Source organism: Lonchura striata, chromosome 7 (assembly GCF_050655825.1).
Source record: "Lonchura striata isolate lonStrDom1 chromosome 7, ASM5065582v1, whole genome shotgun sequence".
In the NCBI taxonomy this organism is placed as follows: domain Eukaryota; kingdom Metazoa; phylum Chordata; class Aves; order Passeriformes; family Estrildidae; genus Lonchura; species Lonchura striata.
The window spans coordinates 13849247-13977069 of record NC_140709.1 but is presented as its reverse complement, the minus strand read 5'-3'; the positions used below and the strand labels follow the sequence as shown (position 1 = coordinate 13977069).

General features: G+C 37.8%; 1 long non-coding RNA gene across 1 annotated transcript; it reads left to right on the top strand.

Annotated features, from left to right (window-relative positions):
* Positions 1 to 70933: 70933 nt before the first annotated feature.
* LOC146766888 (uncharacterized) lies at positions 70934 to 118942 on the top strand. The gene is made up of 3 exons (XR_014956505.1): positions 70934 to 73312; positions 74014 to 74055; positions 90150 to 118942. It is a non-coding gene; the product is annotated as an uncharacterized LOC146766888 (long non-coding RNA).
* Positions 118943 to 127823: the final 8881 nt, after the last annotated feature.

Sequence of the window (127823 nt, the reverse complement as noted above, 5' to 3'; positions counted from 1 at the left end):
TCAGGCCCACATAGTTGTTCTCTTTGATGCTATCTTTCTCCAAGATAAATGATATTTCACAGTCATTCAGGCTTGGCAAGCTGATGCCGCATGCTGCAGCTGTTGTTCCCAACAGGAAGGGAGGGTTTAGGCTGCACTCAGAGGAAAATAAATAAATAAAACAAAGGAAGGAGGCTCTGTCCAGGAAGTTATGCTTCGCAACAACAGGACATCACACTAGAAATCCCTCTCTCTGATGGATTTTCATGGCAAAACATAATGCATAATCTGGAATCTCATCCTGTAAAGGCAATGGCAAGATTGAAAGGGGCTGAGTGGAAAGATATCAATCATGTCCTTCACTGCCCACCCTGCCCAGCCTGCAAGCTTCAGAGAAGGTGTTTGGATCCATCCTCTACACATTTGAGGAGAGGATGTAGCAGCAGTTGTGCCTGGCTGTGAGTTCAAGATGGGCATTGTGGCAGCACTGTGGGCACATTCAGATGAGCCAGGGGCTCAGTGTGCCACTGGGCTACATGCCATGGTCACCTGGCCAGCTGGCAGGAGACATGGTCTTGGCTTCCTCCTCTCCTTTGCTGGCTACACACTTCAGGCTGCCTTAAACACCCTGCCAAGCTGCTGAGCAGGGTGAGGTTGGGCAGAATCCCAAATTTTGAAGACTTTGTGCAGGTCAAGCACAAGCAGAGATTTAACTGCTAGGCTGAATCCTGAAGGAGGGATTCTTCATAGGAAAGCATTTGGCTCTGGACATCCCATGAAATACTATTTTCTATGGATTATCTTTATCTCCATCTCTGTAAGGAAAAATAGTTTATTTATTTGTTACCTTGTGTGTTGGGTTCTCCCCCCACCTTGTTTTCTTTCTCTTTCCCATTTATTTTTGTGCTGAAAGAGCAAGGAATTTTGCCATAGACTGTGTGGATCATCTCAGCTCTGGTGTAAAGTCATGGAGAATTAAACCTTTGTGATGCAAAAGGGATCAATGGAGACTTATTATCCAGGATGGACTGTGATGATGGTATAACTCATGTTTTATGTGGTGCCTCTGCAGCCTGTGACTTTAAGTGCAACAAGATTGTGAAATCCTTGGAACACAGAGAGGGAATTTTCTGTCTGCATTCATAACACTGAACTAGTTCTTGACCCTCATACAAGGCCAAAAAAGAAGATTTTACCCTGGAGATAAGAGATCAGCTCTCCTTCCTACTTTGCATCCCAGGCATTTGTCTTTATTTTTACCACTCCCCTGACTTCTGCTTGAACCTTTGGAATATATTCTTATCCCTGGAACATGTATATCCCCTGCTTTATCTTATTGCACAATTATTTGCAGATAAAGGATGTAGTATGGCTGTTTGTGTTTAAGGTTCCCACTTAATCTGTTTGTTTGCTTGGGTCAAACTCTTTTCCATTTGTGTCTGTACTCAGGGGAAACTTTAGTGTCACTACAATGCAAATGCTTCTCAAAACATGCCTACTCTCTGTGAAATTGAAGTATAAGGAGGCTCTACATCTTCCTTGATTCTGGTGCTTGGCTTTCCATGAACTGTGGTTCATTTAATGATACCATAGAAGGAAGATGTGTAAGGTCAAGAGTTCAATGGTGCAGAGTCTCTGTAACTCTATAGTATCATCATGTCCAAAGATCAGACAGGATGTCTTAAAGCCACTGCCTCCTCTCCAGTATAATTTCCAACACCACTGGAAAGCACATCTGCTCACACTCTAGACCAGTCAACAGGATGTTGACATGCAGTTTGATAGTGAATATTTGGAACGTATTTGGTAATGTCATCTGGGTAGATGTGGAGAGGGTGAATCATACTATCAGCTCTTGCTGAGTTAAGAAATCAGAGCAGGCTTTAGCACATGGATTTCTCATAACAAAAGAATAGAATGATAAATAAAGTGAATCATTCTGCAATTTAAAACAAAAGGGAAGATTTGCTCACACAAAGTAGAATTAAACACTGCAAATCTTAATTCCTGGAGGATCTAGTTTGACGAGTTTGATCTTCAGTTTGACTGAAAACTTTTACTCTTCTTTACATAGATGGGACTGTATTACTGCACCATAATTTCAATAAGTTGGGTTGTTTAGCTGTTGCATATTAGAGAGTGTCCAAAGGAGGGCAGCCAAGATGGTGAAGAGCTTTGAGGGGAAGCTGAGCGAGGAGTGGACGAGGTCACTTGGTCTGTTCAGCCTGGAGAAGAGGAGAATGCAGGGAGACCTCACCACAGTTACAACTTCCTGGTGAGGGGAAGAGGAGGGGAAGGTACTGATCCCTCTGTGGTTACCAGTGACAGAACCCAAGGGAATGGCTTGAAGTTATGTCAGGGGAGGTTTAGGTTGGATATTAGAGAAAGGTTTTTGACCCAGAGCGTAGCTGCGCACTGGAAGAGGCTCCCTAGGAAGTGGCCACAGCACCAAGCCTGACAGAGTTCAGGAAGTGGTTGGACAATGCTCTCGGGCACTTGGTGTGACTCTTGGGAATGGTGCTGGGCAGGTCAGGGATTGGTCTAGATGATCCTTCCAACTCAGTATACTCTGTGATAACTCTGAAGTGGCCAGAAAATTGAAAGTCAAGAATTCTGATGATTGTGGACCCTGTTGTGTCTTATTACCTAAGCGTTAAATTTTGCTTTCATGGCTATTTAAGTGCAGGTGAAAATCCTCTCAAAGGTTGCTAGTACAGCATCTGGCCTGTCCTTATGTAATGTAATAATGGGCTTGTTTCTGAGCTCTCTGGGAGATTGGATCTCCTGTACTTTAGCAAGGGCTTCAGACTCTCCTCTCCCCTTTTCTAGCTTGGATGTATGAGGCACAGAGGTGATACATCCAAAGCAGAAATCTTTCTAATCACAGTGCAAATGCTTTGGCCAAAGCAGTAACTGGGTTACATCCAACAAAGGTGTTGGATAAGTGTGTGCTTAAAATCCATTCCTGAGTCTGCTTCCCCCCTTGCAGCAACTTTTAGCCAAACAGACTCAGCCGGATTGGCTGATGATATTTTCTAAAATATAATAACTGAGGCATTTGCTCTTTTAGCCTGTATGTACTATTCTCTCCAGAGAAAAAGGCATCACTTTAAGATTACTTTCTTCTCTAAGTGCAAGAGCAAAAATCTTGTGCTTCTCTTCAGAGATACTTCAGTGAAGTTTAGTGTTTCAACCTCCTGTCTGAGCACAATGCTGGCATGTGGTAAAGTCACAGTTACACTGAATGAAACTAAGGCTCCATAAGGATGTGTGTGATGACCCCAAGACCCTGTTGCTTAGCACTGCTCCTATCACTGCTTTAAAAATAACTCTGCACAATTATTAGCTGAAGGGAGGGTTGCACTTCATTTTTCTCATAAATAATGTGACTTGAGTTGGTTTTATTTTAAAAGAACCTTAAACTTCAATAATTTTTCTTTAATTCTATTACTTTAATTACTATCATGAGGATGTTTATGTTTACTGACTTAGGTTGCTTCCCTTGTTAAGTGATTAGTTAAATAACTAGAAGATACAGTTAGCAATACTAATGGAATTCATTAGAATCCCATAAATAACTTGGCACTGTGGGGGGAAAGAAAGGGTTTACAAGAGATTAGAACAGACCTTAGTCCTCCCAGGGTCCCTCAGGGTGTGTTCTCCTCTCTTTCCTGACTGTAACACTTGCAAATCCTTAGGCTCTTGGAGATAATTCCCAAAGTGGCAAGTGGTTATCATATCCTGCATGCAGAGCATCAATACTTTTATGTTGGTAGTGTTGGTTTGCCTTTTTATTGTTCATTTGTTTTTAGTGTTTTTTTGTTTGGTTGGTTGGTTTTGGAGGTTTTTTGTTTGGGTTTTTTGTTTTGGTGGTGGCTGATTTTTGTTTGTTTTGTTGTCTTTTAAATCTTACTTTAAACAACCCCTAAAACACCATTGGTATAGGATCCACAGAACCCCAGGGTAAACTTACAGCTACAGTAGATATAACTTTTTATTTTCTGCTTCCCCCTGCTAAATGGGTGGTTGTAGTTCTCTCAAATAATAAAATATTAATCTCACTGAAGTGAGGTTCCTAAGTCACTGATAAGAAGTTTGTTTTATTGGTTCTGTACAGGGTGTGGGAGAGAAAGAGCTCTCCAAGTGCAACTAAATGCCCTGGGCATGGCTATGCTTGAGGCCCACTTTCCAGTGAGCCCAGCTGAAAATAGGATATGGTTTTAAAGCCAGATAATCTGCTGTTCCTTTTATTTGTGCTGAGTGAGTTCTTATACAAAAATGGATATAGCTGTCTGCTGTGATGGAAGTAAAAATTTAGAATGGTCTGTTCTAATAATAAATTGCATGCTGATAATTTTTCTTACTACAGTAAAGGCAATTCAGCTGTATCTGATTGGCACTAGTTCAAGATTTTTGAAGTTCTTCAGCAGGAGAATATACAGCTGCAAGAAACAGAACAACACTAAAAAAATCTCAAACTGCACATGCTGGGATGGCAACAAGCCCAACTGCAGCAGCTCAGCTACTCGGGCACTGGGACACACAACGAATGCTTTTGCTGGCAAAATTGCACAATGAGTTTTGTTTTTGTTTAATGCAGAGTCCAAATGGGTACAATGGTTTCCTTCTGGGTACAATGCCTTGCACTTCCTCAAGCCTTATTTACATGACATGTACAAATGTGGTTGAAGATTTCAGCTGTCAATTCAGCAACACTCATGCAGATCGACTTTTTATTGTCCTTGTGCTCCTGTTAGGCATGGTAAGCATTAAACTGCAAGGGAAAGATGAGATGCTGAAAGACAATGTATAGAAATTATTCCTTTCTTGAAATGAGCTACAAGCAAACTCAACTGAGATAAATATATATACTTCACTATGAAATATGCAGTGCTTTATTTGGAAATAGTTTTCTTCCTTATTAAATCAAAGAGCTGCCCAGGAAGTTATATTTCAGAACAATAAACATAACTACAGGGAAAATATCTGAATAATCTAAACATATCTTTTCTCTATGAGGTAGATAAATATGAATTCTCTCTTGTGAAGTCAGGCTGAAAAAAATGTTACAGGGAGAGTTCAGGAATTGAATTGGTTTATATCAGGAAGCCTTGAGAAAATACTTAGTTCAGAAATCTTCAGGATGCCTGGATCTTGTCAGTTTTTTCAAACACTGAAATAAGAGCTGGAGTAATTCTGTGTAGCACAGTGCTACACTGCTGGTTCCTCTCTGGGATGTCAAACTTTTATTGGAGAAGGATTGAAGAATGCCCTTATGGCTTCCAGGATTTAAGAAAACATGAGGTTTCCTCTAAACTTTAAGCACATGATTAGGTTTTGATACAAGTTAAAAGCAAGCTGAAAGATTTTTGTGATTACCAAAGGCTTCCTATAAATATTCATATATGGACTCTTCCTCTACAGCATCACTCAAAATAAATTTCCTAATTAGACTCTACGATGAAGCAGTCTATTGAAGAAACTTTCTAAAGATAAGGGTTTGTGTCATTTTATGTACATTCTGTGTTTGAAATATTAGTCACATAATCTATCCTAGTCTACTGCATACCCTCTGGAGTCAAAGGAGGAGATAGAGGTTTCCAGAAGATTATTCATTCTGTGACTAAAGTTAGGTGCAATGGACTACATCACATCCAAAAATTTTTTCTTCTCCCTAAGAAAAAGCCAACACCGTTCTTTGCTGAGATCCAGACATAAAGGATGTTGCAGCATTTTTACGAATATTTAAATTTGCTATTTCTATTCTGGAACTGTTTTGTGCTCCTCCCAGAGGCCATTCTGCTTGTACTCAGCAAATGCAAATGGACAGAATCCCTGTCTTTATGATATGAAAGTGCTGGTATGCTTTGGAACAGTGGGCAATCAAATCCTCATTTAGTGAGTGTAACTGATTACATGCACTATGTAGCACAAATAAACACTCTGTGTTAATTAACACTCTCTATCAATATTCCACCATTTGAATTTTCACCTGCCACAATAATCTGCAATTTTTATCTTCAAAAGCTAATTCTCAAATGTCCTCTGAAGTGCCCTGCTGTGGTGGGTTAGCCCTGGATGGACTCCAGGTGCTCAGCAAACCTGATCCGGCCCTCCCCTCCTCAGCTGGTCAGAGGAGAGAAAATGAAATGGAAGGTTTGTGCATCGAGATAAGGGCAGGGAGGGATCACTCATCAGTTATTGTCATGGGTAAAACAGACCTCCCTTAGGAAAAAAAAAAAAAATCTTGTCAATCAAATCAGGGTAGGATAGTAAGAAAGAAACACAAATCTTAATCCACCTTCTACCCATACCACCCTTCTTCCCAGGGCACAACTTCACTTCTTATTTTTCCTCCCTCTTCCCCATCAGTGGCACAGGGGGACAGGGACCGGTGTCAGTCCCTCCCATGCTATCACTGCTGCTCCTTCCTCCTCAGGGGGAAGGCTCCTCACACCCTTCCCCTGCTCCAGTGTGGGGTCAGAGGAGAAGCTTCAGGAGCTGAGCCTGTTTAGTGTGGAGAAGAGGAGAGGGGATCTCATCAATGCATATAAATATCTCAAAATTGGGTGTCAAGAGAATGGTGACAGACTCCTTTCAGTGGGGCCAGTGACAGGATAAGGAGAAATGACCATCGACTAAAAGACATGCAAGTAAGTTCCACCTCTGCATGAGGAAGAACTTCCTTACACTGAAGGTGGAAAAACACTGGAACAGGCTGCTTAGGGAGCTTGTGAAGCCTCACTCTCTGGAGACATTCAAAACCCACCTGGATGAGGTCCTGTGTAATCTGCTCTAGGTGACCCTTGTCTTGGCAGGGAGCTTGGACTGGATGATCTCCAGAGATCCCTTCCAACCCCAAATATTCTGTGATTATGTGTTTCTAACAATTCTCTGTACTCTGCCAGTGTGCTGATATTGCAAAATTGCCATTTTCTGGCAGAGACCTATTATTTGGATTCCTTAGAGGAACAGAACATAATCTAAAATGTACTGCCAGAAAAGGTTGGAAATGCTGAGTTTTTTGATCATTGTGGGGAAAAAAGATTTTAAAACATCTTGCACTGCAAGTATTATCTACAAGGAGAAATACACCTACAATATTGAGCTATAAAGGGCTTTTCTCCATTTAGAAGTCACATTCATTTGACATAAATAAAGCAAAAAATCTTATGCCAGAATAAAAATTTTATCAACATGTTCTGTCTCCTTGTAAATATACACAAGTACAATGAGAATTAAGCTCATGTCCACTTTACTCTTAACTGATGTCTTTGCCACAGATAGATATTGATAACTCTCTGCTGAGAGGTTAACCTTCCATTGGGGTCATGGCATAGTGCTGTGGTTAGAGCTCATTCTTCGTTGATTTTTCCACTCTCAGGCATCTGTTTTGAATAGTGCATTAATAATTGTGAAGGTAGAATGTTTGCTATACAGGATTTCCTTGGATTCATATTTGGAGTTTCCCTGAGCACCACTGTTTCCAGTCTGGGAAGTCCATGTGGGAACCCGGAGTGTCAGAGGGTCTGATCACCCCATGGAAAAACAGAGGTTACCTGTGTAGGGATAGCATAGGAATATGGCTCTTAGGCTCACTAACTTGCCTTTTGGTATCATTTAATTTTTCTCTAATGACTGTTCAGGGACTTTAACTCTTTTTCACATACTGGCTGAAATTCCTGGCTAGGCCATTTGGCTCCTTGAAACCGAATGTACCTTTCCAGGCCTACAAAAATGTCTCATCAGCTACAGTTCTTTGTAAAAAGTCTGTGATGGACAACTCATGGCTGACCTCACCTACTCTGGAAACTGGTAGCTTGAGCTAACTTCTATGTTCTTGTATGCATTTGAAGAACAAGAAGCAGCAGCATGGAAGACCTCTCTCTTTTCCAACTTTAAAGCATGGAAGAAATATCTTAAAGTATATTTGGCTCATTATTCATGCAAGGCCAAGGCCTTGCTGCAGAAACTCCTCTGTTTAGCTTATCAGAAAGAAGCAATTTATTTATTGCTCACAAGGATCTCAATGAGAAGCAAAAATCAGTTTCTAAAAGAGGATTTTAATCCAGGGGAGTAAATTTTAATGAGTGTTAACAATTATGCAATTAATCTTTTGCAATGCAACTGATAAAAAAGAGACAATTCTTTGGCAATCAAGATTTGGAAGAAAGCACTGAGAAAAAGGGTGAATTTTTCTATTTCTTGAAATCTTACACACACCTCCCTGAAAGATTTATGAATCAAATATAAGTTATTGGTTCAATATCATTCTGTGGCCTGAGTGGCCTTGAAGATATTAATCTGTGAATCAGCCAGTGAAAATCTATGGCCTGTAAAGGGCAGAGTATCCGACAACACGATCCTGATGTCTCTTCTCTCCCTACAGGCCCCAGGCAGGTGAAACCATCTGTACTGGCTCACTCCAGAGCTCACTGCTGTAGCTCTGCACAAGAATCTCCCTGTAAACCACCCTCTTTGCTCTGCTTTTTTTTGTACATACAAGTAGATTTGGGACCTACACATTCAGTCATGAGCACAGAGGGTGCGGGGTGTCACCAAGCAAGCTATCACCATGACATTTTCAAGCTGCTGGCTGACTGCAAAGTGATATGTAAGCATATACATGAAGCATATGGGGAGGCAGAAGACATATATCAGACAGCAGCTGGCATATCAGGTCCAGGGCAGCTTCTACTGGGAAAAGAAAATAGATTGCAATTCCAGGCAGAGTGCCTTAACTCTTCTCTCCTTGCCTCTGAAGATTTTAATTTCTTATATTTGTATAATCCAAATAATTTATGTTCAAAGCTAGTAATTTTTCAGTATTTTTCTTCTGTTCTTAATACACCAAAGCTGAGCTTATTTTCTGTTATCTCCTTGTAAAAGTGGGACAAACCTGTTGGATTTGCACTGAGTACTCAAAGCTTAAGAGTAGAGCAACTTCAGATTTATCACTGTGCAACCAAGAGTGATACTAGATGTTAGATTTAATATCACCCATCCCTGTGTGAAATAGGGGGCCAAATTCTCTGCTAATGTAAAGCAATAGGGACTCACTTGCAAATGAAAGAGATTCTGACCTAGTATTCAGAATATTTAGAAACTACCAGAGAGAACAATTGAGCAGGAAGATATATTGTTTTCTACTTTATTCCATGATTTCAGTACAACTACTTTTCTCAGCTTGAGCCCAAGGCATCAAAGTTTCTCACTGCAGAGTTGTTCACTGCAGGCTTTCTCTGCTACCCTGCTGTGGATGATGCCATGAGCTCTCTTTCACCTGCAGTTACAGCTCCTAAACAGATTTGTGTCACCTGGAAATCATGAAATATTTGTCCTTGCAGTGTAACCTCTTCTTCCCTGGTGTGACAAAATGTGCCCTACCAAAAATAACCTGCTTGTTGTTCCTTTCTCAAAATTCTCTCAAAAGGATGTGGTGTTACCAGCAAAGGTTATGCTGACAAAACATATGGCAAACAAGGGGATCAGGGATGGTTTGATGCCTGAAAATGAGAAGTAGGAGATTTAGTAGAAGGTAACAAGATAAAAAATACTAGTAGTTGAAGTATTTTAGCATGTGATATTGTTGCAAACTCATTCAGAAGATGCAAAGGGGAAGAAAAAGGAGTGGGGAAGAAAGTCTCCTTTTAGAAACAGGCAAAGGAGGAATAGAGATTGTTTCTATTCAGTTTAGTGTAGGAGTGTAATAAAGTACACCAAGCTACCTCTGAATGAGATGATCTATCTCTGTCTCTGTCCTTCAGTGTTCAGGAACCAGGGTAGGTGTCCCAATACTGTGTGTTTTGGAAAAGAAAGCAGCTCTGGCAGAGCTCTGCACTCCTGTGGTTGTATTGCTGCTGCTCTACTAAATAAATTGGTTTTTTATGACGCCCTTCCCACACAAAGCAGCCTCTTCTATGTGCCCTGTGAAAGGCTGACCAGGAGTTTCAGTGTGGTCCTGAACAGGGTTCAAGGATGTGAACCACAAAGGCATCCATCCTCTTGTTTAATGTAATCAGAAAGCCAGTTTTGTGTTGGAGCCAAATTTATGGATAGTCATGCACTGAGCCAAGTCCCCAGTGCCTCAAATTCTTCTCAATAGTGAGAACTGGAGTCCTTCTTCCCTGGTCTGACTCTAAGGAATGCAAAATGTACTTATTTTTTCCTCTCCTCCTTCTTGTTTATAACTTATAAACAACTTATATGTGTAGTTCATATTCTGTGTTTGGTCTGTCTTGAAAATTGTTGTCACCTCAATTTTCAACACTGTCAGAAATGTTTATCTCATTAGAAGGGCTGGAAAAGCAGAGCAATAAAGTAAAATTAAATCACTATAGTAGCTTGAATATTTGTAGCAATGTAAGAAAATGAAGCAACAAGAATGACTGAGGAGGTTTTACACCTTCCCAATGCTTAATACTAAGAAACTCTTGAAAACAACTCATTTCTTTTTCATGTTTACTTTTAATATCTACTCTTTTTTTGACACCAGATTTCTCCAAACAATGTATTAATGTTTCTTCCTTTTATGCTTTATGAAGTCCTTTGGAGTCCCTGGGTTTCCTGACATCTGAATGTTATTTATGAGTTATCTGTTTTCAAAGATGAGGGTACCTGTCCCTAAATTTTCTCAGCTTGAATTACATGATGTTCAATTCCACTGAAGTTTCTGGAAGGAGCTTGTATTGAAGTGGGTTCATATGCCACGGGATGGGGATGCAAATTCTGGAAAAAATGGTACCCCCTTGGAAAACTCCTTGTATAATAGTGCAGTTGATGATTTGCCAGCAGACTTCAAAGGTCTGTGTTCTTTTCTTCAGAAAGGGAATGTATCCTTGGGAGGCAATGAAGAAAAAGATGGAGTCCAGTGCTGAAGAACTGTCACTGAAAGCCTTTTCAGAGAAAGGAGGGCTCCAAACCAGCAATGTCATTGATGAATCTTACTATTCATTCTCCAGACTAGTGCTGGTAGATGTTTTCACTAGAAAAAGGCTGCTTTGTTGATGTCTGGGCAGTTATTTTATTATTCCTTTATGCAGAGTTATGCTATAGTTTTTCATGTATAGGTATGCCATTGTTTATCTAAGTGTAGCAGTAAAAACTGTCTTGACAAAAAGCTTGAATCATAATTTGCGTTTTGAGATGCCTTTTATTACTCCTTTTGCTATGATGAATATTTTTCATAATTTTTAAACTCTTATGCCTAGATAATTCTATACCAAACATGTGGAAAGTCATGTAATTCCTGTCAGTGTAGAAATATCTGAAAGCAAAAGAAATAAATAACAAGATCCCAAACAACTCAAAACTTTGAGGGGAAGTTTATGGCAGAAATTCATCATTTTATCTGTGAGGCATGCTGAAACACTAGTCAATTAGGACATAATGTGGAAAGAAAGTGAGTGTAATTACACATTTAATGCAAAAAATAGTGGCATTTGCACATCAGCCACCCAACTTTTCCTCCTACTTTTCAGCACATGTAGGTCCAACAGTGGGACCAAGTCCCAGTTCTGGGGCACTTGTTCTTTCTTGTGGTGTCATAATCTAGAGGCCAGAAGAGAAGCCAGCCTCTCTCAGTGTTTCACACAGTTCAACCCCTCTAAGTGCTGATGCAATCTGCCCGCTTGTACCTTGTGACTGGCTGCATGTCTTCAGCCACACATTTGCACTGTGCTGCCTGAGACCATGCTAGTAGGCATTAAGGTTTGCAGAAGCTGAAGAGTTTGTGCCCCTTAACACTGCAAAATATGCAGCCACTTCATACAGTACAATGTTAAATGTCCAGGAAGAAAGGAAATGTTTCTAAACAGTATGTCCCAAAATGACAGGAGTTTCTTTTATGCCTCTTCTGGACTCTCTGATGTGCTGGCCACTTGGTGAAGCAAGCTGAGTGCTCGCTGCCTGCTTTCAGGTAGTCCTTGGAAGTGAGAGCATCTCACTGTTTTTTCCTGTTTAAAAACAGCAGATCTTTCCTTCCCGTTCTATTTTTGGGGCTGATCCATGAAAGGCAGACCCAATGCTTAAGAGGATTCTCAGAGGCAAACCAGGTGGGTCACTCTAAAGAGCTGCACTTTCTCTTAAGGTATCTGAAATGGCAGTGAAATCACCTAGCAGTTTTCTTCCCTACATTCAGCATATTTATTCTCCTGAGCTTTTTGTGGCCTCTTCTCATTTCAGATCACAAGGCTGTTCACCCTCTAACCATTCATCTACCAGGGGCTGTTAGTTATTGAGGCCTGGCTCTGTGCTGGATGCTGTTAATGGTTCTGTATGTCTGTAACACAAAAATACTGAACAAAACCACTAAATATACACTGATGTAGTTATTGGACTGCTCGGTCACACCCCACCAGTTCCTTTAAAAGAAATTGAGGGTTTTTGCTTAATTGAGGGTTTGTTTTTCAGCTTTCTAAAATCTTGGAAATCTGTCACCTCATCAGTTTGTTATCCTCCAGCCAGCAAATACAATTTACAATTTTATATTTTGTTTCAACTAGTACAATTAAAGTTTGACTGCTCCAACCTTACCCTGTGTGTATCCTGACAAAATCTGATTTTTTCCAGAGCTACCATTTGTTGTACCAATCCAGAACCAAGCTAAATAAAAGCATGGATAAATAACAATAGACCTTTCCTTTCTTTACATTCTCATGCTGTGTTTACCAGCAATGATTTCTGTGTACTTGCAATGCCTAAATGTTACATCTTTGGACTTCTTCATACCAAGTTCCTAGTTCTTTCCTCTACCTTCACTGATCTCATTCTCCACCTGCCCATGCACAATGATGTATTAAATCCTGCTGAAATCTGTGAAAGTCACATCCTGATTTTCCAAGGATGCTGTATTATGCCTTCAAAGACATGCTTTATGTTATTTGCAAGTGATTTACTCTTCCTTGCCTGATAAATGTCTTCACTTTCCTCGTAAAACATTGCTCTAGCTTAAGTGAGCAACTCAGAAGGCTGCCTCTTACTGTAAAGTTAGTCAAATGACCTTAGAATTAATGTTTTGTCCTCTGTGACCCAGTTTTGAAAGTCAGAGTTATCTGACATTATCCAGCTGGGTCTTACCCTTCTGCTGACATTTAGCACGAAGGGAAGGGGCTTGAGCACTTAATACAGCCTCCAGGGAATGGTGACACTTCTGGGGCTGTGTTTATTCCCATCAGGTCAGCAAAGAAAAGTAGGGCAAGATGTGACTTGGACACTGAGGTCAGCTTTGGGCCCCTCACTGCAAGGAGGGTGCTCAGGTGATGGAGCAGGTCCAAAGAAGGGCAGAGAAGCTGAGGAAGGGCCTGGACATTGATGTATACACCAATCATGTTGATTCATTTTATGACTAAGGGAAAGCAAGAGGCATTTGCAAGCCATGATTCATCTAATCCTTTTGAAACATGTAATTCAGGCTGTGACAAAACACCACTGAGAAATTCATGTTTCTGTCTACTTCTCTAAGGGGAGTCTAGAAAACCTCAGATATGGATGCTAACCCTGAAGACTTTACAAGTTAGATGATGTGCATCTCATCTGTGATGAGACTCTTATCATCTGTGTTTATATTGCTGGTTGCTTTTTGGCAATAGATGTAATAAATGCAGACTGAATCTGCATTAGGTGCTGCAGTACATGGTCTAAATGTGGTCTGGAAATGTTAGCTAGGATTTGCAAGTCTATATACACAAAATATATCAGTCACAAGAAAACCACAGTGAATGGCACACAATAATAAAAAGCAGATTTTACTGCATTAGGTGCCTTTGAACAGCCTAGACTTCAGTTCTGTATTCTGCTCAATTTTACTAATAAATGTGGACTAGATTTCTGGTTTGTTCCCCCCTTCAGGTAGCATGTCCCCATAATCTCTGAATAACGAGACAAGGGGAGTCTGGCATGGCTGGACGAATTATTTTGTACATCCAGGAAGAAGGAAATGACTGGGTTCATCATTGGTGGGACAATACTAGGAAACTATTTATGTTCTTTAAAAAGAAAATGCACTTTACCAGGCCCCAGAAAAAAACGAGATGCTGCTTTGTGCACTTTGTATCAGCTTAGCAGCAAAGCAAAGAAGCAGGAAAAATAGGGTCCAGCAGACTTGCAGGCAGGCAGTGAGAAACACTGAACAGTCAAACCTCACAGGGCATTCCCCTGTTCCTGTCCTCTGTCCTCAGTTGTGAAAAAAAAACATGAGAGAGAGAAAGGGATGCACAGGGACTTTGTGAGACAGCAAAAGAAAATTAAGGGAGAGAGGGAGGCTTATATGATGAAACTGATATCCAGTGGATATCAACTGAGAGAAAAAGTAGTGATTCAGTGATTCCATCTTCAGAAAGAATAACATTTTGCCTGCAATTCTGCAGGCATATCACCCAAATATTTTAGCATTTTCATGAATAACCTTCTTAGTGCAATAGAATCTATGTTTATTAAAACTGTAGGGGCACTTGCAAAAATACCAGAGAAGAAGGTAAGAATTCAAACTAATTCTGGAATGTTGGTGACATGGTTGGGAAAAATATCTAATGACTTAACATAAAAAGAGAAAGAATGAGAAAGCAAAAATGAAGGGCACAAAAACAAGGTGAAGAATAAGTAATAGTTCTTCAGACAGATTAAGAGATATAACAATTGAACAAATCAGATTGTATTAATGATGTAATGGGAAAAGCAAACATATAAGCAGAAGTATCACCCATAAAATACAAAGAGTTATCTGTGCATTGACAACACTTCACATGAACTGCAATGCAGAGCTTTCTACATTACACTATAAAAAATATGTGAAGCAACTGAAAACTGCATGGGAGATTGGGTGAATGATCATTACTCTAATAAACACGACCTGTAATAAAATGTTGGTAGAAAAAAATTGATGGCTTAGGCCCTTGGCCTAAAGAAAAGACAGAGTGCAGAAATGATCACAAATATACAAATTTATAGAAGGAAGTTGTTTTTCCATGATTGCAGAGCCAAGACAAGAAGTAACAGAAGCAAAATGCCGTAAAGGTAGTCTTAGACCAGTCAGTGTTAGTAGGGAAGAAAAGGGTTCCTTAGTTCACTGCTTCCATGTGGGCTTTCACACCTAGGTTCTGTTCTAAACATTTTATTGCCTTGGCTTACTTTGGGCCAAGGCAATAGAAATAATGCTTACATTTTACCCCAACATTTGGAGTGGTATAGAGGGGAAAAGATGATAACTGGAAAAATTACAACAGGAGGAGCAAACCTAAGTAATAGATCAATATAGAGAAAACATTATTTTCAGCATGGATATTTTTTAAATTGCATGCTATGCTTGTTTAAAAGAAATAATTTCTCTCAGCTGCCCATTTGAAGGTTTAAAAACAACTCCAAACACTTATTCTCAAACTTAGCAGTATCAAAAGGAATTAATTAATTCCCCTTGGTTAATTAATTTGGTTTAATGGACTTTAGCATTGCAAGGCAGTGTGGCATAGTAGATTAGATTCTCCAGCTATGTTTCAAGTCATATAATCACAATAACACAAATCCTCTGTTTCTTTTTGAGTACTCAGAGAGAGTAATTTTAAAGCCTTAATTTAAAGTGGGTGTTTGTCTTTCCAGAGTGTAGCTTGGATTAGTTTCTTCTGGAGTTTGAGGAGGTGAAACTGGGAACACTTACAAACAGTGTTCAAAATTAAAGCCTGTCTCTGGGAGGTGAGGAACATCGTATTAGCATTTGTTTTGAAGAATCTCTTCATGTCAGCAGGAGCTCTGGGGTTTTCTATTTGCATTGAGAAGAAAACATAATGCAACTGAAGTAGAAAGTTTTTTTCCCTGGGAAAAACTCTGGTTATCTTAGGCCTTGGTATTTAAAAGCACACTAGAATATTTTCCTGACCTTTTCCCCATCACCAGCTGTCTTATCCCTGAATAATTCTGCAATATAAAATATTCCAAATAATAATTATTTATATTATTATCATTATTATTATTGTTGTTTTTGTTGTTGTCATTGTTAGTACTGCTAGTATTGTTATCTTCTCCTTCTCTTTGTACTTGAATACCTAATTTTTATCATGGTGTAGTCCAAACACAAAGACCCTGAAGCTAAAACACAAAGCCAGCAGCTGGAATAATTTCCATGGGAAAGGAAAGGAAGGGGTCAGGATGATGTCCTGGGATTCCCGACACTTGCACTGGCTTGGTCTCCTCTTAGATTCCACTGAGAGGAGCTTTGCAGTCACTGAGGCAGGAAGGAGAGTTTGCTGCTTTGCTCTTGATTTCCAGGAAGAACAAGAGGGACGATAGAGCAAAGCCTGGATACCCAGCAAGACAGGCAGCCAGAAATGTCCTTATTTTTGTCATCCCAGTTTCTTCCCTATGCAGTTCTGGGACCCCTGCCTGTATGAGAGCCAAAACCCCAGGGCGAGAAGATGGGAATCCCTTCCTAGGGATGCCCTGGGCATCCTGCATCCTGTTCATACAATACAACAGCCCACTAATGGAGCCCCATAGTCATCTGCTGGAAGATATCCTAAAGGAGCTATCCCAGTGTCTTTGCTTTTTGTTTGCTGTTTAAATGTTTCCCTTCAGAAAGAGATAATGGCTTGAAGAATGTAGAACTGTGTTTCCATTTTGGAAAACTATTACTTTTTCCTTTTTTTTATGTCCAGCTTTGGTCTCATTAATTACTTGTCTCAATTGCCCATCATACCTGTTTACTCTTTTCACCCTGCTCCACTTTCAGTTTCTGATGTCTTATTTTCAAGAAAAATGTAAGAACTCATTGCATTCACTCAGGCCTCTTTACTTCTTGTTTAAAGTCTCTCAACTCCCCAGTCTTTTTTTTTCTCACAGAAAACAAACAAAAGGTTTAGCATCCTTCCCCTATCTCTGAGCTAAGGCATCCTGAAAGAGGAAGACTCGGATAAACATCTATTCATCTCCACAACTCCCAGATGCAGCTCAAACAGTCTCCTTTATGGATTAAAGATAAGACACTATCTGTAAGCAGCTGTAAAACAAGAGCTCTGGTCACCAGCAAGGGAAAAGAGATTGCTCAAGCCCTCAGCTTCTGTGGCAAAGATGTCTCGTGGGTCAGAGGTGTGCTGGGAGAAGCACGTTCCTCTGACACTGTGTGGTAGCATGATACTCTTCCCAGCCCCAGGGCCAGGAACAGAAAATAAACTTGTCTCTCTATTACATGGGAGACTTCCAGGCAGCCTGGGATGTACATCTGAGTAGGTGGGCGACTCACCACGAAGTCTTGTGAGGGGAGATTTCAGTTCTTATGTCCACAGAGCGGGGTCAGCCCTGCATAAACACAACGGAGGAGGAGGAGGATGCGAAACATCGATCACCACAAGCTCCAGTCTCCAGTTGTGTTACAGGAAGGAAAACACAACCAAACCAAAACCTGGTTCTGACACTCTCCTTTTTGTCTTTGCCTTGCTTGGGCTAAAATTCTGTCACAACTATTGAATGCCACAGCACTCTGCTCTCAGTAGTCCTGACTGGGAAGGAAGGATATCCCGAGTGCTGCTTCGCCAAAGCACTGCAAACCCATGCTTTGGGACACAATGTGTTTATTGGGGCTAAAAGAACCTTCAAAGATGCAGAAAAAGGAAGTCCAGGGAGGAATGTTGTTATAAATGTCCCACTGGGGGACTAAAGGAGAGGTCCCGGAGTCTGAATGCCTTTCAGCTGGTTTGTGTTTTCTTTGCTTTCTTCTGAAATAAAAAAAAAATTAAGAAAAAGGAGAAAGAAATAAAAAGGAAAAAAGTGATTCTTGAGGAGGAAACCCTACTAAATGACCAGGACACCTGGGTAGGATGAGGAAAATGTTCTTTTGGCAGCAGAGGGAGGTACATAAATTGGTTGTGTTTTTTGTTTGTTTGTTTGTTTGTTTGTTTGTTGGTGGTATGAAACTTGACAATGAAATTTCAACATTGAATTCCCACTTCATAGGGTTCAGGCTGTTTACTTTCATGTAAGGTTGCCTCTCTTATTACTGTCAGAGGTCAAATCCTGAGCAGTTAAAAGAAGTATGTTATTTTCAAGCCTTTTATATTTCTAGGCAGGCTTGTAAGGCAGGACTGGTTTGCCCGCGGAAGAGTCAGTGAAGTTCAGGTTCTTTCACATCTACAAAATGAGCTGGGCTGGGAAGGAATCGAGCACTGCTAGCGCCTGGCAGCTGATGGCCAGTCTCTGTGCTGTGACCTCCTTGCTCTGACAGCCCTGAGGGTGAATTAAAGTTGGCAGTTTCAGTCAGCAGAAGGAACAAAGAGGTCAGGTTGGCTGAGTTGTGTTGTCTGTGACTTCGGATCTCTGACACTTAACTGGGCAATTGGCCCCTGGTCCCAGTGTGTGCTGCTGTTCCCCTGTTCAAAAGACACAGCACAGGCATCATAAGAGCAGACAGCAGCCACTGCCAGCAAGAATCTCAGCCTCATTTTTGCTTCACTAAACCAGCATAAATCCTTTAACCCCTCTTTGAACATTCTGTGTTTCAGGTGACTGTTCTGGGAGCTACAGGTGGCTTGGTTTTACCTACCATTTCATAAAATAGAATTTCTGATACATGATAGCAAAATGCTTAGAGTTTGAAGGCAAGCCTCATCCATGGAAGGCACTTTACAAAGTTATCACATAATTTTACTCCCTGGGCTCAGCTGGAGTATTAGCTGAGAATGGATTCACTTTATACTGAATCAATCTGCAAATTCTCTGAGCAAACAAAGGTACTGCAGCATTTATATTGTACGTGTGTTTTTCTACAAGATATTCAGGACTTTTAGATAGAAAGAAAGACCAGAACCTAATGTTTCTCCTTTAAACTGTGAAGGTCCTTTTGTTCTCAATTCATTTTTTGTGCCAATTAAAGGCAATTTATTTCACCAGCTCACTTGTGGAACTATTTATTCAGGGCAAAAAAATAACACAAAGCACTGAGTAAAAGGCAACTGAAATTATTTTCACACTACCTCCCTGCTGTCAAGTATATTGTCTTCTGAAACCCATTCCAAACTTGAATACCTTGCAGACAGTACTAACATTCTGGCTTTTGTGGTCCAGAAGTGATTTTTAAAAAATATTTTTATTAAATTTTCTCTGAGTTTTTCTGTTTTAAAAGCATGATGAATCAGACTATTTCAGAACATTTTTTTAGCATGTTTGTTTAAATCAATGTTGACTCTTAGATTCCTGTTTGAATGCACAAGTCATGATTTGTTTGACCTTTTTAACCAATATGCTGCTTTGTTCACTATTGTCCTCTTTTCCGAAATGACTGCCAAGTCATCCTGTGAACTCGTTACTTGACCATGCATTTGTTCATTTAGAGATGAAGGAAGTGGGAAAAGTGAAAACAGTCTCACAGTCTTCCCTGCTAACATCCAGTCTCAAATATTTGTTTTGCTGTGAAGTAAATCAAGCATGAAAAGACCAAATTGTTTAAAATTAGTAGCAAAACCCTCAAAAGTATTAAAAAAAATATTTTAAACCCAGATACTTTCCACTGGAAACTGCAAAAACAGGAAAGTGTCCAGCAGTGTGTCACACTCTGGAGTAGCCGTTGTGGCCATGGAATGAAAACAAAGCAAACCCTTCATCAGCAGCAAGCCAGACTGCAGAAAATTCCTGCTTCACAAAGTTATGTTAGTCTTTCTTTTGGCACTGTGGATACCCTGAGAGAAATTATTCAGTGAATTAATATTTGAGGAAGCAAGAAAAAAGGCAAGAGAGAATAAAACAAGACCATAGCCTGCACAAAGAAACAAAACGTACCTCAATCAAAAAACAAATTTTATTTGAATGACTAAATTTGTCTTCTGTGTGAGGTGGCAACTCTGGGCTCTTGGTGACTTCACAACTCAGATGTTGCCTTGTGTCATGGGAAGCAGATGTTCTGCCTCTGGAACTATCCAGGATCTTGTGGCTGTCCCAGAGGTGCACATCCAGCCAACTCACACTGCAGGGCTTTGACTCTTCACAGAAGAGCTGCTGTTGGGAAAAGTCAAGGAAAAACATCCTTCAGAAGCAAAACCCCAATTCTGACAAATATGATTCCTTTCAAAGTATTGCAACACCTTCTACCTTCTCATTCTGAGCACTTCTAAATGAAGATCTGCCCCCATTCATGTTACTGCTGCTACTGACCAGAGCCCTTCTGTAGCACAGGAACCACTGGCAACAGAGAAATACCAGATAGGGACTTCAAGAAATAAGAGAAGGACTTTGAATCCTTTTTTTCAGGAGTAGCCTGTACTTCCATCTGAAGCAGATATGCTTGTTCCTGATAACACTTTTCTGACCAGCTTTACCTTATGCTTGTAGAGGAAGGGAAAAACAGACACATAGGAAGCCACCACCTCTTGAAAAAATATCACTTCAGGGATAGTTAAGTTCCCAAATCAAAGACACATGTTCTGACTGAGGCCTGCACAGAGAACGTGCTCCAATGCCTGACAAAATCCAAGGAGGAACAGGATTACTAAATCAGAAATGGTAAAAAAATGATAATCACCATAAAAACCTATCACCAAGACCCATTTTCATGGACTCCCAGTGGAAATATTCTGATAGATTTTGATAGAACTGGATTGTTAATATTTATGACGCGAGGCAAGACCTCCAGATGGAAGCTGCTCTATAAGCAGAAAGCTCTGCTATTAATATTTATTATTCTCAAAGTGCTTATTTAGGTTTTAGGCAATTTTTCCTCCATCCTTTTCCTAAGCAAACTAACATTAAATCTGTGGGATCTGTGAGTTCTTAGCTTCCCACTGCTGTCTGTGATGTAAATTGCACTTCAAAGAAGACAGTAAAGAAATACAGAAAAAGTTTATAAAGTCACACTCTGAAGGCTCAAGAGCTGTTTGTAAAGAGAATTTCTGTCAAGTACCAAACTTTTGGATACCACATTGAGCAACATAAAGTTTAGAAACCTCATCCTGTGGCCTTTATGAAGTACAAAGTCACAGGGAGAGGCTTGTGTCCACAGGAGCTTCCTCACAAGGATATTTTGGGTGTGTTTATTCTGACAGGTGTTCCCAGGTGGTGTTTCAGGGTGCCAAAGGTGAATGTCACCTTTCTGTCTGAGTGATGTGGTGATGTTTCAGTGGTGCTGGGACTCAGGAGACCACAACTATGTCTACAGTGGACAGGAGTCTTTGTCTTCTGGTTCCATCTGTGTGCATGTTGGGATGTCCTCCTAGAGGAATCCAGGGAATAAAACAGAGAATTTTGTCACTGTGAGCCAAGGGGTGCATCCAGCAGCCAGGACTTCAGAACTGTCACAGCCAATGGTGCTCAGTTCCCTTATTCAAGGGTCTCAATTGTGGTACTAAGTTAAAAAAAAACCCAAACTGATAAAAACCTTTTGTGTTCAACAGAAGGATGAAAAGAACCAAAATCTGTTTAGTCCAGTTAAAATTTCCTCTTCATTCATCAGACCTAAACCTAATGAATAGAAAGAATCAATGAAATGTGCTGCCCATAATCTCACTGATTTGAAAGAAATCACCATTATGTGCAACTCACAGAAAGGTCTTTTTAAAATAAAGTTAAACAAAGGGAGACAGAAACTGTACTCTCATAAAAATACTGTTTTGTAAATGCCCATCCTGATTTTAGACAATGAGTTCAGATAATTTTTTTTTTGTAAAAATGAAACAGAATATTGTTAGTTCTCTTTTAATCTGTCAATCATATATCTTTTAATAAAATACAAGGCCTGGAAAAAAATTACATGATTGTAGGGAAAAGTAAGCTGATCATTTATTTCTCCATTAGCATGAATGTGCTTCTTGTTATATACCAATATTTTCAATATTTACCCTTGCTTACTCAAGAATAAAGATTTTGAAGTTTTGCCAATACAGTTAAAATTGTATTCTGCCATGAAAACAAAATAAAATAAAACAAAAAAAAAAAAATTCCCTTTGATGAAATAGACATATTAAAGTAAATAATTTTCAAAGCAAAACAGAACAAGAGAAAATACTTTCATACACTGAGTCTCCAAGTTAACACAGTGTTATTGGAGACATGAAGAAGCCACTAGCAATTTCCATCCCTTGACATATATCCCTTTGAACCATATAACCAAAAAATAGCTTGGGTTGGAAAAGACCTTGAAGTTCATCTTGTTTCAATCCCCCTGCCATGAACAGTGATACTTTCCACTAGATCAGATTGCTCAGAGCTCCATCCAACCTGGCCTTGAACATGTCCAGGGATGGGTCAGCCACAGCTTCTCTGGGCACCCTGTGCCAGGGCTTCATCTCACAGTAAAGCATAACTTCCTAACATCTAAACTAAATCTGCCTCCAGCATAACATTATCTGCTGATCTACTCTTCATTCCATCATCCAGGTTCTTCATAACTCAGTTTGTGAGACTCCTGGGGAATGTCACAGAGTATATTCTTCTCTTAAAAAAAAAAAAAAATACTGGTACTTGCTTTGTGGTATAGATTTATCACATTCCAATTTATTTCAAAGTACAATTTTTTCTATAATTTTAGTGAAAATTTATTGAAAGAATTACTAATGTAAAATTGTATTAGACATACTACTTCTCTCCTATTTGATGTAATACTTCTCTCCTGTTTGTCTTGCATGGACAGCCCAATAGCTATATTCTTTTAATAAGTTATGGAACCTAATCTTACCAGTTGAGTAATTAATGTTGGAATTCAATAACTCTCTTACTAAACTGCAATTTTTTCTGTTAATTCAACAACGTAGTGTACTTATTGTCATGCTTAGCAGCTTTTGAAATTATGACAGTCATCAGTGAATAAAATGGGTTTCAAATTATGAATTTCCCAAGTTCAGTTTTCCAGGGAGCTAGAAGAATAATGACTCTTTTCTACTTCTTTATCACCTCTGATTCTTAGATCCTTCTGCTCTTCCTAGCTGCTTTGTCACCTCCTCCAAGGGTTTTTCCTCACGGGTGTGTGTTCTCTTAGGATGAAGCAATCCTTAAAATGACCCTGTCAAGTGCAGGTAAGTTCGAGTTCAAAATGAAAAGACATCTCTCATTTTTACACTAGGATAGTGTATGTCCCCCATAGCAAAGATCCTTACACTTCAGCCTGTCTGTCTCTTTAATCTCCACCTGTATCTTCCCCAGACACTTTCCTTCTAGCCATGATTATCCCCTGAGCAAGTTTCATGGTTCACACTCAATTTTTTTATGAGGCATCTCCCAGAGCACACCACACTCTTACAGAGAATTTGGGCCTGAGGCATTTGTGTCCCCCTTGCATGTGCCTTGGTCCTTGTTATCTAAGCTTTTCAAGGTGGGAACTGCTTATTCTGATTTCCAGAAAATGTATTTCATTTTTCTGACAATACTGTTTGGGGAAAAATATTAAATTAACTCAGTGATGGTGACAAATTTATTCCATTTTACTTTTAAGGTGTTGGGAATAGAGACTTTGGGTCCAGTAAAGGCAGATCTTCTACCTAATATAATTATGGCTAAGGTTTTAGCTTATTCTGAAGTAGTTTGATTTTCTACTTATTTAAAGAAATTCAAGAGAAAAGGCACCTGAGAGAGCAAAGGCACCCCCAAACAGTTTTCATCTTATGGTCAAATGGTAGAGTCCATCTGGCAGCATAAAATATTTATACTCATGCAGAAAATCAAGGAAGTCAGAAAATGAACCTTCATTCATAATTCTTCACACATGCCAACACATACATATTTGGTCACTGCAAAAAGCCTTTGCAGCATGGCTGGATGTTTGGTCTATCACGCACATCGATGGGATGCAACCTTCAACTCATGCTGCTTCTGCAGAGAATGCTTCTCCTCAGTGTGGTCTCCTTCTGTAACAGGAAAACAGGTGCTCACTGAAGCTGTGGCCCTGAAAGGAGTGGCACCTCAGGCAGACAGGCGTCAGTACAGTTAGGGTGCTGCATTTTGAAATCTTTTTATTTACAATGAGTTCTGCCACCCATTCTGTGCATGCACGCACACGCCCCTTACCCCCACCCAGTTTCCTTCCTAATTTTCCCCTGCATTTGATTTCAGGGTTTCAGAGCTTCTATGTGTTCTTGTGCTGCTCTAATAATTTTAGGAGGTACTGCTTCAATAAAACAAAACTCCAAGCCAGTGGAGGGATTGAAAGGAACTGTGCAGTTACTGGTGTGGAACACAGGTCACTTCTGCAGGATTATTCCCACAGATACCACAGGGGCAGCTGTGTGAACTATTGGAATGAGACTGCTGTGTCTCACAGAAAAAGTGATTCAGGCCCTGACAATAAGGATTTCTTTCCCCCAGAGAGTGCAAAGGGATTGTATCAAACTTTGTCTGAATTATGTGTAAGGAGAGCTGTTTCACGGGACATATGGCTTTGCTTGTGAACCCCTAGTTACATTTTCTCATACTCCCTTTATTGCATGATGTGGTAGACATGGTTTGACTGCTTGCATTCTCCCCCAGCTTATCTCACACCTACTCTGCATAGCTGCAAATCTCTCAGACACAGGCTTAAGCATATTTTAGGGTGAGCCAGCATTGAGGTAGGAGTGTGAACACAGAAGTAAAACCTCTGTGTTTTCGTTTTGCTCTGTGCCTACCACCATATAGCCCATTTGCTTTTGCAATGTGTGAATATTGACAATGTCAAGTAGGGTACTTTCCAGACACAACTCCTTAGAATGTGCCATAAGGGCATCAATGGGTAGCCCAGGACACCTGAAATTTAAACTGCTTTGCATACAGACAGGATGCACTGCCTTGTGCACGGTGTGCAGAGGTTACACAAGGATGTTACCCAAGGCATGATCTGTGCCTGGGCACTGATTTTATTGCATGGGAAGGATAAATCAGTTTGCCAAATATGAATACTCTTTCCAGTACAGATTTCCCTTTTCCACGTGCTCAGGGTATTCACCTCAGGAGTTAGGGTTCAGGTCTCTCATTTTACTGAAGTCTGCTGGGAGCTCCCTCTGTGTCCTAGGGGAGGTGAGGATTGTTATCACCCCTACCCACACCCAGTCCTGCAACTCACATGACCCTTTGGTTTGCCTTGTCATGCTCTGCCACATGTGCTACGTGAATCTCTCTGCAAAGTCCTCGGAAGTTTCATAACCTTATATATGTCTACAGAGTATCATGGGCAAGCCTGTGGCTAGCTTTTACTGAAGTTACAGAAAAGAATATAACTCCATTCCAGAAAACAAATGTTCCTATCTTAATTATTCTGAAAGGAAACTCTTGCACAGGTATAGACCTATAGACAAAGAGAGAGATGCACATTTCTTTACTCTTACATGTATATATTTTATCCAGAAGTAGGGAAACAGTTATTTAAAAAAAGCTGGTTTCAATTATTGTAGCTTTTAAAACAATGGATCTTTGACATCTGCTAAGCCAGGTCAGTCCCACAGCACAATATCCTGTTCTGTTTTTTAAAAAGTGTCCCTGTATTCTCAGTGAATATGGAAGGCCTGCATATGAAAAAGTCACAGGCCTGTAGAAGAGATTATTGTGTAGTATGACCTCTGCAATAACACAGATCATTGAATTGCCTGGGATTAAGTCATTGTTTAGGTGAACAAAATTTTAGAAAGGTGAGTTACTGCAGATCTGCCCTAGTCATTGATGGGGTGTTGCAAGGGTCGGTTACTCTCAGGAAGATTTCTAATTTACCAAAAAAAGCACATTGTAATTCCCAGCCTATTATTGTTATTATTACTAAAATACATGTCACAGTGTCCTGGACTGGTATCAGTATCTATGTGACCTTAATTTTTGAATTTAATGATTAGACTGGTTGGCTTCTGAAGGGTTGGAGCACTGTTGAAACAAAAGAGGTGTCTCTGATGAAACTGCTCTGGAAATTGTCCTATTTTGAGATAGCTTTTCAAAGTCCTGCACAGATATGATAATGTAGGTGCACAATTTGTGGTAATTGGGAGTGGGGCTGTGGCGCAGCCTCATCCCCAGTGGGCTCAGCTGTGAGCAGCAGGTGAGCAGCACTGACAGCAATGAGCCATGGAGTGCCCAGGAGCACTGAGCAACCACCAAAGGGAGCAGAGGGCACACAGGGGCACTGCATGAACATGAGGGTGTAAAAGGTTGGGCTAAAGAACAAGAAGGGCAGATGTCTGAAGTCTTCTGAGGTGATGTAGTGTTACTCTGTATGGGCGGACACCTGAAGCCTTCTGATGAGGTAAGGTGTTACTCTGCATGGGTTGAAGCCTTCTGATGTTGTGATACTCTGTGTATTGTGGCTGTCTCAGCTGTGATATATGGTGTGACATCATAACAAATGCTATTTTCTTCTTTTTTTATGTTTCTTTCTGATCTTATTCTTCATGGCTCTTCATTTCCTCCAACAATTTTGTTAAGGAGTGCCACAGATGCAAAAATAAAGTTCATGAGTTCAGGACTGAATGAGAGTTTGGAAAAGGTGAGCTTTGGGGAAGTAGACATATAACATGGAGTCAGAAAAATCCCAAAATAAAATAATTTGGGATGGAGAAAGTATTAGGAAGGAAGTGTTGCATTTTCTTGCCTTTTTTTTTTTTTTCTTGTCCTGAGTTCAATGAATTCATTGCTGGATTCTGGTTAGAGACATGCTGATGCTAAATCAGTAAGAGATTTCTTATATATTTTCTTGTGGTGGGTGCTGATTCTAGGAATGGTGAATCTCTTGATAGGATTTTTTTTTTTTTTTGGGTGTTTTTTAGGTTGTACTACTCTCTTCACTCACTAGGACATCTAGCATGTTAAACCTTCTGCTTTCATCTGTGATTCAGCACCTGCCAGACATGAGCTTTTAGTAAACTTGTGTGAAAATAGTAAAGTATGTGGAATTGAGAAAACAATGTTAGAAATACATTTGCTGTGTTACCTGAAGTGAAATCACTTACCAGAAGACATTCCACAATTAGGACTGAATTCAAATTTTTACCTAATTTCAGTCTGTCTCTGGACAAGCACAATTCTAGATTCTTATATGATGACTTCAGTAAGTCACTTAACAGTTGAGTGTTACTTCACCAGACTTGCATTAGACACTTAAAAGACTGACAGAGGTTTCTCTTAGTGTGACTATTGTATTAAATAGCTTCTATAACGCCATCCATGCAAATTATTTTGCTTTCATTTCCAACTGGGCTGTAGCAGAACTGTCCATCTTGCATTCTTGTATTATTTGCTACCATTATCTTAAGTGCTGTCCTGCCATACAAAGTTATTAGGAAGGTAGTGCAATGTGAGGTGGGTTGTTAAAAGCTGATAGAAAGTCTGCATAGCTATTTGGGTAGATGGAATACAAATAAAAGTACATATGATTGTGTGCAGGGTGCAGGTAGGTCAGTTACCTTTATCAGTATATGGCAAAAATGACTGTCACAAACAAAAATGCATTGAGTATTGGCCATTTGGAACTGGTGTCTCTGTTAGGAAATTACTTGGCTTGAGAAAACAATGAGCACTGGCAGTCCTGTGCCTTTGGAGACATAACCAAGTACAAATACTGAGCGCTAGGAAGATTGCAGACTTGTCTGGAAGCTTGAATTTATGCAAAAATCTTTATTTTTAATAAACGCACATAATGCAGACAAGCTCAGAAACATTTAAATGTAATGCATTAAATATATTTCATGGCACCATCAGATCAAAAGAAAAAAGTAGACAATAATTTTGCCTTCCTGTTCTAAAGAAGAGTAGGCTGGTAATAACAGCTCTTTAGAATTAATTTCCTGTGGTAAATGACTAAAAATATTTCATAGAATTATAGAATAGTTTGCATTGGAAGGAACCTTAAAGGTCATCCAGTTCCAACAACCCTGCAGTGGGCAGGAATCTTAAAACACTTCTTGAAAAAACTTGTCTTTTAAGAAGTGCCCATTTCAGAACCAAATGAAGGAACTTTAGGGAAAATGATGAGCATATAATCTGCATCATTTCAGTACCAAGAAACACCAAACCCATGGAAATGGTTTTGTATTGTATGTCTTATCAAAAAGATGGTGAAAAATAACCCTATGCTCAAGATAGGTATGCCTGGATTGTTACAGCGATGGAAGATATGAATTTTCATTGTCCTTTTTTCACATGGGTAGGAGCAGTAGCATAAAGAAACCACATTATTTGCTGAGTCACAGAAGGAAACTATGACAGAGCCAGGATAGAAATGCAAACTGTTCTGATTGCCTCACTCTGCCTTCCCTCAGTTCATGAAGATCTTGACCATGCAAACAAAGCCAGGATTGAACCTTTAATTTTTAAAGTGTCATAGAACCTGAGTTACCTCAGTTAAAATATCTTATAGCAGCTGCTCTCCTATGCCACTCTATGTTGTTTCTGCATTCCTTTTGTAACATGTTTTTCCCTCCAGTTGTGAAGACTAGTTAATGACTCCTTTGTTGGGAACATGGGCTTACAGCTCAAGCTTTGACACAAACCATTGCCAAGACAATTGCCCAAAAAGTTTTCATTATCAGAAGTTTGTCTATAGAAACCTAATCAAATAATATAGAAAGCTAATCAACTAATGACATAACTATCAGATTTTGTACAGAAGTACTTTGACAAGAAATTTTGGCCAACATTAAACTTTTAACTGTCAAATACCAGTTTTTACTACACATCATACCTCTTCAAGCTGCATTTCTTCCTCAAAAGACTGATTGCCAAAAACCAGTAGATCTTGTTAGCATTATCTCAAAAGAAAGTAATTTGCCTGAAAAATAGGAAAGACCTATGAAATTCATGACTTCATAAAAATTAGATAGGCTTGTAATTTTCAAGCAATGACGCAGGTTTCTTAGTAAACTCTGACAAAAGAAAAACTTTAAAAGGCTGTCTGTATTACATCAGCTATTATGGAAAGTAATTTTGAGTCACCAAAAGTAAAGTGATCACTTGTTCATTTATTGCATGCAAATCTTGATGAGAATAAAGCAGTTTTCTAAATTGGAATGGGAAATCCAGGACTTTGTGTCTTTGTAGTAGATCAGGAATTTTCCATGAAGATCTGAACTCATGTGCACTCTGTTTTATGTTTTAATTGGTGCTATAAGGGAAAATTTTAATGTGCAATTACATTTTGCGATTCAGAAATTATATTTTGCTCCAAATAAGGTTCAGTTTGAACCTTATATGAAGGTATTGAAGTTTTGGGGAGGAAGATGATAGTGAGTAATATTGAAGTTTCTTAGGGAGGAAAATGTTAGTTCAGAATCAACTACATTTTTGCAAATCTATTTTTAACTTGACACAACATTTTAAGTATGGTGGGTTTTGGGAGGGGTTTCACTTGGTTTTAATTTTGTTTGGTTTGGTGTTTGTTTTTTTAAAGATATTTCAGTCAACGTGAATACACCCCCACCTAAGGTTTTATCTGTCTGAATGAACTAACATTCCTGAAGGAAAACATATTATGCAAGATTTATTTCTTGAGTTTTTGTGGTTTTAGAGCTTGTTTTGTTTCTTCCTTCATCTGTAAAAGATGAACTAATGTAGCCTGAATATGTTTGTTGAATAAAGGGCAGCAAGTAGCTACCCCATCTCAGAGGAAGAAATGGGAAAGAATTAATCTCAGCAAGTCCCTGCACCTGCTTGAGTCTGACACCATTTGCTGAAGTTATTCCCAGACATACAGTCCATAGTGTCATGGGATAAGTCAGTCATTCAATTGATCTCACAAGGTAAATCACATTTATAATCCTTCCCTTTAGAAAAGTGTCCACAATGTTTTTCTTTACCTCTGGCACAAAAATATCTAACATATAAAGCACTGTATTATAAACAGTGACATGCAGTTTTCAAAAGATATTTGCCAAACACTCTCATTGAATTACTCAATTTATCTCTTCAATGTCAATACCCAAGCAGTGGTTGGAGGTAATAGTGCTGTGGTGTTTCAGGAGTAATGCACTTCCATTCATTATTGCTTTCACTGGGGCACAAGACATGTGCCTTACAAAGACATCCTCTGCCACTGAAGCCAGCCTGTGTTATAGAGAGTAATGCCATGTAATTCCCCTAAAAAATGATTAGCATCTTAAAATTGTTTACCCACTGATTTTGTCGAAAGCCAATTGTACAATCTTGCTAACCTAGTGAGTGGGTGGGAAAAGTCTGCTAATTAACAAGTTTAATGCATTCAAGGTGAGCTTCTATCAATGTATTCATGGTTCCAAATAATCACTCAGTTTGAAGAGCCCCTTTGGCTCTTCTCTTTGGAAATTTATTTTCTCCCCATGATGTATTTATATGGATCAGTTCTGTAATATCCCAAATTGTCTTATGCAAGTGCAAAAAAAACAAAATCTTCTGTGCGTGACAAGATAAGCCTTCTGTGACCCCAGTTGGCCTATTGGTGTTCTCATATGTCTCCTGATGGATCCTGTACTCCTTGAATGCAGGTGGCCAGAACAGTACCCAACCTTCCAGACAAACTCCCCATATCATGCAGTTCTGATTTCTCAGTTCATAATGGGAGAATTTTGCCTGATTGCCAGCCAGGATTGTGTCTGAATTTTTGATGTAGTTTGAAATATTGTCCAGGACTCTGAGTGTCTTTCTTGTATTGTGATTTCCCATTCCTGGCCTCATGGCCTATAGCCAATTATCAGTCCCCAAGAAAGTGAGCTTGTCTTCTAATTACTTTTTATCCCAGTTCTCCTAGTGTTTTCAAGGTCATCCAGCTCTTCCTGTTTATAGTGTTCTGATAATCTTCTATTAATTATGCTTTTCAATTTAACTAGAGCACTACTGCTTTTGTGCCATGATTTGTAATGAAAATAAGTAATCCTGGATGAATTCCGCTACTAATGTTTTTAGAACAATAGTTCCTAAGACAATCTATTGTATCACTTTTGGTGAGCTACTTGCTCACAACTAGCTGAAGAAACATCCAATTTTTTTCTGTGCAAGAAATGCTTCCTTGCTTCCTGACAGAAACATCTTCTAGGGGATAACAATAGAATGTGAGGGCAAGAAGTAGAGGTTTTTTTTTTGTTCCAATATTTAATGCTAAGCTTGAAAAACACAATCCACAGTCAAAGTACAACACAGAGGAGTCTTGCAGTGTTGGGGGTTAGACCAAGCAAAGAAAAATCTCTACATTTTGTGAAAAGTAAAAGAACTGTGATTGAAAATAAATGTTGGCAGCCTCTGCAATGCAAAACATCAGTTGAAATCAATGTAGCTATCAGAAAAAATAATATTCTACTGTGTCTTGTTAGCCTGTCAAGCTAATCCATGCAAATAGTCTTTATGCATAACTGTTTTATTCAGATACTTGGATGCAATCCATCAAACACTTCTCATCCATTAAATATAATTATATGCTTTGTTGGAATAACCAGATGTTTAGTGCTAAGCTGAACAGATGTCTGCTGCACAGTGGAAGGTTATAAACCTATTTACACCAGCAATAAAATAGAAGTATTAAAATGATAGAAGAACTGAGTAGCTCTCACTTAATTTTGGCTAATTGCCATCAATTCACTTTCTTTGGATCAACTTAATAAAGGTTCTAAGTTTGCTACAGGGTAAATTTGACATAGGAGTTAGTAAAACTAGACTGACCTTTTGTAATGTGGGCAATGATGACCACTTTGGGTCTCTTAAAATGACTTAATTCATCTTGCAGTGAGTTTGTTTCTAAAGACTTGGGTCCAGATTTTTATAGGGCTAAGTAAAAGGCACGTTTTTAGACTGGACCCCTTTCACGCCACAAATATCTTTGGGGTGGGAATGCAGTCTATATGGTCAGGACAATATTTTGAAATGTAACACTGGGTTTATGGAAACAATTTCCCGTTGTTCAATGCACCTTCTTCTCGTCTTCTCAAAATTTGAGATCTTTTTAAGCAATAATCTAGGTCTACATGATTTTCATTCTGAGACAAAAAGAAGTGATAGCCTAGAATTTCATGTCTTTCACACAAATATATATAACTTACCGCACTTGCCTCTGCCTTTTTTTTCTTTCAAAGTTTTATCTGCAAATAGAGCTCTGCTGAAAACAAAATTTCCAAGTAGAACTCTTCTAGAAACCTGAGTCTGGGAGTTTAAGGTGGTAACTAGAGCTGTAGGACTTATTTCCACAAGAGTTCATCTGCTATGATATGCCTGCAGTCCAGTAAGCCACTTAAATGCTTATGTACATAAATACTTTTACAGAATCCAAATTACAGAAATTTATCAGACACATACAATGAACATTTTTATTTAAAATAAATTTAATCTAGAGAATTCTTATTTTTCAGTCTATGGAATTCCTTTAATTTCTAGGCATTTCAGGAGTATGATGTAATTCTGAAATATATGTATTTCTTCAACAGAAACAAAGATAAGTGAGACTAGTAAATAATATGACTGGTTTCTTGAATCAAAGCAATTCAGGGTAAATGGTGTCAGGAAGAATGTTTAATAAATGGAGGATCTTAGAGCAAAACAAAAGTCTAGGAGCCCAAAGAGGAAGAGAGATGTCAAGAACAACTTTTTCTTTGGAAGAGTGAGAAGAAATCCTCAAGCAATAACAATACATAGAGGAGACATGAGGGAACAGTTAACTCTGCTGAATTTCAGAAGAAAATTCTCAAGGAGATAAACTGTGCTAGTACTTTAAATGGATAATGCCTTGTTCTGGGGCAGAAAGAGGAGTTACCCAACAGAAAGAGTTGGAAATAGCAGTGCAGGGAACACATGCTCACTGACTATTGTCTGCCTGCCTGATTGGAATTAAGCTGTTTTATGAAGTGGGATTCCTCTGGGGCTGGTAAGGACCAAAATTTCTCAGAAGCAGATAAAGAAGATTATATGATATTGGTCAAAACACACTTACAGCCAAAGAATTAGACAGGAATCTGAAGGTAAAGGCCACAATCTTGTGAAAAACTCTCACCAGGGACTGAGACAGGGAAGATCTAGTTCCTTAGAGAGCACAAATAGTGTCTCAGGCCTTGCTTCAACAAGAAAGAAGTATTTAGGAGAGTGAAAAAATTTCACTTTTCTTTATTGATTATGGGAAATTGCTCTGACAAGTCACAATACATAATTTCTGTTTTCTGACCTGATAAGCATTGCAGGATTTCTGGAATCAATTTTTTATTAGCAGTCTTTCCTGAAAATTTGAAGAAAAAACCCACTTTCTTCATGCTCAGAAAATATTATCAATTGCAGTTATGCACCCTGAAAATGTGCTTACAATATTACTGGAAAACTAAGCTAAACTTGGTATGCAGGGCCTTTTCTTTCCTATAGAACACAAACCATCTTCTGATAGAGCCTGAAGAATGAATAGATCCTTTTTAAATGTTGTGAAGGAGACAGCTTGTCATTGCATGTTAGCTGACTCATTAAGATTTCTATTTCAATGATCATCTAGGCTGATGGAGAGCCATTGAGCTGTTAAGGTAATCTCACCTTAATGTCTGTAAATACAAGTTTTGTTTGAAAAGTTTTCACATTGTTTTCAATTATTGAGTCGTATTTTTTACTTTTAAATGCAGTGATGAAATGTTATTTCTGAAATGGCAAAACAGTTTGAGATTAAATTATTGAACAGAAACTGCTACCTCTGTATTTGAATTCAGCTACTGGCAATCCTGAGCAGCTCTGGTCTTTTTTTGGGTGCCTCCTTGACATTCTCTGTTCCCATTACTCAGTAATAGGTAATGCTGATCTAAAAAGGAGGGTGGTCTTGTGGCAAAGAAGTTGGGTTTCTTTCTGGTCTTGAACTGGTGTTGAGAAAAGAAAAATAAAAAGTTTTGCTATGAAAAAACCATGTATAATTTTGAAATCTCAATATATCTATTTTATTAATCTGGACTGAATAACATTACTGATATAAATTAATTGATACATTTCATTGAAATATGTGAATTAATGCTGTGGTTTATTTCTGCATTTTTAATCATACAAGGCAATAAATTCATGGTCTTGCTTCCCAGGAATCCTCTGCCAGAGGAATGGTATTCACCAGGGGATTCAATTATCACTTCTGTTTGGTTTGATTTCATATGGCACCATGATAAATAGCTCCTACTGCTTGTAATAACAATACTGTGCACACATTTATTTTCTCTTGTTTACTTAATAATTAATATGCCACCCACAGTGACAATATGTGGGCTTGTTTATAAAACCTTCAGTAATCAATAATTGTTTCCCATGTGACATTAAGAAGAAATAATTCCAGTCATTGCTATAAGAAGTCTTTTCTAATGCTCTCACAGCAAAGCCCTGACTGGCTTTTGACATTCATCAGCCCCAAGTCCTGGAATATGAAGCTTGAGTACTTGTGGTTCTTTCTGCTCTATATTGAGGAAACTTGCCTCAAGATAGCTGAGCTAACTTGCTTGGAGCAATTCAGTAGTGGTAGCACAAAGTGCCATTGGGAGAATCATCTGGGAAATAAGATTTTCAGAGTAGTTTGGGCATCTCAGCAATATTTCATATTCTATATGACAGAAGCACCCAATCAAGTACCCTGAGAGGCAGCAAAATTCTTACTCAGTTTTATCAAAACAGATGTACAGTCCTCTGAAATACAGGAAAGGATGGGAAAGAAATAGCAGTGCAAATGTTTTTCAGAGATGGCTTAAAACCTAGATTGCTTCTGTGATCAGATAATTTTGTGTTATGTGGCATATTTAATCGTGTTTTTTATAAAGGCTCAAAAGATCAGAGAACAAAATATTAATTTACTGAACTACTTCAATATTAATATCATCAGTCAAATGGGTCACCTCTACTGAGGCTGAGTCCTGACTACCACACCATCACTAACCCGAAATGATTTCCAGGCTGGGAGGCACTGGACTCTCAGCCAGGTGCATGCACAGTGTGGATCAGCAGCAAACTCAGGACCTCCTTCATTGCATTCAAGACCTTTGCACATTTCTAGGAAACACAGGCTTTTAGATTGTTGTTTCTCTGACATTCTAGGTGCCTTTGCCATTTTAGTGGATTTCAGGTGGAAGAGGGAGAAGCAGTAGCATACATGGCTGAGGATAATGAAATGAAGTTCACCTACTTAGGTCACCTACAAATCTTTGGGAAACCTGACCAGAAGACTCATTTTCATCTCCAGGTTAGGTCAGATAGAAATAGTGAATGATGGAGGCTTTGGCTTCCTTATCCCTGCATTGTCCAACCCAGCCTTGCTCCTTTACAGTCACTTCAGCTGTAGCTTTTTGCTCAACACTGTGCATTTCCACTATGAAATGCGAGGTAATTCTGAACAAAAAGGAATGTTGGCTTCTGCTTTTATGCATTGTAACAGAGAAAGGTAAAAGTTCAGATCTCCAAGACTCAAAGTTTTTGCGTCTTTGAATCTAGATTTCAGGTAGGTTTGCTTCTTCTAAACCCTGCACACATATTCATTGGAAGTGCTGTCAAGTACAGCAAAGTTAAATCTTTGGGCTTTCCTCAATTCTCCAGCCAATCCATACTCTGCTGGAAGGGGGGAGGAGGGGAAGCAATATGATAGCATCCTCCTAAACACCTATAGAGCAGCTTTATGAGAGGTCACTTTTGTACCAGAAGTAGACAGAATATATTTGATTGCACCATAAAAATACAGGTCCTTTTGGCAGGATTTCAAGAAAAATCTTGTTTCCCAGTTTCCTTTCACGAAATGATATTTGCTATAAGAACTCCACCAAATAGGCATTGATCAGTCCATTCCAGCAGCAGAGATTAAGACTGGCCAATATCTTAGTGCAGAACAAGTTATTTCATTCATACAGCTAGCTGCCAAAATAATTTGTTGTAATATTGGACTAATTTGTCTCTCTCCCCTCCCTCTCTTCTCCCCAGAATAGAGTAAGCTTATAGAAACCTGAAGGCAGATGTTATTTCAAGATTGTTTCATTCTATTTATCTTTTATTTTTCCCCCTAACCAAGAAGTTTAGTCAATAGACTATTATCTATTTAATACTTAAATTTTGAAAAAGCTTACAGAAAGCCCACCATGCTGTTGCAAATGATGTGTCAGCTTGGTTGTCTGCATTGTTGTTGTCTGCAGGTTGTTCCTGTGCAGTGTCCAGAGCTGCCATGCTGCCAGCATCACCTTTCCAGGAAAGCCTGGGGCCATGAAACCTAAGCCTAGGTTATGCCCTCGTCTGCCTTTGAGAACACTGGTCACAGTAGCACACATCCTGCAAATAACCATCACATCACTGGGCCAGTGGTACCAACCATGTGTTAAGGCACTTGTGAGTACAAGCCAAAAAAAGACACAGTGAAGCAAAAGAGACAGACTGGTCCAGTGTATGGACTCCATAGAAGCTCTGAATGTATAGTGATATAGAGCTGTCAATAATTCAAGAGATGTCAACAGGATGTGACATGAAAGCAGCTGTTTATTGATAAACTTAAGAGTTTCCTTGTCTGGTTGCTGGGTTCTGGAGTAGAAATTAGAATTGCAATTGTCCCTCTACAGGTATAGTGGTGGGGGCTGCTCTAGTTGCTGTTCTGGCTGAGCTTGAGGCATGGAATAACTGAAATTTTGTCACCATTGGTGGCAGGTACCCTTCCTGTGACTGGCTCTGTCTGCACGATTTGGTATGGAGAACTTCCAGTCTTCCTCATCTCCAGATGAGGAGAACTTCCAGTTTAAACTGGGGTGTGACACTTCTACAGTTCAAACCATATTGGTTTGCAATAACTGTTGGTTGAAAAAGTAGTGAGGGAAACTGATTTCCAGTAACTCAAAAATATTTTTAGAGAGATTTTTATCAAAACAAAAAGAGATATGTCATTGTGGATCTACCAGAAACATTTAAATTGAGATGAGGCTCTGTACCACTTTTTAGCTTATTTCTAGCCTTGTCCTCTCGTTTGTTTCCTTGTCTGGTTTTGCAATTAAAAATTTTGTTTTGGAAGTTGGGAAGTACTTTGAACCTCCCTTCTTCCCTGTTTTTAATATCCACTGTGACATCAGATCTTTAAATATTTTATCTGAAACTCTATTTTTCTTCAGTAAAACTTGCTCACTATCTTAAAAAATAAAATTGCAGAAGAGAAAATAGTTTGTTCTAGTTTTGTAGAATAGAATTAGATGAGTGCCATCTACTGGTTGCGAGTTCTATCCTGTCGATTCCTTAACCTCCCCTGCACTTTGGCATTGCTGTGCTTGCCTTATATTAGAACTCATTTTTATGCAAGAAAGATAATAAAATACTTCATCTTTCCACTGTCTCATGCTTCTGGATGAGCAAGAGATGTTCCGTTGTAGTCTTAAATTATAAGTAGAGACACTTTATAATTAAGAAGGTGCCATTAATCAAATCAGCCAGCAGTAGCTCAGTGTTTTAATTATACACAAATATTGTATTTAGTTTCTTCCTTTTGGTTATTAATCACCTCCATCCACTAGACTGCTGTCTGTTTATTATTTATTAAATACTACTGAAGACTTGCTATATTTTTTATGAGTATAAAAAGGGTGTCTTCAGAATTAATATCAACATTGCTTTTTTAACCGTAAAGCAGAAAGTCATATTTATAACTGGATTATGTGTACTGTGCTCTTAGCTGTATACCCATTTGCCTGTAGGAATAATTTCCATTTGTTATATATAGTGACTTTTGATAATTCTACTTTTTCTTCCACACTTAAAGTGCACCCACACTAAATGGGATTTCTAATGGATTATTCACCTTTCCCTTAGGTAACAGAGTTAACTTTCAGAATAGAACAGCAGACAAAATTAGACTTGAAAATTATCAAATCAACAAGATGCAACTTTAGTCTTCATAAACTTGCAGTGCTGAATTACATAAGGTTGTCAAATCCATTCAAAATTAGCATGAATCAAGAACTCAATACTAGTTTTAAAAAAACAATAATATTGTTTTTCTTATTAAGAAAGAAAGATTAAAATTTTCATGTTTTCAAAAGTCATCAGGTTTCAAACCTATTTTTCATTTTAATTACTGTAAGCCTTTGACCTTTCCAAAGAGATAGTTGGGTAAATAAAATCACATTTTTCAAATTATATGATTCCTAGAATCTGAGAAGTGCTGGGTTTACTCTTCCCAAAGAAGAATGAGATTCCAACTGGAGTATGCTCAGATAGCAGCTTCATCATGAGGTGGAACATGCTGAGGATGGTCATGCAGGCTGCACTTTGAAATCAAATTTGCATTTTGGGAAACTGCTGAAGTCTGGGCTAACTTCTGTTTCTAGCATTTCTTTCCAGTAGGCTATTCCAAATCCTTCAGGTGTACCTAACTATTAAAAAATAGCAATCAGGGAGATACTGTGGTCAGATCAGGAGCTATGACCCAGCACTATGGGCAAAGGAAACCTTGGTGTTATGTCTTCTTTCTAATGTTAAAAGTCATGAGCTTTTCAGGATGCTCACAGGAATTCTGGACACCTCACTGATCATGGGGCAGCATTTTGACAAATATATACAAGCATGAAAAATAGGAAGGTAATTTAGTCAGATAGCAAAAGGCCGGAGACACCTGCTGAAAAAGAAGGGAGCCATTACTTCTTCCCCCCTACAATGAAGCAGTGTATACCTGCTCTGTTCTCATTGATGGCATGTTTCCATGTTCTACAATTCCCAACTTCACTTATTGATTCCTTCATTCTAGTTTTGATGAGCCTTTAAAAAAATCACAAAATAAATATAAACAGAATTACAAAAGATGGATCTAAGCAGAGGAAAAAAATCAGTGTTTATTCTCACTGATTTTTTGGATGGCAAGGAACAATTAGTGTTTTCTTTCTTATAGCATTTAAATATCCAGCTTTCTTTCTGGACTCAGCCAACTTTCCTCCATATTTAGTACAGGGAAAGAGGAAGAAAAGAGAGGAAAATTTGGGAAATCTGTTTTCCCTTAAGGTACTGCTCTTGATAAGGTTGTTCCTATTCTTTTCTCAGTTGCTGGGTCACAGGCACAGATGTCCAGCAGCACTTTTCATAGCCAGAAAAGATGCTTGTCTGGGAACTGTCTCTGAGTTTGTGAAAGGAAAAATGACAGAGTGGGACAGGACAGAATTGGATCTCTTGGGGTCACAGGTGGCACATGTCCCTGTCCCAAGTCTTTAGTATCATTTAAGATAACAATTTCTGTCACAACTGAGCAGAAAGCAAACTATTTGTTTGCAGCAATTCTCTTGTGACCCTGTGGACTGATTGACAGCTTTATTTACAAATTGTGCCATTTGGCCTTGGCCTTTTGACAACTTCTTTCACAAAGGGTAGCTCATGTCTGAAGGAAAGTCATTGAAATACTTCCTTTGATGGCAAGATAATGATTCAGTCATTTTTTTTTGTGTGTGCTTGAAGGGTACTGTTGAACAGATCAATGCAAGAGGAGAGCTTAAATGCCAAAGACATTGTGGGGCATCACTATTATAAAGCTCAAGTTTTAAAAAAAGTGTAATGAACTGGACTTCTGTGAACTGAAATATACACAAAAACCATCTTTTATTAAATACCATGCCCTTTTCCTCATCATTTGATCTCATCACTATCAGCAATAACCTATACTGTTCTAGGGATGATTTCATAGACACTGATGTAATTTCAACTAGTTTCAGTCTTCCTAAAAATAGGTAATTTAAGATGGCCATCAGAGGGAATTGGATATCCCCCTCCAAAGATGCCTCCCAAACACCTTAGGACAGGATAAATGATTGCTTGTGTCTGTCTCATTCAGGAGGAGTCAGTGCCACTTGCCCTGTTTCCAACAGCCATCAAGAGTTCTTGGCAGTCACAATCTTCACTATGAAATCTTTTATATTTATCCTGCCAGTGGCAGACTGAACCTGCCCTGGTCTATACAGACAGTTTATTTCTTTTCTCTCTTCTGTACAAAGACAAAGCCATCTGGACTAATTTGCAAAACTATTGCTGAAACCTCAGATTTTATTTCTGTTTTTCAGAACAATTTCTCCTGAGTCCATCAGTCTATTACATTTGCAAGATTTATCTGAAGTAGAAATACAAAGTTACATTGAGAGTTCAGTTTTACAAAGTTTTGGAGACTTGTTTGTTTACTGTTGTTTATTTTTTTTAATTTAAAAAATATTTCTAAAGCTTACATAATAGTAATCCCATTATTTAAAATCCTTTTGCTCTGTGGATCTTTTCTTAGCTCCTTATGTATGCTGGTAGCTACTAGTGATAGCATGAAATAAATATGTATGAAAAACTAACATGACTACCTTGGTTTAGAATGTTTTGAGTTTTCTGGGGAAAAAAAAAAAAAGGTAGAGAACAATTCCATTACACTATGCAGTGCTTTATGTGGCAAATAAACCTTTAAAAATGTGTGGTCACAGTTTTCCAAAAGCCTTATCTTCAATTCCAAGTGAGTTGGTGCACTTTTGAATGATCGACCCAGAGAGTTTGTAGAGTTATCTTTGGGCAGGAAAACCCTGTGTGACTTAACACAGAGCCAGAGATGTCACCCTCCCAGGCCAGCTCTCATGAAGAGTGACAGAAGAATGGAAGAGTGTAGGATGTGGAAGGCTGTGTGGGGGAGCTGATGGACACAGTGCAGTTTGATGGAGGGTGACGTGGGGGCTCTGCTGAAGCCACCCCTCTGCTGTTGGGGCTGGGTGCAGGTTTTTCTTCACTTCCAAACCACAGATTCTGGTCACATGAGTTTGGTTAAACAGGAGTTGGAAAGTCTTTGTGCTGCTCTCATTTGTCATGCATCTGCTGAAGGGAACAGAAGTAACACTGTGCTCTCTTGGAGCTGCTCACATGTACAGAGGCCAGGGCAGTCAGTCAGTCCTGAAATTCTGTTTTAATCGCCTCAAAAAACAAGCAAATAAATAAACCCCCAAAATTTCCTTAGCAACATGACTCATAATGGGTAATAGCTTGCAGCAGACAGGAATATGATCAAGTTTCTTTTGTGTTCTAGAAATCTTAACTCATTAATCTGTTTAATGAAATTTATTCTCCCTTTCTGTCTATCATCCAAAGAGAAATCTAAACTTTCTCAGTGTTGTACATCTAACAGATTGTGTAAATGACTTCCAGTCTCAGGATTATATGTGAGATAGTCTTTGCCCCTTTCCAACAAATGGCTAAAGCCAGCTTTGAATTGGAGAAAGTTTTGTGTCTGCTGCTTATGGGGGAGGGAAAGGTAAGCTGCTACTTCCAGGTGTTTGTGTGAATACCAAATACAAAATTTGTCTGCTGTGCATGTTCAGAGGCATGTACGTATATTTTATCAGTTTCATGAATGGCTTTTCAAGACCTTCTGTAAAGTGATTTATAATGATGACTCATTAAATACTAGTTTCATATTCAAGGGCAATACTTCTTCAAAAGCAAGGTATAATATGGCTGCTCTTCATGTGAGAATTACACTTAATAGTGGAAAATATATTTAACAGTGACACTAATCCAAATCTGGAAAGGCTTGCGCTCCTGATTTTTCTGCTTTTCACCTGAGGGATTGATTATGTTATCTTTATTGAGAAAAAGGGGATGTTCATTAATAACTACTGTGAATAGGATAGATCTCACCTTAACTCTGTGTGAGACATCCAGTCTGAGGGTTCTCTGTTTTGTCAAAGGAGAAGAAGCAAATTTAAAAAGTGATCCGTTTGGCTTTTGTGATATCCAATCTCTCTTTCTCTAGGGTGGCTTAACCACTGTTGTGGTTTAAACCGTATAAAATTATCAACTGAGACAAGGCACTTGGATTTTCAGCAATAAGAGATGAAAGGATAAATAAGATGTAACTATGCCTTTGCGGGGGGTGGGGGGGGGGTGGATAAAATAGTAGAACTAGTAATAAGTGGAGGAAAAAAATTAAACCAAACATATATTTTACCTGTCCTTTTAAGATCTTTTTGTAGTGGTATCCTCAATCTGTTTTCTACTATTCTATAATTATCTCTTTCATTGAGTCAAAATCTATTATCCTGCTGTGCAACATGTCTCATCCCAAAATCAGCACCTGCCAAATGTAAACTATTCTCACTTACATTACCTTTAATTTTCATGTCTGAAGATTTCTGAATATCCTGTGGAGTTTTTTTAAAGCTAGAACTGAGGCTTGACTGCCAGACTTATAACATTTAATTATCCTTTTTTCTTAAAAGTGTTTAGAAAATATTCCCTGGTCAGAAACCAGACTTCTTTACTGGATCACAGTCATTGATAGAAAGCAGCTGTCAACATTATGATCTAAGGGTTTAACTTTGAAATATGAAATTGTCTGCTGGGGAAAGAGTAGAGTAGTGAATAATAGATTAAATTAATAAGGAAGGGAAAACATCAGAACTCTGACTCATGATCTCAGTAAATCTAGATTGTTGGGGTTCGGGTTTATTTTTCTTCTGCTTCCATTTTAAAAATCAGCCCTTTTGATGCAATACTTAAGGTGAGATTTGCCTGCATGGTGCTAGGCACATGTCTCCTTTCACATGCTGCTTTAATAGTCTCCAGTGTGAAGAATAATGACTGAAAGAATAAACTCCAAAAGAAACAGTATTCAGTGTAAAACACAATTTTCCTGATTAAGAGCAAAGATATGGAGGAGATGGTCACATTTTATTGATAGCAAAGTCATCTTGACTTAGCTTGGGCACATGACCAATAAATTCTCTTTGTATTGGCCGTATGTTTGTTTAATGTTCCTCAGTCTTTTATTTTGCACAGTGCTGTACATTTTAGGCAGAGTGGTAGGATGTTTGACTTGTTAATGAATTTAGAAAGCTGATACTTCAAGATATGATCAGCTACATTGGGATTTTCTTGGAAAGATATTTTGTATTCTAGACCCAAGGCAAATGATGATAAATAAAGAGATTATTACTGGTCATGTAGTATTTTATGCAATCCATTTTTTTTCTTCTGAATAATAGTTCAATGTGACTTAAAGAAAAGTCTGAATAAAAATGTATTTCTTTTATATACATATTTATATAACTTTAGGTGTGTATAAGCATGTACGACCGTAGAAATTTCTTTTTGGCTTGGAAGCATGTCTACATCAGTGAAGCCTTTTCAGAGCTCAGTGGGCTTATTTAAGGACTGGAAGAAGTACAGCTAGATCAGTGCTGTGTTTCTCCTACTTGCTCTCACTGAGAACTACCTCCAGTGTACATCACTTGGTCCAAAAATAAATAATAATCCCTGTATGGTAGAGGACTATGGTGTGTGGCTGTGCCAGGGTCACTCAGGAATTTTAGTGAGCCAAGGAGATGTATCAGATGTGACTCTAAAGTCTTGCCTTCTCAGTGGATGTCAGGGAGAATGGTACCCTGAACTGCCCTGCCACTGTGTTCATGCCTCAGATGGTCCCTGTTCTCAGTGGATATGAGCAGTCCATGCTGTATCTTACACTGTCATTCCAGTAAAAGTTGTACTTCCTGCCACTGGTGGAGTTTGTTAATCCATTAAAAACTAAGTTGTTATAAAGTTAGGGAGTATGTAAATTTTTTTTGTTTGTATTGTTATATATTGAGGCATTCTACACCACCTCCTTCCTCCCAATTTCTACACATTATGCCGTTTTGGGAAGAAACATAGCATAGCCCTTACCTGATATTATTGATTTTGTGGAAAATTAAGAAAAATAGAATCACATATTGACTTTTTAAGGAAGAGTTTGCTGTAGATAGTCTTGTAAAATCCCCAACAACCCCTGCTCAATCGGAGCCATAATATCATAATATTTATATGCCACTTTAGGTGTATGAGAATGATGACTCAAAGAATCTATATGATCTATTAAAATAGCTCTTGAAACAAGGATTTTTCTTGATCTGTAGTTTACTTAGGTAATGGGAGATTTTTTTTTTCTGAAAAAAGGGCTTAATATAGGAAAAATTTCTTGACATAATTTTACAACTTAATCTTGCATCCATACTTCTTTGTTAGCATCTCTCTTAGAAACTCAAACCCCAGTATCATACATGCTTTTTTCTGACTATGTTCTGAGCAGCATTTCTAAAAAAAAATCAAAGGCGGGAATTGTTATTTATTGCAGTTCATTAAGGTAGAGCTAGGACTACAAGATATAATTAATCTCAGTTCTGTGAGTTAGGTTATTGATGTTCTTCCTCACCAATTCCGATAAGATTGATAGAAGCCAATCAATCCGTCAGAGACTACATGAAAAATACACTACATGATGAAAAAACAGGCCTTATGCCTGTTTTTTCATCATTAAACTGGAATATTGTTAGTGAAATCAATGGAATAGAATCAATTGCAACAGCAGAGTGTCTGGTATGTAATTTTAGGATGCTTGGCAACCTGTCGCACTCACAATCCTCCTTTTGAATGCAAAGAAAATTCCAGTTTCACAAGGATATGAATCAGTCCTTGAATTTCAGGTTTGTGTAACTTGGAAGCAGTTTAAACTTTTGGAGAATGAGGCTTAAGAGCTTGGGGTGTTTGCTAATGAGGTACTCTCCTTAGCCCATGAGGTGGCAAGTGTTGATGGATCACCACATATCTTTCTTTTTTGGAACCTTTTATTCTTAGTCATGAGTAGCAAGTCCCAGAAAGGACAAGAGGAAAGAAAATATTCCTCCACAGATCAGAGCATTAAGACTTTCCACTCAACATGCCTTCAAAAGCATTCTGACATTACAATTGACCACAACAAGCTGCCAGGTACCCCATGAGATTCATGTGTAAAAGTAGTGCTCCTAGGAAAATAAAAGTGGAAACAATATTGTTGTAGAAAGGGAAGAAAAGAATTTACATAAAACAGAATGGAAGGACTAAATCAAAAGAAAAGAAGCAAGAGAGGAGTAAAATTCAGCAACATTGAGATTTAGACAACAGTTGTAATTCTCTGAAATTGCTCCTACATTGAACTTGCTGTATATTTATTTATATCACAGAATACTACATGCGATTATAGCCAACAAAATGATCTGCTAATCTTAGAGGGATAGAGTTGGTTAATACGCATCCTTTCATCATGAAACTGCTTTAAAATGTCTCTAACATTATATGAGTCAAAAGGTACTGGCAGATAGGGAGCATTCTTTGACAAAGTGAATATCTTGACCATGGAGTTTAAATTCCAGACTTCTTCCTAGTGATAATCATTCTTGAAGAGGTTGGCTGAAATCAATCCAACAGAACCCATAGTATGTTCTGGTACTTCAGTGATGGAAACATCAAAATGTCTTAGTGACACAGGGAATGCAAGACTGATGAGAAATAAATACAACAGGTTGTAAAGAAAAAAAGGGTTTCACCCTCTCAGCACATTCTCATGACACATTTTTCTTGTGTTTTTACTTTAGTAAGTTCAATAATATGTTTGAACTTCAGTATATTATGTGGTCTCTTATTATATTATTTTGCTCTGCACATCTTTAAAAGTTTACTATATAATGATTGCTACAATATTACCTATCCATTTTCAGCAGGAGAATATCCAAATTTGACTCTATAGTTTTGCCACACATGAATTTCTTTCTGCAAAAACAGGTGATATGTTCAATCTTCTTTAGGACCACCAGCACCAAAATAAAAAAAATAAAGAAGCAGAAGAAAAAGAAATGTGAAATATCCTAATGCCATTCCTGAATTCTCAATTTGGAGGTAGAAATATCCTAAGATAATAAGATATGATATGGGGTTCTACAGTTTAGTCTTCTTTTTGTAATGATATGAAGTTTTTGCAGTGACAAAAATATTAATGCCTACCTTCAATTAGGCATATGCTAGTTTCTGACATAGATATTGATGATTATGATTAATTTTTATTATTACGTCTTCCTACCTTCCTTATCTATATGGAAATAAAACATATAAGATGCATACAAACTTTTAAAGCAAATATTTAATTGTCAAAGTCTTTGAGGTTTCCTTTATCCTAAATTCATATACAACCTTCTTTTTGTTTCCTTCATTTTTTTCCCTTGGATTCAACTAGTCAGTGCTGTAAGAGGCTTAGGGAATTCATCTTTATTAACCAATGAGGCTGTGTGAAAAATATTTGTTTCTCATTTCAAACAGTCCTCTTAAGTCATAAATGAGTAGAAAGGAAGCATGACAAGCAATTTGCTGCATGGTAGATGATATTAATGACCTGCCATGCTCATGTCTCCTTGTGTGATATGTGGCTATTATTTTTTTTTGAGTGACAGATTACAACAGAGAATGTTTGGTGTCAGTTGTGTCCTATTATCTAGTTGTTGTTAATAAGAAATGAGGAAAATAACTTTATTTGCTGTCAAACCCACACATCACCAGCACTAGCAGAGCTCATCTCACAGGGCCAGTGAGTGAATGCTCAGAGAAAAATCATGAGAGACTGGGAAACCACAGTGTCCTCCTATTAAACTGGAGCATCTCTTTTCACTGATAGTGGTAGATGCTCAATCTGTTAATTATAAATACTCAGTTTATTCAGTTAATATGCCAATACCAGTAACCCAATAATTGTATAATGTATTATCACCAGTAAATTATTAAACTGTCATGTTACCAGGTTACTAGAGCTCAATAAACCTTTAGAAGACACAGGAAGAGGGGATCTGCAGAAGGGGCACTCCATCTGGCAGTGAGTGCTAACACAAAAGCTCCAGCACTTACAACTTGCAGGTTGTCATCTTACACTGTTACTACACCCCCTCATCATACACCCATGGCAGAAATGGGTGTGACATGATGCCATTGTGGTCACTCCACTGTGCTGATCCACATTCACCTCCTCACAAGTAAATTGACATTACTCTTTAGAGTGGCAGCACCCTGAGCTCTCTGGAGCTGCAAGTTGGAGCTGAAAGAGTACAGTCCCATACCACAGGAAAAAGAAGATATTAAACTGGTCAAAACTGAAAAAATGCAGCCAAAGTATTGTTTCATTTTGCATCAGAATTCATGCCAAACACTTTTGATTGATGGCACTCTAAGTGATTAAATAAATATTGGTAACTGATGAAAATACCACAAAAATGCTATAGAAACATGATTTGGAAAGGGCTGTGTCCATGGTTAGACCGTAATTTGTAACATGAAAAGTTTTGAGCTTTGCTATAGGATGTTAGATATTTTGCTTTTATGATATATTTGCTGAAAAGCTATTTATTCTCATTGGAGAGCAGATTTATTTAAAGAAGCTGATGTTGTGTACAGATATGCAGTAAATAAAAGCACATTGTTAATCATTATGAATGCACTTTCAGGGCTCAGCCCACCAGACATCTGCATAAAATTGCCCAGATTCTTGCAGTTGAGAGATAGGCACAAGACAGGGGTTACACATATAAAGTATATTAAGTTAGACTGTTATATATGGAAGGGTCTTACAGTTCAGCAAATGTTATACTTGAGGCTGTTCAGTAAAACATGCCAGCACAATTAATGTCAACACCAGATAACCAGTCACTGTAAATATCCTTGGAGGGATTTCTTATCTCTTTTAGGAGAAATCCCATTTAAGAAACAAAATTTCCAAATGTATCCCTGCAAATCCGAGGTCAATTCAATAACCTACCGACCAGCAGGCAAATTTCATCTCCTGTTAGAGGCAAGTGTCATCTCCTTTGACAGGAGCAGGCTAGTGGGAAATGAATAAATAGATGTCCTTTTTGCTTGGAACAGACTTCACAGTAAGCACTCAGACCATCCTTTGTGCTGTGTTTGGCCACTGCTAGGCTGGGCTGTACCGTGAGCAGCAGAAAAAGTCCCTTTTACACCCCAGAATCTCATCTGTCCCCTTCAGCCTTCACACTTGTAACAACTGACTGCATTGCCTCTCTGACAGTCCTGCCTGGGCAGGACTGAACATAGATTTGTTCTTATGGTAAGGAATCAAATGTTGCACACTAGAATTTAGAGGACTAAATAATGACAGACTTCTTTAGCGTGTGGTGTGATACGGTGTAAAAACATACCAGAAATAATGTTTATTGTTTTGAAAGGTGATAGAGAATGAGAGCAGCAGGAACAAAGAATTAGCTTGTTGAAGCCCTCCTCATTGGCACTGCTGCCCTGCATTAAACTGTATAGAATGATTTTTCTAACCAGGTTGCATAAAATTTCCCAGCAGCTTCATCCCCCCTACATGTTCCAGACCGAGCTGCATTTCACAGCAGGCCTTTTTCTGCAGCTCTGTTAAAGAAGAGCTGCTATGCTGCTGTCAGGACTTGCTATTGATGTTCTTTGTATTATTGCAACCTTTACATTTCCATTTAATGTGCAATCCCTCTTAAACAAGTTGGTAAGGCTATTCTTATTCACCCACTTCCCCCAGACCACACTAGATGCTCAAGAAAGATATCTACCATAGAAAGGCAAAAATTGGAAAGATAACAATTGGAACCCAATGTAAACCCATGAAAGTTACCAACATTTTGCTCTTCCCTGTCTATTTCTTTTCAATATCCAAGATTCTCTTTCAAGCAGCTGTGATTGAACCAAGTTCTGCTCCCAATGTAATATTTGCAATATGATGGTGATTGTAACTTGCCTCCCAAAACAATGAAGTGACTGGAAATGCAGAGTGTCTCTGTACTTTCTTTTTATTTTGTTGCTTGCTCCTATAAGGCACATTTTGTACAAGACAGAGGCAATTTGGTTTTCATCCACAACTGCAACCTGATTGCATTCTAAGGAACTCAAACAGATATTTATGGCCTGTAAACATTATCTCTGCTTTTGGTCCTTGAATAAGGCAGTTAAGAGTTGGGCAAATTTTGGATTTCCAGTAACTGCTGAAATTTTTCAGAAAAATGTTTGTGGGACTTTTTTCTTTTTTGCTTGCGTTTTTTTTGTTTTTCAAATGAAGTGTAGTACTTAAGAGAAAATTAATTGTAGACCAGAAAAAGTGAAGTTTCTTTTAGATCTTTCACTCACAATATTAATCTGTGTTAGAAGTATAGACAATGGCCTCAGATGTGACTAAGAAATAAAAACGTCTAAACCATGCAGCAAGATATGCTGAAGGTGTGCATTTTTAAATTGTTTTATGGAGCATTTTCATTTTTAATAGTTTCAAAAATAATTTTGGAACTGACTTTGTGCATGATTAATTAAATGCTTCATTAATGCTTAATTCTCTAAAGCATTGTGTCTCCTGACCTTTGACAGACACTCTAGAGGATTTTCTCTCTGAAAGAATATCTTTAAATCTGTGCTACACACTTTTCAAGAGTCAGTAATTTTCTAAACAGTAATTTTATTTTACACCAACACTGAGAGGTTATTAAATTACTTAAAGTAATAGGAAAAAAAGAACTGTAAACATGAAAGTGGCTTTTTAAAAATTTTAACTCTTTTGAGATAATATAGCTGTAATCTAAAGTAGCTTTGACAGATTCAACAACATCCCCCTTTTCACTGAGGAATCACTTCACTCCCATTAACAGGAGCTGTGAGGAACAGAGATGGCATGGACATAACCAGGTCCAGTTTTGTGGTAGACTCTCAAATTTGTTCTTATTCTGTCATGGAACACAAACAAGCTTTGTTTTATTGTTTTGTGAAATGGTGTGAAACAATCCAAGTCTGAATCAAACAGACACTTGAGCCTGCATCTCTCCCCACTCCCCTGCAGTGCACATCATGCCCCTTCCCCTGCCACCACTGGATGTGGCCTGGCAGAAGTCAATGCTGCAGAGAGGCACAGAGATTCCTGGGACCAGCTTTAATATAAATAATTAAAAATCTTGACTATGTGTGTAATATAGTGCTTCTGTATGTGTGGAAAAAATTGATCAATTGAAAAATTAATCAAAGCTAGTTAGTGGCAAAAAGCTCTACTTAGAGATTTTAGAATTGGATGATCAGACAATATAAAGTCACACTGAAGCAGAAAAAAAAAAAAGTTGTCATTTCTTTACCCAGCTTCACCAATTTCAGAAACAAGAGAAAACAGGAAAAAAAATTATCTTAAAATTTTAAGAAAGTACCAAAATTACATCACAAAACTGATTAACAGTGGCATGAAAAGTACTAGCCTATTTCTGGGATTTTGCACTCTTTCACTCACTGTGTGTTTTGTACACCCATTCTTATAATTTAGATAAAACGTGATTAGTTCTAATTTACAAAATGCTATTGAAATGTAAGTAAGTCAAAAGTTTATTACTCCTGGAAAACCTGCTGAAAAGAAATGAAAATGTCATAAATAAAAGACCTCTCTTTATACCATTGAAGTGAATATAAAGAATAAATATCTTTACCAGATGACTCCTCAGTGTTATTATCTTGGAACTACATCAAGCGTGTGAAACAACATTTGTTTATTTAGCTTTTATGCAGCAGTTATTTTACTTTATTATATTTTTGCCTTATGAGCCACATCAGGTTTATCCTCATAACTGAATATGTGTTCTAGGTGGTGTCTTTACAGCCCGTGTACTGCTCGTGATCAGTGAATGATGGAGTGTTTTATCCGTCCCTTCATGAGGTGATGATAAGGATAATTCCCAGATTTCTGGGCAGCTAAGAAGCAAGCAAGTGATGGAAAACAGCTATTTGCTGCATCATGGCTTGCCATCCTCCTACCAGAAGGCTTTCTGTACATTTTAACTGACAGACTTGAGTATTTCTAATTAACATATTTTTGTATTTAAAAGGAAATTATCTTATTTTCTTTGATTTCCTTTTCCCATATTCTGCCATACATATAATTTGTTGGTACAGCTCTCCCAGCTGTAAAGCAAAACAGCTTACTGTACTTTGGCAGAGCTCTACTGATTTATATTCACAGTGGACCTGCTACAAGATCTTAGTTTTTTATTTCTATTTCTCGTTTCTAAATTCAAAAAAAGCACCCAAGGATTATAGCCAAGACTCCAGCCCATTCTGTCATGGGCACTGGGCCATGTAGGATTAAATCTATGAAAAGAAACTGCCTGTTGTGTTTCTGTAATGTGTCTAATGGACAGGTTCATATTCTTTTATAACTCGTCAAGAAAAATACCATGGTAATCAATATAATAAGTATCACAGCTCTGATATTTCTGTGAATCTTATAGTTACTCTAATTCCAATTATATGCTTCTTTGGCATCAGGTCGCAGTGGAATGGAAATAGATTTTCATTTGACTACATTAGAGACAATCTTAAATCTCAGGTTGGATTAGATCTCCTGATCAATTATTATTCTTTTGTTTTATTTTACATAGTTACCCCCAGAGAAGAAAAATAATTAAAGCAAATTCAATATTGAAAAGAGTAATTTATTAATATAAAAACTTCAATGGAAGGCTGTAGCACCATTTAGAATGGCAAGAACTGTAGGAAAATATTTCAGAGTTTTTATGAATTTTATCTTAGTCTTTATATTAAAGAATTGACATCAGAGGCAGAACCAGACTAAGGTGAAAGAAAGTAAAAAAACAGGGTTATAAGCCATTGTATGGACTTTGTGTCCTTGTTCCTTTCATCCCTGAAACAGATGGGGAAGAATAAAGAATAACGCTGTTCTGAAAGAGCATCTGAATCAGCTAGATATGGATGCAGATTTATTTTAAACACACAGATACTTATATAGATCTCAGCCAACAATGCAGATAATTAGGGCTGGCAAGACAAAAAGTTAAAAACCCCTTAACCATAGATCTGAATTTTAAGAATCTTTCTTCCCCCCTGCCCTCTCCACCCCCCAGGCTTTGTTTCTTCATATTTTAACTGAAATTTTATGGAAATTACAGAAATAAGTATTTGGTGTTTTCAAAACAGATATATCTATTTACAATTGGTTCAAACACTGTTTCTAAAGTAGTCTCATATTTCAGGAAAATATAAATTCATTATAAAAATATATTTATTGGTACAAAATTAGGGACATTAATGAAAAAAATAAATGTAAAATGAACTATTTTATGTTCCCCACGTTCACATTCTGATATTTTTCTCAATAGAATTTTAAAATTCAATATTCTGAGAGGATTTTGCATTTTAAAAATAAGTAATTTTTTTTTTTTTTTACCATCATAACTTTGCTGCTAGACAGGTATTTTAATTATTCCCTTACCTGAAACTTGGGGTGTAAATTTATATTTCAGAGAGAGTACACTAATTTCTGAGTTTGTGACAGAACTTATTGATAATGAAGCCTTTTATTGTTTTAGGCCTATGGCTACCTGTGGCATAATCTGGTTCAGTTCATTTGGGTTTTTCTCACTCTGCTTTGACCGTGATCTTAGTAATTGAAAATAAATTGCACCAGACAGATTTTTGGTTTTTTAGTATCCGATTTGATAAACCTCTGAGACTGTCCGGTTCTGCACAAATCCCCAAACTGGCATCTGAAAACTCTGCTTTGGTAGAAGAGTTCTGCTTTCATTGCCTGAATTCCCTTGGCCCATAACCTTCCCAGTGATCCCAGGAGAGCAGCAGACTTCTGGGAAGTCACTTGAGTCTGAGATTTGGCCTTGGGGCAAGCAGGAGGGTGAGAAGGGTTTGCATCAAGCACCAGGACATTGAAAAGGCCAAAAGCTGGTCAGACAGGTGGGAAGGGCTGGTGCTTGGGCACAAGTTCATCTCCATGGGTGGTGGCTGGAGATGGACCATGTGGAGAGGAAGAGTGGGACATGGTGAGGGAGAGCACATACACTTAAAACTAGGTGGTTATTTTTACCCAGTTGTTCACTGTAGGGGATTTGGAGCCAGAATTAATGGCATGATTATGGGCTTTGTTCTCAGGGATCTGCTGGGATCCAGGAGACTGGAGTGTAGTGAGGATCAGACTGCTCCAATGTTCCAGCTACATTCTTCCACTGGGAATGAATGTTAGTCATAACTAGCTGAGGCAGTGATTTTCTCAGTCCTCAGCTGGTCCTACCTCTAATCATCAATTAATACCTGTCACAACACACTTCACAGGTGGTTGATGAGGACTGAGGTTCTGGCAGGTTGGCAACTAGACTTGGGCTCAGAAGCTGATAACTGATATTCAGAGCAGAACTGCAATGTCTCATGCTTGGAGCAGGCACTTTCCCTCTAATCTGATCATCCAGGAACCTTGGGGTGATATTTGTCTCACTGCAAGCCTTTAAATAAACCAGAGAACCACTGGAAAGGTTCATATATGCAAAACAATACTGTTAATCACAGAACATGTTAACCAGGTGATTTCAATTTTTGCAGTACTCTCAAAGCAACAGTTTGGTGGGTTGTTTCTCCTTTTCTCTCCAGATGATTCTCTCAACATCATCTCAATCTCAGCATAAACTCTGTTTTTTATAGGTTACAGTGTCTAGGGTTTTATTCATGAGTTTGAATTTAAGTACATGAGCAATTTCAATAAAGTTTTCAGTATGGCATTAACCATATGTTTCATTGAATTGTTGAATCTGGGCTTTTGCTTCATCAGCACTGAAGAAAGTAATATCTACACAGAATCATAGATTATCTACATAGAATCACCAGATCCATATGATTAGAGGTCTCCTTCAAGGCAGAAGTTAGACCAGAGGTGCTCCCAAGGTCATCCCCAGCTAACTCCTTGGTCCTGTGAAGTAGAAGGTGAGAGAATATCCACACAGAATGTTGCATGGAACTTGTGATTCATACAGCTGAATTGGGAAACCACATTCATTCTTGGTATTCTCATCCCAGCCCCTCTGGGATGAGATGATATAAATAGTAAATTAATGCATATTATTTAAATAAACTTAACACCTGTACATGGCTTCATTACTCATTTTGGATGGATTTGGGAGATGCTGAGGTATGGTTATGTGACTGAGCAAACTGATTGTACGGTTTACATTACCTCTCATGTCTGGCACTTTGATAATCAGTTCCAGCACAGGACCATGGATTTGTAACAACAACCATCCTTACTTAAATCAGCAAGGCCAGCAAGTGGAGGAATGTCTGGTGGGCTTACAGGAGGATGGAAAAGAGATCCTGAGCTGGTACAAACCAGAGCTGAGAGTGTCCCTGTTTTCTGCAGCTTCAAAGCACTGGCAGAGTGTGGATGTGCTATAAAAACACATGAATCACAAATGGAGATTGAAAGGTGCAGCTCAGAATGTCTCATCTGCCCAAAGACCGCCAAAGTTATTGGTGTGGTTGTAGGAATGTTGAGGCACCAGCTGTAACACTGTGCTCTGTTTTAAGCACAGTGTTTTGACAAATGTACAGACCATTTGAAGAATATCTAGACTTCATCAAGAGTGATGTAAGAACCTAGAAGCCGTAAGACAACTCTGAGAACATAGCTTTTGAACACCATATGAAAACTTTTTAATTACTTGATTAAGAGAGAGAGAGAGATGGATAAGGAACATGATAGTGATCTTCAAATATATAAAACATTATTGAAAAAGACAAGTGAATAATCTTTCTTTCATGCCCACTGTAGATAGTAGAGAAAGTAATGGCTTTTTTTTTAATAGTGGCAAGGAAAATTCAACTTATACATTAAAAAAAAAACAACTTTGTAACTTTAAGGATAATTAGATACTGGACGAAACTGCCTGGAGAGGCTGTGGAAACTCCATCATCATTAAAGCATTTAAAGAGCAAGCTGGACAAATGGTAATCTAGAATAACAAAGAACTAGTTGATCTATGGAAGGCAAGAATTGAACAGTATGTTTGACTGAAGGCCTTTGTAGGTCTATTTTCTACTATTTGGTGATAATTGCTAGGCAGTATGGATGATAATATGTAATAATTAAAGTCAAATCAGATAGACCTGACAGATGCAAAAAGTATCACGTACTGTTTTTTGATAGAAAACTATGAAAATAAGTCACATGGTATGGAAGATCTGTCACATTTGAATAACAAATTTGCTCAATGTAATTTTCAAAGTTTTTATACTGTGATGACAGATATATTGGAAGATTATATACAAAAATAACTGGACAATTGCAAGATTAGGAAAAAGCATGAAAGTTCCTGGGTACTTTAAAATGTAATTTTAAACATATTGACAACAGTAAGAGGAATTAAGCAGATTAGAGATCTCTTTATGCTGAGGATTGTAGAAGCAAAAAATTAAAGTCTGTTTCTTCCTACAATACTTCATTTGCATTATTCTAGATTTCCAGAGTGATAACTGAGATCAGACTTCATTTCCTTTGCCAACACCACATCCAAGTTAAATTAAATCTTTTTCAAGAAGTTTGTGAGTACATCAACCCAGGAGCAGGAAGCAGTCTCCTAACTTAGTGGTTTACATGGAAGGGGAGATAACTAAAGACACACAATTATTTCTTTGGTCTCACTGGGGTAACTGTCTCTCAAGTCTTGAAGTAAAAGCCTGCTGTAATTATTAGGGCATGGTTAATGAAAACAGCTCATTATTGTCTTGGAGATACTGTCCTCTAGCAGTGCCCTTTAGATTGAAATGCATGCAAATGAAGACTATTTAGTTTAGAAGTTTTACTATGTAGACCTTGTAAATTTGAAAATTTAATTACTAAGTGTAATATTTATCATGAGGAGCTCTAGCTCTCCTCTTTATCTTACCAAGAAAATGATGAAATATTCCTTTTGAAGTAGATGATTATTTAACAGATGCTTCTGTCCAGTGTTTCCACAAACCTGAACAGATACACAGCAAGCCAAATATGCATGGATTTATCCCCTTATCCTGTAGACCAATATACCAGCGTGCTTCACATTTTGATAAGAGTCCAGCATTGTTCAGCTTCAGTAAGAGAATTTGCACATCAATCCAGAAGGAAATAAATTGCTGGAAGAAAAAGCGTGGTGCAACAAAACTGCTGTCTGACAGCTTGAGAACAATGAAGGGCTTTCATAAGTAAATGTGCATATCTCATGATGCGTTCTCAGGAGGGGATCATCTGATCTGGCCTGTACACAGAAGAAATGTTTCAGACACGAATATTATCCTGCCCATATGGAGGAGGTTTTGATCTGTTGGAATAATCAATAATTTATTGTTTCTGCAGTTCTGATAAATAAATGCAGAAATACACTGCATTTGGGTAGATCTAAATTTTCTTTGTGTGTAAGAAAATCTTGGACAAACAGAAAAGTGGAAAAAACCAGAATAGTAAACTATAATTTTAAACACTTGCTTTTGTAGAATGGAAACACTGTTGACAATATGAAGCTAAATACAGAACAATCTCTGAGTTTGATTCCTAGAAAAATTTAGCCCAGAATTTTTTGACATTTCAGAACTTCCTCTGCTATTGTTTTTACCTTGAAAAATTAGAATAAATTCATAAGAAATATTGGTATTACCTGTTTTTCAGCAACTTCATCTGTATGATTTCCTCTTTCACTCCTGAGTATAGAATACAAACAGATAGGAAATAGATAGGAAGCATTTATATTATTACAAGAAGACTTGTTGACAAAAGTGAAATATATTAGTAGATCAGTTGATGTAACTGGGGGGAAAACCAAAACAGACAAGATTTCAAGCACACAAGTGCTTCTTCAGACCTGAAACAGAATTGGTCAAGGGAAAATAAAGTATTATTACTGTGATTTTTATGTTCTAGTAATATATATTCCTCTTCCTTCAAAATTTTCCTTGCTTGTATCCTTGGGTTTTCACAGCTATAGTGTGACTGCAGATACACATATAATATTTTCAGTTGGAAGTTATGTTCTGGGGCCCAGGAGGTGGGTAAGACTCGAGTGCTGTGTCTCACAATTAACCAGCCCACACCCCTGCTGAGTCACCTGGGCTGTTTTTGCTGGGCAGGCACACATGAGAGTGGTGAGGAAAGGCAGATAGCCATCACTCCCAGCAGTGGCATGTTTGTCATTTTCTGATTCTTACCTTTCTTTGCTTTTTGTTTTTTCCTTTAGGAATTTCAGCTTTTCCAGCCAGGATTTTTCCTCTTTAACCCTTGAGCTTCTGATTATTACAATTGTCTTGACAATTTTAGTGTTGTCTGTGATTGCTTTTTTTACCTTGCACATCATGGACTCCCTCACACCTTAACAACAATTTCCTCAGGAAACTTAGGCAAGGTCACAGAGCTGTGCTGAATCAAACTAGGCTTTGGGTTACAGACAGCTGGTCCCCAGGGCTGAGCATTTCAAGGTGACAGTGCATCCACATTTGCACATGAGCAAAAGAATATGTTCCACGGCTGTGTGCATTGCTCTGAACTCAGAAGACATGAATGTTTTTGTTTGTCTCTTCAGATCCTCATTGCTTTGAAGTGCCAGGAAAAAAACAAGGACTTTTCATAAAAGCTTCGAAACACCATCTCTTTCTCTTATTTCTCAAATCACTGGAAAAAAAAAAATTAAAAGGGGAAAACACAAAGATAACTGTGTAATGATTCACATTCATTTAGTGATTTTAATCTCTCAAGGCACTTTAAGAAATGTCATAACCACACGTATCCCTGTTGTGGCTTGTCCTTCAATTTATATTACAAATGTCAGACATAATCCCAGTATTAATCAATATAATTACTGCAACGTTTAATTATTCTTCCATTCTCAGCCTCATCATTCTTTTAAAAATGGAAAATAATAGCATGGGATTTAATATATGGCAATATTTTTTCTTTCTTTATTTTTTTTTTTCCTGCTAACTGAGGATAACCTTTCTGGAGAAATCCCATCATAGTACCTGGTTTATCTAAGAGGTCTAAGAGTCTTTCCCCTGCAAGTTTTGAGCTTTACTATCAGCAGTAGAAGGAAGGTGACCCTTGCACAGATTATTTTGGGTTCATATACTACTGTTTATTCTGCTTAAATCAGCCAGTCAATATTCTGTCATTTGAGGTAGACAGAGACATCTGGGGCAATCCTACTCAGTAACAACCAGGGATGCTGCCTGCAGGAGCAAACATCAGTGTGACCTCCAGGTGATAAACTGGTGCCTCTGTGAGTGATTCACAGTCTGCAAAAAATAATGCTGTCCAGACTCTCCAGAGCTGGATCCTTCAGGAACTACATTCAGCTCTCTTAGAATCTATCTCATTGTTTCTGTTTTAGTGACATCTGGCATGAGAGAATGAATCTCATCTCCCCACAGTGCTCGATACAGATGGGAAATGACAGCAATGCTAAACTATTTTCAAGTTAAGGCATTACACAGTCCAATTGCCACCTTAGCCCTGTAACAGACCCTTTACACACAATCATCATTCTCCTGAAATCCCTCTGTTTCATTCATATCCAGCAACCAGGAGGATAAATCAGAAGTCCCCAGTTGTGGTCTCTGGGTGTGAGTGGATGCCCCATAATCTGCTGCTATGGAACACCCAAATTTTCTGATGCACATGGGTTGAAAGCTTCCTTTCTTCGATTTTGGCTCAGTACTGATATAAGGATATAAAATATATAAATATAAATCTCATCATTGATATAAAGCTCCAGGATGCTTCATAAAGCCTATTTCACTATTCTGTCAGGACAGTGATAACAACTCAAGTCACTAAACTTATTTGTACCCATGCTGATCCCAGCAGTTCTGATCACACTTATGTGCCACAAGATAGAGCTCACAGCTCATTGCTTAGGGATGAAAACTTCCTCAGACCTCTGCTGAACCCAACATCTGTGTTTATGGATAAATTCTTTGTAACTCAGCTCACACATGAGCAAATTGTTGCTAAGTGACTAAGGATACTGGGAAATAATGTGAATGATGAACTCACTTTGGACAACCAAATTACTTATTTTTTAGATCTGATAGGAGTTTAAAACTTTATTTCTTTGTTTTAATTTTGGTCTTTAGATGTTAAAAATATAGGCTGGTATATGTGTATGATTGAGAAACAAGAATCCTAATGCAATGGTTCACAAAACTGAAAGTTGGGAGTGCACTTGGCAAAGACCAAGGCATCTCCTAGATGTGAATGTCTTTAAAATGAAACTACACAGTTTGAAAGTATTCAATTAAAATTGATACTATGAGAACTGCATAAAGAGTCTTGCTTTGGAAACAATCAAGAAATAAAATAGTTTATTTTTCAAGAATGTTCTGAGTAAGTGAATGTTCTGAGTAAGTGAATGACGACCAAAAAAAGACCAAAAACTTGAATATCAGCTTGCCTGCTTTCCTTTGAAGTGCTTCTCTTTGTGATACATTCATTTCAAAGAATGGTACTTGGTAATTTCTTCTGAGAACATTTTTGAAAGAGTGTAGTTAACATTTCCAATTACATCTTGAAGGCTTGGCACAAAGAGGGATGAGGAAGGTCTTGAAAATGGGGAAATGAATAAATAATTTAGGATGCTCTTCCTCCTCTCCACTCTCTGCCCTCCCTGCATCCCTCCCCCCATTTAACTTGTGAACAATCTGATCTGCTGAAGTTATTAGCAGGCTTTATTTAGTAACTGTGATCATCAGTTAACAGGTTCTGAACATAATAAGCCTACTCAGGAATGAGAATCCAGTGTTTGGTACTTAATATCTAAATGAGCTCTCAGATGCATGTATATCTCAGCTGAACAGAATAGTTTTAAGCAAGTGATAAGAGTGAGCAGGAAAGACATTCACTGCTATCATAATCAAGCACTTCATAATGTAATTAATTAGATAAAGCTATAATGCACCACAGACAAATACTGGTGTTGAATAAGTATTCACATGCTGTTCCTTCAGACACAAAGCTGGGTATTGTATTTTGCTATGCTGTCATTCAAGGCCCTTGTAATCTATGTAATTGATTCCTGGATTTCATTAGCCAATGCAATATGCTGTGAAAGGGCAAATGTATTTATGGGTTATCTAATCTACGACAGGAGAAGAAGAGGGAAGACATGAGAGAAATCTTAAAATATGTAAGAAACAGCTGCCAGAAAGGAAGGAATAATTTGTTCCCTTCCGTTCCCACTTAGAAAAAGACATACTGAGTTTAAATTTCAACAAGGAAGATTTGTTTTAGATATCTGGGAAACAGATTTGTCAGAGAACGGAGACTGACTTAAGGGTCTTGTTGAGTCTGTGCAGCTCTGGAGTCTTCATCTGCATAACCAGTCCTTGTCAGAAATGGCTCAAATAGTAGCCCATCCTGCCCATCCTGACAAAATGAAGAACTATAGAACTCCTGAAGGACTCTGCCAATGAAATTTTCTCCTCTAAATTTTTTCTGGTACAACATATTACACTTCTCTTTTAGTCTCCATCTCCTCATTCCAGCAGGATATTACTGAAATTACAGAAAATGTGCAATGAACGCAGAACATGTATTCTCCACTCATCTCACCTCTGGGAGAATAACATTTTCTAGCATTGCAAGTTTCAATTTGAGGTGAGCCTCAGTTCCCATGTGTGATTTGCACTTATAGCAAACACATGGGGGCTATGGTGGAGTGAGAGTCTTCCAGTCTCAGCTGTCCAGGAGAACTGAACCTTTAGTGGCATGTTGCTCAAATGACAAGCTTTACAAAGTTCTAAAAGAATCTCACTTTTAACAAGAGCACTAAAAGCTCCTTTTTGAAGCATGCCTTAAACAAAGCTCTCAGCAAGAATGTGTGTCTGAATGGGCACTGTGAAACCTGCAATCTGAAGAAGCCTCAATAAAAAATCAAATCCTTTCTGGCACGGTTTTCTGCACTGGCATGTGTTTATTCTCTCTAGGAGGTCTTCTCTTTAGCATTCCGTGTCTGGAATGTAAAAGGAGAAAGAATTTCCTTTTCTAAAGTGAAGGAAGTTTTCCTGGAAAGTTTTCTCTGAAATATCTCTTTAAGTCCTTAAAAGTTTTTGGATTTTCTTGGGTTTTCTTTTTGTTTTTGGTTTTTGATTGTTGGGGTTTTGTTGTTTTTTTGGTTTTTTTTTTTTTTTTTTTGGTTGGTTGGTTGTTTTTGTTGTTTGTTTGTTTGTTTGTTTGTTTGTTTCCCTTCTTAGAAGTATCTGCTTTCTTGAAAATCTCAGTCTTAAAGAATTTTGACAGTCCTTTGTGGAAGTTTGAGTATCCTTCATTTCCCTTTCATGACTGTTGCCACGGCTTCCCACTCAGATAATTTCTTCTGTGTTGTTTGTTACACCAGGATTCCCACAGCACATATGGGAAACTTGTAACTGAGACACTGAGGGTGAATCATGGCAAGCAGCAACCCTATGGAAGGCTGTGAGGATGAGAGAACAAAGCAAGGAGTGATTGCTGCACTCTGTGCTCTGGGCTGAAGGAGATGTCACAGGGAGAAGGAGCTGTCCATGTGTATTTGGAAGTGCTGGGTCTGATCAGTGCAACACTCCTGAACAATTTAAGACCTGGCTAATAGTTCTTCTTGGTGCACAAAGACCAAGTTAGCAAGGAATTTTTCAGTGCAGCTTTAACAGCAAATTGAGTTGGTGTTTGCCTAGGGGTGCTGTCTAACCTCCAGAACTGCCCTCAACATCATGGCATAAAGTGGACAAAACTCTCATGTTTTGAAATAACATTGTATGAGTGAAATAATGGATGCTAAATTTTGGGTTAGTTTAACAGAGAATGTTGACAAAAATTACTCCCAAATTGTTTTCTCATGAGGCACAATTTTTGACTGTCATCAATCCTGACAAGAACTACAAGGAAACCATTGCTATAATACCATGCCTGCATTGGCTGTGCTCAGAGCTATTTCATACAGGTCTCACAGACAGTTTAATAATTTTGTAATCAGAAAACATTTGCACTTGGCCACATATTTCCTGCAGGTACCCCCTCAGTCTTTGACAATTGAATCCGACATGCAGATTTCAGGCAACTGTAAGAAAATTGCTAGCTATCCAGAACTATTTCCAAAAATAAGAAAAATAAATACATGTACAACAGCTCTCACCTGGGACTCTCTGTCATTTTGGTTTTTGCATGCTCTCAAAATGTATTAGATAGCTTGCCTCTGTTTAGAACTTCTGCCTTCTATAAATATATTTTATAAACCTCAGGTCAGCAATTTGCTCTTTAATTGTCTCTTCAATTAAAAGTGCTGTAACATCACCAGGCTGGAGAGTGTCTCATGCAAAGGCTATTCTGGCTACTGACTTTGGTGAACAATGTGGTTTTTCCAGGGGTTAATAAAGCTGAACCTCCTTGTGTATCACTTAGGTACATCTACACTCTTGGCAACAGTCTTCTGTCACTTTTCATTTACTCCAGCATTGGTCCAGATGACACTAATGATGTTGAAAGTCAGCAGGATGCTGTTAATAAATGTGGTCCAGAGGCCTGGTATGTATGTGACCTTTATCTTTCAAATGACCTGTGTAAATTCAGTCCAGTCAATACACCTAGATAGATTGCTGTGTTTCCAGGGTTATGAAATTAGGTTAGAAAATTCCAGGACAAGAGAAATTGAGGAGATTGCCTGCCTGAAACTGGCCATAGCTGCAGTTTGTCTGTCAGGACTCACTGATGTGATGCTTGGATCCATCACACCTAAACATGAATGGATGAGGATGTATGTAGCTGCCTGCTGAAAATTAAAAATCTTAACTGTGTATTATCCCCTGTATCCTGGGCTTTATCTTTATGTGGTTGCTCAGAGTTTCATTAAAACAGGATACAGACACAAGCCTAGGAAAATCTCTGTCCTACTGAACTTGCAGGTGGGTGCCAGGCATGATGTCTGAAGGCATTTATGGCTGTACTATGAGATTACAAGTTTTGGCAGAACACCACTTGAAACAGCACCAATCTCAAGTCACCACTGAGAAACATATATTGCCTTCAAAAAACATATATGTGGTTGCCCTTTAGAAAAAATACTGATTATCTTCCTTGAATGCTATAAGAAAATGAGAAGAGAGAGCTGATGGTTGTCAGATCAAGAGTACTGGTAGCCTAATACAGAGCCCCCAAAAGGGTCAATTTTGGATGCTTAGCAAAAAACTAGTACAAGCCTGACAGCATGGATTCTTTCCTGGCTATGTGGTCTCTGCTGCTCTCCATCTCCTGGTGAACAATTCTGGGATAACTACTACATTTAAAGCTTGACAGCTACTCAGATCTGATTTAATTGTCAGTAACTTAAGACAATAACTAATTAACAAGATAAATTAACCTATATATGTTTTGTTTGAAATTTTAATACAATCAGGTCTTCTGATAAGATAGGTTGATGATGTAATTTTTAATGTTCATGTTAAAATGGTGCCACATTTACTTTCTGGAAACACTTGGGCAGCAGAGCATAGCTGGAGAAAAATGCTCATGAATAGCAAATATTAAGCTTGAATGCTTGAATATTCCCTGAAGACAGGTTCCAGGTTGTCTATTCCATTTTGTCATTTGCAGCTCCTTCTCTAGCTGTACACAATATAAATCAGCCAAAAGCAAAGGAGTCAGCAGTAAGAAAATTGAAATAGGCCTACACCAAAATTCACACTGCAGCACATCATTCACTAAATGATAAAAATACAAGAATAGAATCTGGAATGAAAATATACAGGAAAGAAAAACCTCATTTACAAATACAGTTTATAAACAACAAAACAAAGGGTTGCTTTTACTTTTTTATAACCATTTGTGTGTGATCAAAATGTTAGTATTCATTTTATTGCATTTGTGGAAAGATGACAAAATTAAATATTAGTACTACTAAAACAGTCAACATTGACTTGTCAAAAATCACCCTGCATGGTGTCAAAACTCCATATCCTTCCCAAAGGGCATTTAGCTCCCACCATTTCAGCAGGTCCATCCTCACCTGAGCAGTGAGTCTGCACATGCTACTTTGGCTGTTCCAACTCATGTGTACACACCCCCTCTCCAATTTTGCAAATACTTCTTTCATATTCTGCATTGCAAAGGTGGTTTTTAGATTTCCTGAGACAAAAGACTCATGCAAATAACTGATCACAAAACATGTGGTTGGCTAAATGTACCTCATTAAGGATCTTATGGGGCAGAAATTGAAGGAAATTATTGATCTATACACAGAGATCAATACAGAAACAGTTAAGAAGTCTGATTTAACTGTTCAAGCTTCAATCTCATCTTAAACATGAGGTCTGTCCTCTCAAGAACGTCTCAGATAAGCCTCACGTGTAACATCAGTCTCATGAGAGTTGTCTTCTCCATGCTAAGATACTTCATTCTAGTTGTCAAAAAATGTTGTATATAAAATGAAAAATATCAAATAATGTTTGATTAGTTAACCACCAGGATGGTAATGTTAAAAATACATGAAAATTTTAAAAGTATTCTGACAAAAATTTATTGTCCATCCCATCTGTTTCTATAATGTTAAATTTTGATGCTTTAATGTTACATACTCACTGCAGAAAATATGTCCTGTCAGAGGATAAGCCCACTTCTTACTTTTAAATATCCTTTGAGTCACACAAGCAACCAGTTATCAATTATGTTATTGTCTTTCCTCAGATGCAGATTAATAGGAGAAGAGCAATCATCCTTTCCCTAGTAATAAGCTGATCCTGTCAGAGAATATCAGTTAAAGGGAAAGAAGCAGAATAACAGTGAATGAAATTACTCAAAATTAGGTTAAAAAAGTGCAACTGATGCCAGGGAGATGTTAAATACACAGTATTTTCCTGATGAGTTTAAACAGCAAAGTGTATTTTCCCTCAGTAATGTAACAGAAATGGTAAACTAACAGCATTGATAATTTAAAATGTGACTCAGGATATAAGGGTATAACAAAATCTTTTAAAGACAAATTATAACAGTGCCCAATCATTAAGAAAGATCACATTGTTAAAAATAATTTTAAGCAATTACAGAGAAAAAGTAATTTAAGGGTGTCAGGTGAAATATTACTTAATTTCTTTAAACAAATTGACTATATAAACAAACCGTTTTTGAATTCCAGAAATGCTATAAATTTTATCATCTTAAGTTCACCCAAATTACTGCATTCCACCACTGGAATGGAAGATTAACAATATTATTACCATTCTAGTTAGTCTCCATTCAACCCCAAACTTTAATAGAAATAACCTGTAGGATTTGACTGAGTGTGATATTGCTAGAGAAGCCTTGAATTTAAACTGCCTGGATAAGGAAAATTGCAGTTTGTGAAGACAGTTTCAATAAAATGGAAATTTTGCTTCTATCCCATTTAGCTGTCAAAAGGCCACTTTTAATACTTTCATAAAGCTATTGCCTACAGAGCAAAGATAAAGACCTGGAACCCCCCCTGCAAAATTCCAAAGTAAATAACCAAACTACAGCAACTACAAAACTTATCCTGATATCCTGATTTCCTTTTTTCCTTTGGTTTTAGCTTAATTTTTGTGTGTGTGTGTTATTTCATTATGAGACTTTAAAATGTTTTAAAAAAGCTGACGATGATTTATTCTAATTGACAATTAAATTGCAGCAAGGTTATTAAACACATTCATTTTAGTTAAGATTTTAAACTGGGAAACAGCAGAGAAAAAGCAGAGTGACATAAATGAATGATAAGCAACTTCTAAAAATCTACTGTTGAAGTTGCAGAGAAACTAACATAAAAATAGATTAAAAATTATAATCAGAAGCTCTGGACAAAGATGAAATAAAGATTGGAGTTTTTACAAGATGAGGGAAAATATAATGTCTTCTTCCTAGCAAAAATGCTGCTTCTTGGAGTCACACTTGCAGAACATAATGATCATATACCCTGAGAATAATTTCACATTAAAGACACAACTGGCATTAACTTAGTGACTAGAAGAACTGGCTGAGACTTTTTGTTTGCTTTTTTTTCTCTGCAGCCCTACATAGGATACAATGCATTATCTGTATGCACTTTATCTGATCGAAGTACAGAAAGAATTAGCATCCAACACATAGTTCTGAAGATTTTAAGCCCAGAATACACTATATTCATCAAGTGACCTTGTATATGACACACAACAGGGTGTTCACACAGGTATTTGAATGAGCAGGGCTATTTTTTCTCATTATAGTGCTGCCTTTCACCCATGCTGATCCTGCACTGTGCACTACAGAAATCATAACACAGACACACCCAGACCTGGAAAGGTCTGAGAAGGATGCCAATATTCACTCAAAGTATGAGAAGTTTCTGGGTGTCAGATATTGACCCAGGTCATTGCCCCTTTACAGTGCTCCCTGAGGAGATTTCCTGTTTCTTCCTTCTTGCTGGAGACGGGGTGTCAGAGGAGATGGCAGTACTCTCATCTCTCTGTCGCTTCTCGGGATCACAGAATGCTTGAATAAAAACGTTCAGTACTCTAACACAAATCATTCCTCAGAACCTGGCTTGTGCCCCTCTTCAAAGCAGTTTCCCTATGTCATGGATTAACAACAATCATGAATGGCATACCCACTGATTTGGAACACAATATACTTGAATATTTTTAGACTTTAGGAATATTCCTGTGGTGCTCTGGGTTTCAAGAAAAGCATTGTTCAGGATAAGAAATCAAAAGAGAATCTCAGTGAAGGCAAGGATTTCCTTATGTAAGGGAAAGTTCCTTTTTTTTTCCAAGACCACAGATAGAAATCTGCATTCTGGAAGGGTGGAAATTCATGTTCAATATTGGAGGTGTGAGGAAAACAAATCAGAGGTGTCCTAGTTCCCAATTCTCTAAGGTGCAGAAAGATGAGAGCCACAAGAGCTGTGATAGACGAGGGGAGCTCCCTGCAGCTGCTGGGGTGGGCGCAGAGGGAAGGAGGAAAGGAGCTCCCAGTGCCTTTGCATTCAGCCCCTCATGCCTATCTCGGCCTAGCAGAGAGGGATGGTGGTTTTTCAGCCACTGCTGGTGATGAAATCAGGCATCAGAGCTGTATGTGGATTGTTCAGGGGAAGCATGAAGTGGACAATATCCCAATGGCCATGTTGTGTGCCACGGGCCTCCAGGACCCTGGAGGAAGCCAAACTCAGCTGCAGGTCAATGGGAGGCATGGAGGCCTCTCTTCTGAGCAGAGATCCCCCGGGCAGGGCCGTTCAGTCGCTCTCGGGGCACGGCTGTGCTGCCCCTGCAGCCCTCACCAGTCTCAGGGTGTGGCTTCGCTCCCTCAGCCACTTCCCGGCCTGTCTTTTGCCAGGGATATATTTTAGCTTTCTTTTCTTGTAGTGTAGGACAAAGTACCTCCTGAAGGAGGTGCCTCAGCCTGGCCTGGGTGCAACGCTCACAGGTTCCTGGGAATGGTACTTTACAGTAGTAGTAAACAGTACAGTAGTTTACTATTATGGGGTGGCAGCGTGTCCTCTTCTATTGTGAAATGACATCTCACTGTAAGAAGAGAAGTAAATGTGATGGGATTTCATCTGCCAGCCTGACAGATGAATTCTATTACTTCTATTTCACTACAACAGGTACACTTGCAACTCAGAGATGAGGAGCTGTTATCATCAGAAAATAAACAGCAGAAAATAGTGGGACACCTTATAAGCAACATTAAATAAGGAATGGTAGTCTAGTCCTTTTTCAGCAAAACTCTTAATTGTGTGCATCACTGTAAGCATGTGAATAGTCCTGTTGATATCAGTGAAGTCAATCCTGCTCCTCATCTCACTGGTTTGTTCGATGGGATCCAAAAGGATAGCAGGCAACAAAGCTTGGTTTATGATATTTTGGAGATAACAGTGGCTCTAAACCTTACAATAATTAGCATTAACAACAGATTTCTCTTTCCATAGCAAAGATTGTTCCTAATCCAGCAAGGGTTTAAAAATATCATTATTTTGCTGTCACCTGTCTGCCAGGTCCTTTTCCATCTAGTTGACAACTGAGATAACAGACAAGGAGACTATCCATCTGGTGATATACAGTTTTCTTTTCCTTTAGAATGATCTGTGACAGCTTCCACTTGTGACAAGCAGGCTGGGTTAAAGCAGCCTTTGCTTCTCAAGTTCAGCCTCAGAATAGGAATGCTTCTATTTTCTTGACCTGCATTATTTTAGAGAACACTTGTAAGACTTAGGAGAAAATAAAAACTCAGTTCACCTTCCAGACTATAAAGGACACACAAGCGGAGTTCATACAGGACAGAAACTACTGAGAAGCAGCAGGCAGAGAAGCAAACAAACAAACAAATAAAACCTCCAGTCAAAGAAGAAGCAGCCTCAGCAGGTCACTAAGAGGGGACGTTTTGCTTGCTTGAAGTAGTCGAGTCCTAGAGCAGTTCTCACTGTCCCAATTAAACTTCAGACAGCTGCTTACATCCCTGAGAAGTGAGAGGAATTGAGAAGTGAGCTGCTGTAAAAGCAGCAGAGAAGAAAAATTTGAAGCACAAAAGTGGCAGTGTGCTCATTCAGGGATCACCTGCATGGTGGGCAGCAGACACAGGAAAACTTCCACAAGGAATTTATTTTATTTTGATAAGTGTGCTCCAATACTGATGTTTCTGAATACTTAATGGATATGGGAGAAAATATTTCTGGAAGGAATTGTTAAAGAGCTTGCAGCGTTACGGGTTCCTAATTCCACTTTAACAAAATCTAATCTTTGTTAGGGCTGCTCGAGGTCAGCACGTCCCTCCTCTGTGCTGGAAAGGGCTGCATGGACTCCACGTGTATAATAACACTTGTTTGGAGCCAAGGGACCACAGGTACAACTAAAGGTACCTCTTGCTTCATTGTGCACTCTGCTGGGCCCTGGCCTCTTGAGCTTTGAGTCCTAGCATGAGTTCAGTTTTCATGAGGAGTTGTAAACACAAAATAGCCAGTATAAATGACCCAGAGTTTCACAATGTTCCTCGCAGTTTGTCTCAGATTTAAGAAAAACAAAGTGAGGCTTGATTTCATTCTTCTGCATGGAGTTTTAGTTTATAGCTCAAATTTTTTCTGACTTAAGAGTCTCTGTAGTGGAAGACTATTATTCTTATCACCTGTGGAATCAGTGAGGTGAAAACAAAGGCCATTTTCCCATCTAAAATTTGTATTTCTTTCAAAGGAGCACTGTCTTTTCCAAAAGGCCTACACTGATTATGTTTTCATTTTGTACCTACTCTACTGAGTATATATTTTTTAAATTTACTGACAGTGGATGGAAGTTTTTGCACTAGTGTCTGTGTACCAGGTGGGCTACAAAAAAGATTCTCATGGAGGTAGATCTAGTCTTCTAAACTCTAGAAGTTAATATGTAGAGCTGAGAGTCAAATATAGAGCATGACCACCTAAAGGACTGCATAGGTGAAGTTGAAGTGAAGGTGGAGTTGAAGGCGAAGTTGAAAGTATTGAAGGTGAAGTTGAAAGTAATAATTATTCTCTTAGAACCTTAAGCAAGTTTAAAAACTACAAAGTAATAGGACTGTACCTCTTAATTACCACAGACCACTTTCAAGAATGAGTTTGTAATATTCATGAGGTTTGAGTTTAGAAGATTTGAAGAGATGCCTAAACCTATGCTGCTCAGCAGACAGCCTGAATTACTTGGCTATCACGCATGCTGTGGGCAAACTCTCCTAATCTTGCATCTTGCATATATTTTAGTTTACCTCAGTAATTAAACATTCATTGGACAAGAAAGAGGTTAGGAGAGTCAAGCATGCGAAAGTCAGATTATTACTCCAGTGGTTATTTAATTAGTTAAACAAAGTTGGACAGTTTCAAAGGACACAGCTGAGGAGATCTAATAAGCTTGTTGACTCAGATATTCTGCTGGAGACACAAAAAACTTGTGTTGAAGTCTCCTGTCTATATTGAGCAGCCTGAGGGCAGAGAATGGATCCTTTGCAAATGGCTATCCTAAATCACTGTTACTTATGGAGACACAACTTGGGAGAAGCAGATTTCACTGGATTTGCAAAATCAAATCTAGTTGGAGAGCTTGTTGGGAAATGAGAAATATGTCCCATACAGTTGCCAAATGCATCCTCTTGGCAGGCTGAAATCTTCACGTGGAGACTATCAGCAGTGCTTCCCTTCCTGTGCTTGTTTGTAAATCATATTGAAATTCAACACAGGTGTTGTTTGGAGTGTGCTGATAAAATGCCTTGGGAAGCTTGTACAGGAGTGTTCTGATGAAGATTGTATTAAAAAGGGAAGGAAAGGACATCTTGATGCTCTTTATAGCACATAATACTGGTTTTTTTTATGGATTTAAAACCTCCTAATGGCTTTTTCCTCTAAGGGATTCATCACCTGTTCAATCATTTACACTCTGGTTAACAGTGCTTCAGTATCATCTAAATGCTATAAAAATTGCTCTAGTTTAGTAAAGTATCTCACACTTTGATTTATCTTTGCAAGTCTCTTCTCACATATTTTTCCAGCCTACCAAGGGGGCATGCAGTGAGGTTCCCAGAGTTGTTTCGAAGCACTAAATCTCCAGCACTGGATATTCTGAGAGAATAGGTAAAAGATCTTTCACATTTAGATTGTGGGATATGTGTGTTCATGAAAAGGAATGACATACAGAAGTAAGAAATGAGATTTTCTGCTGATGCAAAGATGAGGCATGAGAGCATAAGGGGTAACAAGACTTTTGTTACTGTAGGGGTAGTAACCTCAACAAAGCCTAGTTATATTCTACCCACTGTAACAGAGAAAATAGTTTAAAGTAAGTGACCTATTGCTACAGAAATATCTTAGACTCCTATCACTCAGAACATTGTATTTCTTTAGCAATCAGCAGTTTTTGTTATAAGATTTTTCCTGACTTCTCTGCTCTTAAATATCTGTCAGACTCTGGAGGGTGCTGGAAACTGAATGACCAAAGTGATGAGAGAACAAAGCAGTGAAGGAGGGCTAAAAAATAGTAATGGCCTTGTGAGTTTTTTTCCTTCTAGATCATTGATTTTGTTGTAACTTGGAAGAGACAAAAAAATTGTTACTGAACATTTAGTTGCATTGACATGACACCTTGAGAATTTTATTCCATTTCTATATATCAGAAATGAGATGCCCCTTTGTCAAAACCAACATTTCAGCTTACAGTATCTGCAGAAACTCTGATGGATCAGAACTGGATTCCTAACCTTGGAGGTAAGGCTTTTATGACTGGGAAAACAGGACTAAAAAAGCTGTGGGGCATCTATTCTGTTAAAATGGACAGTCCAATTCTGTGCTTTATTTGGGAACTGTCATAAGAAAAGTAAAAATCAAATGCATCTTTAAAGATGATGTAAAACAAATTATCATTATTTGCTTAAAATCATCATGAAGGTCTAAGGAGTGATTTGAATTATTCAGCTTTATTCTTCACACATTTCTTAATGTGCTTGCTTAAGGATAACATTTTTTTTTTAAATGAGACCACTCATTTCCCCTGTGTCAACCACAAAAGGTGGTTGACACAGGGGAACACATACCGTGACAGAGAAAATTCTGCATATATAATGCAGGGAATGAGTTCTTGAAGTAAAGACCAAAGTGTTGAATATGAACACTTATTCTGTGTGGCTGAAATAGGATATTTCTACCAGCCATTTCAGAGCATTAGACAAGTAGAAAAGTGCTTTTTGACTGAAGTAACTCTGGACAAGGAATTTTCATTCCACGGGGTTTGCATCTTCACCTCCACCATTGCACATTAATACATAAATATGTATGGCCTGTGAGACTGCTGCTGGGATGTCTGATCCCATTGCATCCTGCTGTTTGACAGCACAAACCTGTGTCCCCTGCCCTGAGCCGCCTCCAGCCTCTGAGAGCTGCAGGCAGCCCCTGGGGCTCTGCGGGGGCTCTGCTGGGAAGCCCCTGCGGCAGCAGAGCCTGGACCAGGGCTTTGAGCAAGCACTGCCACAAAGGGCTGAGCTTCTCATCCTTCCAGAGAGGTCACTAAACATTTCAATGGTCATCTCCCCAACACTGTTGCCTCCATCTGCTGATTCGTTCATGCCTCTCTACCCTTGGAAATCCATCTATTTTTAAAATTAACTGTTTTTCCTTATTTCGCTGTTCACCCAGATAACTTATCTCCTATGTTTGTTATTCTTCATGAAATGGCTATTTGTTTTCTTCTGCCCCAAGTTTCCCATTTCTCAGGTTCATGTATGTATTTTACTGTCAGGCTTTCTTAAAATAAGGCATATCCTTATGGGTTCATCATCATCAGGATCATTATTATTGCTATTATTATTGCTGTAGGTCAGATAATTTTGACCATTTTTGATAAGAAATAACAACAAGGCTCATGGTTTTCTAGTCCCCTTTGTTTTGCTTGAAGGAAAAATCTATACCTGATATTTATTATATCTCTACATAGCAGATACAACTGTGCAGTATTTTATTTTTCTTCAAACTTTTTTTTCCTGAGATGAAAACTTAGCAAAGTCAGCATCTGTGAACTGTGTTTCAGTCTTTGAAGGGCTTTCAGGACCAGGCACCCCAAGGAAATAGAAGAAATCCTGCAGTTTAGGTCTGTTTTAAAATGCCTTCATCTCCATGTGATACTCCCTTCCTGAGTCCAGAGAAAGGAATCTATTTATTACTGCACCTTCCTAATAGGAATACAAATAGAATTTAAAAGGATTTAAAGCCCACTTTTGTATTTAATAATTTTCTGAAGATGACTGCAACAATTGTATCAGAGTTCAGTTGGACTCCTTTTGCAGTCCAGAGGAGGAGAGGGAGATCCTGGTCAGTATTGGGCTTGAGCACCTCATCAGCTCACAGTCCCTCTGACCCAGGCACACTCTGATAAATTCCTGGGTTCCATGGAGTTTGGGACAGGCTGTGTAAGAGAACCCATGGTACATCACAGAGTTGAGCTCTGCTATACTGTGGAGGAGTTGTTTTTAAGTATGGTCTTTGATTTTGAGCAGATTCTAGAGATATTTTCTGTAGCTTGGAAAGAGTATTAATTATAGATTAACAGAGTTTCTCCCCTGTAAAGCCTGGGCAATCACATCCAAAAAGGATTTGATTGAAGGTCTTTCTCTGAACCTGGAAAGACACAAGTCTACTATCCCACACACCTGTAAATGCTTTGGTGGGTTAATCTGCAGCAAAGTTTGCAGGTAGAAGAAAGCCAAAATTTTCTGCCTGCAAAAAGCAAGAAAAAAAAAAACCCTCTAAAACCTCTTACTTCAAGCTTTAGCTGAATTTTGATTTAATTTATGGGTTTGCATTATTAGACAAAGAAAAGACATTTTCCAGTCAGCACTATGATTACTTTGCAAGTTTTGGCTTCTAGCACATTTAATTCAGTTACTCAGTCTTCAACTGTGTTATGAAAACTCAGAATTTCTTAAGAAAAAAAATTAGGGAAGGATGACACTGCTACTGAAAAGATGGGAAGACACCAGGGATTTGGCTTCAGGCACAATGAAAGCTAGATATTGGGAAAGCTGTGAAATGTATTCAATTAACTGGTCTGTAAGAAAGCCTTATCTCTTGCCTTTTACAGGTGAAGAAATTGCATCTGCAACAAGAAAATTTCCCTTTAATGTGGGTGTGGCTTTTAAATTCTCCTCCTATGATTTATTTCCCTTCACTTAGGCCTCTGGGTAATGCTCCTGAAGAAAGCTTTGTGACTCCTAATAATTAAAAATAAGGGCAAAAAAAAAATCAAGCAACAACAGCTTCTTTTTTTCCTCTAAGTGCTATTTACAGAAAAAGCTATGTCACCACAGCTGGTTTAGCTGTTTTCTTAACTGTCTAAAGAAGAAATAGAGTATTCAAGTGGAATGAGAATGGGAAGGAGTTTTGTTCCATGAAAGGTAATGCTATAGGGCTTTGGAAAAGTTTGGGCTTATCAAGTAAAAAAAAAGGTGGAAAAGTAAAGAAGCTGAATAGTGGAGGAGAAGGGGGTAAATAGACTTTTAGATGTGGTAGTTGATATAAAAATGGCTTGCTACATATGAAAACTTCATACTTTCAGAATCTTTAAATCCTTCTATGAAACATTATCATGAAGCCTTGAAGCTTAAAGGAAAGTGGAAGGAACAGATCCTAGAAGCAGAAAAAGTCATCCTTAGGAGCCATAAGGGTAGAAAAGAAATTGAAACTTTCCAAAAAGAACACCTAGAAAATGTTACCCTGAGAGCAAAAAAACTTTTAAAATGAAATCTACATTCATAGACTTCTAACTATTATCCTGTAAATGTAAAGATGAGTCTCAACTGAGTTTCTATTGCAAAACCCCCAAAGCTTTTGTGCCTTGTTAATTACCTTGGCATCTTTGTATGCATTTGGAATACAGCACTTAATGAGCAGATCATATGAGCAGCTGCCTTTTATTTAAGGCATGTGGCTGCAGATCAGATCTTAATTATGTTTCTGTATGAAAGAAAAAACTACAAACAAGGTTATGCTTAAATAGCTTCTATGGAGGAAGAAAATGGGAGGTGGGAATGGCATTCTGCACTTTCTTAATGGAATTTCAGGTGATGTTGCTAGCTTTTTTTTTTACTGTTTTCAGAACATGCGCATGTTTTCCTAAGGCCCAAGATCCTGGAGTCAGGTGAGACTATTCACTATTTCCATTTCTAAGTGTAGAATGGGGATCATGTTATACTTGAGTTGGCAGGTGTGGCTCCTGTTTGCTGGGAAAGATTGGTCTTCTTTTTATTACATTTCCTAAGTGAAAGTTTAAACTTAATTGGTTTCTAGGAGTTTGATAAAATTTATAGGAGTGCTTTGGATATGAGCAGGATGTGCTGAATGGTTATAATCAGGCTCTTTATTGTCAACAATTTATGCCAGCTGATGAAATATGAATTTTTCAGCTCCTCTCACTAATCAGTGACTTAGGCAAAAGTGCAACCATTTTAATGGTTATTTGTTTTTTAATAATTGATGTGTATTTTTTCAGTAACTTTCTGGAGTTGACATTTAGGAATAAAAAGATTGAGAGGACAGGATCAACAAAGGAGAGATAAATAGATGAGTGAAAATCAGTCAGCGGATGATAATTCCCCACCTCCAGGGAATCTGTGATCTGTATTAGTCTTTGACTCTCAAATACAGGGTAACAATTACATTTGTGTAAATAAATCCAAGCTAACTAAGAATGATTGAAATTCTCTCTTTCATAAAACTTAAGGCTCCTCAGGCATTTTGTAGTTGTCATTCAAATTAAGTGACAGAAAATGTGGCTTTTACAGAGTATTTAACTCTCAGGCTGTATCACTGCAGATAGTTGGCTTGGGTTTTTGGAGTTAGTTTTCTGGTTTTTTCCCCACCTCTACTATTTTCATTTCATACTGCCTGTTGAGATGTTGTTTTTAGTACAAAAAAAAAATACTATGATAGGTACAGGAAGAACCCCCATAGAGGAAATAAACTGAAACTGGAATGTGAAGATTTAGTAGGTCCTATGGCAACTTTGCTTACTAGTTTAGAAAAATGGTTCTTTGCCCCACTCAAAAATGCACTTTTCTTTATTATCTGCCTTTCTGGGAGGCAGATCACAGCTGTTCTCTTTAAACTGGGAGTTCTTTGCCAAATTTCATCAGCTGAGGATCTGGCTGATATTCTATCAGTGCCTTTGTTGAGAGAAGACACCCTTATGCTCTCTCTGTGAGGTGGGAGGTGTTGCTGAAACCAGCTCTCAGTGGTGCAATGTCAAATCCTCAAAATGTCAGATTTATTTCTGCGTGTGATGGTATAATTTGGCTTCCTGCTGTGCAAATGAGAGGATTAATTTCCATAATACAGAAATTAACAGTGCAGTTGATATTTTTCTATCTCTCAGTACAAATTATCAGCTGGGGATGACAGCAGCCAGTTTAGCCTTCTTTTCATGCTCCTTCCAAAGAGCCATTGGTGAAGACACTTGCCCCAATTAAATACCAGTGAATGCCAAATTGGTGTTGTCTCCTCCTGCTCCATTTCAGTCTTTGGTTGTCCAGCTCTGAGGCTTCCACTGCTTTCAACAAGTCATGACTCTGACTGCCCCTACATGAGCAGAAGTAGAGAGGGTGCAGCAAAAAGTAGAGAGGGTGCAGGGCTGCTCCACCTCAGGCTCTGAATCCTGTGTGTGATACACAGGACAGTGAAGCCAGTGAAGGGCATGTTCCCTCTGAAAACTCTGCTTTTAACATTTTTAACATTTGCTTATTTTTAAAAGTCATCTAGAAAAACCATACTTGTGATGTCCTTCAGCCATATGAGTTAAGTGGGGATGATATTTGGGGTCAGTCACATTTTAAGCCATCTGGAAAAATACTGCAAAGAACTTGCCTTTGTTAGAGCCTTTGCAATTATTTTGGTAGATTTACAGGTGATTCAGCAATATAATGTTGAAGACATAACAAATACTTTGAGCTCCCATGGTCTGTGGGGTAAAATCTTCTTTTTATTGTGCAATGTGTCCTCAAATCATACCTGGAAGCTCTTGAGCCATTCCATTGCTGGGTCTTTTAGAAAAGCCTGAAGCGAATATATAAGAATATATAGTTCAGTTTGGAAATTCAAACACATCAAGAGGGCTGTGGAAAGAAAGGAGACTTGTGCTCTCCCACTTCTGTTCCTTCAGTCAGATCAGCCCTGGAATTTTACTTAACTGAAAGTAGCACTTTCTGCTGACATTAATCTGCATAAGGCAAATTACAGGATCTGGATTATACCTTTTAAACTAGCAAAAGTACATAAATGGATTACAGAAACCTGTATGTGACAGTAATTCCTCAAGGATACAGATAAACAACAACATCGCTTTAGAACATAAGGGTATTTGAGGCATAATCTCAACACACTGGGGTGAGCTTGGCTTCTCCACTGAACTAGAGGCATTTTTGCCAGGAGTTTCATTAAGTGCAAAAACCATCTGAATTTGACTTTTTAACTGTTAGTTGTTCCTTAAAACTTCATAAACTCTACATTGCACCTATCTATAAACAATCAAACTCAAAAGAGGTGTGAGAATTAAAGTATTGATATAAGTTAGCATCCCATATCCTGATAGTGAAACCACCTGGGATTCAATCCTGTTTGGTTAAATAATAACTGAATGCACCAGATGAAAGAAAATGTCCTTGTGTTTTGATTTCTTGCTTGGTTAAGTGTATCTATGATGATATATAAATAAAAAGGAGAGTGTGAATTTAAGCTCAGCTAGGAAATAGAACAGCACAATTACAGGTAAGCTCTTATGTTGATCTGTCAGACTGTTTTTTTCCTTTCCAAGAAGGAGCTAAGTGAGGTTATAAACCTGTTAGACAGAGGAAGACAGTGGTTCTTAGGGATGACAAAGATCCCAGCCACTTCTAAATTCTTATCTCAGTTGGAGCAGAAACATGGACCCTCAAGTTTTTGCAGATTCTCTCTTACTCCAAATTGTGACTCTAGGTTTCTACACTTCTGTATTTTTGTGAGAAGAAAGGTATTTCCTGGTAGGAGCTGAGACCTTGAGCTGTGTTTTAACGTTATTTCCAAGGGCCTTGTGGCAGTTCCCATGGAGCTGTTGGTGCTGGGCTTTGTGCAAAGCTGCAGGGCTGTGATGGCCTTGGGTCAGCCTGGGCTGGGAGGGGGCAGTTCCTCTGAAATCACAGCCTTTAGCAGGGCTGCCAGGAACTAACTGCTACCAATATCAGACTCAGTGCAGCTGGGAGTGGTAGTGAGTGACACTACACACTTGGAACTCAGAGTTCCCTGTTTGCTCCTGCTGGACTCACTAAATGTGTGAGAAAAGAAGGGCAAAACAAGGGTGAGTATAAAAGTGATGGTATTATGTGCATGATGTGTGTAGGTTTTTCAGTCTCTAACAATATTACATTCCCATCCAGGAATACTATATAATTTATAATTTTTTCAGTACATGCTTTCCCATTCAGTGCTTTCCATGGGTTGTAATAACTCATATGGCTGAAGGGCATCACGAATTTAGTTTTTCTAGATGACTTTTAAAAATAAGCAAATGTTAAAAATAATTTTTAAACTACAGAAAATGTCAAATTTTTATGCTTGATATAATGACCTTGCATGCAATTTTCATCTTTTTGTGGAATCATTATGAACTTCTTGCAAGGAATAAAAACAACTATGCTTATATCTGACTTAATATATGTATATGATATTTACACAGTAAAGTGTTCAGGAGTTACAGCCTTGAAAAGTGCCACCATGCTCAGGACTGCTATTACTGAATTCCTTCCTGTATGGTGATTCTTAATGGGTGGAACTTGTGGAGTGATTCAGAAATACTTTTGTGAATGAGGGGGATACATTTACTGTTATAGAGTGGGGTCATATTGATCATTGGACAGTATCTAGTAAAAAAAAAAACAATTTATTGGTGAAAATATGTTCACTTTGAGAAGACAAGTGCATCAAACAGTTATACTGAAGTTCTGATATCTGCTAATAATGATTTTTAAAAAATATAGTTGTTTTAATTGCATGGATCATCTGAACAAGGGCTATTTTAAGCCAACAAACAGTTATTCAGTCTAAATTGTCATGCCAGTCTTCATGTGCCATTGGTGAACAGAGGGAAACAGAGTGAGCCCATCCTAAGGTACGTCTTTGTCATGAATCAGTTTCCAGAGATGCCTCTCTCTTGCCACTGATTATGAGCTACTGAGCTGCACTTTCTCTGAACAGCTGAACTTAAGTGAGACAAATCTGCTGGTGAAGGAGCAGAAGTACTAACAAGTGGCATTGGTAGGGGTGGGAAAAATGAGCATCTCTATTAACTATTATTCAAAAGCAAAGTGGCTTGGTTACAAAGAGCCTGTTGCATGAAAATAGTGCATCAGACTAAGGTGGGAAGCACTTTTGAATGAGGAGTTACTGAACCCAGGATGCTACGTACCCCAAAGTCAGTTCATACACAATGTATACCCATGGCTGAGAGCCCTGCAGAGTGATTAGAGTGTGCATTGTCACTCTGAGTTACTGTCTGGTCATGACTTGTGCAGTAAGAGGGAAATGCTGCATGTAGCTTGGAAACAGCATGACCACATTAGCAAGTGAGCCAGGGCAGTTCTGCTGTATAAATATTAATGATTCGGTGTCTCTTCACTGGTCTGTGCTGCAAAGAGCTCTTCTGCCCACACTTCTGGGTGATTTGGGGTGAAGCATATTCTGACTATTCCTTTCTAATTCAAGTATGATATTAAGGAAAAGAAATAATTTTCTGAAAGCTGTTCCAGCTAGCTCTCTATTCCTCTGGCTTCTTCACAGCAGTTTAGACAAGGCTCCAAGAAGCACATATCTGCTGCTCTTCTATTCTCTTTGGAGGCACTAGGGACTTGTGGCAGAATTAATGACACTGAAAGAAAAACTAGGATGCTCAACAAATACAAGCATTTGCTCTTGCCATAAACGAATACAGTTCAGGTAGATGTATAAATGGCTTTATGACCTGAGGAAGAGGACAAGCATATATAAAATGATGGGATGACATGGACCTGCTTAGTATGCTAACTGGCTCTTGCCCACCTCCTCCACCTTCCCTAACAAGTACATGAGATTAGAAATATTTCTGGGGATCCTACAGCAAGCTGATTGAAATTTGGATTGGTTGTTGAGGGGGTTTTTGGGTGCTTTTTCTGGTGGTGTTTCTTTATCTTGAGGGTTTTTCTACATAACTTGCTCCCCTTATCATTCAGCTCAACTACCTGTGCAGATTCAACCAACAACCTTGAGTGAAAAAGAGAGCAGAAACCTGAATTTGATGAAGTAAACATCTTTCTATTTCTTAAGTATATTTCTTCCTCCCCATCCAGCCAGCTTTACACTTCCCTAGCCAGTCAGTGTGCAAGCTCCCTACATTTATGCTAAGCTCCTGCTTGTACCATATAAAGGTCAGATACCCCAGAGTATCCTTTTGCTTCTCTGTCATAAATAAACAGTGACTTAGCACAGCTCTCATTTTTAAGACTGTTTTGCCATATGTTCTGCTTCAGAGGGCAGGGTAGGCTTTCACACTGACTGTTATGTAGTTGGCTCTGAACCTGTCACAGTATGAAAAAACAGCACTTTGAGGCAGTACACCATCTTCCAGAGTGAGGCCTTTCACTTCTTAAGGAAAATCCAGAGCAACAGTACTGGATTTTTCTACTCACATGGTCACAGAGATGAGCAGGACTTCCTTCTGTAACTTCATTAATTTCATGGGAAACACACTTAATGAGAATTCCTGCCCCTTTCTTTCTTAAGTCACAGTTCTGTAATATTTGCACCAAATTAAATATCTTCTAGCAGTCAGTAGGAATAGATTTCTTCCTTTTAAAGGGGTTACCCTCATAGATACTCTGACTACATCAAAAAAAGCCAGCAGAGAAAAAGCGAGAGAGACCCCACTTAGCAGGCAAAACCAGGTGTTGTTTAGCTCATCTCAGTGTAGGTATTTGACCAGTGATCTTTTACTGCAATGATTTACCATTTTCATACCAATGTTCATACCAATGAAATATGATCTAATTGGTAAAGGAGTTTGAGATTATATTTTTTCCTAATGTCAGATGATTTTTCTACTCAAAAAACTTTACACTGATGTTTTCTGCAAATCTATGAGTTTTGATAACACTTTAAGATTTTTTCTTTCCTATTATAAACTGTGAATTTTTTTTTAATTGAAGAAAATATTTTGAAAACCTAGCTTTTATTTAAGTGTATTTTACTTTTATTATACTTATTTTATGAAATGCTTATAGATTAGATTCTTTTGTATGCGACCCTGGAAAACTTTTAGTTTAAAATATGGTGTGAGAGGTAAGGCATCTAGCATGGTTTCTCTCTTAGTCTGAAAGGCATGAGAAATGCTTTTATTACATCTGTAGCATAACAATGCTCTACTTTTCAATCACCAATAGTCTCTGGTGCCAGTATCAAAAATCAATTTCTCTGGAGGACCTACTTGGGCAGCCCTGGCAATCAATGCTTTAAACAGGGGGGGAGGTTCCATATATTTGCTACTCAGCTTTGCATTTTGAATGTCATCTGCACTGTTATGCTCCCTTCCTAGAAAAGGGAGAATGAGTTTTGAAAGAAGGAGTGATGCTTTTTTAATGAATGTAGTAATTTAAAGTTAGAAATTATTTTAGTAAGTGTTCGATAATCTCCTGTGGGATGTATGGGGTTCCCAGTATAAAACAAAATATATTCTGTGGTCAGGGTGAGCACTACTTCCTGTTTATACATGTCTTAGTTTGAAATGCAATCTAGAGGTTAAGCCAAATAAAGGCTAACAGAGTGTAGGATGTATTGAATGAGAACTGTGCTGCTAATGTCACAGATTAGGCCTTTAGTTTGTGTAACACCTCTGCTCCTCTCTTTCATGTAAGAAGCAGCTTTAAACTTGACAATACCATATTGAGAATCACCAGGTGGAGTTATTGCACACATTTGAGAGATTATTTTTCTGACTACATAAGCATTGTTGAAGACATGGTTACATCCGTTTCCATTTTGTGAATTAATTTCTGACTGTAGGGTGCATCATAAATCATGGAGGATGTTATTATCCCTTCTTATGCTGTTTAGAATCTTTTCTCTTTGTCCCCGGGAAGTAAACTGCTATATCTGGTCCTACTGTCTTAAGAGAACTGTCTGCATGTTGTTCAGCTTCTCTGTTTTAGGACTATGCATGCAAGGTAAATAAACACTTTGCACCAGATGTAAACATGAGCTGTGCATCAGACAAGTTTGTAAATGTGAGGAAATATTGTGAGTAAAGGATGAGGTGTGTTACTGTTGGGTATGTCTTGAGTAATTCCTGTTGAGTGTGGAAAAGAAATAAAAATGAATAGAGATGGCAGAAGTTGCTGTTTAGATGCTGCAGGAGATGAGACAAACAGAATCATGCAGGGAAAAGGAAACAGAAAAAAGATATGATGGTTGTGTGTAATGCAGGTGAGAAACACACCTTGGGGCATAGGGCAGACATGCAGGGATAAAACCCATTTACAGGGAGAGTTCTGACATATGTAGCACTCATTCTGACTGCAGCAGTGCAGGGTGGGTGGGAATGACATGTGTCTGTCACCATCAGGGGAATGCAGGAGCTGCATGGATCCCAATCTAATGAGGGCATATTGATTAATTTGGAATCTGTATGCACAGCCATAGCTATTCGGTCTTAATGTCAGTGAGATGATGTGAATACTTACCTTAAATGTTAAAATATTCTTTAGATTGTAATCACATATTTCCTTTGCTCTTTGGAGTCAGTCCACTGAGATCTCTGACTCAGAGTGATCTTTCAAAGTCAAGTTGGCCTTTGAATGGCACTTAATATTTGCCCCTAAAAATCTAGACTAAATATTGATTAAATGGAGGCACTCAACATTGCACTCTAAGCTGGGGTAACAGCTATAAATACTTAAGTAATCATTTAAGAATTAGAGAGCAATTAAGAGGAATTAACTGATTGCTTTCTGAATTATTGTGGGGTAATAAGGATGTCAGTCCACCTTGCAAATAAGAGCATAATAAATTAATGAAGTCAAATTAAAAAGATCAAAGTATAAGTAATTTTCACTGAAGAGCTTAGCACTGGATATGCTACCTCTAAAGCTCAGGTATGCTTTGCTTTACACCAGACAGAATGCCCCATATCTCAGTGAAATAAAATGAGAGATGCTCATTTTCCCTATATCATATTGAGTTAGAGACATCTTGGATGTTGCTGTTGTTGAAATACAAGCTCATTGCAGAACTTCAGTACCTAAGAGAGAATTCTGTATGGCACTTGCCCTACCAGGTTGATGGACACCAAAAAAAAAGGAGAAAATGCCCTAAGAAACACTTGAGGACATATTCCCATTCTGCTTTTGTATCATTCATGTTTGTGCATCTTTCTCCCCTTCTCTTTGTGCTTTTTCTCAGATGATGTTTTATTGTCCTTCTGTTATTAAAACAATATTACAAGAGATTACCTATTGTGAAGCTGGAGAAAGAAATATTACCTCTGACTTCTTAGGAGTCAGAGGCAATATTTGTCAACTTTTTTAGGAGTTAAGGTCATTGAAATAAAGATTAAGGGCAGGGGGAGAAGAGGGTAATGGGATAGAGGAAAAGCTAACTGGGAAAGATGACAGCCCTCTGTCTAGAAAGATTCTCTGAAAATCCAGGGGAGATGCTAATCAAATAAGTGATTATTCTCCTGTTTGTAACATTGGTGTCTGTATATAATTAGGTGTGCAAGCTGGCAAATCTCTTAGAAGGGACGCCATGGGATCTGAATCCTCACTGATGGTCTTTTACATTATTGGTATGAATGAAAGAAATGCTAATACCACTGCCTGCTCACCTTTCAATAGATGTACATTTTCTGGCTGCAACTTGTTGCAGAAGTATGTGGAAAGGAGAAGAAACTTCTGATAATTCTGCTGAAGAATTCACTGATATAATTTTACCAGGAAATCCTTTGTTTTCTCACTTGGATGTGGAAGTGCAATAGAATGCCTATGCTCTCCCTGCATTTTATTAGAAGTTTTTCCTATAGTTATTTATCGCTTCTAAGGGAGAAAAAAGTTGCACTACCATCATTTTGCATGTAGCTAACCTATATGCCTATATTCTGCTTTTTTTCTCTGAAATTCCCTGGGCGTGAGAGGTGCTTTGCTAATAGTGAAGAGGGACATGTGATGTATGAAGAATGCCAAGAAATACAAATATTTGGCACTGTTTTCTACCTGGGACCAAATAACTTGTTTTAGGTGTTTCTATATGTAACAAACCAAGCTAAACCTGTTGCCACTGAAGTCAAATTAGCAATGTAATAGTCTGCACAGAAGCTGTAAATTGAAAAATGTTGAAAACTACTTCAATCTGGTAAACAACTATTGGTAAGTTCCATACCTGGCCTTTGTGATTGCACGGAAACAACTCCTAGTTTTCCTGAACAGTGTAAAGAGGATTTCTTTTGTTATCTTGTTATAATTGTACAGTGAAACAACCTTGAGAAACTGAAGGGGAATATCAAAAGATAATGAAGTGCCTTTACTTCTGTGCTGTACTCTCAGGTCTTAAAAAAGTAGGCAGTTTCTGCTGAAAGAAAAAAAAAAATCAGTAGATTGTTAAACTCAAGGCCAAAATGAGTAACCAGTGAATTTGGATTGCCATTTCACATACATTAGGATGTTAATAGAGAGCAAAGAATGTCAGCCTTGAGCCTTGAATTGTATGGAAGGGAATCTTTCCATTTTTCAGAGGGTTGACAGGATAGTACAAAAGGCAATAAAAGTGAAAACTGACTTTTAGGCTTTCCCTCATCAGAAGGAAAAAAAATTTGTTCTCCTGAAGAGGAAAGATTTGTACCTTAACTAAATGCGAATGACCACAAATGGCCCCAGTCTTGGGGTAAAAATTGCATAAGGAAAGGGAGTTGTTTGTCATATCCATAAATAGGTACATGAGTAATATTTAGAGAGCAATAAGATAGTTTTAGGAATCAGAATACAAAAACCAGAATCATTCTGTTGTCTTCTGCTAATAAGGAAAATTATTTATCTGGTCACTCAAATATGTAGAAAGTTTGGCATTCCTATATTCAGTGGGGTGGGAATCAGAGCAGCTATAAGAGTACTCCAACCCTTTCTATAATCTGTCTTCTCCACTTAAAAGTTCTACTCTTCTCCTGTAAAAGTTCACTTGTCCTGTAAAAACCTCCTTTTACAATGCAAGCCATCTTGTATCAGCCAACAGAAAGCAAAAATCCCCAGTCTGAAGAGGGACTGCAGCTCATGACAATAATCTCTGCCCTCATACTGGCAGGAATATATTGCCCAGAATGACAGTGACATTCAGTCTGTGCTGTTTATGAGGCACTTGTCAATACAAGCAGTGCAGAGTTTGTTCTGAGATGCCTGTGACTGATGTCATGCAAACAATTATGTGAGTTTACATGCTTGAGTGCTCCATTAGTTCAATGAATACTCTGTTTACTTAAGAATCTGCAGGGTCTAGCCTATGAACAGTGAATTCTGATTGAGGATGTCCTCTGCATCACCTTAAACAACCTGATAGACTTTAGACACATGGTGAGATTGCGTTCCTCTAGACAGGGAATATAATACACCACTCATTTGAGCCCCATTCCTATAACATGGATGTATCTGATGTGGGTCCCTTGTCTCTGTGAACTCAGTCCCGAATGACTGAAATTGGTCATAGTGGAGGGGAAGTACACTAGCAGGAACTATAATGATAATGAAAATATGTTAAAGAGAAAGCTTAAATGTCTGCCTTCTAAATTAATGTTTTGTCACTAAATAAACAACAAATGCCAAACCAGCTGGACCCATTTTAGAACACCCCTCCCCAGCTAGAATCAGTAAAGGCATATGGTTGACAGACAGCCAAGCTAATTGTATCTGGTGCTGTTCATATTCAGTTTCTGACATGTCCTCTTCATGTAGTGCTTGCCTTAAGATATTTAACCCTGGGCCAAATTGCCCTAGACCCACCTGATCAATCTGCTGATTGATCTGGACCTTGTAGTGGACTCAAGGTTCCTGGGGTTGGAGGTGTCTGTGTGACACACCATTGCATGATGTAGGTGGATATCTGCACTGTGGTCCAGTCCTTCACCCTCTGTTATCCAGTCCCTGTTATCCAGCTGAGCAGCCCTGCTGGTGAGGCTGGGGCTCTGGGGACAGCCCTTCATGGATGCAGTGGCAATGGCCTAAGCATGCAAGCTGTATTGCAAAGACATTAGAAATTATGTGGCCTCCAAAAGCCACTGTCCAAAACCCTGATGGGGAGTGAATAAATGCTCCCTGCAGATTTATTCCATTAGTCACTAGGTGAAGACAAAGTTGTCAACAATGATATCTCCTTCCCAATTAAGCTCACTATTACAGTTCGTAAATCACAGCATGCCTTCCCTGTGGGGAAAGAAAACTTGCAGTTTCTGAAAATGCTCATAAACACAGTGTGTAGGAAATAGTTATGCTTTTTTAACCAAGAACATTCCCTCATATTGCCTTAATATCAAATCATGACCAAGGCTGTTAAAGAGACCAGGCACTTGTGTTACATTTTACTGCCAGGTGAAGGTCTGCTAAAATGTTTTTCTCTCACAAAAGACTGCTGATCATTTTGATTACTATTGTATTCTAGCCCCTTCCCACCAAATCACAGAGAACAGGACTACAGGGACATCTATTCCCTTGTTCCAGTGCAGAATCAACTCCACTTGTGTCTGTCTTCTTGAAGGCTTCCAGTGGCAGGGCTACCTGCGCCTTTCCCTGGGATTGATTCCAGTGCTTTGCTACTGTAATTCAGGAAGTTTGTATTTTTGACTGTTGATTCCTCCATGCTACAGTATGAACTTACTGTTTCTTATCTTGGACTCTTTGTCAGACTCAGAATTAATCATAAAAGATTGCAGTTTTTCAGTGTTTTTGCTTGACCTTTTCCCCTTTGTTTTGCTTTTAAGGAAATGACATAAATACTGTGGGCCTGCTAGTCCTTTGCACATTGGTACATGGCAGGATGTTGCAGTTTTAAGGTGAGAGGAAGCACCCCTGGACTGGGTGTGGAATCCAGATTTACTTTGCCATGTCCCTGAAAAGGATTCCCATGGTAAATTAACAGCTGATGATTGCTTCCCAGTAGTAGAAAATAAGTAGCATTTTTGTCTGTAGGAATGGTCTTATAAGGTCTGTTTCCCTTTCAAGCTGTTTAAGCACAAATAGTAGGAGTAGGATCTGTAGTGAACACTTGAAATCCTGTGTAGGTACCAGAAGAGTGGATAGAGCATGCTGGCATTACTGACAGGGACTTGATATATTAACTGAGTCAAAGAGGAACAAAGATATTCTTACTTGAAACACAAGTCTGTCTACAAATGACCCCACAATAATCTTTAAAAGAAAGAATCCTTTATGAAGCAGTCATTGTTCAGGGAACCAATGCTCAATGATCAGAGCTGCCAACCTCTAGATATGCCCTCTAAAGGATTAAATTGGAGACTGTGAGGGTAGGATTTTATCTTCTGATCTATGTGTGTGGTAAATTGTTTTGCTAAGGTACCTAAGCTTTAAAAATCTAATTAAATGCTACAGTCATCAAAGACTTGGGACAAGGATAGATGTTGACCCTTCTTTAAAAGAGCTGTTAAGACTGGGGCTGCTTACTACTGGGGAGTTTCAAAGACAACAAATCAACATCTTTGCATTAACCTCACAGTCTGGCATTTTTCACGGAAGCAGGTCTGAAATCTGATGTAAGAGCTGAAATTGCTTTTCAGAAAGTTGCTTTACCTTTTGTGTATAAGTACTGGTTTTTTTGACATATTCTTTTGTTCTTTATTTTTAAAATATTTAGTCTTTTGAAAATTAATTTTGAGCTCCAGCTATACAAATAGCCTGATACATTTGAGAGGGCTGTGAGGAACAAACAAATCTGGTTGAAGGTACGAATGATGGGCTAAATCTGTTGCAATAAAGCTCTGATTAGTGGATGTGAATCTATTGATGACATGTTTTAGGAATCATCAATATTTAAGTTTGAATGTATTCAAGCAGTGGTGTCACTTTTGAGGTGGACCTGTATTAGAGAGATATTGCTTGTTTTGGCCACATTTTCCTACTCTTCTCTCTTCTTACTCTTCTTCCTTTCAGTGCACTATGCTTGTGCACTTTTTGTTTGCTTGTCCGTGTTTTGAGATTATGTTTTCCAGCAGGAGCTCCAGGATTTTCTCTTGACTATTTTCTGTTGTTATTTCTTTTTTTCAAGTACTATGGCAGCATTTGTGTTGCCCAGACTGTTGGGATCCTGCTGTGCTGGGCACTGTGCTGCAGGGAGGGGAGGAATCCTGCCTTGGGCAGCTCAGATGAAATACTGAAGGAAAGCCTGGCAAAGAGCATAATGGCATAGATTTCCAACAGTTGTGCTCAGTACAGCACTGGGACAACATTGTGATGGATGAGTAGTAGTGCTAGTTAGTGAGTGTCAACAGATTTGGAGCTGTCCTCACTGGTCATGACCTTGTTCTGATTTCATTGTAAAGTTGGTGAAGCTCCATGTTTCACTGCCTATTTGCAAACAGCCCTAATCCAGTTCTGTATCAATCCCAGCCACCTCATGGGTAGCTGATAGCTACTAATTGCTACAGTTTGGATTACCCAAGGATCTTAAAGGAGTTGTGTGCTCCTGGAGATGATTTAAAACCAACAAAATAAAACATTAACTAAATTGAATTCAACAAAGATAAAAAGAGGAATGGAGAGAGAGGCTGCTCAGTATGGCATCTGGATTTGTATGTGCATTATCAGTGCGTGCCTAATTACTTATGCCCTTAACTTTGTCCTTGAGAAAGTTACAAGAGCTGCCAGAAGATTGCTAGTGAAAAACATTCACATTTCAGTCCGAGTCTCTGCAAAATGTTGCTTTGGAAAGGAGAGTGAAGAATAAAAAAGCACAACATATTTTAGGCAAAAAGGGTGAGAGCAGTCTCTCTCTCTCTCCTGCTGTAAAAGTATGTGTGTGTATCTATGTGTGTGTGTGTGCATAGATATAATTTGCAGCTCCTAAATATTTCTGAGGAGAACATACAATAAATTTTAGCAGAATTCTAGGCACTCTGCTGTGGCTTATACAGCAAATCCGTGACTGGTGCTGCGCTAAGGATAATGACACATATTTGCATGCATGAAAGTTGATTTTTTACATCCATAGCAGATTGCTTACAAGGGTAAAAGTAATTTTTTGTGGGACAAAGTGTAATAATATAGGGGAGAGGATGGAACTGAGCCCTCTTAGTGGAGGATTATTTAGCCACTTGGCTTTACTTTAAGATGTCAAAACATCATTCCTTTCCAAACTTTAATGAAAGAAGTATAGTTTGATGTTTTCCTCATTCTGAGACTGCAAATGAATGTGACTGTTGCTATTGAAAATACCTTGAGGTGCTGAAATGTGTTCTATCAAGTGTTGTTTTGTGTCTGGTAATACTCACCAGAAGAGGATCTGAATTTCAATGCATTTTTAGAGGACTTGATCAATTTGCTTTAACACTGCCTCCAGAATTTGATGATAGATCAGTACAAACATGGGCTGGAGGATGCTATGGCAAATGCAACTGGAAATGATTTGACTTGTAATTTTGAATATGGTCTTTGGTAGCATTCATAAGCAAAGACCTAAGCTTCTGAAAAGATGTTTTAGATAATATTAAGATGATTTTCTTCTGCTGCCCTAAGAAAATTACTAGGGAGGGAGGAAACTTTTTGACATCTTTAATATTGAGTAAAAGGCTAAACTAATTAAATTTAATATGTGTCTTGATTTTTTGTTGAGTTTTTTTTTTTTTTTGTTTGTTTGTTTGTTTTAAAACAAAAAAGTCTGCCTAGTTTCCATCACTAAAGGAATTTCAGTTGAGTGGTTTTGATCTCCTGAGAAGCAAAAAAAGAGCCTTAAGAATAGGGTAAACAAGCCAAGCACTTTGGATGTAGCCTTGAAAAAAAATTTGAGAACAAAGAATAAAAGAATGGCATTATTTGCTCTGAAGAAAGATCACAATCTGTAAAGAACTGAAGAATCCTATGTTTTAATACAAAAATATGTAGTTTAAGGTGATGTTTGCCTTGAAGCATTTTATAACTGGGACAGCATGAAACTCAGGTGTCTTTCAAAAAAAAAACAAACTTGCAGCTGACAAAAATAAAATCAGCAATCAAGTTCCCCAGCATTCAAGCCAGTTTCCTAGAGCAAGTTGCAAGAAACTTCATCATGTCTGCTGAGCATAATTAACGCATGTTCTGCAAATCCCTGGGAGGTACCTCACATTTCTAGAATTAGGGGCTGAACAAGGAGAGAAGTTGTAAAGGGCCCAAGTAGAATGGGGAAAACCTCATAAAAACAATTTGAGTTTCAGGTCTGTCTGCCTTGGAGGAGGAGGAATAATGATGAACCTGAAATGTATTTATAAAAGCTGTTAAGAAAAAAAGCCCTCCAAAGTAACAAATTAATTTTGAGCTATCAGAACTGTAGTGAAAATTGGGACATGTTTTCCATAAAAACACAGACTCTCAGTAGTTAAAAATATAAGCTCCCATTATAACTTTTTTTAGGCTTTAAGGAGATGATGTCATATGTTAGGACATATGTAATGTCTCCAAGATTTGCAATGAAGGCATTTGATCAGAGATCTGGAGATGGACTCTTGTGGTCTATGTCTTCCTCAACTGCCTGGAGCAGTGTATGACTTCTGATGCAGTACATGCCTGTTAAAAGACTGACCAGAATGTTAATTGCTCTTATTGCCAAAGGCTGATGGCTCTGTGCAATGTTAAGATGCATATGTGGAACCTGTCTATTGCCTCACTATTTCATCAGCCCAAAGAAACCATCAAACACAACCATTCTAAGGTATAACTGTGTTTTCTCCCAGGGACAAGGGATCTGAAATAGGACAAATGAAGGGTGAAGGAAAGTGTAGCGGCCCAAAGAGTTATGCTGGGTGGAGAGCCAGCCACTTCTTGAAAGTAAGGAAAGGAAAACAGTATTTCTCTGTTCCCAGACTCTGTAAGACTGGCTCTGATCAGGGATCTATGCTTGAAAAAACATGTAGGAATACAGTATACTATATAAACAAATTTATCTACAGGAATTTTGAATGCATTCAATCTTGAATCAGATTTCCCAACCTACTTCCTGCAGGAATTGGTGCACTCTGCAGCACTGCTATAGCATGGTGTGTTTGGCATGAGAAAGAAGAATCTTGATGAGATCAATTTTGCAAATTGACTGACTTCTGAAAAACACTGTAAAGTGTAGTTCATAGAAGCAAAATACCAATGAAAAGTCAAACCCAAGAACAGAGTTCTAGAGGCTCTGATGTGTCATTGATGCAGATGACTAGAAGATCCAAGGCTTAAGGAAATTAAAATGTCATGCTTCAGTACAATTGGAGTGCTTAAAGGTATGTTTATTTCCTACTATTTATTCATGAAATCTTCAATATGCTAGCAAATGTCAAGGTAAGCGTTATTCTTGTTCATTAAAACATTTTTTTTTGATCAATGCTTTCATGATGTGCAAGGAGAAAACAATCTTCTCCATTATTTTATATTCTGACAGACAAATTATCTTGCCTATACCTTCAAAGAGATCTGGTGATAACTGAAGCATCTATTTTGCCATATATTTTAAATATTCATTAGAAGATCTGAGCAGTCAGTGATTGCTCAGGAGACAAAACCTTAATAGAGCAATAATTACAGTGGGACATGCATGATACCCAAGTGCTTCTTAGTTTACTTCATCTGTCTTTTAAAAAGACCCTGGTAGCTCTATGCCAAACCCTCTTCATTATTTTCATTTTCTTTAATAGTTGAATGAAGACCAGGTCCTTCATAGGATAAATCACTGCTTTGCTATCTTCTTTCTACGTTAAAAAGTCCACACCAAAATAAATTTTTCAGTTAGGTCTCAATTTGGCTAGAAAAAAATGTATTTTGGCAGAAAATACAAAACAAGCTATATCAGGTTTTCCAATAAAATAATTAATTTTATTTGCTTACACAAAGCTTTTGATGTCAATTAAAGTGCATAGAGATTTGCTTTATTTAGTAATCCTCATTAATAACTTGGTATCAGGTTTTAAAGACTCCTGCAGGAAGTTGTCTTGAAGTAAACTATTTGTATGCAATTAATTGGGACTTTTGCATCATTCTTCTAGTAGTCAACTGAGCTACCTATGACATATTTATTTATATCTCACTTTATTATCACCATTGTGTGGAAGAATTAATCAGAACTGTTCTGACAAAGCTTTTGCTTACATAATAACTACCTCTTACGACAGTTTTGATTTGCCAAAGTCAAAGCAGTTACTATCATAAAAAGTGAGTGAAGGAATGAGCTCTCTGACTCATTGCATGATTATTGGTTTCTGGGAGGGTAAAAACAAAAAAGGCAGAAAAGCCTGATTGACTCATAAATCAAAGTTGGATAGACGTAAACTTCCTAAATGCTGAACTATTCCCCACTTTTTTTTCCTATAAACCAGAAAATGCCAGAAAATGAGAGAAAAATTAAATAAGAAAAGGGGGAATACTTTTAAACTATGCTTGATATTTTAGGCCTTTTATGAATGCTACTAAGTTTCACAGAATTTGCTGGTGGACCTCAGAGAGCTGCAGGGGAACAGCCTGACTCACCATTGTCTGCACCACAGGCTTCAGGGCAATGTCTCACATACTGTCACTCCTCCTCCCTGGCTGCAGTTGCCACTGTGCAGGGTGCATTTAAAAAAAATACAATAGCAACATCTATTTTTAAGTCAACTGGCAAGAGAACCACTTTGAGGGAAAGAAGTCTAAGGATAGCAAATTGAGTTCATCTGTACCTTGGAAGCTAGAAATTTTGTTAAATAAATCACAAAAGTTTAAAATAGCCAAGCATCATAATCATTTCACCTCATTTCTTGTAGTCAGACTCATCTTTTGCATTTTAATTAACAATTTACCATAACAACATCTATGTTCCACTTTCTTTAGTAAATCAGAGATTCTTTCCTTTAATTTGCAACTAACATCATCTATGATGATATATATTTTTCCTTCTTTCCAACTCTAAATAACCTCTCTCTTCTCTGGATCAAGTCAGGTATCTCTTTTATTTCAATGCTAGAGTTTTGAAAACTATTCCATGGTTATTCAGTTCTATTGAGATATATTAGCTATTCTGAGCAGGTGGTTGTGAAATTTTAGCTCTGATCTATGAGTATTATTGCATTATAATATGGACAAAGCTTTTTTTAGATATATTTGATTTTTTTGTGTATAATTCATTGTAAACCTCTGTTCAGATCTCAAAAGCTAATGAGTTGTCAGATTAAATATTGTAAGTTATTATTGAAGGATTAGATAACAAAGCACAGAACATCACTGTGCCATTGTCTAAGGCTGTGTTATGTCTTGAATATTGAACACACTTCTGGCCATCTCATCCCAAAGGATTTAACAGCATGAGTAAAAGTACAGAGAAGGGCAAAAAGGCAGATCAAAAAAATTGAATGGCTTACACAGACCAAATGCTGAGTAGAAAATAAAAAAGATTTTTAGAGTGTATGGTAGGAATGCATGAACTGTAATAGGAAAAATGTACACAGAATGTGTATTCACTATCTTACAACACAATAACTAGGAACAACTGCAATCAAAAGGTAACCAGATTAAGCAAACAAAGATTAACTTTTCACCACAGAGATTGATTCAATTGTGGAACCTGTTGGTGCAGCAGATCTGGAGGACAAAGAAAAAATGTATGTGAAAGGAGAGAAAAGAAACTAATGGAACAAAACTCTTCAGAATACATTTTCATTTGACTGTTGTGAAAAGTTTGACTCCCAAAAGGTGCTTTGTCTCTGGTAGGGAAATAGTTCCTGCAGTATCTGGAGTTTTTTCCTTTTCCTTAGCACTGGAACAAAACAAAGGCAAACATGGAAATCAGTTAAAGTCAATAGCAAAGATAAAGTGATAACTTTAAGGCTGCAGTGATGATGGAGGCTAAGAATAAAAAAGTTTTTTGAAAGATGTATTAAGTTTTTAATGCAGATCAATCTTTCTTTAAAAATAAACAAAAACAAAACAAAAACCAACCAAACCAAAACACCCCCCAAGCCCCCAAAAACCAACAAAAAAGCCCACCAAGAAGCAACCAAGTTTTTGAAGCATCTGCTCACTTAATCTTAAAAATGAAATTTGACACTGACTTTTTTTTTAACATGACTTTGGCTGCTTACTCAGATCACCAAGCTTTCCAGCATTTTTAGTTCTGCAATCCATATTGATTTCTCTCTGGCTTTTATAAGGTCACTAAAAGTGAGTATCACAATATCATAGCCTCCATGCATAATTCAGCATTTGTTGACACAGAAGGCAGCTAAATAAAGGCAATTTGATTGCTTTTAGAAGAAATTCAGAGACCTTATTTATAGAGTTGGTGGATAAAACTCCCATTCTGTTTGTCTTAGATTAAGAAAAACTAAAGGGAAGATTATTTTAAAACAGTTTATCTGCTTAAAATATCACACTTACATCATCGTCTTTTCTGTTGTTTCCTAAATCCTTTCTTGAAGATTATTAACAATCTGTTAAAATATTTTTTTTATTTGAGGAAAGATCCTTCATATTCATCAGTCTAATACAAAAAGAACAAAATAACCTATACTTTTTAATGGAGATTTGACTGATGAGGGTATTCCTTCTTCAAATTGCTGAGTGACAAAATCCTGAAAAAAATTATCTTTCAAAAAAATGAAAGGAAAAAACCTCAGAACCTGTACAATGACTAGAGCAATTCTTCCATGCTGTAAATCAAATAACAAAATTATTCTGCTCTAAATCATTGAGTAATTTGGTCCTCTTTCAGCTGCATCTCTACTGCTAATTAAACTGTTTCAGTTGGACACTGAAGGCCTCTATGTCCAGAAAATATTAGTCCCAAAATTGAATCTCCATATAAATTGCCTGTTAAGGACCCCAAAAACCCTGAGCTGCCAGACTGCTGTGAGAAATTGCATGCAGCACATGCCAATTACAACAACCCAAACACACAAGGGCATTCTCACCCTTCAGGAGCATGGGCAGCCAGGTTCCAGCGGCCAGGACATTTCCAGATCATGCCTTTAGTTACCATTTGTTACTGGAACAGCTTATGCTTTGGCACAGGGGGAGGTATGATAACAGAAACACGCTGCAGTTTGAAATGTTTTGAATTAGACACTCATTAAGTTTTCTGAATTAACACCACAAATAGTTCTAAAAGGTCTACATGTTGGATCATCATCAAATTTGAGCAAGAGGCCCTGTTCTAATATTGGGAAGAATTCCTGTAAAAAGGCAGTAATATTGCAAAATATCAAGATATGCTGGGCAAGTGCTGATGTCCCATGCTCCCTGCTACAGAAATCTTGAGTCTTGTTTTACTTTAGTAGACTAAGCCTTTAGTAGAGTAGAAACGGTTTTCCCCCTACAAATCTGTGTTTTCAGCTCTTATTTTGAACTCTGGCTAAAAGAAACTTAAAAAATTGACAGTATCCTGCAACATAGCTACAAAGAAACAGATGGTTTTTATTTTAATGAAACCTGTGGAATAAGAACATTTTTGGTGCCCTTGGAAGCTGTGAACTCCATTCCTCAATATTTTTTTTCTGTATTATTTCTTTCTGACCAATATTAACTAGCTATTACTTGGGCCCCTTAGGAATTCTGATTAAGGCAAACTCTTATGCAAAAATCAATCTTTCAATGGCAGGCTTTGTTAATCTTCCAAATCCAATTTCCATTTCTCACATTCCAGGTTTATTGATTATATGTCAAAATTCTCAAGTCATCTGTAGGGCTAACAGAATTACTCTGTGTCTAATAATTTAATTGTTTTCAAAAACAGATGTGCCTCTTCCATTGAATGCTAAAATTTTGTTGGAAATATCTAAGGAAATGGCAGAATGCACTCACATAATTATCCAAAAACATTTAATTACCAAAACTTTAAAATGGAACTGCAGTGAGATGATGAGCATAAAGGGGTGACAGGGTAAGCAGGCTGCATCATGTAATTGAGCCAAGTAAGGTCCTGCTTCTGCAGCTTTGCCACAGGAGACTTTCAGTTCCAGTCACATTTTGAGGTCAGCAACAGATACTTTCTTATGAAGAAACTTTACCATAGCCCTAAGTCAAGTTAGGTTGTTTTTAAATGGAACTGAGTGGCACAAATATAGAGAAAATGAGAAGGGGAAATGGCTTGTTTGTAATTATATAAGCAAAAAATCAAGTACCTGCAATTCTTTATACAATGCCAAAAGTATTAGGTGAAGTAATTAATTTAAATTAATTAAACTGAGACTTACAAGAATGATTGACGTCACTGGCATAGTTCACAGCTGTGAGTAGAGCTTACAGGGGGGGAGGAATGAGAAGAAAGAGGGACAGTGTGCACCTGTGTGTATCAAGCAATTTTGTGAAATAATTAGAGGTGATCTTCCTAGTGCAAGGTGGCCCTGGTGAAAAACTGGGTGCTAAGGAGCCAAAGAAATCCTCTGAGCAATAAAGCACAGTGCAGGACTTGCTGCTAGCAAGGGTTTTTGACACCCAGGTCTCTGCAGGGAAAGGAGCACATCAACACTCAGGTAATTTTGGTACAGAAACAGACAAACTCTTAGAGGAAGCCTCTGTAGGTTTCATACTACTCAAGTGGTAATAACCCATTGAGAATATCAGTGGAGAAGATAATTTGACTGATGGTAACCACAGAGAATGCACAGGGAAATAGGAACAAGGAATAGCAAGGCCCAGCTCTATTATCCTCAGCAGGTAAGGCTTCCCCAGTAGCTACTACTACAAAAAAAATACACGTTGTAATTTATTCTGACCATAGAAAACCTTCTGATTGTTTCTCACATTGTTTTCTCAAAAACAAGATAAGGGGGGGTTTTCTGATGAAACTACCACAAGGTGGACGCAGAGGTGATTGCTAAAAACTTCCACTTTGGAAAGCTATCAAGGACTCTGCTGTTCTTAAAAAAGTCCAGGAATTAAATTGCAGGACAGGAGGCTGAAATTTCAGTCTGTAAAATTAAGTGGCAGTAAGGATTGTGAAGCACTAGAAGAGCTTACATAGAGAAGAGATAGACTGTTGTTTACTGTTCAAACACCCTAAAAATTGTGTAGGGAAACATGTCAGAAAATATTTGGGTAAGTGTAATATCACTGGGGTTTACCAGAAGGGACAGAGTGAGCACTTGAGAGGTTTTCCAAGCCTATAGTTGCATAATCCACTGATTTTTTGGGGACATGCAATAATCTGTTAGGTGATTTTCCCATGGTTCCCAAACATAAAATTTGGGGTTTTGTACTTGAGAACATTTTCACACATTCACAACATAAATTGTTCTAAATGGTAATGTTATGTTTTTGTTTTTAGGTATCCTTTGAATGTATACAAAACAGGAGCACGAGATTAAAAAAAATAGAAAATACTAAATTGTAAACAGAGTATGCAATCAATTCTCCCAGTCAGAGAGGGTTCAGAATTCATAACCCTATTCAATAATTCACAAATCAATTAAAATAACATTATTATTCTAGCTTTCCACTTAGCAGTAACGATACGTAAAGGTCACTTGCTATCTAGTTAGGGAAAAGGCAGCAATTAACATCAGAGTAAAACCAGAATATTCATTTTCTGTTACACAATGTAAGCGTGACACGATTATCTACTTGGATGGAGCCCTCAGCGATAGCAGGGCTGAATTTTCACCTCACACAGAAATTAAGGAAGAATTTTTAAAATGTTGCACTGACACTAGAAATGCAGTTTCTTTTACAAACACCAGGGGCCAAAGATATCAGAGATGATTGGAAGCCTGATTCCTTTTACCTTAAATGTCAGCAAAAAGACTTTTAGGAATAGTTCTGAAATATGAAAAGAGATACTTTTTTCTAATTGGTTCACTTACACCACTGTAAATGAGAATTCATGTCAGAATGGTGCTAGGAATTGAAGAATTAATGCTTTGTTTCTGGAATGAGGCGTCTTAATTTTATTTATTTAATTTCTTTTTAAATTTTTATTATTTTAAAAATTTTTTTTCAGTTTAAAAAATTTTATTTATTCTATTTTTATTTTTTTATTATTAATTTATTATGTATTATCTGAATTTTTGCTTTTTAAGTTTTTTAATCTTCTTTATTTGTTTCATTCTTTATAATTTTTTATTTTGCTCTTATTTAGTTTTTTATTTTATTTTACGTATTAGGTTTTTGTTTTATATTTAATTAGTTTATTTTAGTTTTTTACATTTAAAATTTTATATGTATTTTATTTTTATTTTTATTTTTATTTTTATTTTTATTTTTATTTTTATTTTTATTTTTATTTTTATTTTTATTTTTATTTTTATTTTATTTAAATACTATGTTTTGTGATTTATTTTGTTCAGTTTTTATTTATTTTATTTTATTTATATATTTGCTGTGCTTCATTTCCCACTATTCATTTAAGGATTCTCAGCAGTTTCTGACAAGTTTTTTTTCTAGTATTCAGTGGCTTTTTGTACCTCTCAAAAAGAAAAGAATGGCTAAATTTTTCTCCCAGTAATAAATGTTCTTTTCAACAAACCATAATATTAATGTTTATGCTTTGAAATATCCTAAAGTTGCTAATGCTGCATAGGAAGCAAAGGATAAATTTGATCTTTGTCTGCTAAAAATGCATCATTTAGGTAGTGTCACTTTCAGTCTTCCATCTTTCTGGTTTCAGTTTACTACCACAAAATGTTTTGAAAGCTATTAACCAATTTGTATTGATACATTTGTCCTCAAAGATACTAAGGTCCTTCTTATTTTAAGGAAATAAGAAAGGGGAATAAAGGATAATATTTATTAGTACTGTTTGGAGGACACAGAGACATGACCTTTATCTACTGGTACTGAGGAATCCATGTGGGCAAATTCATATAAAAGGCCACCAAAATTTTGGCTTTGTTTTCTATTAGAAAGTCTTAGGAAGATTCCAGTCTCTATAAAACTGCAAAATGTTGTGGTTTTTTTCAATCCCTATTGTGTTCTGGGCAAAAAAATATAATTTAGGATTTTCCACTCCTCACTGTAAGAAAGCAAACACAAAGAATCAGATATTGAACAAGAGTTTTCTCATTCATCTCTGATTAGATTTCTTTCAGAAACAAACCAGCAAATGCTTTCTTTGTGAACTTCATAATTTTCCAAATACAGGGTTTAGAGACACTGAACTCTTTTGAAAATATAGTGTCACATTTGTCTATTTCTTTTCTAGTGACACATTTAACAAATGTTAAGCATTTCTGTCATTCTCATGGTAGCATATGAAGTGTGAAAATTAATTTTACTTACTAATTGTAAAGGTAATCGGTCTGGGGGAAGCAACTGTCACTCCATCAGGGAGAACAAAGCCCAAACTCTCTTCTGTGAACCTGCAGGAAGAGGTAGCATAGATGTTTCCTGGAAAAATCCATCTGTAAATTAATTGAAAAGGACATATGAGTGTTATGAATCCACCAGTTGAATTTGATGAAGGAGCAACATTTTCTTCTAAAAATATTCCTCTTCTGGATTAATGACTCTACTAATGTACATTGTTATTGCAGAAAATAACCTTAAGAGTGAGCTAGAACCCACAGTGGGATCTCCAGAGAGTGAAGAGAGTTGCTAAACCAAGATCTGTGCTTCCCTTATCTACTGCAGAAAAAAATCTGTGCATAACATGTGAGGAAAAGTGAATGCATCAAGAATAGTGTAAAGTTTTTCTGCAGTCAGTGCCTAACACATCATAGTTGGTGCATTACTGAGATGCCAGTACTTTTGATTAGTTCACAAAATTGGTCTCAGTTGTGCACTGTTAACTTGCTGGAAAACACAATGGCTTTGTGCCACATAGCTTCACCCACTGAGATGGAAAGAGCTACCCTGTATTTTGTCTCCAGATGAATTTTCATAGCTCTTCTCTTGTAAAGGCTGCGAAAATATTATCATCAGGGTTATAGGTGGGCTGCAACTATTTTTCTACTGCTACATCCTGATCTCTTTTGCTGTTTACTTGCTGCTTCTTCATCTTATATTTACACTGTAAACTGTGTGGGTTAAAGATCACCTTTGTATTCTGCATTTTCACATCACCTAGCAGCAGTCCAGACCCAAAGTAGGAGTAATACAAAATGTTGTAATAAATCATGTACAATATGTGCCCTCTTTTGGAAGGTCCATCTCTAGTAAATTATATGGGAGAAGATAAGATGGCAGAGATGAGAAAGGCAAAGAGGAGGCTCTAGGAAATTAATATAAGACCTTTTTAGATTGTTCTCTTGGTGCTCTAGACAGTGTAGTGTATAAATGACCAAAATGGTCAGGACAAATAAAGCCAATTCTTTTAGAGAGATTTACATGCAGTGATGGAGAGCTCAGACCAAATTTCACTGAAGGCACAGGGGCATCTTCCTGTTATTTTTGTTTGGCTCTAGGTCTAATCTTATTAGCTCCAACAAAAAACACCTCAATATGCATTGCCACTTGTATTCTAGATAAGCTGAATATTTGTGTCTGGAGGTTTTATTTTCCTGAGCCAAAATCCTGAGGAGGGATCCTGTCCTCATCATAGTCCCGGGTGATTTTAAAATTCAACCCACTTCAGCCCATGTTTTTCCATTAGTATCTTCATAACTCCCTGAATCTTTTTTTGTTTGTCTTTCAGGGCCACCAACACCCAACTTTGTAAAGATACAAAGTTCCTCTCCTCACTTTGGGTTTGTGGGGTTTTTTTTGTGTGTGGGTTTTTTTGTTGTTTTTGTTGTTTGGTTGTTGTTGGTTTTTTTTTTTTTAATTAATCATCTGTTTATTTCACAGTAACTGCAGCTTAGGCTGGTTTCAGTGGCCATCCTTCCTGCTCAGCCCAGTAGCTTTTGTCTCCTTTTTCTATCTATAAAAATAAATGTTAATTATTTGGCTATGAGTAATAACATGATACTAAGAATAAAAGCTTTACTGGTCATTGTAAGTGCATTCATCATGAAGGCTTTGCAGAGACACTAAATTCAATTATATACCCAAAATTAAAAAGAAATAAAGATCTTTCAACTAAATTTTTAAAGTATAACTGGAATACAGAGCTATTTGATTATTTTGCTACATCTGATCATGAAAAGCAGGAGGAGTTAACAAAATGATCACAAAGGAAAATCATATCAATATGTATTAATATCTCCCTACATGTTAAATATTACATAAAAGATAATGAACCTTGACATAAAGGTCCTCAAAATAAATTTTTTGCAAAATAATAGATTGAGCTGATTATGCATTCCTTGGTATCATTAAAATAATTTTAGATTAAATAGTGGTTGATGTGTCTATGTTTAAGGGGAAGCTTTCTGTTGAAAAAATTAATATATAGAAAATACATTACCTGGAAGTCAGTAATCAGCACACTAAATTCACCATTTCTAACCTTCCTCTTCAGATGTAAATCCTTGTTGTTTTCATGCTATTCACTACAGAAAGTATTAAAAGAATACTTACCCACCCTTATCAATGTTACTAAAACTATACATTACTTACAGAATCAAAGCCATAATATATAACTATAAGGTTCATAAACTTACAGGCAGGCTAATAATTTATTAGCAATCTGCTTGATTTTTTTTTACACAACTGATTAGAAGATTTCATCAGGGATTGACCCGGTGAAATATTCTTTGAACTTTTTATAAATGCAAAAACTTTGCCAAGAGGAGCTACACCTGGAATAGACACAGGCAATATAAAGTGAGAGGGAATTCAGAGCCATGGGGACAAAAATGACTTTGTGAGACAAGAACAGAAGCCAAAATTCCTGACTGCTCCCTCCAAATTGCTGTCCATTAAATTACATTAGTGTAATTGCATTATTCTCAGGTTTTGAACTTTCTGTTATTTTAGTTCTGTGTCCAGTTCTGTGTACAGATACTGCCTTTTTAAAAGATCTTGTAGCCAAAATGCCATTTTAGAGGGCTTTTTATAGAATGAGAGGTTTTTGTTTAAAAGAAAAAAGAAGAAAAAAAGGTGCAGGTCATTAAATAACAGAAGACATCAGAACCATCAAAAGGGCTTTTTTTTTTTTCCAATCTGATAGAATTATACTCATCTTTTGCAAGCAGGTAAGGTTTTTTAGTAATTATGAAGATGTGATCATCAAACTAAATGGCTTTTCTGAGGTGTATGCAAAGGGTGGTGCAGTAGTCATATAGGAATTCACTAATGCCACTTGCAAATCTCAAGATAAATTTCAGCACACAGAAGTTTATTTGAGGATGTTGGGAATAATCTAATCTACTCTTTCAAATTTAATTTAGTTTTAAGAAGAGGTTTTGTTATAGTTAAGCTGTGTCCCTGCCATAGTCACATGCTGAGAGTGTTGTACATCACATTAAAGTCAGTTAGCAGTGTTGTCAGGACTCCTTTCCTTCCTTTGTCTTTTATTCTCTTTTAAAATGAAGCATCATTGCAATTTCTTGATTAAAGCCCCATGTTCTGGGGCATGATGAGAGACCCTGGCTGGCTTCCTCTGTGATTAAGGCCTAAAGGTTCATGTGGAATCACAACATCATTGACCCTTGAATCAGAACTGATTAAGAAGTGATGGCTTGCTTGCTGTTTGGTACTCCATTACCTACCATGTAGAACCTATAAAAGGGAGATACTGCTCTGTCAGCAGCTGTAGGAAAATTCAGCCTTTGGAAGACTTTGTAGATCCTTCAAATTGACAGGAAATTTTGAATACTTTATCTTTCAGTTATGCAATTAGAGAGGAAACTGAGTTTTGGAAAGTCCTTAGAATCATGTTGATGGAAAGGTGAATATTTCCCAGAAATCTTTTAGATGTAAGGACCTGAGATACTGTAAAATTCTTCAGGGGTTTCTTGTGGCTCACACAACCCTTTCCAAAGTTCTGCACAGGCTGAAGATGAGAGAAGGGAGCAATGGCAACAGTTTAGAATTCACTGCTCTACAAGTAGTTTGAAGGGGGAATACAAAGAATAGAAACGTGGATAAATAAGTGATGACAAAGAACTATCCAGTTCATCAGTTGGTGTCTTGTATATCTGCATGTGTTTGCAGCCTCTCGGAAGAAAGGCTAGTAAAATGTTAGCTGGAGACGCCTCTTATTTATTTGGTGAGTGGATTTATGGAGAACCTTGATAGTTCAGGCAGGAAATTGATTATCATTAAAAGTGTAGCTCACAGGAAGGACTTCTAGTAATCAAAAGGGAAAATGATTACACTGAAATAGGAAAATACTTCCCCATTTTTTTAAGCATTTTTGTAAGTAGAAGCTGTCTTCTAGTTATTCAAGACTTCTGAGGGTCTTGCTCTGATACCTAGCCAGAACAAGAACATGGAAACATTAACTGTTCTGCCCCTGAACAGCATTTTTATCCTCTTCAACTTTGGCTTGAACACTGGGAAAGCTAGGAAGGAACATTTTTGCCCATGTTAAGTGTGTGTGTGTGTGTGTGAGTGCATGTGTTTATGTACATATATATCTATGTATATATGGGCATATCTCAGTGATTTAAGTCTGGCTTTGCTCTCTGAATATAACAGCCCAGAAAACCAGAGGGAAAAGTGATGGTATTTTGTCTGTTCCTGTGGTCATGTTGGTGACCATGGATAGTCAAATGAGTAGAAAGATTCTCATCTGCTTTATTGGGGATAGGCCAATGGTAATCTGATGGTGTGTCAAAAGAAACAAAGAATTATGCCTTTTTAATAGACTCTGTACTCTTCTATTGGACAGTCATTAGAGGAAAATTTTCATAATATACATAGTCCAGGGCTCATTTTGCTTTAAATGTCATACAGGCTTGGGTATGTATGCTTAATAAAGTATATTATAGCCAGGGAAGTTAATAACCTTAATGTACTGAGTAATGTTAGTGAGTCTATGACTTAAGATCCTACAGTTCAATTAGAACAGACAATGACTCAGAAAAAAAACATTTTTAACCATATAAAAATTACCAAGGAGATGAGTAGTAGTCAACATGGATGTATCATGAACAAATCACGCACACAAGATAATATGTGAACACAATGAGATAAACATAATTGCTTTCTATGGCGTGCCTTGTGGATAGAGTGACAAATATGTTTTTACAGAAATAAGGTTTCTGAGTCTTACATGATATTCTGATATTCAAAACAAAGATACATTGAATAAAATTACTCTTATGTGGTGGATATTACACAGTTGGTATACCATATGTAAAGAGTAGATATGAGTTGCTAAATCTCAGCAGCTTTGTGAGATCTGCAGGGGTGAGCTCTGGATATAGGATTCTTTGGAATTATATTTTCAGACTATGTAACTGAAAGATCATTCAATTATGTTGGGAGAAAAACATTTAGAAATCTTAAATGTATTTTGAAGTTTTAACCTGATCAATTGTACTATATTAGATGACCAAATGGATTGTCTAATTTCTAGAGTGTTTTTTTCCTATTATTTCCTTATAAAGGAGGAAATAACAGGAAACACAGCTAATGGAGCTCAATATTGAAATCAGTGAGAACCTTATTGCTGAATGTCAATATATAAAGGGTCAAAGCTAAAAATCAACCCAACAGCTTTGAATTAAGATTCTATATCTTCCTTGGATATTCATGTACCTTTTCTTATATTCAGCATGATTTTCATTCCTTGGACAAACTTCCATAGCTTTCTAACACTCTGTGTCAAGAAATTTCTCATAGGAGTAGTCTTAGCTTACTTTTGTTTATTCTGCCTCCTTATTTGGGTTAGCTGAACAGTAAAGACTGATTTCCCACAAAGGTATGTGAAGGCTATGGGATTTTCCCAGGACTCTATGGGACAGTAGAAAAGTAAGACTTTCTGTCCTGCTTTTAAACGGGTAATGTCTGGAGCAATATTTATAGGGTTTAATGCTGACATCAGAATGTTTCCAGCAAATTCGGTTTTTCTCCATTGCTTTTCTATACTTTTCTATGCTTTTTCTATGACATAATAAAGTACAATTTACTTAAGGAACTTAATCAGCCCACCTACCTATGACAGATGTAAAACTTAAGTTAAAAAAAGCAAATAAGGGAAATGTCATTGTGTTTAAGAGCTGGAAATTAGCCACTTGAAATAACTCCATTCACATACAGAATTCAGACCATCTGTAATGATACTAATTTTATTTTCTTAAATGCTTTTGGAAGACAAGTGTACAAAGTCTTATAACTTCTTTAAAATAGTGTTGTGTCTTTATTTACAGTGACTTTTACCTCAGTGTAATCCCATAGACTTCTTATGGTATTAGGTGATGGTACATCATGTATTTTTCACCTTTCTCAGGGTGGATATTTTCTCTTCCTTCTGCATGCAGAAGACTGCTGTGATTCATCCTACTTAATGCTGAGTGAGGATATTTTAGCTGCAAACAAATATTACCTGAACTTATTGTTCTGAAGACTAACTTGAATGAATGGATTCCATAAATTCTACAGACTGCATGAAATACTCAGATACATCTTCATCAAATTCACTTTGTACACTGGAAGAATAGTGGTCTTAATGCATGTTGCTGCATGCTGTTAATATTCTCAGATCATTTTCAGGGCCCTGTGTCTTGTACTTGTTACCCAATCCTTGTCATGGCTTCTATACATTGGAATGAAAAGTGAAAATTATTCATATGGGGAAATGTAAGAGGAATGATAGTACAAAGTCCACAAAAATTGAGCTTTATGGGTTTGGTTTTTAACCTCATTCCTCCCCCCCCTTTTTTTTTTCTCCTTTTTTTTCTCCTTTTTTTTTTTTTTTGTTTTTTGTTTCTATGTGTATTTCTATGTATTTAAAAACATACTCATAGCGTAAAGATATGTGTGTGATCACTTCCACAGGAGCCATTTTATGTTTTTTATGGTATTATCTCCAACATTTCCAGGTATACTTCAAGTTGATAAAATGATATTCAAGCGATCATCAGATAATTACATTCAGTGGTAGGTGCAGAGCTTCCTGACACTTAAGCACATTCAGGAAATAGGAAATTATTCTATGCTGTGACAGGAACTGTGCTTTAACTAAGATATTTTGAATGGATTCTCATACTTCTATAAATTACGTTCAGTGACAGTATAGTAAAGGATGTTTAAGTGTGACTCAATCGCTTTCCAAATAATAAACATTAACATAGATTACAAAAATTGGCCAAAGAATGTCTATTTATTTCTACCTGCAGACATTCAGCCTGAAAAGTTCATCAGCTGTATTGAGGTAAAGATAAAATTAATAAGAGATTGACAAAAATGTTCAAGAACTTCAAGTACTGTGTAATTTTAAAACCATAGAAGGGATGCAAAAGGACTTCCCAAACACATAACGACTAGATTTACCACAGGCCAAGAGAATACAGTACATTTTCAAAGGTTAACAGAGTATCAAAAAGTCTGAGGCTACATCTGAGTAGCTGAACAATTTCTTTGCATTGCTGTTTTTGCACAATTGTTGTTTAAAGGAGTTATTATTTAAAATAAAAACTTGGACAACTTTTATTAAAACTAATTTGTCATCCAAAGAGGTTACACAGCAGTTGGACACTAACAATTGCAAAAATAAGGTTCTTTTCTCTTGTGAGATTTCTGAGCTTAACTATGATTTGTAAGGACTCCCTAAAATGACTTTAAAGCAATGGGGAATGGAAGGTGGTGTCTATATTTAAAAATGGCTCCAGGAAATTACCAACAAGTAAATGTGACTCTAAATCTGCATTAAGTGTTGTATACTGTAGCAAATAAGAAAATTGTTAGAGATGTGGATTAACATATCAAAAGTGATAAAAAATTATTCAAAACTCCTACATTATTGAGAAGAATGTGGAAGAGGTGAAGAAGAGAGTACTCATTAGAATGCAGAACTGGTAGATGCTCAAAAGGCAGCCAATCAGTGATCTAGAGAATCTCAGTTAAAATCAGCAAGTAATATTGGTAATATTCAGAGAAGCCTCTTGCGCTTTGAGAACATAATGATGAGTACATTTCAAGTCACTTTGGAAAGCGACCCGTCATTATCACTATTTTCAGCAAGAAAAATTGAAACATGAAAAGGGAAAGGTGCCTGACAAAGGCCACTCAGGAGGAATGTGGCTACAATACAAAACATGTCTCCTGAGCTCCCTCTCAGGGCTTGCCCTGACACTAATGGGAGTCAGAGCTGTGCTGCCAGTGGTGATGGGTGAATCAGGGTTCCCATTCCTCTCCACTAACAGTGTCTGAGAGATGTGTGACTGAGGGGCTGGTAATTGCAAGGCTGATACTGAAAGGTTTTACACAAAGTAGAAGACAGGAAAAGCCTTCATTATTTCAATTAGGAGACCAGGCCATGCATAATGAATTCAGGCAGGAAAGCTGTTCCAGTCAGAGTTAGCTTAGGTTCAGAGAAGGGTGAATCAGAACTTTTTCTGAGGGCTAGTTCTGAGAAGGGATGAAATATATAACAGCATAAGTAAGGGAACTGTGCATATGGTGAAAGACTGTTATTTATTAACTACTTGAATTGTCTTCATTTCTTGCCAGTGTCCTATTTGGAAGGGCAAAGTAGGGCTTTTTTTAAATGGGGTGAGTAGTGACTTAGCAATTATCCTGAGAAAATCAAGCTATGATTCACTAGAACTCGCTGGTACTGAAGAGTATGAAAAGTGTCCATATTCCATGAGCTTTATTCATAACTGAGGGAAACCTATTCTGACACTGGAGGGTCCTTTGATGTAGCAAATAGCAATGAAGTAACTGAAACCAGGAGGAAAAAAAGTAAAAATCAAGTAAAATCAAATAAAATGGACAGTCTTGTGACAGTCCAAGTACCATCAGAGCAGAGGTAAGTCTTGGGGAGTATCAAAGAATGCAAGTTATCACAAGCCTTTTGAAAAACTGTGCCCTAATTTTATTGCGAATTGGTGGATTTTTATATAATATTTTTGACAAAACAGGGTAAGTTTCTACTGTGACTTGAGTGTATTTTATTGGGTTTGTGACTTTATCTGTTATATATCTCCTTGAAGCAACAGGATTTTTCAGGGATGGTAATAAATTTAGAAGATTACCCTGATGAAAACAAACATGCTGAGGACCTATTTTCTATGCCATTCTTTCCCCCCCCCCGCCCCCCAATGACACATCCAGAAACTCTGCAAAGGAGCTGGATCATAGCTAGGCAGAAGCAGAATGTGTGGAGTTGTCAGATCAATCTGTCCCATTGGAGCAATCTGTCCTCTTGTTCTACAACATTGTATAAATATGGTTCTTTATTTTAAAGAAATGCTAAAGTGGTGACTGTCCATCTGGGCGCAGCTGTTTTCTCTAGCACCCATCAGTCTTCACTGAACTGTAGCAACAGTTCCACTAAAAAGTGTGGAAATATTCTAGGAAAGAAGTTTTTCCTCACAATGCCAGCCTTATCTTTCCATTTTTTCCCCCTCTTTGGTAGTTTCAAACCATGCAATGCTTATAGAATAAACAACAGGTCCTGAAAATTGTTAGACCCATATTTTAAAACTGACATGCATGTCTAAATTGTCTTCTCATTCTGAAACCTTTCCTATTTACTTAAGACTTCTGGCTTTTCTTTAACAGTCTAACATCCAGACTTCCACAAAGACATCTGAAGCTGAAAAGAAAACATGTATTAAAAATATTTAAACTCTCTTAAAATATAGAAACACTAGAGGTTCCCAAGAATCTGTGTTTCTGTATGAGTGAATAATGCAAAGGAAAGAACAGAAGTTTACAGACGTCACAGCATTCTGTGAGGTGTTTTAAGAAAAGTAAATTTTTAAGAGCCATAATGGAAAAAAATGGATTCAGCAACACTGGTTAATTAAACAAATAAACAGAGCATAATTTGTTATTTTCAGACTAGCTAAGAGCAGGTTTCCAGGAGTTTTAAAATTTCTTATGTGCTCTTTCCTTCTGAGTGAGATATCTAATTAAGTCTGTGTTTAGCAAGTAGATATTTGTTCCTCAGTTAGGCCCCTTGTAATTTTGCCATTAATGGAATGAACAATGTGCCAAGTACTGCCTTTTCCACCTTCTGTGCTCTTGCTCCAGCTGTCCCTGTTTTGGCTGGGGAGATCCTGCTAGAAAACCATCAATTCCTCAGCCTGTTGTGCTCTCCTCAGCCCTGCAGCTGAGATTTGGATGCTCCTTGCTAACCCAGCCTGGGATTTATCTCTTTTCCCTGACTCTGCCAGGCAACCAGGATAAGAGTTTGTCATGCTTCATCCCTCATTAGTAAACAGTTATTTATTTGCCTCGAGCCTTCACGCTAATAACTGTGGTTGTCCTCTAAAGCTTGCTGTGACGTCGCTGGAGCTTGCCAGCTCCCGGCCGGTCGCGCTTTAGGGACGGGGCTGGGATCCATCGCGGAGCTTCATGTGCCACGTCCAGCTCGGTTGGCACCAGCTGCCACAGCCCCACTTGGCAGCACAACACGGTGGCTGAAAACGTGGCACTGGGTCAGACCAACCCTCTGAAATCTCCTTACTCATGGCAGACCCGCGTTCACCTCTTTTCTCTATAACATATAAACACCCTCACTTCAGAAAGAAAAAAAATAAGGGAAACCCTGTGGTGCATTGCAACAATTTCTATGCTTTAGCAATGCAGATTTCTGATTTGGGATATTTACATGAAAATTTGGTGTTACTAATCCTTTTAAAAAAATGCTTCTACTAAGCTAAAAGCTTAAAGGGATAAGTCAGGTGGAAAATGCGCTGAAGACAAAACAGGTGACTGAAACCTGGCTTAAGTGTCTATCCTGCCACAGCTGTCTTATCCAGGGTTGGTCGCTTAAGCTAGGTTTTCGAAGATGTTTGGTTGCCAAACGCTAATTTGGAAATTCCTAATACCATTAATTAACTTTAGGCTCCAAGTAAGTTTAGTTTCCCTTTGTCTGAATTGTCTTTTTTAAAAATTCACTGTTTTCTCCTTACTGCATTAAAAAAAAAAAAAAAGAGTTGGTAGTATTACAGGAATGACTTAGGAAGGTGGATGAGAAGTATCACTTTTATTTTTCCCTATTTCAGTAAAGACTTCAGACTTATAATGTACTGTGAACATTCTGCTAAACTGCCTTTAAAGTTCCTGTATTTTTCTAAGGGTGTAATTTTGGAATTCTGGTACTATTGTTTTGGCATCCAGCATTTATTCTGTGCCTTTCCTCACAGTGTATCATGTAGCTACCATGCCATCTGTGTTGTATCTTAATTTCAGGCATGGCCTATTCATTGAAGCTTGAATTGGATGGTAGTCTCCAGTTGTTTCTTTTTTTAATGTGTGGTAGTGCTGTGTATAGATAGGAAAATCTCATTCTGTTGCGGATAGTTTTTCTATTCCTCTTCAGTTTTGGCCACCATAAACTTCAGGTTTTTAAGTATCATCTTTTCTTTCACAACACATGAAGGTCATTCAGTCCTTCCTATCTCTAATCCCCCAGCAACCCTATTTTCCCTCATTTTACTACTTCCCATATGCGTAGTCATGACTACTTAAAAAAAGAAAAAGATATATCCTGGTTGACAGCTGTGACAAATGTTCATTCATTACTTTCATGCATAATTAAATTATTTCTTTAATTGTATCCAATTACTATTTAACTTTTTTACATTAAAATTAAGATACTTGACTTGCAATAAGAGAAGTTTTCTCAGAATTATGAAGGACTGAAACCACACTTCTTGTGTTTCCCATTGAAACTAAAAGGGAATGTTCAGACAGTATAACTGAAACAAAACCAAGGAGAATCCATGAGGAAAATATCCTTTGGTATTCAAAGTGCACTTAGAGCCAAGTCCTACCATTTTTAAATTTATGCATAGATAGACACCTCAGTGAAGCTACTGCTAAGAGGAGCAAAAATCATACCTAATAACTGAATGCATCTAAAATTTGGGGTCACATCTGTCTGCCTTGCTACATCTGGCAGAGTGTAATAATTAGGTTTTCTGACAAAGATGAGAATTACAAAAAATGTATTTTTTGAGATTATTATCCCTTCAAGAGATTTCAGATCCATTTTTAATTGATGTAAATAACAGCTCTGCTGAAGCCAGTTGAACCCTGCTGTTAGCTGCCAGCAGGAAATCTGTCCTTCCATTCCCAGGTCAGATTTGATAAGAGTTGCCTGACCCACAGTTGTTTTTGCTTTGACATTCTCCAAAATATTTTTTATAATATTATCTTGGTGGAAAGGTTTCTTCACTCTGTTTTGACTACAAACTTTTTAAAACAAAAAGTAGTTGAAGTAGAAACAAAGTTTAAAGCACACTTGTTTACATAGATAATTAAGTGTTTCACTAACAGCATCAGAATTATTTCATTTTGGTCTAAAACATTTCCCTAAAATTACCACTATCTAATTCTGTTCAAAGGCACAAAATGCCTGTCTACATCTAAGACATATATAGAGAATGAGAGCATATGTTTTCAACCAATAAAAAGAAAGTTTCTTCACTCTGGGTAAGTAAAATGCTAAAGCAGAAGCAATTAATATGTCTTTTTATGGCTTTTTACACGTAGTTGCATTTCATCTTGGATACAAACTTAAATGCAGCATAGCTTCTCTTTGTCCCTTAGCTTTCCACATCCTGTGGGACTGTGTCAGGTGACCTAATGCTGTTTGTAGAAAGCAGCTACAGTAGATTGCACAAGAGAAGGATTTTGCCCCCATTCATTTGCTTTTAAAGAATAATGTCTTCCAGGGTGAAGGATGAGTGTTTACTAATGTATAGGCAAGAAGGTCAAGAAAAGGTTTCTTTTTGTTTTCACAGAATCAAGCCAAGAAATACTTTTGTACAAATCCGTTGTGCGAAATCCAGCTCTATAATGCTAGGATTGATCAGAGAAAAGAAGAAAAAAACCCAGTGGGAGCTGAATTTGCAATGTTATCCTATGGGAAGGGATGCCTTCTTGACCCCAAGTTTATGTCCCAAAGAATAAAACCTGACAGAAGCTGTCAGTTTTATCTAAAGCTGCAGAGCTGTGAGGATTATTTCATCTGAGGATTTTAATATTGGTCTCTGCCTTCACACAAGAAATGACACTTATGTAAGGAGATAGCAAGAGCTTTAAGAATTTAAATGAACTTAAACCTCGGGCTCCATGGGGTACAGATGCACTTTCTGTCTGGATTCCTACACACACTGATACATTTGCCGTTGCTTCTTTAATTTCCACCAAAAACCAAGTGAAAACTCAAAGGCCAGCTGCAGCAGCAGGGTTGTCTTTGCTGTATGCTGTCCCATATCTGATGAGAGAGGGTAACAGGGAGGGGATAACTGGGGCTTCAAAGTAAAATTCCATTTTTCCATCACGAGGGTTTGTGCCCTGCACCCCCAGTGCCTCTGCTACCCCCAAGGGGAACTGTGCTTTTTCAAAAGAACAAATCAGGGCTTTAGAACCTGCAAAGTCAGGGGAATAATTTTGTCTAAAATGATGGCAGCAGAATCCTTTTTCTTCCCTTGAACATGGGTTATAAACTGGGAGGTTCACAAAACATGTGACTAGAGACACAGAAAAAGGTGGGTGGCAACGAGGAGCACAGAAGTTATGCTGGATGAGAAGGTGAAAACTTCACATCCATTGCATGATCAGTCTGTGTGATGGCCAAAACTTTCTCTCTATGCCTCTCCCTCAGCATGTCCCAGGAAGGACCAGCCAGAAAGGGGAAATCTGCAGCAAACTGTAGGTGGGGATTGATGTTTTAAAGACAACTTAGAATAGCATTTCCCTGTAGCTCACTTTTGGACACCTTAGCTTTGGCTCTCAGTTACAGAAAAAATTTTGGGAGACACTGAAAACTATGCCAGATAAACAGAGGAGATTAAGGACTATTTAAATATCTCTCATTTCTTGTATATTTTCCACTGGGAACTCGGAAATAAGAGAGATTTCTTAAGGAGAATGGCTGAATGCCCTAAGAAAAAAAAAAGAAAAAAGAAATAAAAAAGAGAAAAAAAGAGAAAAAAAGAAAATCTGTTGGCAATCCTGGCTCTCACTAGGTAATTTTAGTCCCTACAATTAAATACTTTCCTAATCACCATCATAGCTGCTTTCTTGACTAGATGGAACTTTTTTTATCAATAAAAAATACCATCTTTAATAATTTTTGCAGTTTGCTATGACTGTGAAAGTTCTTTCTTATATACTTTTAGCAGCTATAGAGATTACAGTCTTTCCAAAACTAGGCTTTTCAAATGAAAGAAATTTCTTCTGTTTTGAGGAGTCATCCATAAGATGTCCAGTATAAGGCATCCTACAGTGGTCAGTAATACTTTTCTTATTTAAAACTTCATAATGAAGGATCTCAGCAGCCTCTAGAACATCTCTGTGGTCAGCCCATGATCTTCCAATGTTGGCTTAAAATACATGTGCAGGTCAAACTGCAGTGCTTACTGTTCCTTATTTCTATTATTAATATCTTTAAAGCTCATTTCAAGGGTCTTTAGGCATCTAGGAATCTTGTCTTGCAATAAGTACACACTCAACATTAAATATGGTCTAAATTTCCTAATCTTCCCTTTTAACTACAAATTGGTGGTATTCATCCTCACAGTGTCTTCTCAAAGATTTAAATGACATCTACTGAGAAATATATTTTATGATAACAAAATTAGAGCTGAACAATATAATTACATTTTAGAGGGATTATATAATGCAACAATTATTAAATAATACTTGTGGTGTAACTAGTTAAAATTATGTATGCAGTTAGTGTGTGATTTTTTTCTTTAAATGGATTCAGTTTGAATGTAATATTAAAACAATAAGCTGTCATGCACTATAAGAAAATAACATGGCTAGACACACAGTGAAGCAGAGAATTTCATAAACACTCCCTGGAATATTTTTAAATAGTTCGATATTTAAAAAGATTAGTTAGAAGAATACTCAAAGGAATTATGAATTGTAAGCAAAGATATTTATTAAACTGTTGACACCTTAGATACAAAAATTCCTATTGTCTGCAAATCCTAGAATAGCAGCAGAAGTTTGCTGATGCTGTAGTATCTAAATGAAATCTTAGAAAGTTTGAAGGATTTTAAAAACACTTCAGTGTCAGAATAAGAAAATGCAGGAGAGAAATACATATTATAGATTAAAAAAAATCACCCTGTTTGTACATTTTAGGCAAGCCTGCCTATATGTCATTTATAGATAAATCAAATAAATCAGAAAAATATATTTCATATTTACTCTTTTTGCCCTCTTGAAAAAACCTCCAGAGAAAACTACACAAATAGGGGCCACAAAAAACCAAAATTTTGTATACAAAGGGGTTTGGTTCTTTCCCACCAGTATAACATTTTCTCATATAACCAAGTTAAAATAACAAACCCATGGGAATTACAAATAAATAAAGAAGCATTTAAAAATCTAGCTTATCTCTAATTAATTATGTATTGTCAGAACAAAGACCAGATTTTTTCAATGTTCCCAGCTCTCTCTTTCATGAAAAATAAAAAAAATATTTCTTGGGTTCACTGGTTCAAATATGCTCCAGTTTATAATTAGATTTTTTTCCTCTCATTCCCTCATGCCAAATTATTCCAGCAACTTTTGCCTATCTTTACCAAATTTTCTTGAGAAATTTTGTTTCTGTTCTTTATTTTTACTGGCTGCACAGTAGAACTGCTGCACTAATCTGGGTTTCATGTTTTGCGTTTATAGTCATCCAAACTCTGTCATGTGTTATTTAAAGGACCCCTGGAGCTGCTGCTGGACAGAAGAGGAAAACAATTTGGTATCTACGTGTGTCTGAGTAGAGGCATGATAGGAATCTTGCCTCCTCCCGGACTTGCAGTGAAAATGGAGAGGGAGAGATGAAGCAGGACACAGTCACCCCCTGTGGATCCAGCACCATCTCATTTGTCCTTCTTCACCCCAGACTTCTTGCTGGTCTCAGAGTCCTCTGGGCTGCCACCTTTGCACAGCCCAAATTTTGGGTATCCACAGGGTGGTCACAGGTGCCATTCCCATAACCTGGGCTGATGTGTTGGGAGTTGTTTCCTTTCCTGCAGGTTGCCACAGTGGAAATTTTGTCTGGATGTGTGAACCTGAATGTGCTAACCCAATCTCACCTCTGCTAGGCCTGGAATTAGTGCCTTCCTGTTGCAAATTCCTCCCTTCTGTGCTTATCTGAATTAGTCCTGTGGTTGCTTATCATTTCTGGCAAGTTCCTCTTGTGGCCTTGACCCTGTTTGAGAAAGGCAACTGTGTTCCTTAAGTCCTTTAAAATAGACGTTCTTGGAAGTTTTGTTACGTGTGGCAAATAAAATTTAAGGAAACTTCTTTTAGACTTCAGGGAGGGCAAATTAAAATAGATGAAATTATTTCTAGACAGAGCATATTATATGCACGTTAGCTACCACAGCTTTCTTTGTGCCAGGATATCAAATCACATCACCTAACTTCATTCCAGTTCTGGCATTAGAGGTCTTTGTTAAAAGACAACAATCTTTTCAGCTTTTGCAACATGAGAGTATTTTTATCAAACACTTTGTGAATATTCAGGCATATGAATGAGACTGTGAATGGAGCAGGATATGTGTTATTAGTGGAACCATATGTACAGAAAAGATTTCTTAAGAATGCTCCAACACTGTAGAAGACAGCTAGAAAGTAAGACCTGGTTAGCAGTCTAAGCTAAACAGGGTATGTCATATTTTGCATTATGTGCCCTTATTTTATCAACATGTAATGTACTGTCTGGCATATCACATCAGAGAGCTTCCTCAGCTGATGCAGAAAGTGACTGTGACAGCTGTTTTTATTGCAAATCTTTCCTCCAGTGTCCCCTCTGCTATAAAATTGGGAAACAAATGAGAGAACTTGATGAATAGCAGATTCGGTTTATTGGCAGTTACATTTATTTTTCTATCTTTATATAAAACATGAAGTATCAATATATCAATCTTTATGTATGTGACTGTAACCATATTTTTCCAGCCTGTGCACAGTGCTTGTATTCTAGGCTCATAAGGTGTGTGGGAAAAGGCCCTCTGAGTGTTTGAATAACTCTTAGCACAATAGAGCTTAAAGGATGATTTGTGCCTTTGGGCACTGCAGCCATGTAAGTATGGAGCATCTGAAATATATTCTGGAATAGGGAACTGAAAATTAAATGGGAAATGCTCATTATGTTGCATGCGTTATGATCAGCCTAATTTGTCAGTACTGAAGTGGTTTGTCTTCAGAGGGACATTAGGCAATATCTGGATGAACCCAAAGCAGCTTTGGCTCAGATTTACAATGTTATTCAGGCACTTCCCTCACACTGATTTCCAAAGGCAATGGGGATAGATTGACTAGACTCTAGTGACCACCACCATTTATTCTTTTTACTGAGGGGATGCTTTGGAGCAGATAGGTTGCACAAATCCTGATCAGTCTTAGACAGGTGACCAACACTGAGACAATGAGCCTAGAGAAACAGAGATAGCTCTAATCACAGATGCCAAACTGACTCTTTTGGATTATTGAAATCTGTCCTTGGACATTGATTGCAGACATAAGCATTAGGAAACCACTGACACACTTCTTAATTCAACTCAAGTCTTAAGATTTAGATCTTAATACAAGAGCTATGCATGTTCTTGAGTGGATAGAACAGGATGGGGGTGGGTAAAGGGGAACGCTGGGTCTAAACCTGGCAGCTGGGTTAGGTACACGTGCCCTGAGTACAGGCAAGCCTGGAAAGTAGGCTGTAGCAGGACACTGGTGCTTGTTGGTGACATTTTCAATAGTATAGTTTAAACATGGGACTGAACTGTCTCTATGAACCTAAGTACATCATTCATCATGTGGGTCTTCTGCATATCTTTTGAATGCTGAAGCCATCTTTGCATGCTATAAATAATTATTGATATTTCACATAAGACATTCTAACTATACTCCAGGACTTAGGTATTATTGATTTAGCCATTACTTTTCACATTTCTTCTTCACCCTTAGAAGATATGCTGTTCACTGCATTTTATAATTATTGCACTCTGGAATTTTAAATGCTCCCAGAAACTCCCCTGCCTTTCAGCTAATAAAACAAAAGACTAGTGCATTAGATAAGATATTTATTTTTGTTTTTAACCTGAGGTTTATATTTTACTTTTATCATATCTGGATATACAACATAGTGAATCATAATACATAGATACAATCTCACTGGCCATGAGTCTCTAGGGAGGAAGATCCCATCTTGACCAGAACCTTGTGCTAGGTTCTATTTTACAATACTAACCTGAGAAGCTGCAAAGAAACACAATGTAGAATCAGCTATCATAAAATAAATCACCACATTTCTCCTGCCATTGTCCCACATATTTTGAATTCAGTATTGCCTCACATTCACAGGGAATGTGCCCTACCTGCAGTTGCACACACCACACCACTGAGTGTCCAAGCAAGAGAAATTGCAAGCACCTAATATAAACAGCAACTTAAATCATAGAAAATAACAGGCTTTCAGTAGTGTTTATGAAGAACGGGAAGGAGTTCTTCACTTCTTAAGAGACAAGCAGGTTTGTATTTTCACATGTGCAATGTAAGTATGTATGGGTTTCTCAGTATACATACAATATATATGTGCTTACTGCAAAGATGAAGAAAGAATAAGTGATAAATTGCTACTTTTTCATTGTGGTCTACAGATCCACATTTTATTATACTACTTAAACGGTTTATCTTCACACTGATCCAATGTTTTATTTCTATAAAATGGGAATACTAGTATTTACCAGCATGTGGTATTGGAGATGCATGCAGTCAGTACAAAACTACCTGGAAGCAACATAAGTAGGACAGGACATGAGGCATGTGGATATTCATTTGTGCTTCTTGCTTGCACATGGCCGAGAATAGTGTTCACTGTTTTTGAACACTGTGCTCACACATGGCAAGGATGTAGAGTGAAAAACAAATGATGGAATTGGAGTGCTGCGTGACCTTGTTTTTTCCTTTGTGCTTTAATTCCTCTGCCTTTCACAAGGAATACTGGCATTTTCCTCAAACTTTAAGTGAATTTTGAGGTCTTAGAAGAAAGGAATGCTACAAAAACCCCACGCTGGGTAAAAGGGTTAGCTTGGAGCTAATCTTGAGGACATATAAAGTCAGCTTTCTTCATGTTCATTTAATGAATAAGAATACTGGTTCATTTTTGGATCCATGAATTGTCATAAAACTCATAGGTTTTACCAGTCTATATTTGTGACTCCGTAAAATACTACATCTAATATAGTATATATCTTCTATAACAAGAAATAGTTGATAGGCAGACAATAGAATTGTTCCAATGTTTTATTTTCTCCCAGTTTGCTCTTTTACTCTTTGCTTTTGTGTTTGGTTTTGAGCAATTTTTGGGACCTCTGATTTGACACAGGCAGAAAAAAATAATTCGACTTTTTTCCCACTAGTCTCCAAGACAGGGTCCAAGTGCTTCACAGAAACATAAAAATATCATTCAACAATAAGCATTTTCTTCCCTTTCTCCCTATCTTCATTGTGGTACTCCAGACGATATTGGCATCTGAAAAGTGCTCAGTGCTAAATTAACTGGGTCACCCTGTGACTGCACAGATGTTACCTTTTAATGTCTTCCATGGCTTCTGGCATTTACTGCCTTAGCAGGCTGGGAGGAGGAGGGGAGGAAAATCATATGCAGTAATTATATAGTTTATTTGCATGGTGTCTTTTTAAGCAAAAACATAATTTGGTGTCTTTAACAAAATATTAACAAATTACTTGCAAGCCAAAAACCAAGTATCTTCAGTTCCCATACCAAAAAGCTGAACTTATTTTCCCCCAGGTTTCTGGCAGAGACATTCGAAATTCCTGGAAAAATATGGCCACTCCTAGATTTTTAATATGAAACACTTTTAACAAGCAGATCTAATTATTATTTATATCTTCTTCTTCATGAGGAGAAGTGGAGGGCCAGGTGCTGATCTCTGTTCTCTGGAAATCACCTATAGGACAAAAGGAAATAATCTGAACTTGTGTTAGAGGAAATTTGGGCTGGATATTAGGAAAAAGTTCTTCAGCCAGAGGGTGGCTGGGCAGTGGAACAGGCTCCCCAGGGAAGTGGTCACAGCACCAAGCCTGACAGAGTTCAGGAAGCATTTGGACAACACTGTCTGGCACATGGTGTGGCTCTTGGGGTGTCCTTTGCAGGACCAGGAGTTGGATTCAGTGATTCTTGTGGGTGCCTGCCAGCTGAGGAGATTCTATGATTCTAAATATGTTTTCACAAGCAGGGTAAATAAGCATGTCCACACTAAAATCAGAGGAACTGTGATGGTTGTCAGCAGCCAAAAACTTGCCTTGGGAAATATGAGCACAAGATATTTAAGCAAGTTAATTTTTTGGCTCATTTTTTCCCTCCACTGGCATAGTCTCTTCTCAGAGTCCATTTATTCAAGCTGGGATCAGCAGAAAATTCCTCCTGAGCTGCTAAAGATAACTTTATGTTATATAACTCACCTTAGTGGTATTATTTTAATAACCTAATGATTAGTTAATTCCACTCTTAATCTGTTCCATATGCAACAGGTTAGTCGACTTTGACTTTAAGCAACATAATTTGAATTTCAGTCTCCAAATTTTAGTTTCAGTTATTGCTAATCAATAACTGAATAATCAAGTTTTAATAACTTCTGTTTCTAAAGAGTATCATAATCATGTTTTCTGTCCTGATTTGATGTTCACTTTCTGTGTTTATAAGTATCTAAATAATTACATTTTGTACACAATATATAATATAACCTGAAATGCATATACTGGCCCATTTATTTTGGTAATTACCTACATTTCCCAAGCTGAGTAATTCAGTTACTTTTATTTGTAACACAGGAGGTCTGAGGAAGAGATGAGATATGAATATGAACCCACATTTTTCAATGTAGGTTCATAACTATGAAAGCATCTTTTTAAAAGGGTAATATAAGAAACATGCTTGGAAATCTAAGCACATCTACATAAAACTATGAGAAAGAATACTTTTTCACCTTCCAGGAAAAACAGGTTGCAAGAGCTTTCTTAGTGTCCCCTAAACATCACAAATGTGTTTTCCTGGTTTGAGAGCAAGAAGCATGAGATAAGACAAATGTGTAATTACTTCTTGACCCACTCTTCTGGGTTATACATTTTCATGAGGTGCCATGATTCATTATTTGCGTTGATATGTACAGAAGGATGGGGCTGCTTAGTTGATATTCATTTATTCAACAGTCTGTAATCTATATTTAATGGAGTACCAGACTGTGGCATAATAAACCGTTTAAAAAGATAGCTGCTGCTTACACAGGGGTTATTGCTTGCATAACCTGTACTTACTTTTCATTACAAAACTAAAAGAGCAAAGCATAATTCACACAAGAAAATGAAGTTAACATTTAATGGCTTGAAAAATGATAGTGTACCATAATGCTGTGCAGCACTCTGAACACTTATAAAACAAAACAAGGGAGCAAAAAAAAAAAAAAATACAAATAAAAAGGCATTAACAGTGCACCGTGAAATATGGGCACCAAAGCAAAACAATGCATTCTAGTTTGCCACCTGCTTCGCAGGACCACTCAAAGATTGCTAATTAATCCCAAGCAAGTTACTGAGCACACAAAAAGACCTACAATGGCACAAAAGCTCAAATATTTTTGTTACACTTTTTTCTTACATTTGTTACATTTCTGTTCCTTAAGTTTTCCTCCATGGAAATAGAAATCATATCTAAAGTGTTGTTTGCTCTGCATATAGCCATGGAAGCTAATGACAAACATGATTGCCTCTAGAAAGACATCTTATGGTCAGATACCATCCAGATTTATTAAGATGAAAAGCCTGATTTTGAAACTGATAGCAGAATGAGGCCAATGTGCCCTGGCAACCACAGTCTGTGAGGAAAACTTCAAGGCAGTTGTTGGGATGATGGTATTAAGCCCCAAATTTTGAGATGATTACAAGTCTAACACCTCTGACTACTTCTGTAATCACAGGGGTTTCCAAGTCATCTCTTGCTGGACTTCCCAATGAGTTTAGCCTCTAAAAACAAATGCTGTTTCAATCAGCATCTGTAGTCCTGCAGAATTCTGAGCTTCCTCAGACTGGGAAATATGACTTGCTCCTGGTGAAAACTTGACTGAACACATTCCTGCATGCACAGGAAGTTACTGGGCGGCAGCAGCAGCAGAGTGTGGGTTCAGCAAGTTCAGCTATTCCTCCTTTGGGAAGTCATGGAGTCCCCAGCACCACTCTTCACTGAGGGTAGTGGGACCTAAAAACCAAACCAACAGATGGAAATGTCAGTAGAAAAGCTCATCTGTGGCCATCTCCTGCTGGCATATGAAGGTGAGTTTGCCTACAATGATTTGAAGGGAAATGTTCACCTCCAGGCAGCAGGAAATTGCTTCCTGTTGAGTGTGGTGACTGCTGTTTCAGACAAAAAACACCCAAACACCCACATAGTTTTAGACTAATGTTAAGAGAGAAAAAAAAGCCAGTTAAAATAAATAAATAAAAGAAAACACTCTCAAGGGTGTTAGAAATATAATTAAATTGGTGGCTAAAGGATTTCAAGAGCCAATTAGGGGTCATTGTAGGGTAGAAGAAATTGGAGAAGTGTTTTTTTAAATCGTTACATTTAAAAGCTTTTTCTGCTTGTAATATGCTATCACATTGTATAATTCAGTGAGTAAACGTAATATACATAGAAAATAAATGATCATGCCTTGTTGCCTTTTTAAGCTCTCTTTTTCTCTGTATATCTGCTGAAGAACTTTTCTATTTTAGTGTCTTTGCTTACTCTCTTCTGGGACTTGCATAAACACCACAGAAAGCTGACACCTGGGAATCCTTGCAGTTGCCTTAAGGGCAATTAGCTATAAAAGATAAGGCTAAAAGCTAATTGCTCTGGTTTAGTTCTCAAAGTGCAGGTGAAGTTTGCTGAGAAATGAAAGTTGAAGGGGAGAAAGGCCAGTTAAAAAATTCTCTCTTGAGTTTAACTGGAGCTTTTAGGACTGAAAACTTCTGCCAGTTCAGCAGTTCCAGTGTCTGCTGGGATGAGGTCCTGAGTTTTCACTTTTTTGTTTACTTTCTTGGGGATATTTTGTGCATTTCCTTCCCTTGTCCAGGAGTTGGCAGAGGATGAAGGGGAGACAGCATCAAAAAATGTGATGGGACTGGAAAGAAAAGGTCTAGACTGTCAATGTTTCTAGAGCTTGCGTGGCTATGAAATGGGGATGACAACTGGACGAACCGAGAAAGGAATTTGTGATGTTCATCATTTAGCTTGGTAACTAAAGAAAACACTGTCTTCCCAGATACTTTTTACATTAGATATGTAGTACAAAATGGGAAGATTTTAATCTGGTTCTATGTATGTGAGTTTGGGTGTGGGAGGAATGCATTGGAAAATTATAAAATAGTTGTTGTATTCTGAACAGTCTATTCACTGGAACTAGGAGAGGAGACGCCTTCCCATCTCAAAATCTCTGAGTTCACAAATAATATTCCTGTCATGACTAAATATTTTTAATATGTTCAGTTTTCAACAAACACAAAAAATGTTTGTTTCAGTGTATCTAAAACATCCTGTTTCTACCACTTTATGTTTTTCTTTGACTCTACTATTTGAAAACAAAATTGAGACAATAGGTTTTCTTCTATTCATTTTGAAATGTCAAGAAATGTTGTGTGAATAATGAGTTAAGGAAGGAAATCACAAAGTCTGGATTCAGAAATCTGCCTAAATTACCCAGCTCTACAAATAGCACTGATAATGCAAAAAGCGTCTTCAAAAAGCTCCCAGCTGGCTCTATTTCCATGAATTAGACCTAGATTTACTGACAATCATTTATTGGCAATGTTGAACAAACTGTAGTTTGCTCCCTCATACTTCAAAAAGATGTCCTGGTGTAAAGTGTATATCCCAGAAATGGCAGGGGGCCTGTGTTTTCCATCTCCCTCTCCACCAAGGGGATGGTTGTGTTTTCTTCCCTGGTATTTATTCAGCTGCAGAAGATCAGCCGAAAAGAGTCCATTCCATGCACCTTTTTCTGTGCTTTTGTTTCTTACTTTCTGATTAAGAGAAGTTATTTGACCTCTCCTGCTACCGTGTCCTTTGAGATTGATATAAGGTAGTTCTTAGCAGTTTGGACAGAAGGGGAAAATTAGGAAGGGACGAGACCAGGCATGTTCTCATGACCTAACCACATCTGTTAATTTCTTTGCTAAGACTGAGGCAATCTAGCTGTCAAAGACCCTATTTTACATTTGCTAAATTTATATCCTTGCTGTAATAAAAGATCAAGACAGAGTTTAGCAGTAAGGCTACATAAGAATGGTGAATAATTTGGGAGGTTTGGACCCAGATACAGCAAATTGACTTGATGAGAATCTGCAAACCTCAAAAACAGAGAGAGGAGAGGTCTTAACATGCCCCGGAGAAGGATGCTCTGAGACAGGTAGATGTATGACTTGCTGGAGAAATAGAAATCTGTGGATTTGTAATATATGCTGTGGAAGGATATAGTATTAATTTTGTGTGTTCAAATGCAAATGTGAATGAGTAAAATTAAGGCAAGGTTGTCACACTGCTTGAATGAAAATCCAGAAATAGTTTGTCCAGATTTCAGAGATCACTATTGAGACTACTAAATTGCTGGTTCCAGCCTTTCCAGAACAGTCAAGAGGAATTCAAAGGTGAGATATTGTTTTAGCTCCAGTTTAATGTAAAAAAACCCAAAAACCACATTTTCATGATTTCAAGCAAATCAAGATTACTTTGATATGTGTGAGCAAGAAAATTCCCAGCTGAAATTCATTTTAGGCTGGTAGTTAGAGCAGAAATTCAGGGTTCAAACCCATGCAGGGGAAGGGCAAGTTAGAGTGCAGGGCTCCCCTGCTTGCACAGCTGCTGTAGCCCCAAGGTAAGGGTGCCCAAGTGTCTCCTCTCTCTTCCACACCCAAGGGGTTACCTAAGAACTGTGTTGCTTCCCAGGGGCCAGTTAGCTGAATAAAAGTGAAGACAGCAGCTTCTGTTTTAGATATAGGTTTAACTCCATGGTTCCTCATCTTAAATACTCGTCAGTTCCTGGCAATACTAAAAATGGGCACAGAAATCATCAGAGACATTTAAAATGTATGAAGATTAGTGCCTCAAGGATCAGAAGTGGCAGGATTTTCACAGGTCTCCCTTTACAACTGTGTTGTTTTGCTGTTTTTTCATGTATTTGAGGGTATTTTCTTGCTAAGTGCATTTTTCTAAGATAAAGCTGAATAAGGCTGGCAAATTCAGCTCCTCATGTTCAACACCAGGAAAGACCAATTGCCTGCAGAGGCAGCCAACTGCAGCAGGGAAGGGACCAAGGTTTCCTGGCTTGCTAGGCTGATCTGAAGCCTTTGATGACAAGATCTGTCTGCTCCTCCAGGAACAGGTGGGGGCTGAAAATGAACCAAAGAAACAAGTAGCAGGGGAAAAACATCAGGGCATTAAAAGGAAATTCTTGCTACTTTGAAAACACCATTTCACTAAATAATTGAGTTCCCTCTCCACATGCATGCTTGTTCCATATGCTCAAAGTTTAAGCTAAGTATTTGCTTCTTTTTATTACTTTGCTGTTATCAGTACAAACATGTAATCTTGGGCTTACTGCTAAGTGTGTATCTGTCTTCAGTTTTTATGCTCTGTAATTCCCAAGGAAATCAGTTCCAGATATCTTGCACTGAAAAACTGTGCTCACTCTGCAGGCTAGAAGAGTTTTAAAACTGTAGGCAATGATGGCAATCCTTTGTGTAGTTACACTGGTGTAAAGCCTGAGTAATTTTAATGCAGCAAAGAGAAGCATTAGGTTTGCTACTCTCAGGAGGATGCTCACTAATTATTTCTAGATAAGGTGGTGGGAATAATCAGTGCTAGATATTGGAATGAGCATTCAATGTAATTTGTGTCCACATAATAATACCAACATCTACTTCTGTTCAACTTCTATTATCACTTTTCTTTTTTTCCTTTTAAATTGAGAAAGTACAAGAAAGCTTACTAAAAATACATGAAGTTAAACTGTACATGGATCTTTTTGAACGCTGCAGATCTGTATCAAGCAATGAGGTTTATAACATGAATGGAATTGTGTGGCAGACCCCCCTGGCAGTGGGATCACTGTGTAGAGGGGATGTTTGAACTGAACTCAGTGGCACTGAGTGCTTGGACAGAAGCTACAGAGAACAGGCTGAGCCACCTACTGCTCAAGGCAAATGGGGAAGGAGATGCAGTTTGGGGTGATGGAGAGGTGCTTGGTTTCCTGTGTTGATCTAAAGCTGTATCTTATTTCTGATCAGTTAAGAATTATTCCTAATACACATTAAAAAATCAAAGTTCTGCTCCCAATGAAACCACTGTTTCCAGGTTGGTAACATTTCCGCAGGGAGCTTTGTGAGCTACAAGGCTTCATATCAGGAATATAGTTCTCATAACATCCACAGGAGCATGTGAGATTAAAGTTGTCCTAAGTGTAAATATCTTATTCTGAGTAGTCTTCTGAAATTATTAGGCTTTTTTTTTTTTTTTACATTTTTGTTCCTCAAATCCTATTCTCTTCCTGGAAACTGCCTTGCACACTATCTTTTTCTTAATTTTAGCCAATCAGTTGTCAGCTGTAGGAGCCTACCCTGGCAGGGTGCCTATTTTGTGCTTTTTCCTTTATAACTCTGCTTTTCAGTACAGGTTTGGGCTTTGTCAATCCAACCCCAATACACTTTTTCAGCTGGCATTATAATGCACCTTTAGAGACAGCCAGGTGCTGACACTGAGGAGCACTCTGATATTAGAGGTGTTTTGTTGTTACAACAGTAGTGACCTCATGGCATTTCACCTGCAATTTCTTTTACAGAAGCCCCGGTATCTTCAAGTTCAAGCATGGTGTAATTTATCAGGCCTTCAGGTGATGCTCCCACTCAGCCATCGGGGATCATCTGGGGACCTTCCCTTTCATCCCTGCAGTCACCATGAGGTGGCAGCTGTCACTTGCTGGACTCGTTTCGCTCCGTTTGAGCCGCAAGGACTCAAAGCCTATTGATCCTTGGGGACGCAGCGCTCCAGCCCCGCTGCTCGCTGCTCGCGGCGTGCAAGTGTGAAACTTTACAAGTGACTTTTAAAGGCAGCCAAGGAATGTGTGAGACAGATTGTTAGGGCGGAAAAAAGCAAACCAAAAACAAAACAACAACTCTACATTATTTAATTTGATGGTGCAGAGCTTTATGCCAAAATAAGGCATGTGTTTGCTGTTAGCAATCAAAGAGGTTTAGCAATGAAAAGTGACATTTTGTTTATGGGATTTTACAAGCAGGGGCTCCCTAGGGAAATTAATTTGGCCCTCTGGAATGTTGCCCTCCTCCATGTCACTGTCCCTGCAGTCCCAGCGGTTTTTTTTACCACCAAGCTTTATATCAGTATTCGGGTAGATAGAACCCAGAGGGAGGGACGTGGGTGCAGTAGGTGGCTTCCTTAACTCCACATTGCATTGTAAACCCGTGGCAGGTCTCCAGCATTCTCACATTGCTCCCTAATAAATCATCAGACCCAGATCCTGGACTGCAGCTAATAAGCTACCATCTAGAGAGCTGGGTTTTATTTTGTCCTTTCAATAAAATCCCAGAGCACAAGCCCAAGCTTTTTAAAATAGTGGTCCCCAAACATAGCCTGGAGGCAGTCTAAATAATTTAGATCCTTCTTCATCTCTGCATTCTGTGGGAAAAAAGAAGAAGCCTGGAAATTTTCAACTTATTTCTTAATAACAGATTTCTCCAATTTGTGTCTCCATTCTCTCTAGCTATATTCCCACCCCATTTTCAGCTGCACAAATTATTCTCATCTTTCCATGAACTGAATGGTCTATAATTTTTTTCAATGTGTGTTTTCAAACAGTTGCTCCCCTCCATCCCATAGGTAGTCAAATGATATACACAAATAAGTACATTGCTTCTTAGTGATTTTTTTTTTCTTTTGTGGAAATCAGTAGAATTTATATCTTGCAAATTTTACCATCTTATTTTCAATGTAGCTTTATTTCTTTGTTTCTAAAACCATGAGAGGGTACTATAGTTATAATACATTATCATCATTAATAATTTTAAAATAATCGACAAAAGACATCTTGGCTGATTATATCCTGGGGTCCAAGAAAACTAAAATGATAAAAACACGTAGAATTGCTGTGTTTTCAGCCATTTTCTTGCAATGCCAAGGCTTTGCGCCATGGAAGTGATCTTTCACTGTCAGCTGTCCTGATCTACAGGATTGATAATGGAGGATGAAATTGTATTTTCCAATACTTAGTTTACTCCTCTTTGAAATGAATCCCAAATTTATCTAGGCAAGAAGGGACTGATATGTATATATCTGGGCTCTTCTATAACAGGATATTAAATTTCACCCTTGTAACAGACAATTTCAGAGCATAAAGTAAGAATTGGTTGAGGAAAGGCATCAAATTCTGACTTTGAACAGGTGATAAAGGCTCTACACTTTCCTCAAGAGTTTTTCAGTCAATCTCTTTGTCAAGCAAATTTCTCAGTCTTGCATATGTGATTCAGTTTCCAGACTCTGGTTACACCTTTCACCAAAAGATTGAAGGGTTCTGCGTGCACCATACTTCCTCTCTTTGAACAGACATATTTCAACCAAGTTATCTTTCACTCTTCCAATTAATTAAGCAGATTGAGCTCTCTGAATCCCAAAGTCAAGCATTTTTTTCCTCCAGACTTAGTAGAAATTTCTGAGAGTCACTTTATATCTTTCTGGTATAATGCTTACTGATCTATCCTTGCTCTTCAGCATCCTAAAAAAAAAGTAAAAAAGAGAAGAGGTATTTTGCAATGTCTGGTATCTAGAAATCTAATGAACTGTAAATGTTTGAAGTTCTAAATAAGTGTAAGAGGTCGTTTAGTGACCAAACTTTTCCAGCCAGAGGCTATGAGGTAAAATCTCTCACTCTCCCTCAGAGTCTGTAAAGGGAGACAATGGTAAACAAAGTTCTCAAACCACCAAAATCAGTCATCTTAGAAGGGAAAGACTAATTTCCCCCCCCCTTTCTATTTAAAATTATGTCATAGACTTAAAAAAAAAAAAAAAACCACCCAAAAAAACCCAAAAACCCCACAAAAAAACAAACAAACAAAAAAACCCCCAAAAAACCCCACCCAAAACTTTTAATAGAAAAATAGGAATCCATTCTGGAATAACCAGGGTCTCATATTTGTCTTTCTCCAGTGAGCTCCCTAGTCTCAATGTGACAGGGTGAAATATATTTTTCCAATGTCTCTTAATGACTGTCCATGATATCGTGTGTCTGTTTCTCTCTTTATGGGGCACAATCTGTCCTTCTCAAGATTATTTGATCCACCAGTGTTTCCTTCCCAATTAAGAAAAAGGTGAAAGGAGTAGTACAGAGGAGGACAAGACTGGTAGACTGGTGACTCTAGGGCAGTACAGACTGATTACCAGGAGGAACATTAGAGAACTGTGTGCTGTTCAGGAATTTTTAAGAGTCTGGATAGAAGAAAAGTAGGGGAAAAAAAAGAAAGTAAGTAGGGTTTGGGATGGGAAGAGTATTATCCTGTCTGCCATTAACTTTTCCTTTGCAGGAGTCTCTGCCCTGATTGGGAGCTAGAATCATGGCCAGAAAATAAAAATGAATAAAGAACTAGGGAAGAAAAAAAAACAAAAATCCAACAAATCAAAAGATCTTCACTCTAGCAATTTTTCTAGAAT